Below are 144,179 nucleotides of genomic sequence, written 5' to 3'. Positions count from 1 at the left end.
TCGTGATAGATCAACTCTTGTAACCCCTATACTCATCAAAGTCAATCAAGCAGGACGTAGGGTATTAACTCTATCAAGAGAGCCCGAACCTGGGTAAAACATCGTGTCCCTTGTCTCCTGTTACCATTAATCTTTAGACGCACAGTTCGGGACCACCTACCCGAGATCTACCGGTTTTGACACCGACAGCGCCCCCACCCCTTGTCCAATTCGGTTTGGGCAGGGGGGAGGTGCGCGCCACCTCGTGGCTCTTATTCCCTCTCTCCACTAAAGCCCAATAAGGTCCATTAACTTCCCCCGGCGAATTCCCATAACTCTCCAGTACTCCGAAAAATACCCGGATCACTCGGAACCATTCCAATGTCCGAATATAGCCTTCCAATATATCGATCTTTACCTCTCGACCATTTCAAGACTCCTCGTCATGTCCGTGATCTCATCCGGGACACCGAACAAACTTCGGTCATCACATCACATAACTCATAATACAAATCGTCATCGAACGTTAAGCGTGCGGACCCTACGGGTTCGAGAACTATGTAGACATGACCAAGACACATCTCCGGTCAATAACCAATAGCGGAACATGGATGCTCATATCGGCTCCTACATATTCTACGAAGATCTTTATCGGTCAAACCGCATAACAACATACGTCATTCCCTTTATCATCGCTATGTCACTTGCCCGAGATTCGATCGTTGGTATCATCATACCTAGTTCAATCTCGTTACCGACAAGTCTCTCTACTCGTTACATAATGTATCATCATGTAACTAACTCATTAGTCACATTGCTTGCAAGGCTCATAGTGATGTGCATTACCGAGAGGGCCCAAAGATACCTCTCCGATACACGGAGTGGCAAATCCTAATGTCGATCTATGCCAACTCAACAAACACCATCAGAGACACTTGTAGAGCATCTTTATAATCACCCAGTTACATTGTGACATTTGATAGCACATAAGGTGTTCCTCTGGTATTCGGGAGTTGCATAATCTCATAGTCAGAGGAACATGTATAAGTCATGAAGAAAGCAATAGCAATAAAACTGAATGATCAACATGCTAAGCTAACGGATGTGTCTTGTCCATAACATCATTCTCCGAATGATGTGATCCCGTTCATCAAATGACAACACATATCTATGGTCATAAAACTTTAACCATCTTTGATGAACGAGCTAGTCAAGTAGAGGCATACTAGGGACATTTTGTTTTGTCTATGTATTCACACATGTATCAAGTTTCCGGTTAATACAATTCTAGCATGAATAATAAACATTTATCCTAATATAAGGAAATATAATTAACATCTTTATTATTGCCTTTAGGGCCTATTTCCTTCAGTCTCCCACTTGCACTAGAGTCAATAATCTAGTTCACATCGCCATGTGATTTAGCAGCAATAGTTCACATCACCATGTGACCAACACCCAAAGGGTTTTACTGGAGTCAATAATCTAGTTCACATCACCATGTGATTAACACCCAAAGAGTACTAAGGTGTGATCATGTTTTGCTTGTGAGAGAAGTTTAGTCAACGGGTCTGCCACATTCAGAGCCGTATGTATTTTGCAAATTTCCTATGTCTACAATGCTCTGCACAGAGCTACTCTAGATAATTGCTCCCACTTTCAATATGTATCCAGAGTGAGACTAAGAGTCATCCGGATCAGTGTCAAAGCTTCCATCGACGTAACCCTTTATGATGAACTTTTTGTCACCTCCATAACCAAGAAACATGTCCTTATTCCACTAAGGATAATTTTGACCGCTGTCCAGTGATCCACTCCTGGATCACTGTTGTACCCTCTTGCTAAACTCATGACGAGGTACACAATAGGTCTGGTACACAGCATAGCATACTTTATAGAACCTATGACTGAGGCATAGGGAATGACTTTTCATTCTCTTTCTATTTTCTTCCGTGGTCGTTTTTGAGTCTTTACTCAACTTCACACCTTGCAACACAGGCAAGAACTCCTTCTTTGATTGTTCCATTTTGAACTACTTCAAAAACTTGTCAAGGTATGTACTCATTGAAAAAACTTATCAAGCGTCTTGATCTATATCTATAGATCTTGATGCTCAATATGTAAGCAGCTTCATCGAGGTCTTTCTTTGAAAAACTCCTTTCAAAGACTCCTTTATGCTTTCCAGAAAATTCTACATCTTTTTTGATCAACAATATGTCATTCACATATACTTATCAGAAAGGTTGTAGTTCTCCCACTCACTTTCTTGTAAATAGAAGCTTCACCAAAAGTCCGTATAAAACCATGTGTTTTCATCACCTTATCAAAGCGTATATTCTAACTCCGAGATGCTTGCACCAGTTCATAGATGGATCGTTGAAGCTTACACACTTTGTTAGCACCTTTAGGATTGACAAAACCTTGTTGTTGCATCATATACAACTCTTCTTTAAGAAATCCATTAAGGAATGTAGTTTTGACATCCATTTTCCAGATTTCATAAAATGTGACAATTGCTAACATGATTCGAACAGACTTAAGCATCACTACAAGTGACAAAATCTTATCGTAGTTAACACCTTGAACTTGTCGAAAAACTTTTGTGACAATTCGAGCTTTGTAGATAGTAACACTACTATCAGCGTCCGTGTCGGTGTCAAAACCGGCGGATCTCGGGTAGGGGGTCCCGAACTGTGCGTCTAGGCAGGATGGTAACAGGAGGCAAGAGACACGATGTTTTACCCAGGTTCGGGCCCTCTTGATGGAGGTAAAACCCTACGTCCTGCTTGATTAATATTGAAGATATGTGTAGTACAAGAGTAGATCTACCACGAGATCAGAGAGGCTAAACCCTAGAAGCTAGCCGATAGTATGATTGTATGTTGTGATTGTTGTCCTACGGACTAAAACCCTTCGGTTTATATAGACACCGGAGAGGGTTAGGGTTACACAAGGTCGGTTACAAAGGAGGAGATATCCATATACGTATTGCCTAGCTTGCCTTCCACGCCAAGTAGTGTCCCATCCGGACACGAGATGAAGTCTTCAATCTTGTATCTTCATAGTCCAACAGTCCGGCCAATGGAGATAGTCCGGCTATCCAGAGACCCCCTAATCCAGGACTCCCTCAGTAGCCCCGAACCAGGCTTCAATGGCGACGAGTCCGGCGCGCAGTATTATCTTCGGCATTGCAAGGCGGGTTCCTCTTTAAATTCCATGTACCTGTCGAAATAATGTCCGGTTCCTTGTGACGGTTTGTACTCCTTGGCTTCTACGCCCAATAATGGCCACTTTCCACGTGTCGAGCGAATGTGAAGAGCCAGGGTGTTTTCACATTTACCCCCCTAGCTATGTAAATGAGCCGCCTATTTAAAAAGACGAGGATTCATATCCAAATCACATCATCCTCCCTTGCCGAGTCTTCATCGGAGCGTGCCCAACAGAGATCCATTCCACCATGGCCGGTCGATGCAGCTCCTCCTCTCGCACCCCTAGTTCCAAGCCTGGAGATTGGGAGAGATGTTCCATCTCGCACAGCAAATTGGTGATGCTTCAGTCTAAGGGATTTCTTCCCCCAGCGTACCTAGTCCCGGTTCGAGCCGGGCTTGCCACCTACAATGGCGGAGAGCAAGCGGAGAGCCATCCCAATCCCTCCAAGGGAGAGAGGGTATGCCTTGTCCCTTACCTGGTAAGAGGGCTCGGATTCCCAATTCATCTGTTTCTTCGGGGGCTTCTGGATTTCTATGGCCTCCAGCTGCACAACCTTACGCCTGCCTCCCTGCTGCATATCGCGGGGTTCGTAGCCTGAGGGAGTTCTGGATTAGGGGGTCTCCGGACAGCCAGACTATCTCCATTGGCCGGACTTTTAGACTATGAAGATACAAGATTGAAGACTTCATCTCGTGTCCGGATGGGACTCTACTTGGCATGGAAGGCAAGCTAGGCAATACGTATATGGATATCTCCTCCTTTGTAACCGACCTTGTGTAACCCTAACCCTCTCTGGTGTCTATATAAACCGAAGGGTTTTAGTCCATAGGACAACAATCACAACATACAATCATACCATAGGCTAGCTTCTAGGGTTTAGCCTCTCTGATCTCGTGGTAGATCTACTCTTGTACTGCACATATCTTCAATATTAATCAAGCAGGACGTAGGGTTTTACCTCCATCAAGAGGGCCCGAACCTGGGTAAAACATCATGTCCCTTGCCTCCTGTTACCATCCGGCCTAGACGCACAGTTCGGGACCCCCTACCCGAGATCCGCCGGTTTTGACACCGACATTGGTGCTTTCATTGAGAGTTCCTCTGTGTCGTCGCCGTTAGGCTTGATGGGATAGCGATGTGGTCCAGGGTGAGACTTTTCTCCCCGGGCAGATCTTCGTATTCGGCGGCTTCGCACTGCGGGCTAATTCACTCGGCCATCTAGAGCAGATTGAAAGCTACGCCCTTGGCCATCAGGTCAGATTTGGAAGTTTGAACTACACGGCCGACATCCGCGGAGACTTGATCTTTGACGGATTCGAGCCATAGCCGGGCGCGCCTCACTGTCGCGATGGGTATGACCTAGCTCTGCCGCCGAACAGTACCCCAGAAGTCGCGCCTGCATCAGCTCCGACCCTTAGTTCGGAGCCAACTGTGCCAATCGAGGACGGGTGGTTAGACACCGCCTCAGGGGCTGCAGTCTCAACGGCGTACGAGCCGAACACCAGCATAATCCTCTGCGCAGCCCGTGACTCCAAGGTGCCAGACTCTTTTTCTGACTCCGAACCTCCCGCGCCCCCGCCAATCGAATCCGATTGGGCGCCGATCATAGAATCCACCGCCGTAGATATCTTTCAGCACTCGCCCTTTGGCGATATTCTGAATTCACTGAGGTCTCTTTCTTTGTCAGGAGAGCCCTGGTCGGATTATGGCCAACAGGATTGGGATGCGGACGACGAAATTCGACGCCCACCCACCACCCACTTAATAGCCATTATCGATGACTCAACCGACATGCTCGACTCCGACTCCGCAGACATCGACGGTATGGACGATGATGCGGGAGGCGAAGAGGAACCACCGCCCACAGGGCGCTGGACGTCCACTTCATCATATGACGTATACATGGTGGACACGCCAAAAGAAGACGACAACGAGGAACGGAAGGACGATCCGAAGGTTTGTTCCCTCGAGAAGCAGTCAAAGCGGCGGCGCAGGCGCCGCCCCAAATCCCACCTCGGTAGAAATAACGATCACACAGACCCAAAGTTGGAGCAGGGCGAACCACTGCCGTACCACGGCAATCCGGGGAATCAAATCGAACAAACCAATTCCGTCAAAGATAATAGTCCAGACGATATAACGCTAGACAGGCACCCGGAGCAGCAGAATGCCCGTCAAAGGCTTGTTGCCACCGCGAGGAGTCTGAAAAAGCAGAAGCAAAGGCTCAAGGCTGCGCAAGACACACTCCAAATCAGATGGAGTAAAGTACTCAACACAGCAGCAATGTACGGCGACAATCGCCCCACCAAGAGCTACCCAAAGCGGAGGTTGCTACCTGAATTCGATGAAGAGCCCTCAGACCCCTCACAACCAAATACCAAAGCAGCCACCTGGCCGGATAGATGAACCAACGGCCAACATCAAGCGGCAAACAACGCCACTCACAAGCCAACACGCGATCCACGCGAGGGCTCGCACCAAAAGGACGGCGCAACCAGATCCATCTATGGACCACGCAAGCGCGCCCCAGCATACAATATAACACAACAAACATCCGAACAACGCGGTACACCCAGATACAGGGGTGCCCCACACCCCCTATGTTTCACCGATGATGTGCTGGACCAAGAATTTCCTGGGGGATTCAAACCCGTAAACATAGAGGCATACGATGGAACAACAGACCCTGGGGTCTGGATTGAGGATTATATCCTCCATATCCATATGGATCGAGGAGATGATCTCCACGCCATCAAGTACTTACCCCTCAAGCTCAAAGGGCCAGCCCGTCACTGGCTTAAAGGCCTCCCCGAAAACTCCATTGGAAGTTGGGAAGAGCTCGAAGACGCTTTTCGGGCAAATTTTCAAGGGACTTATGTCCGACCTCCGGACGCGGATGATTTGAGTTATATAACTCAATAGCTCGGAGAGTCAGCCCGAAAACTTTGGAACAGGTTTCTTACTAAAAAGAACCAAATTGTCGACTGTCCGGACGCCGAAGCCTTGGCAGCTTTTAAGCATAGCATCCGTGACGAATGGCTCGCCAGACACCTCGGCCAAGAAAAGCCGAGAACGATGGCAGCTTTAACAAGCCCCATGACCCACTTTTGCACGGGTGAGGACAGCTGGCTAGCCAGATGCAGCACCGGCGATCCCAGTACATCTGAAGTTAGAGATGGAAACAGGAAATCACGGCGCAACAGTAGTAACAAACGCCGGAATAAAGAAGACAACACGAAGAACACGGCAGTAAACGCCGGATTCAAAAGCTCTCGGCCAGGTCAGCAAAAGCTGCCCTCTAAAGGCGCCAGAGACAAACTGTCCAACCTAAACAAAATTCTGGACCAAATATGTCAGATCCATAGCACCCCTGGTAAACCTACCAATTATACCCACAGAGAATGTTGGGTCTTCAAGCAGTCCGGTAAGCTCAATGCCGTACACAAGGGGGAGGATACACCAAGCGAAGACGAGGAGGAACCTCTCAAGCAAGACACTGGGGAACAAAATAAATTTCCACCAGAAGTCAAAACAGTAAACGTGTTACACGTGATCAAGGGAAGAAAGACAACGGCACTCCCAGAACAATATACCCAAGGGCCTATCACCGCGGAGTTCTGCCACTGGTCGTCTCAACCGATCGCTTTCGACCATCGTGATTACTCAGCAAGTATCCGGCGTGCTGGATGGGCTGCCCTGGTATTAGACCCAATAATTGACGGATATCACTTCACATGAGTCCTGATGGACGGTGGCAGCAGTCTAAACCTGATATATCAGGATACAATCCGCGAAATGGGGATAGACCCAACAAAAATTTCCCATAGCCATAACCTTTAAAGGAGTAACGCCAGGCCCAGGGGCTCACTGCACGGGCTCCCTGCTACTAACAGTTATATTCGGCTCCCCGATAACTTCCGTAGCGAACATTTAACCTTCCACATTGCTCCGTTCCAAAGTGGCTATCAAGCACTACTCGGACGTGAAGCTTTTGCTCGCTTTAATGCAATAGCGCACTACGCTTCCCTCACACTCAAGATGCCCGGACCACGTGGCATCATTACAGTAAATGGAAGTATTAAGCGATCTTTGCGCGCCGAAGAGAGTGCGGCTGCCTTGGCAGCCGCACACTAAAAACGGCCTCACCAACTAAAGCATTTAATAGGTCATCAAGACCTCAGACACGGTTAGACAAGTCCGGCGCAAGTATATGTAATTCATACCGGATCAATGGTCACACCCCTATACAAGGGGCTCAACGCGCGCAGACAAGTGGCAATTTTTACTGATCTTGAATTATACTTGGTTCCTTTAAAAACTATCCTTTTGCACGACAACTTTTTCACCTAAGTTCCTCTCTTTTACAGATGATCATCGTGCTACACCCGTCCAGGATACAGCACAACGGAGACACAGGCGCAGACGTGTAGCAGGGACCCGCTCCAAGGATTCTTTTCAGATTAAGACCCTGCGTAAACCTTTTTTACTGTCTCTTGTTGATACATATCCACCGCATTCTCAGCACAGTTGAGAAGGATGCTGGCGTCTTGGCATGTGGCCATGTCAGAATAATGCACGTACCTGGACACAAGGGGCTTCTTACGAAGGGCACTATTTAGGCCTGGTTTATACCATAAAGACCGAATACCTTAGGGAGTGTTCGGCGTCGCGAGTTTGGCCTTATATGCATCAACTCCGAATCATTGTCTTTGGTCAAATGTTGGGTTTGCCCGGCACCAGGAGAACTACTGTGATTGTGCCCTGGTTCATCCGGACGAGCACCTCAGTAGAGAAAGCCGAAAACTGACTGTCATGATATATCATGAGACTGGTCAACCACTCGGTGACCTATTGGAATGTTAGAATTCCTCTGCCTTAACGAAGGGCCATTTTTCTGCCAGGCATGTACGCACCCCGCGATCGGGAGAGTGTGGAGCCACCAGGGGCTATCTAGTAGCCCCACTGTCAAACTCCTATGGCTAAGTGAAAGTGTTAAAGCATTATAGTCCGGTTGCCTCGCTCGCTACGCTATCACCTCCTTCATAGGAACAAGACGTTGGGTTAAGTGTGAACACGTGTTTTTTGCGAGCACCCCCGCATTTTATGCGTGGGGGTTGAAGCCGATGGCTGCAATCTTTCAGGTTATACACAAGTATACATAAACGGCCGCATAGGAGGCATCATACTACTTTCAGGAAAAAGTATAAAAATAACCTTATAAAAATTCATAAAAGCATTGTGCTTACAATGAGAATACATATCACTCAAACATAATATTTTTCGAGCACTGGGCCTCTATCAAACGAGCACCCTCGCGAACCTCCTCGAAATAGTGTTCGGCAGCCACCCGGCCTATGGCTGAACCCTGCGCCGCAATAGTGGTAGCGTCCATCTCCGCCCAGTATGCTTTAACACGGGCAAGGGCCATCCGCGAGCCTTCTATGCACGCCGACCTCTTCATCGCATTAATGCATGGCACCGCATCAAGGAACTGCTGCACTAAGCTGAAATAGCTGTTCGGCTTTGGCCTTTCCGGCCATAGCTGATTCACAACAGACCTTGTGGCGAGTCCGGACAACCTATTTAGTTTGGCCCATTCGGCTAGTTGGTCAGTCAATGAAAGCGGACGCTCTAGAACGTGGAATTGCGTCCAGAACAGCTTGTCCACTTCATGATCTGTCTGACCTTGGAAGTACTTGGCCGCATCGGCAGCGCTCGTCGCCAAATCCATATACGCATCTGCCGAACTCCACAGCCGATCCAAAGGGGCATACCATGGATCTTCGAACTTCCTCCGTAACATGAAGGGTTTCCCAGTCGCAATATCCCCGGCTTCCCGCAGCTCCTCCTTCTTCGCTCTCATAGCAGAACGGGTGTCTTTGTCTGCCGCCGCGGCCTTCTCAAGGTCCGTTGCCTTCGCTCGGTTTTCTTTCTCAAGGACCCGGCAACGATCGGCAGTGTCTTTTAATTCTACGACCATCTTGGCCATCTTCTCCTAGCTCTCGCAATGTGCGGCCTTCTCGGCTTTCAACTCTTCTGCTGCCTTCAAAGCAGCCGCATTACTAATCCTCGCTTGTTCCTTGGCTCGGGCAAGTTCCGCCCGCAAGGCTTCCACGGTGGTAGCTCCATCTGCAGTCACAACATATTAAAGATACTGGCATTATGCTTCTCTTACTATGTGGCGTTCACCGGATGATAACACTTACCCTGTGCCTCGTCAAGCCTCTTGTTAACAAGCTCGATGGCGGCGTCGGCCGCATCCAGTTGCCATTTTAATTGGGCAAACTCGTTAGTCCGGCTAGCCACCGGAGCTTCCACCACCTGCACATAGGGGCAGTCTGGTTATTGCCTGGGAATATGATCCTCTGTTCGCCGCCGTTCTCGACGACAACCAGAGTCTCAGGGGCTACTATCTACACAGGGCACACCTAACATGTGCAGTACTATCACATATTATCTCACATACCTCAAAGCATGTCAGTAGACTCATAAAGGCTTCATGTAATCCGCTTTCAGCGGACGAGATTCTCTCCATCACCGTACCCATCAACATACGGTGCTCTTCTGAGATGGCTGCTCGCCCCACCAACTCCCTCAGAACATCCGACCGCACACCAGACGGTGCCGGACTCTTCCGTATGCTCTCTTCGGGAGCCGGACACTGGGGACTTCGGGGGTCTACGGGATTATATTCTGGCCTCACCGGATCCGAAGAGGCCCTCCGCGACGACACTTCGGGTCGCTCGCTTCTGGAGTGGAGGAGTCCAGGGGAGGCGTTTCGCTCTCCATCATCTCTGGAAGAAGATCCCCCGAAGACGAGCTCATTTGAGAGGGGCTGAGGCCCAAACTGCAAGATATATGCGGTGGTTATTTTGTCAGAGGAAAAAGATAGCATACTCTTACTATTAAAATATTTTTGATCACTTACGACTTGTTGGAGGCTGATCCCCCCCCCTCCCCCGCGGATTTGTGCGGCAAAAGCACCCCCTGAGGCAGGACCCTCTCTGGGAGACTTCTTCTCCTGTTTGGAGGCTTCGGCTTCCGGATTCTCAGAAGCAGTCCTTTTCCTCCCCCGGTCGTCCTCCTTCGTGGAGACGCTCGTTCCCTCGGTCGGAGCGGGTAGCAATGGGGGCCCGCGTTCGCCCATATTATCCCCCTCGGTACCTTCCTTCAAGGGCTCCGAGCAAGGTGCGACCTCGAGCATCTTCTCCAATACCGGATTTTTCAAACCCTCGGGGAGGGGGGCAAAACACTGAATCATCTTTGCCTTCGCTAGCCAGTCCTGGTCAAAAAGCGAACTCTCAGAAATAACCTCGAATAAAAAGACAGCGTGTTCGGCTAGAGGATTTCTTACTTGTTCGGCGGCGTGGTTACTGCTCAGGCCCACGTCCTCGGTGATATCCGGACATTCCACTTAAGGTCCGAAGAATGACTTGTACATCTCCTCGTGCGTCAGGCCGAGGAAACTTTGAATGGCACGTGGTCCCTCTGGGTTGAACTCCCACAAGCACAGGGGTCGGCATTTGCAAGGCTGGACTTGACGAACCAGCATAACTTGTATTACCGCAACCAAATTAAAATCTCCCTCAAAGAGATCTTGGATGCGGCTTTGCGGCATAGGCACGTCCTTGGCTGGACCCCAGCTCAGACCCCTGCTAATCTATGACATCAGTTGTGGCGGGGGGCCTGAGTGGAAAGTGGGGGCAGCCGCCCACTGGGCACTTCTGGGAGCCGTGACTAAAACCACTCCCGTTGCCATAATTTGGACACATATGGAAAGGAACCTTTCGGCCATGGAGCTCCTGCCATCTTGCCTATTGATGCACCTCCGCACGCTGCTTGTTGCCCCTCGATCATCTTTGGCTTTACTTCAAAAGTCTTGAGCCACATGCCGAAGTGAGGGGTAACGCGGAGGAAGGCCTCACACACAATAATAAATGTCGTGATGTGGAGAAAGGAGTCCGGGGCTAGATCGTGGAAATCTAACCCGTAATAGAACATCAAGCCCATAACAAAAGGATCTAGAGTGAGGCCTAGACCTCGAAGGAAGTGGGAGACGAACACAACGTTCTCGTTGGGTTTGGGAGTAGGGACGACCTGCCTTCAAGCAGGCAGCCGATGCGAAACCTCGTCGGTCAGATATCTGGCCTCCCTCAACTTCTTAATGTCCTCTTCTGTAATGGAGGAGGGCGTCCATCGGCCTTGAAGGCTGGATCCGGACATGGTTGAAGATCCGGAGCACCTAACCTTGGCTTTGGGTGTTAGAACTTGAGGCGGGGGAAGGGTTTGATTGAGCACGAGAGGGAAAAAGTGAAAACCTTGTCCCCTTATAAAGAGGGTGAATATTAAGCGTCCTCTCCGTAGCCGTTTGGGACTTGCCTATAATCTAGGAGTCCTAGACACGGTTGGGTTACCCACGACCGCATTAATGAGAATCTCGTAATTAGGGGAACACGATCTTCGCTTCGGCAAGGCGTGTCAAGAAACCGCCTCGCGTTATGTGTGGAGTTGGTTAAGAGAAATGGTTCGAATAATCACCAGGCCATGGCATGATGTCATGCTATCAAAACAAGCCAGCAAATTAGATCTGCGGAAAAATTATTCTCTCTGCGGTGGAATGTGGAACTTATTTTGCAGGGTCGGACACTATCCTCGTATTCAAATTCTTCTGTGATATATTCGGAGAAGGAACCCGCCTTGCAATGCCGAAGACAACTGCGCGCCGGACTCATCGTCATTGAAGCCTGGTTCAGGGGCTACTGAGGGAGTCTTGGATTAGGGGGTCTCCGGACAGCCGGACTATCTCCATTCGCCGGACTGTTAGACTATGAAGATACAAGATTGAAGACTTTGTCTCGTGTCCGGATGGGACTCTACTTGGCGTGGAAGGCAAGCTAGGCAATACGTATATGGATATCTCCTCCTTTGTAACCGACCTTGTGTAACCCTAACCCTCTCCGGTGTCTATATAAACCGAAGGGATTTAGTCCGTAGGACAACAATCACAACATACAATCATACCATAGGCTAGCTTCTAGGGTTTAGCCTCTCTGATCTCGTGGTAGATCTACTCTTGTACTACACATATCTTCAATATTAATCAAGCAGGACGTAGGGTTTTACCTCCATCAAGAGGGCCCGAACCTGGGTAAAACATCATGTCCCTTGCCTCCTATTACCATCCGGCCTAGACGCACAGTTTGGGACCCCCTACCCAAGATCCGCCGGTTTTGACACCGACATAGCCCTTTGCGAGTTATTTTTGGGCTGTGAGGCTCATTTCGCTCTATGGAAGAAGTTGTTCTGCCTTGTGCCCATTCTAAGAAGGGATCAATATATCAAGTGGGTGGAGCCGAAGTGTGGCGTATCGCCGGGACCGGATACCTGTCCGGTACCCTGAAGAAGACGTCCGAAGACTGGCCTTCAGAATGGTTTTATATAGAAGATGTCCCCCTTCCGAACCCTATTCGGATCGGCCTTCCTGAGTTTGACAATGCCCCTTTGAAGAAGCGTCGGAGCTGGCATCCACGGAGCTCCCTGGAGGAAGACGACAGGGACATTCTTTATCTGATGAGCTGGATAAGTTCTTTAGCTTGATCTGGATTGACCATGATCGAGGTCATGGCTATATGCATTATGCGGGGGGTGCAGCCACTCCAATATAGAGGCCACCCCATGTGGGATTTCAACGGGGAGGATGACGCCACCCGCCACGACCGCAAAGGGCCGGGATCGGCTGCTGATCTAATAAAGATCTTGTCCACTTTGTACAAGGGAGAAGAGGAGGAATTCCTCCGTGTCAACCCGCAGGGCGGATTCTCTATGTACAATCCTCTGAGCTGGGTAAGCGGAGACTTTTTCTCGCCCATCCGTTTCGTATTCCCGTAGTTTAAGTATTCATTATAGCGATTTCATCGCAGGAGCTGCGCCAGGCAGTAAAGGAGATAAATAGCCCTCCTCCACAGCCCGAGGACCCTGGACGGTCCCTTGACCCAGCCTCCCAGGAGGATCCAGACATATCCGTGGAGCTGATTGACGGGGTATTTTACCAAGGGAGTAATGACAATACCTTGGTGGCCATTATGGCCGATTACCCTGGGCTAGTTCCAGCCTCACAGGTGACTGAGACCGAAGTCCCAGCACTTAAAAAGGGATCCGTTCTTGTGCTCTTTTTTTATTGCCGTATAACAGCCGTGTTTTGCAGGGGAGGTCCTCGGGGCAGAAGGCCGAGCCTGTGGCAACTAGCCAACAAGGGGCCGCTAGGCCAGGCAGGCTGAAAAGATCCGCAGTCCGGATTGAGGCACCGGCGCAGCGGTATGGCGCGCCGTCTTTATCGCAAGACATTATTTACAGAGGCATATTAACGCCCATGCCTTCTTTTCAGGAAAAAGAGCTACCAACCGCGCCTCCACAAGCCAGGCTCCAAGGCCGGACTCAGAGGTGGGAATGAGTACAAGGCGTGCACCGGGTGCTCCTCCGACAGAGGATACGGATAGACTGTCCGCCACCCATTCTGAGGTGGAAAGTGCCATGAACCACATGCATCGCCGGACTGCTCTTTGTGATGCTTGTTTCTCCCAAGAGGCTTTGGATGCCTTCAACTCGGGAGATGCGCACCTCCGTGCCGCTCAAAATGGTCTAGCTAGAGCCACGGAGCAGTATGTAAAAGACATACGGGTGAGAAAATTTGATGATTATATATATCAGTAGCCCCTAAGACTTGAAACAGTTAGGATAACTGATTTAAGGATCATTTGTTATGTAGGTTCTTACAAAAAAGAATACTCAACTGTCCCAGGAGCTGGAAGAGTGCAAAGCCCAACTTCGGGCCGCACTGGCCGCCACAGGGGAGCCCAAAGAGACCCCCGCTGGTAACATATACGTCAAATGATAGGTATCATATTAGAGTGCGGCTTTATATGCCAATCTGACGATAAAATTGCAGATGACGCTGGAGTGAATCCGAATAAGCAACAGCTCATACGCCAGCTAAAGGCTGGTGAGAGCGTGCTAACGAGGGTGAGGCAGGAGAAGAATGATCTCCAAGATGCCAACACCAAGCTGGGCGTGGAACTAAAAGATGTTTGTGCCCAACTGTCGGATTTTGTTAAGGAGAATCGGCGGCTTCGACGCGGCATATTTAGTAAGTGCTTGAACGAACTTTGAAACAGAGTTCGGCGAGGAAGCTGGCTGATAGAGTTATGTCTGTAGGTATGCTAACAGGACGTCCTGCCGAGGAGATGCCTGGTTCAACGGGTGATCTTCTTCCCGAGCTCGCACAGTTGCACGAACGAGTTCGGCAGGTGATGCAAGGCGTCGCCCAGGCCTTGTGGCCGTCCGTCTCCATACCCGCAAGCCTTGGAGAGCTTGCAGAAAAGCTGAAGGGAGCACGGCGGTGCTTCCGATTATGGAAGATATTGGCCTGCCATCAGGGTGCCAAGGAAGCCTGGGCAATGGTGAAGACACGGTACACAAAGGCTGACCCGAACCACATGGCCGAAGTCGGACCTGTGGGGCCTCATGGCAAGGAGATCCCTGTGAGTTTAGTGTACGGCCAAGTAGAATTGGCCGCAAAGTATTCCCAACAGGACTGTAGACTAAGCAGCCTATTGGATGGCATTGAAGAGGAATTCAACCAGTCAAATTGACTATGTAATTTTAAAGTGACATGTATGATGCCTTCTAGCCGGATTGTAGATCGTTTGTCGTGGCGGAACTTTTCGCTTCAACCTCGGGACCCGACAGTCCGGAGTGTATCCGAATACCCTCTCGGTTATGTAAGAACCGGGGCATGCGTGGAGACCAGGCGTAGGGGTCATTAGTGCTTTATCAGACAAGTGCCAACTAGTTATGTTATATTACATGGGTATTAAGAAACATCTTCCAGAGAGAATAGTTCCGTTAAGGGTTCCTTTCCCTGGGTAGGCATGCCCTAAAGTGCATGTCCGGCCTGCGACGAGAAGCGCAGAAAAAACATCTGGGGGCAGATATGGATAATAAATAAAAGTCATATTTTGTTCACCGACCGAATATTATCTTAAGAACGCTAGCTTTCGGCTTCACCCAGTCTGAGGTACACGTCCGGCTGACCCGGCGGTAACAATCGCAGAGGTTCTCCCCTTATGCCCTAGCCGAATTAACGGGAATGTAGGGCATAAATACAAGAGCCAGGCAACCCAGCTTGGCCAAAACTTAAGTCATATCGATGCATATAATGGTGAAAAAAGGTACATGCGGAAGTATACTGCATGTGTTGGGCGTGATGCCCAGGTAAATAATTTAAGCTTCTGTGAAAGAAGCCCCCAGGTGTAGAGAGTGCGGCTGGCACATCTATAATGTACAAGTGAGGCACAAGGTGACCCTTGAAGGCCTAGAGGAATAAAAGAAAGAAAGGGAAACAAGACAGATGACACATATGCAGAAAATGGACAAAGGGAGGGGACTAACATAAAGTCCGGTGCTAGGCGTAGAATCTTCGGAGCCTGGCTACGTTCCATGGGTTCCGCTCGAGTCGACTAGTCGATGCATCCCGCAGTTGGTACACTCCGCCGGTCAGAACTTGGTCGATGATGAAGGGACCTTCCTATTTGGGCTCTAGCTTGTTCTTTTTCTTATCCGGCAGTCGGAGAACTAGTTCGCCAATGTTATAAGATTTGGCTCATACTTCTCTGCTTTGGTATCTGCGAGCCTGTTGCTGGTAAAATGCGGAACGGGCTTTGGCTACATCGCGCTCTTCCTCCAAGGTGTCCAGACTGTCCTGCCGATCGAGCTCGGCTTCTCTTTCTTCGTACATGCGCACTCGAGGTGAGTCAAGAATTATGTCACAGGGCAGGACTGCCTCTGCGCCGTACACCATAAAAAATGGTGTGTATCCAGTACTACGATTCGGCGTGGTCCGCAGCCCCTAGAGTACAGAGTCGAGCTCCTCTACCAAGTGCGTGTCAGACTCTGTTAAGGAGCGCACTAGTCTGGGTTTAATGCTGCTCATTATAAGACCATTTGCTCGTTCGACTTGACAGTTGGTTTGTGGGTGATAGACTGAAGCATAATCGAGCTTGATGCCCATTTTGCTGCACCAGAGTTTTACCTCATCGGCCGTGAAGTTCGTGCTGTTATCAGTGATGATGCTGTGGGGGACGCCGTAGCGGTGTACAACCCCGGATACGAAATCTATCACCGGTCCGGATTCGGCTGTTTTAACCAGTTTGGCATCTATCCATTTGGTGAATTTATCCACCATGACCAATAAGTATTTTTTCTTGTGGGTTCCACATTTAAGGGGTCCAACCATGTCAAGCCCCCAGACCGCGAAGGGCCATGTAATGGGGATTGTTCGGAGGGCGGTGGGTGGCATGTGGCTTTGATTTGCAGGCAACCGGCGCAACACTGGACCAAGTCATGTGCGTCTGCCCGGGCCGTGGGCCAATAGAATCCTGTATGGAAGGCCTTGCTCACAAGAGCCCGGGCTGCGGCGTGATGACCCCCGAGTCCGGCATGAATTTCTGCCAAAAGGTTCCGTCCTTCCTCTTCGGAGATGCACCGTTGAAGGACTCCGGTAGCACTTTTTTTGTACAATTCTCCCTCATGGACCCTGTAGGCCTTTGATCGCCGCACTATGCATTGTGCCTCATTTTGGTCCTCTGAGAGTTCCTGTCTAGTTAAGTAGGCTAGGAATGGTTCTGTCCATGGGGCAATAATGGCCATTATTTCGTGGGCTGATTGTGTTATTTCGGTGGCGGAGCCTCCGATTGTGTCAGAGAGTTCAGTATCGGGTATTTTGGCCGGGTCCGGACTGTTTTTACCGGTGTCCCCTTCCCATGCTACGGATGGCTTGAAAAGCCTTTCCAGAAAAATGTTGGGAGGGACCGCGTCGCGTTTGGCGCCAATGGGGGCGAGGATATCCGCCGCCCGATTGTTTTCCCGAGCCACATGGTGAAATTCGAGCCCCTCGAACCGAGCTGACATTTTTAGGACGGCATTGCGATAAGCGGCCATTTTTGGATCCTTGGCATCAAAGTCTCCATTTATTTGGGATATCAAGAGGTTTGAATCCCCACGCACCTCTAGGCGTTGAATGCCCATGGATACTGCCATCCGGAGACCATGTAGAAGGGCCTCATAGTCGGCTGCGTTGTTGGAGTCCGTATACATTATCTGCAGTACGTATTGAACGGTGTCTCCTGTTGGGGACGTCAAAACGACGCCAGCTCCCAGACCAGCCAACATTTTGGAGCCATCGAAATGCATGATCCAGTTTGAATATGTGCCGTACTCTTTAGGGAGTTCGGCTTCCGTCCATTCAGCGACGAAGTCAGCCAAAACTTGCGATTTAATAGCTCGCCGTGGTTTGTAAGTTATGTCGAACGGGAGGAGCTCAATGTCCCATTTGGCAATCCGGCCCGTCGCGTCGCGGTTGTTTATAATATCGTTAAGTGGTACTTCCGAGGCTACCATTATCGAACACTCTTGAAAGTAGTGTCGCAGCTTCCGGGATGCCATAAATATTGCGTATGCTATCTTTTGATAATGTGGGTACCGTGATTTGCATGGGGTAAGGACAGTGGACACGTAGTAAACCGGCTTTTGAAGGGGAAATTTGTGTCCGCCCGCTTCTCGCTCGACGACAAGCACTGCGCTTACTACTTGATGAGTTGCCGCAATGTATAATAGCATTGGTTCGCCCATGTTTGGTGCGGCCAGGACTATGTTTGTTGCCAATATGGCTTTTATTTCGTTGAGTCTGGCCGTGGCGGCGTCCGTCCACTCGAAGTGTTCGGTGCGCCGTAGGAGGCGATAAAGGGGTAATGCCTTTTCTCCCAAGCGGGAGATAAAGCGGCTTAGAGCCGCCACGCATCCAGTTAATTTTTGTATTTGTTTGAGGTCTGTTGGGGTAGCCAACTGTGACAACGCTCGGATTTTGGCCGGATTAGCTTCAATACCTCTACTAGAGACAATGAATCCCAGGAGCTTTCCTGCTGGTACGCCAAAAACACATTTTTCGGATTGAGCTTGATGTCATACATTCGGAGGTTGTCGAATGTGAGCCTCAAGTCGTCTACTAGAGTTTCGACGTGCTTGGTTTTAACGACCACGTCATCCACGTATGCCTCCACTATTTTGCCGATCTGGTTTGCCAGGCATGTCTGAATCATGCGCTGATATGTTGCACCGGTGTTTTTTAGCCCGAAGGGCATTGTGTTGAAGCAGAATGGGCTGTATGGTGTGATGAATGCCGTTGAGGCTTGGTCTGGCTCTGCCATTTTGATTTGATGGTAGCCGGAGTATGCGTCGAGGAAACACAATGAATCATGTCTTGCGGTAGCATCGATGATTTGATCGATGCGGGGGAGGGGGAAGGGATCCTTTGGGCAGGCCTTATTAAGGTCCTTAAAATCGATGCACAAGCGCTAGGATTTGTCCTTCTTTGGTACCATCACCAGGTTTGCTAGCCAGTCTGGATGTTTTATGTCTCTGATGAATCCGGCCTCAATAGCTTGGCTAGTTCTTCTCCCATGGCTTGTCTTTTAGGCTCGGAGAAACGTCAAAGAGCCTGGTTGACTGGCTTGAATCCTTTTAGGATATTTAGGCTGTGTTCAGCCAGCCTGCGTGGGATTCCTGGCATGTCTGAAGGGTGCCAGGCAAAAATGTCCCAGTTCTCGCGTAGGAACTCTCACAGTGCGGCGTCGACATCAGGGTTTAATTGTGCCCCGATGGAAGCTGTTTTTGTAGGGTCCGTTGGATGGACTTGGAATTTGACTATTTTGTCCACCGGCTTAAAGGAGGTGGACTTGGATCTTTTATCGAGTATCATGTCGTCCCTGTTCACCGTGGAGCGCAACGCAGTTAGTTCTTCGGTCGCTAGGGCTTCGGATAGTGCCTCAAGGGCCAGTGCAGCTGTCTTATTTTTGGCGCGGAGTGCTATGTCCGGATCACTAACAAGAGTGATGATTCCGTTGGGCCCGGGCATTTTGAGCTTCATGTACCCGTAATGGGGTATGGCTTGGAAGATTGTAAATGCCTCCCGCCCTAATAGAGCGTGGTATCCGCTGCTGAATGGGGCCACTTGGAATGTAATTTCTTCGGACCTGTAATTATCCGGCGTGCCGAACACCACGTCTAGTGTGATTTTTCCAGTGAAGCGTGCTTCCCGACTGGGGATGATTCCTCTAAAGGTTGTGCTAGTTTGCTTAATGCGGCTCCAGTCTATTTCCATCTTTTGAAGAGTTTCCTCATAGATGAGGTTTAATCCGCTGCCGCCGTCCATGAGTACCTTGGTGAGTCGAAAGCCGTCCACGATTGGACTGAGGACCAGTGCGGCTGGTACTCGGGCTATTCGGAATTTAGGTTCGTCACTGGCATTGAAGGTAATAGCTGTGTCGCTCCAAGGATTTGTTTCTGCTATGTGGCAGATTTCGGACATGCTGCGGAGTTTTCGCTTCCGTCTATTATTTGACGCGAAGGTCTCAAAGACCGTTAAGACCGTATTGTTATCCTCGGGGTGGTGCTCTGTGGTTTTTGGGAGGAGTAGATCCTCACCACTTTTGGCCACCTGCCAGAGTATCCAGCATGCTCTAAGGCTGTGTGTTGGCATCGCATCTGCTGTAATATGAATTTTGCAGGGTCTGTTGAGCCATCCCTCCAGTACGGTTCCTTGCCCCGTAGAGGGCTTTTGCTTTTTGGTAGTTAACCTAGGTGTATTGTGATAATGCACCCTTTTATTTCAAACTGGGTTTGTATTCAGGGCTGGATTATCCCAAAATTTTATTTCGGTTTTCCAGGCGCTTTCATCGCACAGTACTTTCGTAGTATGGACACCAAGTTGGCAAAGCGTGTAATTTCGCAACGACTTATGGCGTTGAGGATTCCCTTGTCCGTGCAATTATTGCAGAAGAGTGAAATTGCGTCTTCCTCGCGGCAGTCCTTTATCCTGTTCTTGACCAGGAGGAATCTGGCCCAGTAATGGTGTACTGTTTCTTCGGGCTCTTGCCTAATTTGGGATAGATCGCGTATGTTTGTGTGGGTGGGTGGAATTGAAACCGAATCCTCACCCAATCTGAGGCTCAGTGGCCAAGGAGTTTCCGAACTCGAAAGTTTGGATTCTTGGATGTTTTCCGGTAAATCTAGCCCGCTGCCTGGGTTCAGGCTTTGAGTGACATCCTCCCCTCCGCGGGTATCTGGCTTGGAGGGATCGGGAATCCGGACGTAGCTAGTCCTTAAGATAGATGAAGGGTTGCCGCATTGTTCTTCCACCACTGCAACGTGATGGGTGACCTGGGGAGAGTTAATTTCTCTCAGATCGGGTTTAGGCCCAATCTGATCGTAGTCTGTAGTGACTCCCAGGGCGGCGATACAATCCAAGAGCTCGTTCAGGGAAGAGAGCTCCATTGGATCTAACTGCTCGGCGAGTTCTGAGTCGACATGAAGATTGCTTTCGATGACCCGAGAAGTCATCGTCGGCGCTGCGGCCGAATAGGCGGTCATAAGAAAACCACCTAGCCGCAGAGTTTGACCGATAGCCAGAGCTCCCTCAGCGATAGTTCCGTCTTTAAAGATGGCACAAGACATCCTTCCTGGTGGCGGCGGCACAGCGAACTCTCAATGAAAGCACCAATGTCGGTGTCAAAACCGGCGGATCTCGGGTAGGGGGTCCCGAACTGTGCATCTAGGCCGGATGGTAACAGGAGGCAAGGGACACGGTGTTTTACCTAGGTTCGGGCCCTCTTGATGGAGGTAAAACCCTACGTCCTGCTTGATTAATATTGAAGATATGTGTAGTACAAGAGTAGATCTACCACGAGATCAGAGAGGCTAAACCCTAGAAGCTGGCCTATGGTATGATTGTATGTTGTGATTGTTGTCCTACGGACTAAAACCCTTCGGTTTATATAGACACCGGAGAGGGTTAGGGTTACACAAGGTCGGTTACAAAGGAGGAGATATCCATATACGTATTGCCTAGCTTGCCTTCCACACCAAGTAGAGTCCCATCCGGACACGAGACGAAGTCTTCAATCTTGTATCTTCATAGTCCAACAGTCCGGCCAATGGAGATAGTCCGGCTATCCGGAGACCCCCTAATCCAGGACTCCCTCACCATTCTTCGCCGTTCCCTTCAACTTTAGCAGTTTCTAATCTGGATAGACTTCAAACCTTGCACGGAAGTAGTTGTAGCATTCATTTTTATCTTTAGAAGAACATCTCCCCGTGGATGATCTCATTGAAACGTCCATGGTTTCCACTATCGCCACCTAAGGTTTAGAATTTTACTGCCTTTTCAGAACTGTGGTAGATCGAAAATTACGGCTCCATCTTGTAAAATATTTTTGTCCAACATTTAGCCAAATCTGAAGTACCATAACTGCTATAGCGGCTTATACCGCAAACCATGATCCACTTTAAGGCACTAAATCTTGTCAAACCGCCACCATACACTTTAGAACTTTGCCTGACCCGGCAATATAACTCTGGTTTACCATGCTTGCTCATGATCTTAATTCTGCAACGTATATCTTGAGTGTTAAACTCTGTCTGTCTTAACAACAAAATTCTTAATCCGGTAGGTACCACTAGCCCCCTTTTAAGCCGCCAATACTTCAATGTTTATCGCCCGACTTAATATGTCAATTGTTCATAGCACCTTACCTTTGAATCAATAGTCTGGTTTAACAGCATGACCTTAAGTCGGTAATATTTTCCTTCTTTCAGGACCTTTGCTTTCCAAGATGGTCAAGACTGTCACCGCCTGCAACTGGGTCGTTTCCCGGGTCACTGAAGAAGATCTGAAAGAATACGTCCATTAGCAACCCGGTTGGCAGAAGAAACTAATTTATCTAAATACTAGGTGGCTTATGACGCTGATAACAAAAAGGTAAAGGCGTCGGTTCATCAGGAGACGGATCTCATCCCGCCGAATCGTAAGCATACCTTCGCTCCTGACATTGATCCATCCAACCTTATAGATGATGAAACTGTTTTTAGAGAGTTGACCGGTATCAACTGGGCTACGCCTGACTTCTAGCTGATGGATAATCAAGGAGCTGAAGAAGAAAAAGAAGCGCAAGATGACCCGGAGGCTTCAACCCACTAGGAGTCATGAACCGGCTTATTAATAATAAGACTTTGATACTTGCGTCTCAAAAACACTTATCCTCTTTGGGCCATTGTATGCCTTGTAATAGGCTAGTTAAACTTTGATCTGTTGTGCCATCGTGCACATTTCATCTGCTTAACATTGTTGATCCATGAATTGAAAATTTACCAATTTTGCTCATGATATCATCAAGTATGCAGATCAGATTTACTATTTTGTCTGCACACAAACAGATCACAAGTGCCTTGGCGGTTTACCCCAGGGCGGGTCATAACACCCCATATAAAAACCACTAGGGACTTACTCTGTCCATAACCAGGGCTGGTTTAATCATAACCTTATATAATTGGAACAAAATATCATACCTGTGATATTTGCGTGTACTGCCGGCTTATAACACTCCAAGTGTATCCTGGTGACTTATAGTCTAAACCAGGCTGGGGGAAATAAACCCCAGAGAGGTTCACAATATGAACCACAAGGCATAATAGCCGTCATCAGTTTCCAATCATGTAGCAACATGTCACAAGAAGAAAACCTCAGAAAAGAAATCTTCAAATAAAATAAAAATTAGAAAACAAGGCTTTCATAGGTGGTCAGGCCCAAAACCCAAGTGCTTTTCATGGGCTTGCACAACCACTAGCTAATTATTCAAACCTTGTAAGCTGGACCTCGCATGAGCAACCGTCATTTTAACCTTGACAAGTTCAGGGTCTTTAATAAGATTGACTGTCAAGAGTTCGGCGGGTCATTCTAGGATTACCTGGGCGGAGTGGCAGACATACAAAGTAGGGTTAACTGAAATTCTTTGGTGTTATACATCTAGCATTTCAAGCCAAGAGGTTATCAAAGCTATGTACTGTGAATAGGGAGCCCCCAAGTGATATATTTTGAGTTGTGCTCACTGGGTACCTATGTTTGAGTTGTGTTGTGCAACAGACTCTCTTTGGTCCCTTTAAACCGGCCGTTAAACCTCCAAGTGATCATATTAAGTGACAATAAAGACTCACATTCTTTAGAAATGAAACGACAGAGGCCCTGAATTACCAGGGATGCCGACTTTATTATATTGATCATAATATATACACTGAAATATGTACATCACAAGTGCCAATGGCTCAAGTATAATAAGGCGGAAGATGAGCAATATTCCATGGCCGGTGGGTCTCCTCCTCCGACGTGCGTGAGTCCTTGTGGTCTCGAAAATCGATATGGTAGTATGACCCGTTGTTTAGATTCTTGCTGACCACAAAGGGCCCTTCCCAAGCTGGGGATAGCTTGTGCATATTAGTTTGATCTTGGATAAGTCAGAGCACCAAATCACCTTCTTGAAAGGTCCTGGTTTTAACCCGGCGGCCGTGGTAACGAAGCAGATCTTGCCGGTAAATCGCCGAACGAGCCGCTGCAAGGTCACGCTCCTCATCCAACAGGTCCAGTGCATCCTGGCATGCTTTTTCATTATCAGCTACAACATAAGCCGCCACTCGGGGCGAGTCATGACGGATGTCACTAGGAAGAACCGCCTCTGCCCCGTAATGAAGGAAATATGCCCTAGAGGCTATAATAAAGTTATTATTTATTTCCTTATTTCATGATAAATGTTTATTATTCATGCTAGAATTGTATTAATCGGAAACATAATACATGTGTGAATACATAGACAAACAGAGTGTCACTAGTATGCCTCTACTTGACTAGCTCGATAATCAAAGATGGTTATGTTTCCTAACCATGGACAAAGAGTTGTTATTTGATTAACGGGATCACATCATTAGGTGAATGATCTGATTGACATGACCCATTCCATTAGCTTAGCACCCGATCGTTTAGTATGTTGCTATTGCTTTCTTCATGACTTATACATGTTCCTATGACTATGAGATTATGCAACTCCCGTTTGCCGGAGGAACACTTTGTGTGCTACCAAATGTCACAACATAACTGGGTGATTATAAAGGTGCTCTACAGGTGTCTCCAAAGGTACATGTTGGGTTGGCGTATTTCGAGATTAGGATTTGTCACTCCGATTGTCGGAGAGGTATCTCTGGGCCCTCTCGGTAATGCACATCACTTAAGCCTTGCAAGCATTTCAACTAATGAGTTAGTTGCGAGATGATGTATTACAGAACGAGTAAAGAGACTTGCCGATAACGAGATTGAACTAGGTATTTGGAATACCGACGATCGAATCTCGGGCAAGTAACATACCGATGACAAAGGGAACAACGTATGTTGTTATGCGGTCTGACCGATAAAGATCTTCGTAGAATATGTAGGAGCCAATATGAGCATCCAGGTTCCGCTATTGGTTATTGACCGGAGACATGTCTCGGTCATGTCTACATTGTTCTCGAACCCGTAGGGTCCGCACGCTTAAGGTTACGATGACAGTTATATTATGAGTTTATGCATTTTGATGTACCGAAGTTTGTTCGGAGTCCCGGATGTGATCACGGACATGACGAGGAGTCTCGAAATGGTCGAGACATAAAGATTGATATATTGGAAGCCTATGTTTGGATATCGGAAGTGTTCCGGGTGAAATCGGGATTTTACCGGAGTACCGGGAGGTTACCGGAACCCCCCGGGAGCTAAATGGGCCATGATGGGCCTTAGTGGAAAAGAGAAGAGGCAGCCCTTCATGGGCCGCGCGCCCCTCCCCTCCCTTGGTCCGAATAGGATAAGGAGAGGGGGCCGGCCCCTCCTCTCTTTTCCCCCCTCCGCGAATCCTATTCCAACTAGGATTGGGGGGGGGGGGGAATCCTACTCCCAGAGGGAGTAGGACTCTCCTGGCGCGCCCTCCTTGGCCGGCCACCTCCCCCCCTTTAGTTCTTTATATATGGAGGCAGGGGCACCCCAGAGACACACAAGTTGATCCACGTGATCTATTCCTTAGCCGTGTGCGGCGCCCCCAGCCACCATAGTCCTCAATAATATTGTAGCAGTGCTTAGGCGAAGCCCTGCAGCAGTAGTACGTCAAGATCGTCACCACGCCGTCGTGCTGACGGAACTCTTCCCCGACACTTTGCTGGATCGGAGTCCGGGGATCATCATCGAGCTGAACGTGTGCTAAAACTCGGAGGTGCCGTAGTTTCGGTGCTTGATCGGTCGGATCTTGAAGACGTACGACTACATCAACCAAACGCTTCCGTTGTCGATGTACTAGGTATGTAGATCACACTCTCCCCTCTCGTTGCTATGCATCACCATGATCTTGCGTGTGCGTAGGAAATTTTTTGAAATTACTACGAAACCCAACAGTGGCATCCGAGCCTAGGTTTTATATGTTGATGTTATTTGCACGAGTAGAACACAAGTGAGTTGTGGGCGATATAAGTCATACTGCTTACCAGCATGTCATACTTTGGTTCGGCAGTATTGTTGGATGAAGCGGCCCAGACCGACATTACGTGTACGCTTACGCGAGACCGGTTCTCCCGACGTGCTTTGCACAGAGGTGGCTTGTGGGTGACAGTTTCTCCAACTTTAGTTGAACCAAGTGTGGCTACGCCCGGTCCTTGCGAAGGTTAAAATAGCACCAACTTGACAAACTATCGTTGTGGTTTTGATGCGTAGGTAGGATTAGTTCTTGCTTAAGCCCATAGCAGCCACGTAAAACTTGCAACAACAAAGTAGAGGACGTCTAACTTGTTTTTGCAGGGCATGTTGTGATGTGATATGGTCAAGACATGATGCTGAATTTTATTGTATGAGATGATCATGTTTTGTAACCAAGTTATCGGCAACTGGCAGGAGCCATATGATTGTCGCTTTATTGTATGCAATGCAATCGCGATGTAATGCTTTACTTTATCACTAAACGGTAGCGATAGTCGTAGAAGCACAAGCTTGGCGAGACGACAACGATGCTACGATGGAGATCAAGGTGTCACGCCGGTGACAATGGTGATCACGATGGTGCTTCGGAGATGGAGATCACAAGCACAAGATGATGATGGCCATATCATATCACTTATATTGATTGCATGTGATGTTTATCCTTTATGCATCTTATCTTGCTTTGATTGACGGTAACATTATAAGATGATCTCTCACTAATTATCAAGAAGTGTTCTCCCTGAGTATGCACTGTTGCGAAAGTTCTTCGTGCTGAGACACCACGTGATGATCGGGTGTGATAGGCTCTACGTTCAAATACAACAGGTGCAAAACAGTTGCACACGCGGAATACTCAGGTTATACTTGACGAGCCAAGCATATACAGATATGGCCTCGGAACATGGAGACCGAAAGGTCGAGCGTGAATCATATAGTAGATATGATCAACATAGTGATGTTCACCAATGAAACTGCTCCATCTCACGTGATGATCGGACATGGTTTAGTTGATTTGGATCACGTGATCACTTAGAGGATTAGAGGGATGTCTATCTAAGTGGGAGTTCTTAAGTAATATGATTAATTGAACTTAAATTTATCATGAACTTAGTCCTGGTAGTATTTTGCAAATTATGTTATAGATCAATAGCTCACGTTATTGCTTTCATATGTTTATTTTGATATGTTCCTAGAGAAAAATTGTGTTGAAAGATGTTAGTAGCAATGATGCGGATTGGATCCGTGATCTGAGGTTTATCCTCATTGCTGCACAGAGGAATTATGTCCTTGATGCACCGCTAGGTGATAGACCTATTGCAGGAGCAGATGCTGACGTTATGAATGTTTGGCTAGCTAAATATGATGACTACTTGATAGTTTAGTGCACCATGCTTAACGGCTTAGAATCGGGACTTCAAAGACGTTTTGAACGTCATGGACCATGTGAGATGTTTCAGGAGTTGAAGTTAATATTTCAAGCAAATACCCGAGTTGAGAGATATGAAGTCTCCAACAAGTTCTATAGCTAAAAGATGGAGGAGAATCGCTCAACTAGTGAGCATGTGCCCAGATTGTCTGAGTACTACAATCGCTTGAATCAAGTGGGAGTTAATCTTCCAGATAAGATAGTGATTGACAGAATTCTCTAGTCACCATCACCAAGTCAGTAGAACTTCGTGATGAACTATGATATGCAAGGGATAACGGAAACGATTCCCAAGCTCTTCGTAATGCGGAAATTGACGAAGGTAGAAATCGAGAAAAACATCAAGTGTTGATGGTAGACAAGACCGCTAGTTTCAAGAAAAGGGCAGAGGGAAGAAGGGGAACTTCAAGAAGAATCGCAAGCAAGTTGCTGCTCAAGTGAAGAAGCCCAAGTCTGGTCCTAAGCCTGAGACTAAGTGTTTCTACTGCAAAGGGACTGGTCACTGGAAGCGGAACTACCCCAAGTGATTGGCAGATAAGAAGGATGGCAAAGTGAACATAAGTATATTTGATATACATGTTATTGATGTGTACTTTACTAGTGTTTATAGCAACCCCTCAGTATTTGATACTAGTTCAGTTGCTAAGATTAGTAACTCAAAACAGGAGTTGCAGAATAAACAGAGACTAGTTAAGGGTGAAGTGACGATGTGTGTTGGAAGTGGTTCCAAGATTGATATGATCATCATCGCACACTCCCTATACTTTCGGGATTAGTGTTGAACCTGAATAAGTGTTATTTGGTGTTTGCGTTAAGCATGAATATGATTTGATCATGTTTATTGTAATACGGTTATTCATTTAAGTAAGAGAATAAATTGTTGTTCTGTTTACATGAATAAAACCTTATATGGTTACACACCCAATGAAAATAGTTCATTGGATCTCGATCATAGTGATACACATAATCATAATATTGAAACCAAAAGATGCAAAGTTAATAATGATAGTGCAACTTGTTTGTAGCACTGCCGTTTAGGTCATATTGGTGTAAAGCGCATGAAGAAACTCCATGCTGATGGGATTTTGGAATCACTTGATTATGAATCACTTGATGCTTGCAAACCATGCCTCATGGGCAAGATGACTAAGACTCCGTTCTCCGGAGCGAGCAACTGACTTATTGGAAATAATACATATTGATGTATGCGGTCCGATGAGTGTTAAGGCTCACGGCAAGTATCATTATTTTCTGAAATTAACAGATGATTTGAGCAGATATGGGTATATCTACTTGATGAAACATAAGTCTGAAACATTTGAAAAGTTCAAAGAATTTCAGAGTGAAGTGGAAAATCATCGTAACAAGAAAATAAAGTTTCTACGATCTGATCGTGGAGACAAATATTTGAGTTACGAGTTTGGTCTTCAATTAAAACAATGTGGAATAGTTTCACAAACTCATGCCACCTGGAACACCGCAGCATAATGGTGTGTCTGAATGTCATAACCGTACTTTATTAGATATGGTGCGATCTATGATGTCTCTTACCGATCTACCACTATCGTTTTGGGGTTATGCATTAGAGACAGCTGCATTCACGTTACATAGGGCACCATCTAAGTCTGTTGAGACGACACAATCTGAACTGTGGTTTGGCAAGAAACCAAAGTTGTCATTTCTTAAAGTTTGGGGTTGTGATGCTTATATGAAAAAGTTTCATCCCAATAAGCTCAAACCCAAATCGGAGAAATATGTCTTCATAGGATACCCAAAGGAGACTGTTGGGTACACCTTCTATCACAAATCCGAAGGCAAGACTTTTGTTGCTAAATTCGGAGTTTTACTAGAGAAGGAGTTTCTCTCAAAAGAAGTGAGTGGGAGGAAAGTAGAACTTGATGAGGTAACTGTACCTGCTCCCTTATTGGAAAGTAGTTCATCACAGAAATCTGTTCCTGTGACTACTACACCAATTAGTGAGGAAACTAATGATGATGATCATGTAACTTCAGATCAAGTTACTACCGAATCTCGTAGGTAAACCAGAGTGAGATCTGCACCAGAGTGGTATGGTAATCCTGTTCAGGAAGTCATGTTACTTGACCATGACAAACCTATGAACTATGAGGAAGCGATGATGAGCCCAGATTCCGCAAAATGGCTTGAAGCCATGAAATCTGAGATGAGATCCATATATGAGAACAAAGTATGGACTTTGATTGACTTGCCCAATGATCGGCAAGCCATTGAGATTAAATGGATCTTCAAGAGGAAGACAGACGCTGATAGTAGTGTTACTATCTACAAAGCTAGAATTGTCGCAAAATGTTTTCGACAAGTTCAAAGTGTTGACTACGATGAGAGTTTCTCACTCGTATCTATGCTTAAGTCTGTCCGAATCATGTTAGCAATTGCCGCATTTTATGAAATCTGGCAAATGGATAAACAAAACTGCATTCCTTAATGGATTTATTTAAGAAGAGTTGTATATGATGCAACCAGAAGGTTTTGTCGATCCTAAAGGTGTTAACTAAATATGCAAGCTCCAGCGATCCATCTATGGACTGGTGCAAGAATCTCGGAGTTGGAATATACGCTTTGATAAGTTGATCAAAGCATATAGTTTTATACAGACTTGTGGTGAAGCCTGTATTTACAAGAAAGTGAGTGGGAGCACTACAACATTTCTGATAAGTATATGTGAATGACATATTGTTGATCGGAAATAATGTAGAATTATTCTGCAAAGCATAAAGGAGTGTTTGAAAGGAGTTTTTCAAAGAAAGACCTCGGTGAAGCTGCTTACATATTGAGTATCAAGATCTATAGAGATAGATCAAGACACTTGATAAGTTTTTTCAATGAGTACATACCTTGACAAGATTTTGAAGTAGTTCAAAAATGGAACAGTCAAAGAAAAGGTTTCTTGCCTGTGTTACAAGGTGTGAAGTTGAGTAAGACTCAAAGCCCGACCACGGCAGAAGATAGAAAGAGAATGAAAGTCATTCCCTATGCCTCAGTCATAGGTTCTATAAAGTATGCCATGCTGTATACCAGATCTATTGTATGCCCTACCACTGAGTTTGGCAAGGGAGTACGATAGTGATCTAGGAGTAGATCACTGGACAGCGGTCAAAATTATCCTTAGTGGAATAAGGATATGTTTCTCGATTATGGAAGTGAAAAAAGGTTCATCGTAAAGGGTTACGCCGATGCAAGTTTTGACACTAATCTAGATGACTCTAAGTCTCGGTCTAGATACATATTGAAAGTGGGAGCAATTAGCTAGAGTATCTCCATGCAGAGCATTGTTGACATAGAAATTTGCAAAATACATGCGGATCTGAATGTGGCAGACCCGTTGACTAAGATTCTCTCACAAGCAAAACATGATCACACCTTAGTACTCCTTGGGCGTTAATCACATAGCGATGTGAACTAGATTACTGAATCTAGTAAACCCTTTGGGTGTTGGTCACATGGCGATGTGAACTATGGGTTATAATCACATGATGATGTGAACTATCGATGTAAATCACATGGTGATGTGATCTAGATTATTGACTCTAGTGCAAGTGGGAGACTGAAGGAAATATGCCCTAGAGGCAATAATAAAGTTATTATTTATTTCCTTATTTCATGATAAATGTTTATTATTCATGCTAGAATTGTATTAATCGGAAACATAATACATGTGTGAATACATAGACAAATAGAGTGTCACTAGTATGCCTCTACTTGACTAGCTCGTTAATCAAAGATGGTTATGTTTCCTAACCATGGACAAAGAGTTGTTATTTGATTAACAGGATCACATCATTAGGTGAATGATCTGATTGACATGACCCATTCCATTAGCTTAGCACCCGATCGTTTAGTATGTTGCTATTGCTTTCTTCATGACTTATACATGTTCCTATGACTATGAGATTATGCAACTCCCGTTTGCCGGAGGAACACTTTGTGTGCTACCAAACGTCACAACGTAACTGGGTGATTATAAAGGTGCTCTACAGGTGTCTCCAAAGGTACATGTTGGGTTGGCGTATTTCGAGATTAGGATTTGTCACTCCGATTGTCGGAGAGGTATCTCTGGGCCCTCTCGGTAATGCACATCACTTAAGCCTTGCAAGCATTTCAACTAATGAGTTAGTTGCAAGATGATGTATTACAGAACGAGTAAAGAGACTTGCCGGTAACGAGATTGAACTAGGTATTTGGAATACCGACGATCAAATCTCGGGCAAGTAACATACCGATGACAAAGGGAACAACATATGTTGTTATGCGGTCTGACCGATAAAGATCTTCGTAGAATATGTAGGAGCCAATATGAGCATCCAGGTTCCGCTATTGGTTATTAACCGGAGACATGTCTCGGTCATGTCTACATTGTTCTCGAACCCGTAGGGTCCGCACGCTTAAGGTTACTATGACAGTTATAATATGAGTTTATACATTTTGATGCACCGAAGTTTGTTCGGAGTCCCGGATGTGATCACGGACATGACGAGGAGTCTCGAAATGGTCGAGACATAAAGATTTATATATTGGAAGCCTATGTTTGGATACCGGAAGTGTTCCGGGTGAAATCGGGATTTTACCGGAGTACCGGAAGGTTACCGGAACCCCCCGAGAGCTAAATGGGCCATGATGGGCCTTAGTGGAAAAGAGAAGAGGCAGCCCTACATGGGCCGCGCGCCCCTCACTTCCCTTGGTCCGAATAGGACAAGGAGAGGGGGCCGGCCCCTCTCTCTCTTTTCCCCCCTCCGTGAATCCTATTCCAACTAGGATTGGGGGGGGGGAATCCTACTCCCAGAGGGAGTAGGACTCTCCTGGCGCGCCCTCCTTGGCCGGCCACCTCCCCCCCTTTAGTTCTTTATATACGGAGGCAGGGGCACCCCAGAGACACACAAGTTGATCCACGTGATCTATTCCTTAGCCGTGTGCGGCGCCCCCAGCCACCATAGTCCTCGATAATATTGTAAGAGTGCTTAGGCGAAGCCCTGCAGCAGTAGTACGTCAAGATCGTCACCACGCCGTCGTGCTGACGGAACTCTTCCCCGACACTTTGCTGGATCGGAGTCCGGGGATCGTCATCGAGCTGAACGTGTGCTAAAACTAGGAGGTGCCGTAGTTTCGGTGCTTGATCGGTCGGATCGTGAAGACGTACGACTACATCAACAAAACGCTTCCGTTGTCGATCTACTAGGTATGTAGATCACACTCTCCCCTCTCGTTGCTATGCATCACCATGATCTTGCGTGTGCGTAGGAAATTTTTTGAAATTACTACGAAACCCAACACATAAACCATGAAGAAAGGCGTGTAACCCGTCGATCCGTTGGGGATGGTATTGATACTCCATAACATTGAGGGTAACTCCTCCACCCAACAACCCGGTGTTCTCTGCAAAGGGACCATAAGTCGGGGCTTGATACCTCTCAAAATTTCTTGATTGGCTCTCTCAGCTTGACCATTGGACTGGGGATGAGCCACTGATGATACATCAAGTCGAATATGCACTCGTTGACAAAATTCTTTCATAGCACCCTTGGACAGATTAGTGCCATTATCAGTTATAATGCTGTCGGGAAAACCAAAATGGAAAATCACCTTTTTGATGAATTGAACCGCCGTCGCCGCATCACACTTACTAACCGGCTCTACTTCAACCCACTTTGTAAATTTGTCAACCGCCACTGAAAGTGCATTATATCGACTAGAGGGGGGGTGAATAGGCGATTTTTATGAAAGTCTTCAAAACGTGTAAGTTTCAAAGACAAACGATAGAAATAAACCTATTACCATGCAGCGGAAGGTAGACTACACTAGGCAAACCATAGTCAAGTATTCAATGAAGTGAAAGCACAATGACTAATAGCAGCTAGGTAGTAAGGATCAGGTAGGAAGATATTATGAAGCCAATCGGAACAAGCAGTCACTCAGTGAAGACAGAAGATAGTGCAATCATACAATGACTTCACAAGGACCAATAGTAAGTAAAGGGAAGGGAAGGATGAAACCAGTGACTTGTTGAAGACAATGATTTGTTGGACCAGTTCCAGTTGCTGTGACAACTGTACGTCTGGTTAGGGCGGCTAGGTATTTAAACCTGAGGACACACAGTCCCGGACACCTAGTCCTGAACACGCAGCTCAAGACACCCAGTCCTCACCGTATTCCCCTTGAGCGAAGGTCACACAGACCTCGCCCAATCACTCTGGTAAGTCTTCAAGGTAGACTCCCAAACCTTCACAGACTTCGTTCACCGGCGATCCACAATGACTCTTGGATGCTCAGAACGCGACGCCTAACCGGCTGGAGGATTCACAGTCCTCAAGTGTAATAAGTCTTCAGATCACACAGACAAGAAGACTTAAGTGATGCCTAACACTCTTTGGCTCTGGGTGGTTAGGGCTTTATCCTCGCAAGGAATTCTCTCTCAAAGGCTTCGAGGTGGGTTGCTCTCAAACGACAAAAGCCGTACTCTAACTCTGAGCAGCCAACCGTTTATGGTTGTAGGGGGTGGGCTATTTATAGCCACTAGGCAACCCGACCTGATTTGTCCGAAATGACCCTAGGTCACTAAGAAACTGACACGTGTTCCAACGGTCAGATTTCAAACACACACGGCAACTTTACTTGGGCTACAAGCAAAGCTGACTTGTCCGACTCTGGACAAGATTCGCTCTCATAGTCTTCACTCGAAGACATAGGTTTTGGTTAAGCATCACTTCAGTCATTCTGACTTGTTCTCTTGGACCCCACTTAATAGTACGGTGGTTCCTATGACTCAATAAAGAAGAAAAAGAACTACGAAAGATCTGAGTCTTCGAGCTCCATAGGCTTCATGCGATGTCTTCTCTTGTCATAGTCTTCAATGAGAATATCTTCATATACCACCTTTGACATCAATGTCTTCATACATTTTTAGGGGTCATCTCTGGTAGGAAAACCGAATCAATGAGGGACTTCTATCTGTGTTATCCTGCAATTCTCACAAACACATTAGTCCCTCAACTAGGTTTGTCGTCAATACTCCAAAACCAACTAGGGGTGGCATTAGATGCACTTACAATCTCCCCCTTTTTGGTGATTGATGACAAACTAGTTGAAGTTTTCAACAGGGAATATAATATGTGAAATTGTAAAGGATAAGGAATTGTCTTCATAAGTTGGAAAGGCTCCCCCTGAAGATGTGCATATAAGTAATTTGCTTTTGGAATGCAAATGCACATGGCAGGTTGTACTCGTGGAGATTCTCTTCAACTTATGATGACAGTTCATTATGCATGTGAAGGTATGTGAAGATAATGACATGCATAATGGAAAATGGACGTCTGAAAAATGATCTAAGTGCAGAATTTATCGTCGCACATGCGGAATTTATCATCGCATCACAAAGTAGCAAATAAGTAGCAGACGACCATCGAGTTTAGGTGTTACAACTCAAAGAGCCAAATGTATCAAAACGAGAGTTCTAAACACTAGGCAAAATATAAAGCAACCACCCATGTGGACCCGCTTGAAGACTATCAAACTCATATGCTTCTCCCCCTTTTGTCAGTAAGGACCAAAAAGGTTTGAAGAGATAGAGCATCTACTCGTTCCCATGAAGAGTAGGTGAAGCAGCAGGGTCGTCGGTGGTGTTCGGCGGTGCATAAGAATTTGGAGCAGTGTCGAACCGTGCTGAAGTAGGTGGCGGTGAAGTAGCATCGTCTTCGTCCTCGATCACTCTGGCATTCACAGTTGCCGCAGAAGAAGAGAACTCAGAGTCTTCAAGAGATGGAGTTTGTCGCAGCACTGCCCTACGAGGAGGTGTGGAGTCAAACTTGAAGCGTTCAGAGAAGCCATCCTCTTGAAGATCATCCTCAGAGCACATAAGCGTCAGCCCTTTCCATGTGCGTCGAGAGGTTTCATGGGCAACAAAGGCATTCTTGGTGGCAAGATTGCGAATGCGGTTGACATCCACCAAGAGGCTTTGCATTTGGCGCTTCAGCCAGTCATGATGCCTATCCTGTTTCTGATGAAGAGCCACCAGAAGCTCTCGGTCATTGAGAACACGAGATTGCTTCTTGGGTCGTTGGGCAATAGTGCTTTCGGTGGCTTCAGTAAGGGCAAGACGAGGTGCACGTGTAGTTCCAGCCAGAGGATAAACACGGGTGACTGCTTCAACTCCTTCAATGTTCTGAGAGAAACTTTGATGCTCCGCATTCTGAAGACTAAGAGGCTCCTTGGCAGGCTCGGGATAAATGGCTTCAACGGACATATCCACATCAGGCAGAAAGATCTGATGATTGCGAGCAGATGGCTGATATGAGATAGCGGAGTGGAGTTTAATCAGCCGCATTATCCATGGAGCGTAGAACTTCAAGCCAAAAAGATTAGAGCCTGATGCAGCAAGTTGGCGGATGAAGAAGTCCTGTGCATTGAAGCATTTGCCATGAAGAATATAGAAGACCAAAGTCTTCATTGCACCTTCCAGCTTGGCATGTGGAGAATGTCCTTTGATGGGCCAGAGAGTTCGCCTTATGATGTGATAGATAGTCCTTGGCAGATACTCAAGGTCTTCAACAAAGAACTCCTTAGGATATGCAGCATCATGTGGCAAGGGCTTCATCATACTGAGCATCTGACTCATGTTTGGTTCAGGCTTCTAAAAGATGCTCTCCATAGCTTCCCTGTGAAGCTGACAGCCAGGTTCATAGAGATCGCCAGGAGTGGGCAGACCAGTGAGCTCAATGATATCAAAGGCTCTGGCTTCGTGATGAACATTTCTTGTCATCCACTCCAGGACCCAAGTCTTCGGATCTCTGTTGTACCCACGGATGTGAAGTGTGGCATAGAATTGGAGCAGCAACTCTTCATTCCAATGCTCTTGGTCGGTGACAAACGGCAACGATCCAACCTCTTTGAAGCAATCCAGAGCTTCTTCCAGACAGGGCAGACCAGCTATTGCTTCGGTGTCAAGACGCTTATGTGGGAAGATGCGACCTTGATTGTACAAAATGCAGGAGTAATAGCTTCGCTGCGGATAGCTCCAGAACCGATCAGAAGATATTCGTTCCCTTGAGTAGGGGTTCTTGGAGCTATTGAAGAAAGTGTTGTCTGCTTTGAAGCCATTGACATTGAAGGATCCAGGTGCTGATGCAGGACCTGGAAACCTGGGCAACCTTGGAATTGGCTTCTGTACCTGAGGCCTATGCTCAACATGATAGTCAAACTGAGGACCAGCAGCAGGCACAGGAACAGAAACAGTAGCATCATTGGCTTCGCTGACTTCTGGTTCTTGGGTTGGTGTAGGCTCCACATTTGCTTCAGCCATGACAGCGTCAGTGGCTTCATTTGTTTTGGTGGTGGCAGCCTCAAGATTCTCAACCTCCACTTGATGAGCTGGAGGGTCGGTCAAAGTTACATTCTCCTCGAGAACAGCTTCTTAGTGAGATGGGGGTGTAGCAACTCTTGGGGTTTCTTCTTCATCGGCTGATGCAGCCGGAACATCTTCAGCCACTTTAGCTTCAGACTCGGAGATTGGAGGCCTTGGTCCTTTGCGAAGCCTGCGTAACGCTGGCGACGCTTGTGGAGTTGGGGTTGGCTGGGCCTCAAAGTCATCGTCCTCTTGTGCTTGTGGGTGATTAGCCCATGATGCATCCTGAGCAATTGGCGTCAGAGGACGACCAATGCTGATGAGTTCGCTGTGCGTAAGCACAGGCGATGATACCTGTTGGTGCTCGATCTGAGGAAGAACTGCATCATCTTCAACATGGTGACCAATGTCTTCAGCAGCGGTGGGATCAGCTGCTGGAAAGTCTTCATCTTCATGAGCCTCTGTGAAAGCAGGCTCATGGACAGTCAGTTGGCGCTCTTGATGTTCAGTGGCAGGGCGAACCATGGAGATGGGTTCAACAATTAAGGGCTCTGTGGGAGCAGCCTGTTCCTTCTTGGTCTTCCACTTCTTGGAGGGAGCAGTAGCAGAGGCTTCAGGATGTTTCCTCTTTCTGGCTTCAGCCTCAGCAGTCCTCGTCTTCTTCAGTTCTGAAGCGGTTGACCTGGCCTTTGGCTTCGAGCCAGTCATGCTAGTTGGGAAGACAATGGGATCTGCTTCCTGCCTTGGTGCGTTGGGTTCGGCCACAGTGGGCTTCTTCTTCTGCTTAGCAGCCATCCTGGGATCAATGCCCGGACGCCCAAGGGCCTTGCGCTTCTCAGCCTCGTTGTAGCCTTGCACACACTTGTCAGCCAGGCTCTTCATGCGCTCACGAGAACCCTGAGCTTCTGCACATTTCTTGAGAAAGGCTTCTTTGAGCTCGTGCAGCATAATCTTGATGTTTTTCACCTCTTGCATGCTGAGCTTGGCCATATGCTTCTTGAACTGAGCTTTCTCAAAGTCAATATTTTGCTTCAGTTCGACGATGCGCTAATCTAGAGCTAGCTCTGAAGCAATGGCGCCATGGAAGGCGACACTGAGGCCAATTGGAAGTTGCAGATCTTCGAAGCTGAGGTTGGGCGTGTCAAACCACTCATCAATGAAGTTGTGGATGATTGCCACATCAAAGAGAGGCAGGTCATTGAAGATTTCTGCTTCTTCTTTGCTCTTGATCAGTTGCTCAAGAGCGTCATCTGCAAGATCTTCATCACTGGACAGATCAATGGCATCGTTGCGTAGAATAGCAGCAGCTGTCAGTTCTTGGTCGGTGTGTGGCAGAGGCATCTGGACTTTCTGGGGCTTGGAGATGCATGACAAATCTTCAGACTGCACACTATCTTCAGGAGGTGCAGTAGCCAGTGGCTTCGCCCGTGAGATTTTTGGTGCAGAGGCAGGCTGTGAAGCTTTAGGCTGCTTCAACTTCTTTGGCTTCAGAGCTGCAGGCGCTTCATCTGATTCAGCGTCATCTGCAGGCTCATTCACGGCTGTCCCTTGAACCACGATATGAGTGATGAGACCTTCCAAGTTGTAGAAGGGCCCAAGAAGATTGGGTTCAGCTTCGCGGGTGCCATCGGCACGGGGAGCAGAGGGACCAGGGTTGAAGTCTAATCCCAAAGACTTCTTGTTCTGCTTTGCCGAATTCTGGGCAAACTGGAAGTTGCGCTTGAACAGATTGTCGTCACGACACCATAGCAGTGACGATGGGTCAGCATCCGCAGGCTGTGGTCCACGGACCATGCAGGGATAGAAGCCTTGTTCAATGGCTTCATCTCTGGACCTGGGTTGAAGATTTTTGTAGAGGATGTCTCCCCATGGTCGCTTGATGGCATTCTTTTCAGCATATTCCTTTGTCACAAATCTGTACTTGAACCATTGTTCTGCCCAATATCGTCGAATCCATTGGATTCGTGTCTTGCGCTGATTGTAATTCTCTTCAGGATCTGTCTTGTACAGCTCTGAGAGGTCATCGGGCAGATCTCTTGATGTTTCTCCTCGACGCTTTCTGCCACCCTTCCTTGCTGATTTCTCTGCAGCCATGAACTTTAAACTGAATGGCTTCAATACGTTCAAAGGCTTCAAAGGCTTTCGCTTGCTGGACAAACAGGAACTGGCTTCGGGAGAATTTATGTGATACTGTAAGAATTCTGCAAATGAATGCAGACTATGAGAACCAAGGGATTCTCCCACGGACATGTACCTGTGACAGCATTAAGGTGCGAGGGAAGGGGAAGAGGTCATATGCATTCTCAGAAGATTTTGAAGATAAATCGGTTTAGAAGACATTGACCTCATCGTGCGAAGACATTCACTCATAGATAAGGAGTTGGTTCCAGATTTGTACGAATCCACGGATCAGTACAAGTGAGGAATCTAACTACTTTGTGAAGCATAAGTGAATATACTAGGCATATTATGAGATGCGGTATGAAATAGATCCAACTTGTGTGAACAGAAACTGCTTGTGGTAGAAAGTGACGAATCTATAGGATCAAAGGGGCCGTAAAAAGGAAGTTTTATTTACCACACGAAGAACTGCTAGACGGAGTGGAACAGGAGGCCGAGCAGTCCGATCGTCCGTGCCCTAACTTGGCGACGGAGGACACCTACGGCGACGGCGGAGAAGACGATGTCCGCGGTCAGCGTGAAGACGGTGTCGGAGAGGTTGCGGCAGCTAAGCGCTTCGTCGCCGGCATCGTCGAGGGCTAGCGGTGGCGCTAGGGTTCGTGCGAGAGTGGAAGAAGAGATAATGACTGTGGTGAGGCGTGTATTTATAGGGACAGTGGCGGCTCAGTGTTATTACACAGGTTCCCCTGGCGATTCACATCTGAGGAACACGTGGCCATCATGCAGCATGTCGGAGGTTGTTCCACGTCCCACGCACGCCTGGATTGTTGGTTGGTCGTTCCCACTTCTGCGGGTTTCAGGTGAAGGAATTAGCATTGAAAGCGGACTTAATGTTTATCTGTGTATCTTCTGCTGACAAGGACGCAGAGAAGACATTTGACAGTTTCAAAAGAATGCATATGATTTGGAGAGATAGAGTTTGAGATAGAAAGCATAGAGAGGTTAGGGTCCGATCACATTCACTTAGTTCAAAAGATTCAACAAGAAGACATAGCTATAAGTGAATGCTGTAGAGGACAGAACACTAGTATATATATAATCAACATAGTGAAGATAATCATGAAGACATGTTGAGATTGAAGCCAAACCAAATGTGAAGACATAGCAAATGTAACGCCATGAGTGAAACACTTCAAACGGAACATTTGGTGGTGGCGTTACCCACCGTATAGGAAGTATTAGACCCAGACACGGCGCACAATTATCGTGGTGCTCCGAAGTCAAATTCCTCATTAATGTATTCACACTTAGAATGCATGTCTTCATTGATTGAAGATATACTTTACTTCGTGTGTTGCACATCTAAGTCATCAATATGCATAAGTGTTAGGATGTGTGCCTGATCACAGGACATTTGAGGATTCCAAGATATTTAGCTCACACCGTAACTTGCAAAATCTCTTCTCATCCAAGGGCTTGGTGAAGATATCTGCCAATTGCTCTTCAGTGTTGACATGTATGATATCAATGTCTTCCTTCACAACATGATCTCTGAAAAAGTGATGACGAATCTCAATGTGCTTTGTCTTCGAGTGCTGAACTGGGTTGTTGGCAATCTTGATGGTGCTTTCGTTGTCGCAGTAGAGTGGCACTTGCTTCAGATGAATGCCATAGTCTTTGAGTGTTTGCTTCATCCACAGAAGCTGAGCGCAGCAAGATCCAGCAGCAATGTATTCAGATTCAGTAGTGGAGAGAGATACATAGTTCTGCTTCTTTGAAGACCAACATACAAGTGATCGTCCCAGAAAATGACATGTGCCTGATGTAGACTTGCGATCCACCTTGTCACCAGCATAATCAGCATCCGAGAATCCAACCAGATCAAACTCTGAGCCCTTTGGATACCATAATCCTAGAGTTGGGGTGTGAGCCAAATATCGAAGAATTCGCTTCACAGCTAAGTGATGCGATTCCTTTGGTGCCGCTTGGAATCGAGCACACATGCAAACACTAAGCATAATATCTGGCCTAGATGCACATAGATAAAGTAAAGAACCAATCATGGAGCGGTATACCTTTTGATCGAACTCTTTACCATTGTCGTCGGGACCCAGATGATGTTTGGCTGGCATTGGCATCGTGAAACCTTTGCAGTCTTGCATACCGAACTTCTTCAGGCAATCTTTGAGATACTTCTCTTGAGATATGAAGATGCCGTTGCGTTGCTGTCGTATTTGAAGACCGAGGAAGAACTTCAGCTCTCCCATCATGGACATCTGATACTGCTCTTGCATCATATATCCAAACTCTTCACTGTACTTCTGATTGGTGCAGCCGAAGATAATGTCATCCACATATATTTGGCACACAAACAGTTCACCATCATATGTCTTCGTGAAGAGAGTGGGGTCGAGGGAACCTGGTGTGAAGCCTTTGCTCTTTAGGAAGTATTTGAGTGTGTCATACCAAGCCTGAGGGGCTTGTTTGAGGCCATACAGTGCCTTGTTGAGCTTGTATACCATGTCAGGATGTTTTGGATCTTCAAAGCCAGGCGGTTGTGCAACATACACTTCTTCTTCAATCTTGCCATTGAGAAAAGCGCTCTTCACATCCATTTGATATAGAAGTATGTTATGATGATTTGCATAGACCAGCAGTATGCGTATGGCTTCAAGTCGAGCCACAGGAGCAAATGTTTCATCGAAGTCAATCCCTTCCACTTGAGTATATCCTTGAGCAACGAGACGAGCTTTGTTTCTGACAACTTGACCATGCTCATCTTGCTTGTTGCGGTATATCCATTTGGTGCCTATTATATAGTGCTTCCGAGGATCAGGACGCTTAACCAGTTCCAATACATTATTCAGCTCAAACTGTTGAAGCTCTTCTTGCATAGCTTGAATCCATTCAGGTTCCATGAAGGCTTCTTCAACTTTCTTGGGTTCTGTTATTGAGACGAATGCGAAGTGCCCACAGAAATTTGCTAGCTGTGTTGCCCTTGAACGAGTGAGCGGACCGGGTGCATTGATGCTATCAATTATTCTCTCAATCTGCACTTCATTGGCAACACGAGGATGTACAGGGCGAAGATTTTGCTCTTGCTGATCATTGTCATTGTTAGAAGGATTGTCTTCAGGCTGAGCATTGTCTTCAGGTTGATCAGGTGCGGAGATGGTAAGTTCTTCTTTAGGTTGAGCTTCAGAGGGTATGATTTCTCCAGTTCCCATAAGTTTGATTGATTCACTGGATGGAACTTCATCTAGCACATTTGGCAGGTGCTCTCTTTGTGAACCGTTAGTCTCATCGAAACGCACATCCACTGTTTCAACCACTTTATAATGAAACAGATTTAAGACTCTGTAGGAGTGTGAATCCTTTCCATATCCAAGCATAAAACCCTCATGTGCTTTTGGTGCAAATTTTGAAGTGTGATGTGGATCCTTGATCCAGCACCTAGCGCCAAATACTCTGAAGTAACTGACATTTGGCTTCTTGCCAGTAAGGAGCTCATAAGATGTCTTGTTCAGAAGCTTGTGAAGATAAACACGATTGATTGTATGGCATGCAGTATCAATGGCTTCAGGCCAGAATTTTCTTGGAGTCTTTTATTCATCAAGCATCGTTCGGGCCATCTCGATGAGTGTTCTGTTCTTGCGTTCGACGACGCCATTCTGCTGTGGCGTGTACGGAGCTGAGAATTCATGTGTGATGCCCAAAGTATCAAGATATGTATCAAGGCCAGTGTTCTTGAATTCGTGCTATTGTGAGTCGTATGTGCTTTATCTTGGCGCCATAGTTGTTCATTGCTGGATTGGCGTAGCGTCTTAAGCCTTGCTGCACTTCCGTCTTGTAGAGGATTATGTGCACCCAAGTATATCTAGAATAATCATCAACAATGACAAAGCCATAGAGACAAGCATTAGTAGTAAGAGTTGAGTAATGAGTGGGACCGAAAAGATCCATGTGGAGCAGTTCGAAGGGTCGAGTTGTTGTCATGATTGTCTTCGAGGGATGTTTGGCCCTCGTCATCTTTCCTGCTTCACAGGCACCGCATAAGTGATCTTTCTTGAACTTGACGCCCTCGATGCCTATGACATGCTTCTTATTTGCAAGGGTGTGGAGGTTCCTCATGCCAGCAAGCCCTAGCCTCTGATGCCAGAGCCAGCATTCTGAAGCTTTTGCCAGAAGACATACGGCAAGCTGTGGTCCTGCTGAGAAATCTACCACGTACAAATCATCCTTCCTATACCCTTCAAACACTAGAGACTTGTCAGATTCCATTAGAACAAGGCAACGATATTTTCCAAACATCACGATCATATTTAAATCGCAAAGCATTGAGACAGACATTAAGTTGAAGCCAAGGGATTCAACAAGCATGACTTTATCCATGTGTTGATCCTTTGAGATTGCAGCTCTACCTAGACCCAATACCTTACTTTTACCAGTGTCAGCAAATGTGATGTGACTCTTGTCGGATGGACGTAAGGTTGAGTCCATAAGAAGGCTTCTCTTGCCAGTCATGTGATTGGTACACCCACTATCAATAATCCATTCTGAAGCTGCTGGTGTCGTACCCTACAGTGTAGTTAGGGGGATAGGCTTCACGAAGAGAATTGTGAAGCAAAAACATTTGACAAACCAGTGGGTTATGAAAGCTTAGATCGAGATTTGGACTGATAGGGAGAGTAGCAAGCGATTCAGGAACGAAGTAGATAATAAGACCATTCGGGCATTTGATCTTGCGCCCTACAAGATGTTTAAGGTCCCTAGCAATAGCATCAGACGATTTTGGTTTTCTGCTGGAGACCCTTCCCTGCAAAAGAGATTTAAGCTTTCTTAGCCACCCACATCTTCAAGGGTGGCTTAGAAGCAATAAGTCTAAGTGCAGCATCTGAGAACTTTGGCTTTGGATCCCTAGAAAAAACTCTTGCAGGTGGACAATAGTATTCATAAGAATAAGCAGAATAGTTCTTGGTCTTATGAACATGGCAGTTTGATGAACCGCGCTCATATTCATATGCCTGAGTATGGCTTCCCTGCAAAACATTTGCGTTAGTTTGACTCTGGTGAGTCCTCTGTCTGTATGAAGCCTTTGGACCGTATGAAGCCTGTGGTCTGGGGCTTGTCTTCTTCACCTATGGTGTCATGATGACATTCACAGGAAGATTCTCCGAACACCTTTTGGGCACCCAGATCTTCTTCATAGGTGGTCCATTCCTGCAGTTAGTACCAATATACCTGGCAAACACTTCACCATTCTGATTCTTAAACAGTTTATAGTTTGCATCAAAGGATTCATCAATGACAATGGGGTTAGGACAAGTGAAGCCAGATAGAGTGGATGGATCTGCTGAAGGTTCCTTCGCGGCAACCCATGTGGTTTTGGGGTATTGCTCAGGTTTCCAGTAAGAGCCATCAGCATTCATTTTCCTTATGAACCCAACACCCTCTTTCCTAGGGTTTTGGTTCAGGATCTGCCTTTTGAGGACATCACATAGTGTCTGATGCCCTTTGAGACTTTTGTACATCCCTGTTTCAAGCAATGTCTTCAACCTAGCATTCTCATCAGCAATAGCAGTGGTATCCTCAGTAGAGGGGTTAGTTCCCACATCAACAGTTGAAGATATTGCAACAGTAGCAGCAATAGAACATTCAGCAACAGAGGTAGCATTATCACGCTCAATGCCTTTAAGACATGGTGGTTCGAATCTTTTCTGAGCTGAACTGATCTGTTCGGCGCGAAGCGACTCGTTTTCTTTCTGAAGATCTTCATGAGCCGCTCTCAATTTCTCAAGATCTTGCTTCCTTTGAAGATAATCATAGGAAAGCCTTTCATGAGCTGTTGAGAGCGTTTCATGATTACTTTCAAGTTCCTCATACTTAACGTGAAGATTTTTTATGTCTTCAATTAAGGACTGAGATCGAGTCATGTCAGCATCTAACAGATCATCGCTTTTGTCTAACAGATTTTGAATGTGTTCCATGGTTTTCTATTGTTCAGTTGCAATGTTAGCGAGTGTTTTGTAGCTGGGTTTGGAACCACAATCAGAGTCATCGTCACTAGATGTTTGATAGTGAGTAGTGCGTGTGTTTACCTTGGCACCGCGTGCCATGAAGCAGTAGGTAGGAGCGGAGTAGTCCTTGTCATTTGCATCGGTGTCGGTGATGGAGTCATTGTCTTCAGTGTTGAAGATGGACTTGGCAACGTATGCTGTAGCCAGACTCGTAACACCATAATCGGACTCCTCCTGAGACTCCACCTCCGCCTCCTCAGAAGCGGACTCCTCCTCTGAATCCATTTCCTTGCCAACAAATGCACGTGCCTTGCCATATGAGCTCTTCTTGTGTGATGAAGACTTTGAGGAGGACTTGGAAGAAGACTTTGAGTATTTCTTCTTCTTCTTGTCATCAGAATCATACTCCTTGCTCTTCTTTTTCTTCTTGTTCTCAATGTCCCACTGCGGACACTCAGAGATGTAGTGGCCAGGTTTCTTGCACTTGTGGCATGTTTTCTTCTTGTAGTCATGAGCAGAAGCTTCATCATTCCTTGAGCTTTGATCGTGAAGACTTTCTAAAGCCTTTCTTCTTGGTGAATTTTTGGAACTTCTTCACAAGCATAGCAAGCTCCTTTCCAATGTCTTCAGGATCATCAGAGCTGCTGTCATATTCTTCTTCAGATGAGGAGACAGCTTTTGCCTTCAAGGCACAAGTTCGCCCATAGTTGGGACCGTAGATATCTCTTTTCTCAGAAAGCTGAAACTCATGTGTGTTGAGCCTCTCAAGTATGTCATACGGATCGAGTGTCTTGAAATCAGGACGTTCTTGAATCATCAGGGCTAGGGTGTCAAACGAACTGTCAAGTGATCTCAGGAGTGTCTTGACGACTTCATGCTTGGTGATCTCAGTAGCGCCGAGGGCTTGAAGCTCATTTGTGATGTCAGTGAGTCGATCAAACGTGAGCTGGACATTCTCATTGTTATTTCTCTTGAAGCGGTTGAAGAGGTTACGAAGGACACTGATTCTCTGATCTCTCTGGGTTGAGATCGACGCCTTCGTTGACCTTGGAGAGCCAGTCCCAGACTAGCTTAGATGTTTCCAAAGCACTCACGCGGCCATACTGTCCTTTGGTCAGATGACCACAGATGATATTCTTGGCAGTAGAGTCCAGTTGAACGAACTTCTTGACGTCAGCAGCAGTGACACCTTCTCCAGCCTTGGGAACACCGTTCTTGACGACATACCATAGATCGATGTCAATGGCTTCAAGATGCATGCGCATCTTATTCTTCCAGTAGGGATATTCAGTTCCATCGAAGACGGGGCACGCAGCGGAGACTTTAATTATCCCTACAGTCGACATAGCTAAAACTCCAGGTGGTTAAACCGAATCACACAGAACAAGGGAGTACCTTGCTCTGATACCAATTGAAAGTGCGTTATATCGACTAGAGGGGGGGTGAATAGGCGATTTTTATGAAAGTCTTCAAAACGTGGAAGTTTCAAAGACAAACGATAGAAATAAACCTATTACCATGCAGCGGAAGGTAGACTACACTAGGCAAACCATAGTCAAGTATTCAATGAAGTGAAAGCACAATGACTAATAGCAGCTAGGTAGTAAGGATCAGGTAGGAAGATATTATGAAGCCAATCGGAACAAGCAGTCACTCAGTGAAGACAGAAGATAGTGCAATCATACAATGACTTCACAAGGACCAACAGTAAGTAAAGGGAAGGGAAGGATGAAACCAGTGACTTGTTGAAGACAATGATTTGTTGGACCAGTTCCAGTTGCTGTGACAACTGTATGTCTGATTAGGGCGGCTAGGTATTTAAACCTGAGGACACACAGTCCCGGACACCCAGTCCTGAACACGCAGCTCAGGACACCCAGTCCTCACCGTATTCCCCTTGAGCTAAGGTCACACAGACCTCGCCCAATCACTCTGGTAAGTCTTCAAGGTAGACTCCCAAACCTTCACAGACTTTGTTCACCGGCGATCCACAATGACTCTTGGATGCTCGGAACGCGACGCCTAACCGGCTGGAGGATTCACAGTCCTCAAGTGTAATAAGTCTTCAGATCACACAGACAAGAAGACTTAAGTGATGCCTAACACTCTTTGGCTCTAGGTGGTTAGGGCTTTATCCTCGCAAGGAATTCTCTCTCAAAGGCTTCGAGGTGGGTTGCTCTCAAACGACAAAAGCCGTACTCTAACTCTGAGAAGCCAACCGTTTATGGTTGTAGGGGGTGGGCTATTTATAGCCACTAGGCAACCCGACCTGATTTGTCCGAAATGACCCTGGGTCACTAAGGAACTGACACGTGTTCCAACGGTCAGATTTCAAACACACACGGCAACTTTACTTGGGCTACAAGCAAAGCTGACTTGTCCGACTCTGGACAAGATTCGCTCTCATAGTCTTCATTCGAAGACATAGGTTTTGGTTAAGCATTGCTTCAGTCATTCTGACTGGTTCTCTTGGACCCCACTTAACAATACGGTGGTTCCTATGACTCAATAAATAAGAAAAAGAACTATGAAAGATCTGAGTCTTCGAGCTCCATAGGCTTTATGCGATGTCTTCTCTTGTCATAGTCTTCAATGAGAATATCTTCATATACCACCTTTGACATCAATGTCTTCATACATTTTTAGGGGTCATCTCTGGTAGGAAAACCGAATCAATGAGGGACTTCTACCTGTTTTATCCTGCAATTCTCACAAACACATTAGTCCCTCAACTAGGTTTGTCGTCAATACTCCAAAACCAACTAGGGGTGGCACTAGATGCACTTACAGCCACCAACAGGTGGGTCTTTTTATCTTTGGACCTTTTGAAAGGTCCAACCATATCAAGCCCCCAGACTGCAAATGGCCAAGCAATTGGAATCATCCGCAATTCTTGAGCCGGCACATGGGCTCGTCGTGAGAATTTCTGACAACCATCACAATTACTAACCAAATCCTCTGCATCAGCGTGAGCCGTGAGCCAATAAAATCCATGACAGAAAGCCTTGGCTACGAGATACTTAGAGCCGGCATGATGACCACAATCTCCTTCATGAATCTCTCGTAAGATCTCACAGCCTTCCTCAGGAGAAACTGTAACACCCACAATGCGGCTATATCTCCCACGTGTCGGGGCACGACTTAGAGGCATAGCCACATGGTAGGTATGTCGCAAGAGGGGTAATCTTCACACATCCCATGTACTGAATAAGAAAGGGATAAAGAGTTGGCTTACAATCGCCACTTCACACAATACATAAATAATCCATACATCATCCAAGGTACAATCAAAGGTCCAACTACGAAACCAAAATAAAGAAAGACAACCCCAAATGCTAGATCCCCGATCGTCCCAACTGGGCTCCACTACTGATCAATAGGAAACAAAACAAAACAACGATCAAGATCTTCATCGAGCTCCCACTTGGGCCCGGTTGCACCACCTGAACTGGTATCATCGGCACCTGCAACTGTTTGGAAGTATCTGTGAGCCACGAGGACTCAGCAATATCACACCCGCGAGATCAAGACTATTTAAGCTTATGGGTAGGAAAAGGGTAATGAGGTGGAGTTGCAGCAAGCACTAGCAATATGGTGGCCAACATACGCAAATGAGAGCGAGAAGAGAAACAACACACGACCGGGAAGCTATAAGTGATCCTGAAGCTACTTACGTGCAAGCATAACACGAGACCGTGTTCTCTTCCTAGACTCCACCGAAAAGAGACCATCACGGCTACACACGCGGTTGATTCATTTTAATTAAGTTAAGTGTCAAGTTCTCTACAACCGGATATTAACAGGAGCACTTGGATCTAGGATTTCGAGGACTTAGAAGAAAAACCACCTCGCAGAAAAAGTCAACTCCGACGGGGGCGGCCGGATCCGTCTTCTCCGGCGACGGCGAGGCCCGAACGCGGTGAGGGAGGCCGGGGAGCGGCCGGACTCCGGCGGGGGCGGGCGGATCTGGCTCCTGGAGGCGGAGGCAGCCCGATCTGAGGCGGCAGCGTCTCGGGGGTCGACGGCGGGCGGCGCTGGAGAGCAGGCGGCGGCCGGCTTCGAGGGAGATGGCGGCTTGCGGGCACGGGGCTCCCAGGCGGCGGGGGCGAGCCGAACGGGCTCCGGGGGCCCCGGCCGGGCCGAGCGGGCCGGCGGGGATGTGGACAGGGCGCGCGGGCGAATGGCTCGATGCCACGTGGCGGCGGCAGCGGGATTCGGACGTGTCCGTTGGCGGGGAAAGTGTCCGGCGGCGCGCGATGACGAGAGGATCTAGGGTTTTCGGGGGGGAAGGAGAAAGAGATTTTCGGGGGATCTTTAAATAGGCATAGGAGGATCTAGGAGAGTCCAAATGAGGTGCGATTTTCAGCCACGCGGTCGTGATCGAATGCTCTATAAGATAGAAGGGGTTTTGGTGGGTTTTGGGCCAAATTAGAGGGGTGTTGGGCTGCAACACACACGAGGCCTTTTCGGTCCCTCGGTTAACCGTTGGAGTATCAAACGAAGTCCAAATGATACGAAACTTGACAGGCGATCTACCGGTAGTAAACCAAGGCCGCTTGGCAAGTCTCGGTCCAATCCGGAAATGTTTAATCCCCACACAAGAAAGAAAGGTAGAAATGACCACCGGAGGAGAACGAAGCGCCGGAATGCAAAACGGACAACGGGGAAAATGCTCGAATGCATGAGACGAACACGAATGCAAATGCAATGCACATGATGACATGATATGAGATGCATGACAACGGCAACAACACATGAAGGCAAAGACCCGAACCCGAGAAAATAAAATAACTTAATGCCGGAAACGGCAAGAGTTGGAGTACAAATTGGGAAAGTTACATCCGGGGTGTTACAACACTCCACCACTACGAAAGGATCTCGTCCCGAGATCTAGGACTGAAAGAACGCCGGGTACTCAGAACGGATGTGATCCTCGCGTTCCCAGGTAGCTTCACGGTCGGAATGGTGTGACCACTTGACTTTGAGAAATTTGATTGACTTGTTGCGAGTCTTGCGTTCAGTCTCTTCAAGAATAGCAACTGGGTGCTCACGATAAGAGAGATCTTCTTGGAACTCAATGTCCTCGAAGTTGACGGTGCGGTCAGGCGTCTTGAAGCACTTTCGGAGCTGAGAGACATGGAACACGTCATGAACATTTGCAAAGTTTGAAGGAAGCTCGAGTTGATAGGCGAGGTCGCCTCTCTTGCTGACAATCTAGAAAGGTCCCACGTAACTAGGGGCAAGCTTCCCTTTGATACCGAAGTGACGAGTACCTTTCATAGGAGAGACGCGGAGGTAAACATGATCTCCGATCTCGAAAGCCAAATCACGATGCTTACTATCATAGTAGCTCTTCTGGCGGGATTGGGCTGCTTTGAGGTTATCACGAATGACTTTGCACATTTCCTCTGCCTCTGTGATTAAGTCATTACCCAAAAGCTGACGTCCACCGGTTTCAGACCAGTTGAGAGGGGTACGGCACTTCCTGCCATACAGAATTTCAAATGGGTCCTTGCCCGAACTTGCTTGAAAACTGTTGTTGTAGGAGAATTCAGCATAAGGAAGACAATCCTCCCACTTCATGCCGAAGGAGATCACACAAGCCCTGAGCATATCTTCAAGAATCTAGTTGACACGCTCGACTTGACCGCTAGTTTGAGGATGGAAAGCTGTGCTGAAGCGGATGTTGGTGCCCATGGCCTTCTGAAAAGAATCCCAAAACTTTGAGGTAAAGATGCTGCCACGGTCTGAAGAGATCACTTGAGGAATACCGTGCAGAGAGACAATTCGAGAGGTATAGAGTTCCGCCAATTGAGCTGCAGTGATCGACTCTTTGATAGGCAGAAAATGAGCCACTTTGGTGAGTTTGTCGATGACAACGAATATAGCATCATTGCCACGCTTGGACTTTGGAAACCCAGTCATGAAGTCCATTTCAATGTGGTCAAACTTCCATTCTGGAATGGCAAGAGGTTGGAGGAGACCTGCTGGCCTTTGGTGTTCTGCCTTCACTCTTCTGCAGACATCACATTCATTCACGAATTGAGCAATCTCGCGCTTCATTCGAGTCCACCAATAAGCCTGCTTAAGGTCCTGATACATCTTCGTGCTCCCAGGGTGGATGGAGAGGAGAGAATTGTGAGCCTCATTCATGATCACTTTACGGAGGTCACCTTTGAGTACAACAATACGATCCTCGAAGAAGAGAGTATCCTTGTCATCAAGGTAGTAGCACTTGTACTTGGGTTGACTCTTGGCAATCCCAATCTTCACCTTTTTCACCATAGCATCAAGAAGCTGGGCTTGGCGAATCTGGTCTTCCAATGTAGGAGAGACTTGAAGGTTGGCGAGGAAACCTTGAGGAACAACTTGCAGATTAAGTTTGCGGAAAGCTTCACAAAGCTCGGGTTGATAAGGCTTGAGAATCAGACTGTTGCAGTAAGCTTTCCTGCTCAATGCGTCAGCAATCACATTGGCCTTGCCTGGAGTATACTCGATACTCGGATTATACTCTTGAATCATTTTGACCCATCGAGTTTGCCTGAGGTTGAGATTAGGCTGAGTGAAGATGTACTTGAGACTCTTGTGATCAGTGAAAATGTCCACTTTTCTTCCCAATAAGAGATGTCTCCAAGTCAAAAGAGCATGCACAACTGCCGCCAACTCGAGATCATGAGTGGGGTAGTTCTTCTCATTAAGCTTCAACTGGCGAGAGGTATAAGCAACAACTTTCTTCTCTTGCATCAATACTGCGCCAAGACCGTGGAGAGAGGCATCACAAAAGACCTCGTACGGCTTGGATTCATCAGGCGGAGTCAGAACTGGAGCAGTGATCAATTTCTCTTTCAAAGTGTTGAAAGCAATGTCACACTCTGGAGACCAAACGTACTTGACGTGCTTCTAGAGAACATTAGAGAGAGGCTTCACAATCTTAGAAAAGTTTTCAACGAATCTTCGGCAATAGCTTGCGAGACCGAGGAAGCTACGGAGTTGCTTCACGTTCTGAGGAGGTTCCCAATTCACAATTGCAGACACCTTCTCCGGATTCACGGCAATGCCCTTGGCAGAGATGATATGACCAAGATAAAGGACCTCATTGAGCCAAAATTCACACTTGGAGAACTTGGCGTAGAACTGATGTTCCCTGAGCTTATCGAGTACCCAACGCAAGTGCTTGGCATGATCTTCCTTGTTCTTGGAGAAAACCAGAATGTCGTCGAGATAGACCAAAACAAAGTCATTGGTGTAGGCGTTGAAGATGAAGTTCATCATGCGAGAGAACGTCGGAGGAGCGTTGACGAGGCCAAAAGACATGACAGTGTATTCATATGAACCAAAGCTTGTCCTGAAAGCCGTCTTGGGAATATCTTGCTCACGGATTCGAATCTGATGATAACCCATGCGGAGATCAAGCTTGGAGAATACTTGGGCACCTTTGAGTTGTTCGAACAGCTCGTTGATGTTGGGAAGTGGGTATTTGTTCTTGATGGTCTTCTTGTTCAATGGACGGTAATCAACACAAAGTCGGTCCGTTCCATCCTTCTTCTTCACAAAAAGAACACCACAACCCCACGGAGAAGAACTAGGCCGGATGAGACCCATTTTCTCTTGAATATCGAGTTGCTTCTTCAGCTCCTTCAACTCTTCAGGTCTGAGCTTGTAAGGACGCTTGCACACAGGTTCCGTGCCAGGCTCAAGATCAATAACGAATTCAACTGGCCGGTGCGGAGGCATTCCTGGAAGCTCTTCTAGAAAGACATCTTGATATTCGCAAACGACTGGAATTTGCGAGATAGCATCCAGTTCACCCTTCTCATTGAGAGAAAACAGACGGATAGTATCATCACGAGCGGCAAAGACAATTACATCCTCAGACGAATGAGTCAATTGAATCTGCCTGGCTGCACAGTCAAGATGTGCCTTGTGCTTAGTAAGCCAATCCATTCCGAGAATAAGATCAATATCCGAGTTCCCAAGAACCATTAGAGAAGAAAGAAACTTGTAATCGCCCAACGTGATAGTAACATCCGGAGCCATCATTTTGGTGTTCATGAACAAACCCGGAGAAGAAACCGCTATCGGCTTAGGCAAATCAATAGTATGCACATCATGCATGGATGCAAACGGCTTCGATAAAAATGATAAAGAAGCACCAATGTCGAAAAGAACTCTTGCGGGAATGTCATTAACAGGAAGGTTACCCATGATTACATCTGGTGAGTCCTCTGCCTGAGCTGCATTCAGCAAGTTGACCTTGGCGGACTTGGTGTTATGCTTGACCACAGCTGTACTTGCCGATCTGACAGGAGGAGGAGGAGGAAGACGTCCCTGGTTGAAACACTTGTTGGCATAGTGACCCTTCTATTGGCACTTGTTGCACGTGATCTTGCAGGTTGAGATGAAGTCTTGTTCTGAAAGCCAGGGTTGGGTGGGTGGGAAGATCCACTGCCACGTTTGCTCTTCTGCTGATACGGCTGACAGAACGGAGGAGGAGGAAGCCAATACTTCTGCTGCTTGGCCACTTGAGTAGAGGAAGAAGGAGTAACATCTCTGACTCGCTTCTTGGAAGCATCACACCTTAATTGAGCAGCCTCTTGCTTCAGTGCCATGTTGTAGAACTCATCGTATCTCAAGGGCTCAAAGAGAACAAGAGCTAGCTGAATTTCTTCTCTGAGACCACCCCTGAACTGGTATATCATGCTCTTCTCATCAGGTACGTCCTGCTTGGCAAAGCGGGCGAGCTTCTGAAACAACTTGTTGTAGTCATAGACAGACAAAGAGCCTTGCTTCAGGTTGCAGAATTCCTCACGCTTGCTTTCAACCACGCTCTGAGGAATATGATGAGCTCGGAAATCTCGACAGAATTCATCCCAAGTGATAACACTTCCACCTCTGGAATCCTTGTACTGCTGGAACCATTCTGCAGCTTGATCTTTGAGTTGGAAGGAAGCGAACTTGACGAAGTCCTCAGGCCTGACGTTACTGCACTCGAAATGCTTGCACAGATCCACAAGCCAATCGTCAGCATCGGTTGCCTCAACACAATTGCTGAAAGTTTTTGGCCCGTTAGCAAGGAACTAGTTGAGTGTAGCAAAGTGATTCTGATTGTTGCCTTGATTTCCTTGGTTGCCTTGACTGCGCTCTTGGAGAATTTGCATGATCAACTGTGTGTTTGCATTGGTTGCGGCCATCACAGCTTGCCATGCCTCCGGAGGAGGTGGAGGTGGTGGCGGATCAGGATTCGGAGTCGTGCGCGTTGGAGGAGCCATCCTGAAGAGGTTGACATCCATTAGCACATTGATAGACAAATATTGAAGCTGAATCCAACGGAATGAAAATAGCAACATATAGTCTTCACATCCGAACAAAAATGAACGAATGCATTCCTCTTGAAATGGTCACATATCCATAAATTGAGAAGCCACTTAGAATTAAGGTAGAGAAATAAATCAACAAGGTACGGATCAAGAATGAATAATCGGTAAGAAATCCCAATATCAAACCAATATCCGAGGAAGAAGAACTAGAGCTACTAGAATTCCCACCTATGAAACTCCCGAACCTTTCCGGTTATGCAATCAGGTGTTGGGGATACAGGGGAAGCAAAATATCTCACCCAAATCTAGCAAATCCTACATCCAGCTGTATCCATCCTTCAACACATAACCAAGAAACCTTCGGAAACCATCTACCTCAACCTTCGAAAAGCATCCGTTATACAAGTTATGGCGATACTCCCGAACTCCCGCCCCAGTACTGGGTGGCGTCGAGGTTATCTCACCAATGAACTGCATAAAAGACATTTTCGATGTCGGCGTACTAAACTCAGGTATTCCAGAACTGCAACGATAAAATTATGACGACAACACCTCAGAGCTCAACTCCCCGGGACACTTCCACAAAACCCCTGACAGGAGGCACCAAGACAATGTTCTCATTATAAAACCATCGGAACGATTCCAAGATACCCGCGTGATCCTAAAAAAAATTAGTGAAATTTGAGAAGAGAAGAGCCAAAACTCTACATCAGGATGCCTTACCAAAGCGATGAGGAGACTGGGAAGTAAAAAGAATTCCTAAACTCTCCGATATATAATTCCTAAATGACTCAAAACATTTTTCTAGACACAACTCGGCCGCTAAAAACGATCAAGCAATGGGTCACCTAAGGTCGGGGAAGGCTCTGATACCAACTTGTAACACCCTCGATGTGACTATATCTCCCACGTGTCGAGGCACGACTTAGAGGCATAATCGCATTGAAGGCATATGTCGCAAGTTAGGCAATCTTCACAACATCCCATGTAATATAGATAATAAAAGGGAGGTAACATAGTTGGCTTACACTCGCCACGTCAATCAAGTACATAAATAACATTACATCATCCAAACACTCATGGCCCGACTACGGCGCCAAAATAAAAGATAACCCAACATGCGACACAGTCCCGATCACCCCCAACATGGGCACCACTACTGATCATCACGAAAGGAAACGTAGTAACGTTGAGAGTCCTTGTCAAACTCCCACTTGAGCTCGAGCGCGTCACCTGGAGCGGAATCATCAGGCCCTGCATCTGGTGTAATAGTAATCTGTGAGCCACAGGGACTCAGCAATCTCGCACCCTTGCGATCAAGACTATTTAAGCTTATAGGTAAGGCAAGGTAAAAGTATGTGGATCTGCAGCAAGCGACTAGCAAAAAAATGTGGTGGCTATCCTGTTCGCAAAAGAGAGCGAGAAGAGGAGGCAAAGCGCGAGCGAGGAACTAGAGAGCAACCTGCGCAAACATTACTCCAACACCGTGTCCACTTCCCGAACTCCGTCGAGAAGAGGCCATCACGGTAACACACTCAGTTGATTCATTTTAGTTAAGTTAAGGTTCAAGTTATCTACAACCGGACATTAACAAATTCCCATCCACCCATAACCGCGGGCATGGCTTTCGAAAGTTCAAATCCCTGCAGGGGAGTCCCAACTTAGCCCATGACAAGCTCTCACGGTCAACAAAGGAATAGACCTCCTCCCAAGACGTTCCGATCAGACTCGGTATCTCGGTTCTTCAAGACACTTCGACAGGTTAAAACAAGACCAGCAACACCGCCCGAATGTGCCGACAAATCCCGATAGGAGCTGCACATATCTCATTCTCAGGGCACACTCAGATGAGCAAGACGTCGGGTAGGCCAGCCCAGAGTTGCCCCTGGTAGCCCCGGACATCGCTCGGTTGGACCAACACTCAGAGGAGCACTGGCCCGGGGGGGGCTAAAATAAGATGACCCTCGGGCTCCGGAAACCCAAGGGAAAATAGGCTAGGTGGCAAATGGTAAAACCAAGGTTGGGCATTGCTGGAAAAGCTTTAATCAAGGCGAACTATCAAGGGGTTCCTATTATAACCCAACCGCGTAAGGAACACAAAATCCGGGAACATAACACCGATATAACAGAAACTAGGGCGGCAAGAGTGGAACAAAACACTAGGCGAGAGGCCGAGCCTTCCACCCTTTACCAAGTGTATAGATGCATTAAGATAACAAGATAATATAATGATATCCCCACAAGTAAATAAATGTTCCAACAAGGAACGGTCTCCAAATCTTCACCTGCAACTAGCAACGCTATAAGAGGGGCTGAGCAAAGCGGTAACATAGCCAATCAACGGTTTGCTAGGAACATGGTGGGTTAGAGGTTCGACATGGCAATTTGGGAGGCTTGAAAACAAGTGGTAGGCATCGTAGCATTCGCATAGCAAAAGAGCGAGCAATCTAGCATAGCAAAGATAGTAATAATTTTGAGGGTATGATCATCTTGCCTGCACAGTTGTCAGAATTGACTGTATCCTCGAAAGCAAACTCAACGGGCTCCTCGTTAGTGAACTCATCTCCCGGCTCTACCCAAACAAGACAAACAAGCAACAAGGACATAATCAACCACGTGCAAGGATCAAACAATATGATGCAATGATGATATGCTATGCGGGATGCGATGCGGGATGCATATGCAGGATTTAACAAGGGATGCATGAATCTGGCTTCAACTTGGGAATCCAAGTGTGCCACAGGAAAGATGAGATGAAATCGCTTGAAAACGATATAAAGAACGCCGGAATCGGAGTTACGGTTTGGAAATGGCAAGCGATTCAAATATGACACCGGTCTGCGATTTACAGCAAGTAGCCATCTGAATGCAACGAAATGAACATGCTACAACACCCAAACATGACAACAAAATACATGGCAGGGATGCATTCAAGATGGTTAACAAAAGTCTAGCACTGAGCTACGGCCAATTCATCCATTAACAGGTTCAAACAAGCATGGCAAAAATGCATATGGCAAACAAATTTCAGACTTAACACTTATCTGGAATCTCAGATCAGGTAGCACTCTTCGGAGCAACAAAACTATATGCTACAGGACCTGAACATGGCAAAGTAAAGCATGTCATGGAGATACTCAGAGAGCTTAACAAAAGTCCCTTAGTGACCTTGAGCCAAAAGGGAACAGAAAATACAATTGCAAGCATGTGAACATAGCAAAAACATAATCAGTTTTCAGACTTAGTGAAAACTGGAGCATGCTGAAACATAACTCAAGTAGGCATGTTTACGAGCTCGATGCACTCACTACGGTGAAAGTCATGACAAGATAAGCATACATCTATCAAGAACACACAAAATGCAAGCTATACATGTCAAGAACAATAGCATAGCATGCACAGATCAACTACAACATCATCGGCAAAATTGCAAACAAGTTGACCATCTGCCTAGATTCACAAAGTAGCAAAAGTAGAGCTCGATTGACTCAAGCTAGGGTGCTCCATAATTGCAAACAAGGACATGGATGAATAGAGCACTACAATATTAACAAAACATCCTTACTGATCATCCTCAAAAGAGGCACGCATCACTAGGAAACAACATGAACATATGGCCATATGAGATGAACAGATCAAGGACTTAGTGGAAATGCTAAGTCCCTGAAATCAGAATTACCAAGTGCACCACTTTGCAAGCTTGTGCTAGTCACCACACACATCACAAAAATACATGGGTTGCACCTCTGGAAAGATGACAAAGCCCTTAACAAAACATATGTAGAACTCATGGGCATAACATGCACACAATAATCATGGCAAAAATGACAAAAAAGCTAAATGGAGTAGCAGATCTGACAATTATCTCAAGTAGCCCTCTTCTAACAGAATTTCGGGCATCAAGATGAACTCAAATGAAAATGATGCAATGGAATGAAATGATGTACTCTCTGAGATGAACATTTTGATATGCTATATGCCCAAAACAGAGCTACGGATGCAAAGTTACGGCACGATGAACAGGAGCACTTGGATTTGGGATTTGAAGGACTTAGAAGAAAAACCACCTCGCGGAAAAAGTCAACTCCGACGGGGGCGGCCGGATCTGTCTTCTCCGGCGAGGCGAGGCCCGAACGCGGCGAGGGAGGCCGGGGAGCGGCCGGACTCCGGCGGGGCGGCCGGATCTGGCTCCGGGAGGCGGAGGCAGCCGGATCCGAGGCGGCGGCATCCCGGGGGTCGACGGCGACCGGCTCGGCGGCGGGGCGGCACCGGCGAAGGCGGCGGGCGGCGCTGGAGGGCAGGCGGCGGCCGGCTTCGAGGGAGATGGCGGCACGTGGGCGCGGGGCTCCCAGGCGGCGGGGGCGAGCCGAACGGGCTCCGGGGGCCCTGGCCGAGCCGAGCGGGCCGGCGGGGATGTGGACAGGGCGCGCAGGCAAATGGCGTGATGCCACGTGGCGGCGGCGGCGGGATTCGGACGTGTCCGTCGGCGGGGAAAGTGTCCGGTGGCGCGCGATGACGAGAGGATCTAGGGTTTTCGGGGGGAGGAGAAAGAGATTTTCGGGGGATCTTTAAATAGGCATAGGAGGAGCTAGGAGAGTCCACATGAGGTGCGGTTTTCGGCCATGCGATCGTGATCGAACGCTCTAGAAGATAGAAGGGGTTTAGGTGGGTTTTGGGCCAAATTGGAGGGGTGTTGGGCTACAACACACACGAGGCCTTTTCGGTCCCTTGGTTAACCGTTGGAGTATCAAACGAAGTCCAAATGATGCGAAACTTGACAGGCGGTCTACCGGTAGTAAACCAAGGCTGCTTGGAAAGTCTCGGTCCAATCCGGAAATGTTTAATCCCCACACACAAAAGAAAGGTAAAAATGACCACCGGAGGAGAACGAAGCACCGGAATGCAAAACGGACAACGGGGAAAATGCTCGAATGCATGAGATGAACACGTATGCAAATGCAATTCACATGATGACATGATATGAGATGCATGACAATGACAACAACACACAGAGGCAAAGATCCGAACCTGAGAAAATAAAATAACTTAACGCCGGAAACAGCATGTGTTGGAGTACAAATTGGGGAAGTTACATCCGGGGTGTTACAAAGGGGCTCTAGTTTGGACCAACACTTGGAGAAGCACTGGCCCGGGGGGGTTAATGTGACGCCCTCGATTCAATCGTACACTAATCATACACGCAAATGTGTACGATCAAGATCAAGGACTCACGGGAAGATATCACAACACAACTCTAGAGACAAATTAAAATAATACAAGCTTTATATTACAAGCCAGGGGCCTCGAGGGCTCGAATACATAAGCTCAAATACACAAGAGTCAGCGGAAGCAACAATATCTGAGTACAGACATAAGTTAGACAAGTTTGCCTTAAGAAGGCTAGCACAAATGTAGCAACGATCGAAAAGTCAAGGCCTCCTACCTAGGAGCCTCCTAACAACTCCAGGTCGTCAGCGGACGTCTTGTTGTAGTAGGCACCCTTGGGGTAGTAGTATCCATCAGTGGTGTCGTCTGGCTCCTAGGATCCGTCATCTGGTCGCAACAATCGGGTATTGGGGAAAAAGAAGTAGCAAAGCATCCGTGAGTACTCATCTAAAGTACTCGCAAGACTTACATCAGATCTAAACTAAGTATGCATCCGTATCAAAGGAATGGGCTGTATCTGTGGACTAAACTACAGAATGCCAGAAGGGAAGGGGAAATCCTAGCCTATCGAAGACTAGCATCTTCTGGAAACCACCATCTTGCAGAAACAGGAGGGAGTAGAGTAGCATAAAGTAAAGTAGTAGAAGTGTTATAAACCTCAGCCAGAGATCCTTTCTCTACTCCTTGCGAGAAAGCAATCCTAGAGCCATACTATCCAAGTGTCAAAACATTCCAATTCTCATCACCATCCAGTTCTCATCACAAGTATCCAGTTCTAGTTGTATCGATCGGGATACAACTCCAAGTGTCCGTTACCGTAGGATAGGATGTCGATAGATGTTTTCTTCCCTGCAGGGGTGCACCAACTTACCCACCATGCTCGATTAACTCCAGCCAGACACACTTTCCTGGGTCATGCCCGGCCTCGGCCAAACAATACGCCGCAACTCGACCTGGGCTTAATAGAGAGGTCAGCACGCCGGACTAAACCTATGCCCCCAGGGGTCATGGGCCATCTCCCCAGGAACTCCTGCACGTTGCGTACGCGGTCGGTGAGCAGACCTAGCTACCTCGTTCGACAAGGCAGGAGCTTACGCAGTCCAACCCGGCGCGCGTCGCTCAGTCATCGACGTCTATTAAGATTCGCCTGATGTATACGATGCAGAACGCCCATACCATGCCCACGTGATGGTTAGTGCTATCAGGCCAGAGGGCCCCTCGGATCAAATATCCAAACCGTAGTGGATTAGGGGCACGCGGTAACGAGCAGAGACTCACGATCGATGTGACCCCATCGCCCCGTCTCGAGTACTTGCGGCAAGGGATAAGAATGCCCGACCACGCCTCGTAAGTATCTCGCGGGCACCTTCCAGGTCAACCCGACTCCACATCACTCGCTATTAAGCTCGCGTGGGTACCCCTCAGGGCCGACCCGTCTTTAGTTACATGGCTCAGTGCAAAGTCATAGTAACCATAGTAACTGTGTGTCTAACACCAAGGGGAAAACCCGAGGAATCACCCCCGGTGAATTCCACTCGATGTTATCATCAAGGTGAACGCAAGAGGATCCACCCTCGAGGTTCACACTTGAGGGATTGCACGACAGAGCCGTAACGGAAGTGGTTAAGGAGGAAATCACCCTCGATGACCCTAACCATATAGCTACACTACAGAGATCTCATCGGGAGTGATGTAAGAGGTTCCACCCTCGGCACTCGATGGTAACTCTGCAGAGTCGTACAACTAGGGGGGTGATGTGTGGTGCCGGGGCCTGGACGTCGATCACATTGATCGAGTCATCGAACATAAAGCGAGGCAACTGGGACAAGGTGGGGTCACTGATGGATCTCTAACCAACCTATACTAAGCAGTTTTAGGATAAGCAGGTAAGGTATGAAAGAAGGTAACAACAACAGGCTATGCATCAGAGTAGGATCATACAGAAAGCAGTAGCAGTTCTAATGCAAGCATGAGAGGGAAAGATAGGCAATATTGGAATGCTCAAGGGGGGTTTGCTTGCCTGGTTGCTCTGGCAAGGAGGGGTTGTCATCGACGTAGTCGATCACAAGGGTAGCATCGGTCTCGGGGTCTATCGGAGAGAAGAGGGGGAAGAAATAGTAAATACAGAGCAAAGATAGCATAACATGGCAATACGCGGTGCTAGCGGTGACCTAACGCAGTACTAGGCGATACTAGCAAAGGGGGGGACATCCGAGAAAGTATTCCCGGTGTTCCGCGTTTTCGGACAGAAGAACCGGAGGGGGAAAGTGACTCGGATTTGTCTCGTCGGTTTGAGCAACTTTCATGTACAAAGTATTTTCATCCGAGCTACGGTTAGTTTTCTATGAATTATTAAACTTTTAGCAATATTTTGAAATTATTATTAAATCTAAAATGGGGTTATTGCCTCAGCATGACGTCATCATGACATCAGCAGTCAACTGAGTTGACCAGAGTCAACCCTGACGTGTGGGGCCGTTCTGTCATAGGCTAACAGCTAATCAACAGTTTTAATTAACTAAACAAGTTAATTAGGTATGCTAAACAGATTTAATTAAGCTAATCAAGTGGTTAATTAGTTAATTAATTAACTTTATTTATTATTATTTTTATTAACATTATCTTTTTCGTTTTTTACAGGGGGTGTGGGCCCCAACCGCCATAGGCCGAGGGCCTTAGCAGGGCGGGTGTGCGTTTATGGGCGAATGGGCAGGGCGGAGCCCCAGGGGGGCGTGGGCACCGGCACCGGACGCCGAAGCGCATAGCGCGACGGATTGGCGCTGGGCGCGGACGAGGGCGTCCGGCCGGATCGGGGCTGCGCCAGGGGGGGGCGCGAGCATGGGCACCGGCACCGGACGCCGAAGCGCATAGCGCGACGGAGTGGCGCTGGGCGCGGACGAGGGCGTCCGGCCGGATCAGGGCTGCGAGGCGCGGGCGAACGACGAGCAACGTCGCGGGTTGGGCGTGGTGGTGAGGCGAAGCGGGGACAGAGGCGGGTGGCGAGGCTGGCGCTGGGAGGACAAGGCCAGCGAGCGGGCTTGGCGGGGCACGCTTGCGGATGGCGCTGGTGAGCAGGTTGAGGCCGGTGGCGGCGGGTGGCGGCGGCGGAGGGAGGGACGGCCATCGAGAATAAGAAGTGGCGCGGGCGAGGCTGGAGGCCGTGGCCGGAGCAGGCGAGGCCAGCGCGGGTGGGGGACGGCTCGAGCGCGACCTTGGTGGCCAACGGCGCGCGCGGCTGCGTACGACGACAGAGTCGAGGGGAAGGAGGGGGAATTGACGTGGGCTCACAACGGAGCATGGGGGTCTGGCAGCGGGCTCGTTGGAGCAGTTGGGGAGGAGGATGGGGACGATTGCATTCCGGCGGTGAGGCGGCGTCATCGTGGCGGCGAGCGACAGGCGCGGCGTCAGCAGGCATCGACCGGCGAGGGAGAGGCGGCGGGGCACGAGGGAGGAGATGCAAGGCATCCGACAAAGGGAGGGGGTCTCCGGGGGGTAGATGGCGGGTTGGGCGCGGCGTTGGCGATCCCAGATCGGGAGGGGGAAGAAGGGGATCGTGGGGAGTGGGGGTGATGGTGGTTCTAGGGGGTTAGGTTTTCAGGTGGGGAGGTTATGGAGAGTGGGGGCGGTTGGGCCGGCCTGCTAGTGGCCACGTGGGCCAAAAGTCCCAGGGAGGGTTCTTCTCTCTTTTTTTGTTTTATTGTTAGTTTTTCATTTAAAGCAAAAAAGCTTTATTAAACACAAAACTTAAACCTAAATTATTAATAGAAATTAGGTTACTGCCACGACTAGTTTGGTAGTTAAATAAGTTAGTCTAGTATTTTTTATAATTCAAAAAGCATTTAGTTTATTGCTTTGATCACTCCTTTATTTAATTAAGGGCATTTAAATACTAAAAAAATGTTTGCTCCACCACCAATATTAGTTAGGGGGTTATTTTCCACACTTTGAACATTTTAGTTTTTCGGGTTTTGGAAAATATGAATTTTTGACTTTAGATTGGATTTGAATTTGAATTGTGATTTGGATCAAGTGAAGATTAGCCACAGTAACAAGATGACATGGCACCATTAACAGGGGATTACTGTAGCATGACACTGGGGGTGTTACAAATCTCCTCCACTACAAGAAATCTCGTCCCGAGATTTAAGTGGGGAAGTAAAGAGTAACTTCGGGAGAACTGACCCTTATAGGGTTAATTATCTGATAAACAATTCAAGGAATGAGGCAGAAGTATCTCTCGAGTTGAAACTTAGTAAAAATCGAGAGCAAAGTATGAAGGTACAATAGGAAGTTTCAAGCGGATGGACAAACGATTGATACCTGAACCGAGTGTGAGAAAGGGGTTCAGAGCATCAAGAATAGATCATCCCTCGGAAGGTGGCTGGTGACATGATACGAAGCCAAGCGTGAGGAATAACCTTAGAAACAGGGGGTACAGGAGAGTCAGGTTTCGATCCTGTGGAACTGTGGGTTATGGGCCCACCATGTGGGTTAAAAGTAGGAAGGGTGCTGGCATCTTGCACGGTTATGATAGCAAGGCATGTCAGAGGATAGTATGTCAGTTATGTCGGCAACAATGTTGGTACCAAGGGTGAGGGATGAAGAGAACCATTTTCTTGCTCGTTGAATGAGGCGGACCAACAGCAAAGTTCTCATCCATCGGTGGCTACCGCAATGTCAACAACAATAGTAACAGGGTCTTACTGACAAATTTTACCTCGAGGTGCTTACTTAAGCAGGGATTTATCTCTGCTCAGACAAGTTAGATTACAAGAAAGGTGAAACAAAACAATGGAAAGGAAAAATGTGATTATTATTATAATCAGACCAATGGAAAGGAAATGTGTTTATACCCAAGTATTAGAGTATAACTTTCCCAAGGAAAGGCAGAGCATGATATCCATGACAGGATAGAAGTATAAAACCATTTTGGTAAGGGGAAAGAAATTTCATGACATTACCCATACAACGGTGTTTGGATAACTGATAAAGAAAAGTTAGTATCGTGCTTCAAATGTTCTTATTGGAGATCGGATTACCACAGACATGCTTCAAGATAGCATTGACATGGTTACAAGCAAAGGTCAGACTTTGGATACACCAAGGATCCATTGGAAACAACTTAGAAAATAAGTCATACAATTTTAGCAGGGAAAAGATGAGGGTGCGTCCGACGGGCTCAGTAGTAATCCATCGACATGTCATAAAGGATGTATTCCCGAAATTAATATGATCAAGTTTGTGTTGGGGCGAAGACAAGAATGTTGTTGATGCTGACACAAATCATCGAGAGGCAAAGATGGTATTTCTAGCCATGAATTCAATTGACATCTCTGAATAAGCCAAAGTTTTGACGGTGATCACAACAAATTTTGTCGAGAGACTCTAAGAAGATGCCATCGATCAAAAAGGAAGGATGAAGTGAAAGGCTATGAGAACCATAGATTCGACACAAGCTGGAAGTCAAGCTTGTTGTTCAAGGTGAAATGACAAGATGAGGAAGATCGACGTAGGCTTAGATCATCATCAAAAATTGTGCTTCGGGAAGGACCAGGTAGCATAGTTAAAATTTAGCACTATAATGACATAGCCGGCCAGGCTAGGAATGACTTGAAGGCTTATTAAACTCGTAAGAAATGAAAATTACTAAGAGTTATAGGATCAGAGTGCAGAATCGATTCAATCGATTCACTTATCGGTGCCCTCGAATGATTAATAACTCAGGTCCTGGGGGGAATCTGAAATCGGTAAGAAGCAATACTAGATGAAGACTCATAGGAAGCAACACATTTCTTTGATATTCTCGAGGTACTGGAGGGTAATACTCTAAGGAAGATCAAAATAGAGGTTGTGGAGATGCATTGATCTGCAAAAGACAAGTTCTTTAACTTGTCTGAGAAATGGAATTAAAGGGGAACAATCATGGTGAGAACCACGGTTGCAAAGGACCAAATATAGATACCATATGAACTTATAATAAGGGGGTTATTATATCACAAGAAGCTTCCATGATAAGTTCCACATTAGGTCCATGGGCATGAACACAAACTTCAAGGTCGATTCCCACTTCTCCAATGCATAACCTTTCATTTTACTTCTCGCTCTTGATGAAGCTGTAGTATTGAAATTTTACCTGACGAAAAGCCAGTAGAGTATAACCCGCCTAACTTCCAAGTTCACACAGATTAGGGAAGTCATGGTTCAACCCATCGAGGCATCTTAGGAACATATATCATAAATTTCGAGAATAAGTAATGCAAGCTCGGTAGTAGAGCATGCTTGAGAAAGCAGAGGATACAATTTACCAAAAGCATTATGTATCCAAGGAAAGGTTCACAAGCTTATTTAATATGAAGGACGTTTTCGGATAAAATCCAAAAAGGGGGGGTCTGGTGGTCCACAAGGGATCTGATGTGAGCATCAGTACTCAACCATAGGAAGGAAGAATGCAGGGAGATCAGATTATAGAAACAACTGACTAACTCAAAGCTCAATTGCAAAGGAATTATGAATTCCAAGACAAGGGATCAGAAGCAATGCCCTGATTAGGGATGGATAGGTTGAATAGCCTTAGAGGTACAATCGATGGCAATTTGATTGGTCGAGATCCAGCTCATGTTTAATATGACGTCTGAGACAGAAGGATGAATTCTAGGATCTGATTGACGATTGCGAGCATTCGCAACATATTGTATCAACGGACTCAAACTGATAATGATAAAGGAAGACAATAAGATTATTACACTTATGGTATTAACCGTAATGCAAGCAAGCAAGAAATTCAAGAACAATAGGCTGTTGAGGATTTTTCACAAGAACGAATGGTATTACGAAGACTTTTGTGAAGTACATGAATCAACTGAGGATGAGCGGATACTCGGTAGGTGCACAAAGTTATCCGTAGGGGTATTCAGGTGACAAGGAACTACAAGGCGGTAAGCTCAAAGGATTCTCGGAACAAAGGTGAGCAGTTCAGGGCATCTTGTAATAACAAGAGCAACAAGGGATGATTGTATGAATGCCAAGTGTATGTAGTTATCCATAAGGATATATCGGTGGTAGGGAACTGCAAGGAAGTGGGCATAGTGTCTCGGAACTCATCGAGGAGTATCTTCAGAATCTTTTGTTGAAGCAAGTGACCATCTGAGCTGAGGGGCTCTCCGGGAGGGAGTGGGTACGAGAACCTAATGTCAGAGTTAGTAAAATGTTTAACCTGAATAGAAGAGAGATCAGAGTCCCAGAGCATAGACGAGGAATAAAAGATCCTAATACCACCCAATGGCGACGTGGGCCTATAAGCCGCACAACCATGTTAGTAAAATGGTTTTTCAAAGACTAGACTCAACTTCGGCCAAGGAGTTGGAAAGGGGGATCCTACAGGCAGTCGGCTCTGATACCAACTTGTGACGCCCTCGATTCAGTCGTACACTAATCATACACGCAAATGTGTACCATCAAGATCAAGGACTCACGGGAAGATATCACAACACAACTCTAGAGACAAATTAAAATAATACAAGCTTTATATTACAAGCCAGGGGCCTCGAGGGCTCGAATACATAAGCTCGAATACACAAGAGTCAGCGGCAGCAACAATATCTGAGTCATACATAAGTTAGACAAGTTTGCCTAAAGAAGGCTAGCACAAATGTAGCAACGATCGAAAAGGCAAGGCCTCCTGCCTGGGAGCCTCCTAACTACTCCAGGTCGTCAACGGCCATCTTGTAGTAGTAGGCACCCTCGGGGTAGTAGTATCCATCAGTGGTGTCGTCTGGCTCCTGGGATCCGTCATCTGGTCGCAACAATCGGGTATGGGGGAAAAAGAGGTAGCAAAGCATCCATGAGTACTCATCTAAAGTACTCGCAAGACTTACATCAGATCTGAACTAAGTATGCATCTTTATCAAAGGAATGGGTTGTATCTGTGGACTAAACTGTAGAATGCCAGAAGGGAAGGGGAAAGCCTAGCCTATCGAAGACTAGCATCTTCTGGAAACCACCATCTTGCAGCAACAGGAGGGACTAGAGTAGCATAAAGTAAAGTAGTAGAAGTGTTATCAACCTCAGCCAGAGATCCTTTCTCTACTCCCTGCAAGAAAGCAATCCCAGAGCCATACTATCCAAGTGTCAACACATTCCAATTCTCATCACCATCCAGTTCTCATCACAAGTATCCAGTTCTAGTTGTATCGATCGGGATACAACTCCAAGTGTCCGTTATCGTAGTACAGGCTATCGATAGATGTTTTCTTCCCTGCAGGGGTGCAGCAACTTACCCACCACGCTCGATTAACTTCGGCCAGACACACTTCCCTGGGTCATGCCCGGCCTCGGCCAAACAATATGCCGCAACCCGACCTAGGCTTAATAGAGAGGTCAGCACACCGGACTAAACCTATGCCCCCAGGGGTCATGGGCCATCTCCCTCGGAACTCCTGCACGTTGCGTACGCGGCCGGTGAGCAGACCTAGCTACCTCCTCCGACAAGGCAGGAGCTTACACAGTCCAACCCGGCACGAGCCGCTCAGTCGCTGACATCTATTAAGCTTCGGCTGATGTATACGACACAGAACGCCCATACTATGCCCATGTGATGGTTAGTGCTATCAGGCCAGAGGCCCCTCGGATCAAACATCGAAACCGTAGTGGATTAGGAGCAAGCGGTAACGAGCAGAGACTCACGATCGATGTGACCCCGTCGCCCCGTCTCGAGTACTTGTGGCAAGGGCTAAGAATGCCCGGCCACGCCTCATAAGTATCTCGCGGGCACCTTCTAGGTCAACCCGACTCCACATCACTCGCTATTAAGCTTGCGCGGGTACCCCTCAGGGCCGACCCGTCTTTAGTAACATGGCTCAGTGCAAAGTCATAGTAACCATAGTAACTGTGTGTCTAACACCAAGGGGAAAACCCGAGGAATCACCCCCGGTGAATTCCACTCGATGTTATCATGAAGGTGAACATAAGAGGATCCACCCTCGATGTTCACACTTGAGGGGTTGCACGACAGAGCCGTAACGGAAGTGGTTAAGGAAGAAATCACCCTCGATGACCCCAACTGTATAGCTACATTACAGAGATCTCATCAGGAGTGATGTAAGAGGTTCCACCCTCGGCACTCGATGGTAACTCTGCAGAGTCGTACAACTAGGGGGTGATGTGCGGTGCCGGGGCCTGGACATCGATCACATTGATTGAGTCATCGAACATAAAGCGAGGCAACTAGGACAAGCTGGGGTCACTGATGGATCTCTAACCAACCTATACTAAGCAGTTTTAGGATAAGCAGGTAAGGTATGAAAGCAGGTAACAACAACAGGCTATGCATCAGAGTAGGATCATACAGAAAGCAGCAGCCGTTCTAATGCAAGCATGAGAGGGAAAGAAATAGGCGATATCGGAATGCTCAAGGGGGTTTGCTTGCCTGGTTGCTCTGGCAAAGAGGGGTCGTCGACAACGTAGTCGATCACAGGGGCAACTGTTACACCCCGGATGTACCTTTCCCAATTTGTACTCCAATTCTTGCCGTTTCCGGCGTTAAGTTAATTTATATTCTCGGGTTTGGGTCTTTGTCTCCGTGTGTTTTTGTCGTTGTCATGCATCTCATATCATATCATCATGTGCATTGCATTTGCATACGTGTTCATCTCATGCATTCGAGCATTTTCCCCGTTGTCCGTTTTGCATTCCGACGCTTCTTCTCCTCCGGTGGTCAGTTCTAGCTTTCTTTCATGTGTGGGGATTAAACATTTCCGGATTGGACCGAGACTTGCCAAGCGGCCTTGGTTTACTACCGGTAGACCGCCTGTCAAGTTTCGTATCATTTGGACTTCGTTTGATACTCCAACGGTTAACCGAGGGACCGAAAAGGCCTCGTGTGTGTTGCAGCCCAACACCCCTCCAATTTGGCCCAAAACCCACCTAAGTCTTCTCCATCATCTAGAGCGTTCGATCACGATCGCGTGGCCGAAAACCGCACCTCATTTGGACTCTCCTAGATCCCTCTACCTCTATTTAAAGAACCCCTCCGTTTTCGGATCTCTTTCTTTCCCCGAAACCCTAAAACCTGCTCACGCCGCCACCGGACATGTCCGCCTCCTAGCGGACACATCGCCGCCGCCAATCCTAAGGCGCCACCTATCCCGCGCCGGCCTCCCACCGCCGCGGCCCGTCCCGGCCCAGGGCGGGTCCTCTCCTCCGCGCGACCGGGCCGCCGCCTCCCGCCTGCCCGCGCCGCCTCGCGCCGCCATCCGCCGTCAAGCCGCTCCGCCGCTCCCCGCCGCCGCGCGCCGCCATCCTTGTTTGCAATTTTGCCGATGATGTTGTAGTTGATCCGTGCATGCTATGCTATTGTTCTTGCCATGTCTAGCTTGCATTGTGTGCCTTCTTGATGGATGTATGCTTGTCTTGCCATGACTTGCATCGTAGTGAGTGCATCGAGCTCGTAAACATGCCTACTTGAGTTATGTTTCAGCATGTGTCAGTTTTCACTAAGTCTGAAAACTGATTATGTTTTTGCTATGTTCACATGCTTGCAATTGTATTTTCTGATCCCTTTTGGCTCAAGGTCACTAAGGGACTTTTGTTAAGCTCTTTGAGTAGCTCCATGCCATGCTTTACTTTGCCATGTTCAGGTCCTGTAGCATGTAGTTTTGTTGCTCCAAAGAGTGCTACCTGATCTGAAATTCCAGAAAAGTGTTAATTTCACTAAGTCTGAGATCTGTTTGCCATATGCATTTTTGCCATGCTTGTTTGAACCTGTTAATGGATGAATTGGCCGTAGCTCAGTGCTAGACTTTTGTTAAGAATCTTGAATGCATCCCTGACATGTATTTTGTTGTCATGTTTAGGTGCTGTAGCATGTTCATCTCATTGCATTTAGATGGCTACTTGTTGTAAATCGCAGACCGGTGTCATTTTTGAATCGCTTGCCATTTCCAAACCGTAACTCCGATTCCGGCGTTCTTTATATCGTTTTCAAGCGATTTCATCTCATCTTTCCAGTGGCACACTTCGATTTCCAAGTTGAGGCCGGGTTCATGCTTTTCCTGTCTTATCTTGCATTTTGCATCCCGCATCGCATCCCGCATAGCATATCATCATTGCATCATATTGCTTGATCCTTGCACGTGGTTGATTGTATCCTTGTTGCTTGTTTATCTTGTTTGGGTAGAGCCGGGAGACGAGTTCGCTAACGAGGAGCCCGTTGAGTTTGCTTTCGAGGATCCAGTCAACTCTGACAACTTGCAGGCAAGATGATCATACCCTCGAAATCACTACTATCTTTGCTATGCTAGTTTGCTTGCTCTTTTGCTACGCCAATGCTACGATGCCTACCACTTGCTTTCAAGCCTCCCAAATTGCCATGTCAAACCTCTAACCCACCATGTCCTAGCAAACTGTTGATTGGCTACGTTACCGCTTTGCTCAGCCCCTCTTATAGTGTTGCTAGTTGCAGGTGAAGATTGAAGGTTGTTCCTTGTTGGAACATTTATTTACTTGTTGGGATATCATTATATTGCTATGTTATCTTAATGCATCTATATACTTGGTAAAGGGTGGAAGGCTCGGCCTCTCTCCTAGTGTTTTGTTCCACTCTTGCCGCCCTAGTTTCCGTCATATCGGTGTTATGTTCCCGGATTTTGCGTTCCTTACGCGGTTGGGTTATAATGGGAACCCCTTGATAGTTCTCCTTGATTAAAGCTTTTCTAGCAATGCCCAACCTTGGTTTTACCATTCGCCACCTAGCCTTTTCTTTCCCTTGGGTTCTGCAGACTCAAGGGTCATCTTATTTTAACCCCCCCCCCCGGGGGGGGCCAGTGCTCCTCTGAGTGTTGGTCCAACCGAGCGATGTCCGGGGCTACCAGGGGCAACTCTGGGCTGGCCTACCCGACGTCTTGCTCATCTGAGTGTGCCCTGAGAATGAGATTTGTGTAGCTCCTATCAGGATTTGTCGGCACATTCGGGCGGTGTTGTTGGTCTTGTTTTAACCTGTCGAAGTGTCTTGAAGAACCGAGATACCGAGTCTGATCGGAATATCTTGGGAGGAGGTCTATTCCTTCGTTGACCGTGAGAGCTTGTCATGGGCTAAGTTGGGACTCCCCTGCAGGGATTGAACTTTCGAAAGCTGTGCCCGCGGTTATGGGCAGATGGGAATTTGTTAATGTTGGTTGTAGATAACTTGAACCTTAACTTAATTAAAATGAATCAACTGAGTGTGTTACCATGATGGCCTCTTCTCGGCGGAGTCCGAGAAGTGGACACGGTGTTGGAGTAATGTTTGCGCAGGTTGCTCTCTAGTTTCTCGCTCGCGCTTTGCCTCCTCTTCTCGCTCTCTTTTGCGAATAAGTTAGCCACCATACTTGCTAGTCGCTTGCTGCAGCTGCACTCATATTTACCTTGCCTTACCTATAAGCTTAAATAGTCTTGATCGCGACGGTGCGAGATTGCTGAGTCCCTGTGGCTCAAAGATTACTATAATACCAGATGCAGGGCCTGATGATTCTGCTCCAGGAGACGCACTTGAGCACAAGTGGGAGTTCGACGAGGACTCTCAACGTTACTATGTTTCCTTTCCCGATGATCAGTAGTGGTGCTCAGTTGGGGGTGAACGGGACAGTTGTCGCATGTTGGGTTCTCTTTTATTTTGGTGCCGTAGTCGGGCCATGAGTGTTTGGATGAGGTAATGTTATTTATGTACTTGATTGACGTGGCGAGTGTAAGCCAACTATGTTATCTCCCCTTTATTATCATATTACATGGGATGTTGTGAAGATTGCCTAACTTGCGACATATGCCTTCAATGCGATTATGCCTCTAAGTCGTGCCTCGACACGTGGGAGTTATAGTCGCATCGAGAGTGTTACAAGTTGTTAATAAGAGCCTTCCCAACTTTAGGAGCCCCATTGCTTGATCGTTATTAGCGGGCGAGTTGTCTCTAGAAAAATGTTTTGAGTCATTTAGGAATTATATATCGGATAGTTTAGGAATTCTTTTTACTTCCTAGTCTCCTCATCGCTCTGGTAAGGCATCCTGACGTAGAGTTTTGACTCTTCTCTTCTCAAATTTCACTAAAAAAAATTTAGGATCACGCGGGTATCTTGGAATCATTCCGATGGTTTTATGATGAGAACATTGTCTTGGTGCCTCCTGTCCGGGGTTTAGTGGGAGTGTCCCGGGGAGTTGAGCTCTGAGGTGTTGTCAACATAATTTTATCGTTGCAGTTCTGGAATACCTGAGTTTAGTACGCCGACATCGAAAATCTCTTTTATGCAGTTCGTTGGTGAGATAACCTCGACACCACCCAGTACCGGGGCGGGAGTTCGGGAGTATTGCCATAACTTGTATAACGGATGCTTTTCAAAGGTTGAGGTAGATGGTTTCCGAAGTTTTCTTGGTTATGTGTTGAAGGATGGATACAGCTGGATGTAGGATTTGCTAGTTTGGGTGAGATATTATGCTTCCCCTGTATCCCCAACACCTAATTGCATAACCGGAAAGGTTCGGGAGTTTCATAGGTGGGAATTCTAGTAGCTCTAGTTCTTCTTCCATGGATATTGGTTTGAGATTGGGATTTCTTACCGATTATTCGTTCTTCATCCGTACCTTGTTGATTTATTTCTCTACCTTAATTCTACGTGGCTTCTCAATTTATGGATATGTGACCATTTCAAGAGGAATGCATTTGTTCATTTTGTTCGGATGTGAAGACTATATGTTGCAATTTTCATTCCGTTGGATTCAGCCTCAATATTTATCTATCAATGTGCTAATGGTGGTCAACCTCTTCAAGATGGCTCCTCCAACACGCACGACTCCGAATCCTGATCTGCCACCACCTCCACCTCCTCCGGAGGCATGGCAAGCTGTGATGGCCGCAACCAATGCAAACACACAGTTGATCATGCAAATTCTCCAAGAGCGCAATCACGGCAACAAAGGGAATCAAGGCAACAATCAGAATCACTTTGCTACACTCAACCAGTTCCTTGCTAACGGGCCAAAAACTTTCAGCAATTGTGTTGAGGCAACCGATGCTGACGATTGGCTTGTGGATCTGTGTAAGCATTTCGAGTGCAGTAACGTCAGGCCTGAGGACTTTGTCAAGTTCGCTTCCTTCCAACTCAAAGATCAAGCTGCAGATTGGTTCTAGCAGTACAAGGATTCCCGAGGTGGACGTGTTATCACTTGGGATGATTTCCGTCGAGATTTCTGAGCCCATCATATTCCCCAGAGCGTGGTTGAAAGCAAGCATGAGGAATTCTGCAATCTGAAGCAAGGCTCCTTGTCTGTCTATGACTACAACAAGTTGTTCCAGAAGCTCGCCCGCTTTGCTAAGCAGGACGTACCTCATGAGAAGAGCATGATATATCAGTTCAGGGGTGGTCTCAGAGAAGAAATCCAGCTCGCTCCTGTTCTCTTTGAGCCCTTGAGATACGATGAGTTCTACAACATGGCACTGAAGCAAGAGGCTGCTCAGTTGAAATGTGATGCTTCCATGAAGCGAGTCAGAGATGTTACTCCTTCTTCCTCTACTCAAGTGGCCAAGCAGCAGAAGTATTGGCTTCCTCCTCCTCCGTTCCGTCAGCCGTATCAGCAGAAGAGCAAAGGTGGCAGTGGATCTTCCCACCCACCCAACCCTGGCTTTCAGAACAAGACTTCGTCTCAAGCTCCAAGATCGAGTGCTCCGTATCACCGTCCGCTTTCAGAGGTCACGTGCAACAAGTGCCAACAGAAGGGTCACTATGCCAACAAGTGTTTCAACCAGAGGCGTCTTCCTCCTCCTCCTCCTATCAGATCGGCAAGTACAGCTGTGGTCAAGCATAACCCCAAGTCCGCCAAGGTCAACTTGATGAATGCAGCTCAGGCAGAGGACTCATCAGATGTCATCATGGGTAACCTTCCTGTTAATGATATTCCTGCAAAAGTTCTTTTTGACACGGGCGCATCGCATTGTTTCATCTCGAGACCATTTGTTTCTAAGCATGAGTTGCCTTTGCAAGAATTGCCTAGACAGTTATCTGTTGTTTCTCCGGGTAAATTCATGGATGCAAGCGCTATTGCCCCAGATGTTACTATCACGTTGGGCGATTACAAGTTTCTCTCTTCTCCGGTGGTTCTTGGTAACTCGAATATTGATCTTATTCTCGGAATGGATTGGCTTTCTAAGCACAAGGCACATCTTGATTGTGCTGCCAGGAAGATTCAATTGACTCATTCGTCTGAAGATGTAATTATCTTTGCCGCTCGGGATAATACCATCCGTCTGTTTTCTCTCAATGAGAAGGGTGAACTCGATGCCATCTCTCAAATTCCAGTCGTTTGCGAATATCAAGACGTCTTTCCAGAAGAGCTTCCAGGAATGCCTCCGCACTGGCCAGTTGAATTCGTTATTGATCTTGAGCCTGGCACGGAACCTGTTTGCAAACGTCCTTACAAGCTCGGACCTGAAGAGTTGAACGAGCTGAAGAAGCAACTCGATATTCAAGAGAAATGGGTCTCATCCGGCCTAGTTCTTCTCCGTGGGGTTGTGGTGTTCTTTTTGTGAAGAAGAAGGATGGAACGGACCGACTTTGTGTTGATTACCGTCTAGTGAACAAGAAGACCATCAAGAACAAATACCCACTTCCCAACATCAATGAGTTATTCGAATAACTCAAAGGTGCCCAAGTATTCTCCAAGCTAGATCTCCATATGAGTTATCATCAGATTCAAATCCGTGAGCAAGATATTCCCAAGACGGCTTCCAGGACAAGCTTTGGTTCATATGAATACACTGTCATGTCTTTTGGCCTCGTCAACGCTCCTCTGATGTTCTCTCGCATGATGAACTTCATCTTCAACGCCTACACCAATGACTTCGTTTTGGTCTATCTCGACGACATTCTAGTTTTCTCCAAGAACAAGGAAGATCATGCCAAGCACTTGCGTTTGGTTCTTGATAAGCTCAGGGAACATCAGTTCTACGCCAAGTTCTCCAAGTGTGAATTTTGGCTCGATGAGGTTCTTTATCTTGGTCATATCATCTCTGCCAAGGGCATTGCCGTGAATCCTGAGAAGGTGTCTGGAATTGTGAATAGGGAACCTCCTCAGAACGTGAAGCAACTCCGTAGCTTCCTCGGTCTCGCAAGCTATTGCCGAAGATTCGTTGAAAACTTTTCTAAGATCACGAAGCCTCTCTCAAATCTTCTCCAGAAGCACGTCAAGTACATTTGGTCTCCGGAGTGTGACATTGCTTTCAACACTTTGAAAGAGAAATTGATCACTGCTCCAGTTCTGACTCTGCCTGATGAATCCAAGCCGTACGAGGTCTTTTGTGATGCCTCTCTCCAAGGTCTTGGTGCAGTTTTGATGCAAGAGAAGAAAGTTGTTGCTTATACTTCTCGCCAGTTGAAGCCTAATGAGAAGAACTACCCCACTCATGATCTCGAGTTGGCGGCAGTTGTGCATGCTCTTTTGACTTGGAGACATCTTCTATTGGGAAGAAAAGTGGACATTTTCACTGATCACAAGAGTCTCAAGTACATCTTCACTCAGCCTAAGCTCAACCTCAGGCGAACTCGATGGGTCGAAATGATTCAAGAGTATAATCTGAGTATTGGGTATACTCCAGGCAAGGCCAATGTGATTGCTGACAATTTGAGCAGAAAAGCTTACTGCAACAGTCTGATTCTCAAGCCTTATCAACCCGAGCTTTGTGAAGCTTTCCGCAAACTTAATCTGCAAGTTGTTCCTCAAGGTTTCCTCGCCAACCTTCTAGTCTCTCCTACCTTGGAAGACCAGATTCGCCAAGCCCAGCTTCTTGATGCTATGGTGAAAAAGGAGAAGATTGGGATTGCCAAGAGTCAGTCCAAGTACAAGTGCTACCGCCTTGATGACAAGGACACTCTCTTCTTCGAGGATCGTATTGTTGTACCCAAAGGTGACCTCCGTAAAGTGATCATGAACGAGGCTCACAAGTCTCTCCTCTCCATCCACCCTGGGAGCACGAAGATGTATCAGGACCTCAAGCAAGCTTATTGGTGGACTCGAATGAAGCGCGACATTGCTCAATTCGTTAATGAATGTGATGTCTGCAGAAGAGTGAAGGCAGAACACCAAAGGCTAGCTGGTCTCCTCCAACCTCTTGCCATTCCAGAATGGAAGTTTGATCACATTGAAATGGACTTCGTGACTGGGTTTCCAAAGTCCAAGCGTGGCAATGATGCTATATTCGTTGTCATCGACAAACTCACCAAAGTGGCTCACTTTCTGCCTATCAAAGAGTCGATCACTGCAGCTCAATTGGCGGAACTCTATACCTCTCGTATTGTCTTTCTGCACGGTATTCCTCAAGTGATCTCTTCAGACCGTGGCAGCATCTTTACCTCGAAGTTTTGGGATTCTTTTCAGAAGGCCATGGGCACCAACATCCGCTTCAGCACAGCTTTCCATCCTCAAACTAGCGGTCAAGTCGAGTGTGTCAACCAGATTCTTGAAGATATGCTCAGGGCTTGTGTGACCTCCTTCGGCATGAAATGGGAGGATTGTCTTCCTTATGCTAAATTCTCCTACAACAACAGTTTTCAAGCAAGTTCGGGCAAGGCCCCATTTGAAATTCTGTATGGTAGGAAGTGTCGTACCCCTCTCAACTGGTCTGAAACCGGTGAACGTCAGCTTTTGGGTAATGACTGAATCACAGAGGCAGAGGAAATGTGCAAAGTCATTCGTGATAACCTCAAAGCAGCCCAATCCCATCAAAAGAGCTACTATGATAGTAAGCACCGTGATTTGGCTTTCGATATCGGAGATCATGTTTACCTCCGCGTCTCTCCTATGAAAGGTACTCGTCGCTTCGGTATCAAAGGGAAGCTTGCCCCTAGATACGTGGGACCTTTCAAGATTATCAGCAAGAGAGGCGACCTCGCCTACCAACTCGAGCTTCCTCCAAACTTTGCAAATGTTCATGATGTGTTTCATGTCTCTCAGCTTCGAAAGTGCTTTAAGACTCCTGACCGCACCGTCAACTTCGAGGACATTGAGCTCCAAGAAGATCTCTCTTATCGTGAGCACCCAGTTGCTATTCTTGAAGAGACTGAATGCAAGACTCGCAACAAGTCAATCAAATTTCTCAAAGTCAAGTGGTCACACCATTCCGACCGTGAAGCTACCTGGGAACGCGAGGATCACCTCCGTTCCGAGTACCCGGCGTTTTTTCAGTCCTAGATCTCGGGACGAGATCCTTTCGTAGTGGTGGAGTGTTGTAACACCCCGGATGTAACTTTCCCAATTTGTACTCCAACTCTTGCCGTTTCTGGCGTTAAGTTAATTTATATTCTCGGGTTCGGGTCTTTGTCTCCATGTGTTGTTGTCGTTGTCCTGCATCTCATATCATGTCATCATGTGCATTGCATTTGCATACGTGTTCATCTCATGCATTCGAGCATTTTCCCCGTTGTCTGTTTTGCATTCCGACGCTTCGTTCTCCTCCGGTGGTCAGTTCTAGCTTTCTTTCGTGTGTGGGGATTAAACATTTCCGGATTGGACTGAGACTTGCCAAGCGGCCTTGGTTTACTACCGGTAGACCGCCTGTCAAGTTTCGTATCATTTGGACTTCGTTTGATACTCCAACGGTTAACCGAGGGACCGAAAAGGCCTCGTGTGTGTTGCAGCCCAACACCCCTCCAATTTGGCCCAAAACCCACCTAAGTCTTCTCCATCATCTAGAGCGTTCGATCACGATCGCGTGGCCAAAAACCGCACCTCATTTGGACTCTCCTAGCTCCCTCTACCTCTATTTAAAGAACCCCTCCGTTTTTGGATCTCCTTTCCCCAAAACCCTAAAACCTGCTCACGCCGCCACCGGACATGTCCGCCTCCTAGCGGACACATCGCCGCCGCCAATCCTGAGGCGCCACCTGTCCCGCACCGGCCTCCCACTGCCGCGGCCCGTCCCAGCCCAGGGCGGGTGTCAGGACCCCGATTCCAAGTCACATCGATCTAGCCGGTAACACCTCATATCACTTTGCGACCTCACGCACGGTATCCCACGGGTGTCGCCTTACCATGGCCCGGGACCGTTTGCGCCTTTTGGCTCACGTATATGATAGTGTCGCTAGCATCCATATGACAGAGAACCCGGGCCGACATGGCTAGTCATGAACCCAAAGCGGCACAGACCTATGGAGACAGGCATACATGAATCACATCGAGCATGTCGGTCATTAGCGATTGATTCCGGGCTGTAGCACTGGGCTAACAGGACTCTGGGGAACCCGGGCTATAGCAGGCTAGGCAAGACTCCGGAAGTCACAGCGTGACATTTCCCCGAAGGGACAGACATAGGAACGAAGTGAAACACATGCCGGCCAGTCAAGTGTCCTGAACAGTAGTGCTAGGCTAGCAGGACTCCGGTGAACCGGGCTGTAGCGGACTACTATGGCTCGAGGAACACTAGACTACATTTCCCCATAAGAAAGGCTGCCAAGGATAAACAACTAGATTGTCGGATCCCACTCATACCAAGCATTTCAATCATACACACAATATGCCCGATATGAGTACATACAACATGGCATCACAACAAAACTCTACAACTCAAGTACTTTATTTAAAGGCTCCAGGGAGCCATACATAACATGTTCATATAGATAGGGGTCACATGACCCGACACTCAAGTCATACAAACATACAAGCACATGCCGAAGCAACTAGTCTGAGTACAGACTCTAGAAAGAAAGAAAGCTTCTCGAAGCCTGTCTATCTACATAGGGCCCTCCATGGCCAGGATCACCACCTGGGTGGCTAGTCACTCGTCGACGTCAAGGTCTACGTAGAACCCATCGGAAGGGGCGGTGTTGTCGTCTGAAAACAGTAATTAAGCAAACATGAGTACAAAGGTACTCAGCAAGTCTTACATCAGAACCTACTATACATGCTTATTCTCAAGAAGGTGGTGGGGTTAATGCAGCAAGCCAGCTTTGACTCTTGGCTAAGCTATCCTACGGAACTTCACCAGTAAAAATAGTTTTCGCACACGAGTCCACTACTCACCAACACAATACTCCACCGGGGATCCTCCCTCGTCATCCTACGAGAGGGCCATCCTCGGTACTCACACTTATCTTGAGTCTTTTATTAGTACCCATTAACTTGTCTATGAACTGTATAGGCAACCAAGTAGTCCTTTACCACGGACGCGGCTATTAGAATAGTTTTATACCCTGCAGGGGTGTACTTCTTCATACACGCTTTCACCACTTACCGCCGTTTACACGACATGTACTCGGCAACCTTCAAGCGGAAGCCCAGCGAGGTTGTCGGCCACGGCCTACCTAAACACTTAAGTCTCTAGTCCAGGTTTATCGCCTATCCAGGTTCCATCCGCAGGGAGTCCGGCCGAGGTTTCCACATACGGCCCCGAACGATGTGAACAGGGATCCCGAGACACTAAACGGGTGACTCGGTACACCGTGCCACGGTGTATCTACCGCAACATAGCCCACCCATAGGGTCAGCGCTACGCACAGCCGCCAACACATAACCTACAAACACCAGAAACTATTTGCAACTCCTGGACAAAGTACTAGGGTGGTTAAGAAGCCGAGAGGGTCAATTAAGGATCCCAATGCATGGTAGTAGCTGAATCTTAAATCACACATACAGATCTCAGTTCTTAGGGACGGCTTCAATGAAACAACCCACCATGTACTCCTACATGGCCTCTCATCGATACCTTTACCAAAACATGTTCAACACATCCCTCACATTACCAGCATAGGCATTTCACTCTGGCCCATCACCCAGATGAACCAGACCTGACACAACTCTAAGCATAGCAGGCATAGCAAGGTAGGAATCACATACATGGCTCGATCAACTCCTACACATGCTAGTGGGTTTCATCTAGTTACTGTGGCAATGACAGGTCATGCAGAGGATAAGGGTTCAACTACCGTAGCACACAGCAGTTTGAATCGCGTTGTCTTAATGCAGTAAACAAGAGCAGAAGCGAGAACATGGGTTTGTATCAGAATGATCAATGGTTGCTTGCCTGATGGAGTGGTAGTGGGATACTGCCCTTTAGTTGGATACTCGTGAATATCCTCGGAGGCAGAACCTACCACGAAGAACACATCAGAACACAATCAACACATGACGATATGCAACAATATGATGCATGCTATGACATGGCAATATGAATGTGTCTTGGCCTAATGCAAGCTATAACAGAAAGGAATGAACTCATTTGAATCAAAGATTCAAATATTAGCTCATTAAACATGGCCTTAATAGTGCATTTCCTTATTCTGCTTAAACAGCAAGGTAAACTTGTTTTGTCATGCATGAAACCATTACAGATGGATAGATTGAATTTTTCTGATCATTTTTCATATATAAATCTTTGCATTTGGAGCTATGGTTGATTTTCAATGATTTTTAGAAGTTTTAACTATTTTCTAGAAATTCTTGAATAAAAATAAATCCAGAAAATGCATTACTGCGTCAGCATTGCGTCATGCTGACCTCAGCAGGTCAAAGGCGCCAGCCCAGGTCAAACCTGACTAGTGGGCCCCTTCTGTCAGCCTCTCAGCTAATTAACAGGATTAGATTAACACTAATTAGCTGTCAGTGGGGCCTGGGCCCACATGTCAGTGACTGATTTAATTAAAATTAATTAAAACTAATCCTAAATTAGTTAGCAGACCGGCCCCACCTGTCATAGACTCAGGGGGGTCTACCTGGGCCCACCCAGGAGTCAAACTGGGTCAAACTCACCGGCGACTCAACGCCGGCGAGGCCCGAGACGGTGGCGCAGCTCGGAAAACGCCCACAGGGCACGGGCGAGGCCATTCTTGGGCTCGTTGGAGAGCTCTTGCAGTCGCGCATCTAGTGGTGGTGGAGGCCGGGCCTACGGTGGCCAGAGACGACGACGGCGAGCTCCAAGGCGGCGGCCGGAGTTTGCCCATGTGCGGGGAGTGGGCTGCGGCGTGCAAACATGGAAACTGAAGTGCTAGCGAGGCACTACGCGATGCGGCAAGCACGTTGCATAGCACGGGAGGACCAAATGGTCGCCGGAGCGACGCCGGCGACGAGCTCGAGCGGAGACGAGCTTCGGCCATGGTGGAACTATGGCCTAGAGGGTGCAAACGCGTGGGAAAGAAGAGGGGAAAGGCGGCGGAGCTCACAGGGAGGTGGGCTCGGGGGCGACCGGAGCGAGGCGAATCGATGAACGGAGTCTGGCGGGTACCGAGGTTGAAGACGATCCGATGGCAGCGATGCAGGGCCTCCGGCAATGCGTGGCTCGGTGGGGAGGGCAAGGGCGTCGCGGCGGAGCTTCTGGACAGGTTAGAGAGGCGAGGGGGTGACGGAGAGCGTGACTATGGCGGTGAGACGGCGACAAGCTCGTCGGCCATGGTGCGGGAGAGGGTGAGGGAGACGAGGGGAGAGTGAGCGAGGATGAGAGGGGGCCGTGGGGGTCGCGTGGCACCCCTAGGCATCTCCAGGCATCGGCGGAAGCAAGAGGTGGCCGGCGTGTGGCCGCGGGCGCCGGCCACGCGCTCCGCGTCCTTCTGGCGCGAGGAGGACGACGACTGGCAGAGCCAGTAGGCTGGGCCGAGCCAGGTGGCTGGGCCAGCACAGGTAAGGCCCGGGTGGGCTTCCCTCTCTCTCTCTCTCTCTCTTTATTTGTTTCTGTTTTTCTAATTAACTGCAACTGTTGGGCTTTAAATAAAATACTAAAACGTTTCCAAAAATCCTGAAAATAATTGTGGGCTCTATTTAGATTATTTCCAACAGCAAACATTTATTTCCAGGATTATTTGAGCATTTAAATTATTTTATAGCATTTAAATGCCCAAATTCAAATACTTATGATTTAATTCAATGACCTTCTGTTGACCTAGAAAATTGTGCACCAATTTTGCCAGAGGTTTTAACCCAAGACAAGGAGGGTGAACTTTTTAGAAGGGCCTTTCAGGTTCATTGAAAATAATTTTAGTAAACCCTAGTTGTTTCCAGGGGGGTGTTGGGGGTTTCTTCTTTCCCCATTTCAAATTTAAGAGAAATTTAAACATGATGCACACTCTAATGCTTGAACTAGCTAGGGTGTGACAGCGGGCCCTCTCCTCCGCGCGACCGGGCCGCCGTCTCCCGCCTGCTCGCGCCGCCATCCGCCGTCAAGCCGCTCCGCCGCTCCCCGCCGCCGCATCGCCGCCTGCCCGCGGGACCCCGTCGCCCGACGCGCCGCCCGACGAGCCGCCCCGGCGCCCAAGCTGCCGCCGCCGCCAAGTCCGGGATCCCGCCGCCCTCCGCCGTCCTCCCCGCGAATTCCGGCGAGATCCCGCCAAGTCCGACCACCACGACGCCATCGCCGGCGACCTCAACTCCGGCGTGAACAGTTCCTCGCCGGCCGTCCTCGATCCGCGTGCGATCCAGATCTGGGATATTTTTCGTCTCGATTGACTTTTCCCTCAGAAACCCTAGCCCATGTTGCATACTTTGACCTGCCGTAACTTTGCATCCGTAGCTCTGATTCATGCATATAGCATATCAAAATGTTCATCTCGGAGAGTGCATCATTTTCATTCCATTGCATCATTTTCATTTGAGTTCATCTTGATGCCCGAAATGCTGTTAGAAGAGGGCTACTTGAGTTAATTGTCAGATCTGCTACTCCATTTAGGTTTTTGTCATGTGTGCCATGATTAATATGTGCATGATATGCCCTGATGCTCTACATATGTTTTGTTAAGGGTTTTGTCATCTTTCCAGAGGTGCAACCCATGTATTTTTGTGGTGTGTGTGGTGACTAGTGCAAGCTTGCAAAGTGGTGCACTTGCTAATTCTGTTTTCAGGGACTTAGCAATTCCACTAAGTCCTTGATCTGTTTATCTCATGTTGCCATATGTTCATGTTGTTTCCTGGTGATCCGTGCCTCTTTTGAGGATGATCAGTAAGGATGTTTTGCTAATCTTGTAGTGCTCTATCCATCCATGCCTTTTTTGCAATTATGGAGCACCCTAGCTTGAGTCAATCGAGCTCTACTTTTGCTACTTTGTGAATCTGGGCAGATTGTCCACTTGTTTGCAATTTTGCCGATGATGTTGTAGTTGATCCGCGCATGCTATGCTATTGTTCTTGCCATTTATAGCTTGCATTTTGTGCCTTCTTGATGGATGTATGCTTGTCTTGCCATGACTTGCACCTTATTGAGTGCATCGAGCTTGTAAACATGCCTACTTGAGTTATGTTTCAGCATGTGTCAGTTTTCACTAAGTCTGAAAACTGATTATGTTTTTGCTATGTTCACATGCTTGCAATTGTATTTTCTGATCCCTTTTGGCTCAAGATCACTAAGGGACTTTTGTTAAGATCTTTGAGTAGCTCCATGCCATGCTTTACTTTGCCATGTTCAGGTCACGTAGCATGTAGTTTTGTTGCTCCTAAGAGTGCTACCTGATCTGAAATTTCACACAAGTGTTAATTTCACTAAGTCTGAGATCTATTTGCCATATGCATTTTTGCCATGCTTGTTTGAACCTGTTAATGGATGAATTGGCCGTAGCTCAGTGCTAGACTTTTGTTAAGCATCCTGAATGCATCCCTGCCATGTATTTTGTTGTCATGTTTGGGAGCTGTAGCATGTTCATCTCATTGCATTTAGATGGCTACTTGCTGTAAATCGCAGACTGGTGTCATTTTTGAATCGCTTGCCATTTCCAAACCGTAACTCCGATTCTGGCGTTCTTTATATTGTTTTCAAGCGATTTCATCTCATCTTTCCAGTGGCACACTTGGATTTCCATGATGAGGCCGGGTTCATGCTTTTCCTGTCTTATCTTGCATTTTGCATCCCGCATCGCATCCCGCATAGCATATCATCATTGCATCATATTGCTTGATCCTTGCACGTGGTTGATTGTATCCTTGTTGCCTGTTTGTCCTGTTTGGGTAGAGCCGGGAGACGAGTTCGCTAACGAGGAGCCCGTTGAGTTTTCTTTCGAGGATCCAGTCAACTCTGACAACTGTGCAGGCAAGATGATCATACCTTCGAAATCACTACTATCTTTGCTATGCTAATTTGCTCGCTCTTTTGCTATGCCAATGCTACGATGCCTACCACTTGCTTTCAAGCCTCCCAAATTGCCATGTCAAACCTCTAACCCACCATGTCCTAGCAAACCGTTGATTGGCTATGTTACTGCTTTGCTCAGCCCCTCTTATAGCGTTGCTAGTTGCAGGTGAAGATTGAAGGCCGTTCCTTGTTGGAACATTTATTTACTTGTTGGGATATTATTATATTGCTATGTTATCTTAATGCATCTATATACTTGGTAAAGGGTGGAAGGCTCGGCCTCTCGCCTAGTGTTTTGTTCCACTCTTGCCGCCCTAGTTTCCGTCATATCGGTGTTATGTTCCCGGATTTTGTGTTCCTTACGCGGTTGGGTTATAATGGGAACCCCTTGATAGTTCGCCTTGATTAAAGCTTTTCCAGCAATGCCCAACCTTGGTTTTACCATTCGCCACCTAGCCTTTTCTTTCCCTTGGGTTCTGCAGACTCAAGGATCATCTTATTTTAACCCCCCCCCCCGGGCCAGTGCTCCTCTAAGTGTTGGTCCAACCGAGCGATGTCCAGGGCTACCACGGGCAACTCTGGGCTGGCCTACCCGACGTCTGGCTCATCTGAGTGTGCCCTGAGAAAGAGATATGTGCAGCTCCTATCGGGATTTGTCGGCACATTCGGGCGGTGTTGCTGGTCTTGTTTTAACCTGTCGAAGTGTCTTGAATTACCGAGATACCGAGTCTGATCGGAACGTCTTGGGAGGAGGTCTATTCCTTCGTTGACCGTGAGAGCTTGTCATGGGCTAAGTTGGGACTCCCCTGCAGGGATTGAACTTTCGAAAGCCGTGCCCGCGGTTATGGGCAGATGGGAATTTGTTAATGTCCGGTTGTAGATAACTTGAACCTTAACTTAATTAAAATGAATCAACTGAGTGTGTTACTGTGATGGCCTCTTCTCGGCGGAGTCCGGGAAGTGGACACGGTGTTGGAGTAATGTTTGCGCAGGTTGCTCTCTAGTTTCTCGCTTGCGCTTTGCCTCCTCTTCTCGCTCTCTTTTGCGAATAAGTTAGCCACCATACTTGCTAGTCGCTTGCTGCAGCTCCACTCATATTTACCTTGCCTTACCTATAAGCTTAAATAGTCTTGATCGCGACGGTGCGAGATTGCTGAGTCCCTGTGGCTCACAGATTACTATAATACCAGATGCAAGGCCTGATGATTCCACTCCAAGAGATGCACTTGAGCTCAAGTGGGAGTTCGACGAGGACTCTCAACGTTACTATGTTTCCTTTCCCGATGATCAGTAGTGGTGCCCAGTTGGGGGTGAACGGGACCGTTGTCGCATGTTGGGTTCTCTTTTATATTGGCGCCGTAGTCGGGCTATGATTGTTTGGATGAGGTAATGTTATTTATGTACTTGATTGACGTGGCGAGTGTAAGCCAACTATGTTATCTCCCCTTTATTATCATATTACATGGGATGTTGTGAAGATTGCCTAACTTGCGACATATGCCTTCAATGCGATTATGCCTCTAAGTCGTGCCTCGACACGTGGGAGTTATAGTCGCATCGAGGGTGTTACAGCAGCATCGGTCTCGGGGTCTATCGGAGAGAAGAGGGGGAAGAAACAGTAAATACAGAGCAAAGATAGCATAACATGGCAATACGCGGTGCTAGGGGTGACCTAACGCGGTACTAGGCGATACTGGCAAAGGGGGGGGACATCCGAGAAAGTATTCCCGGTGTTCCGCGTTTTCGGACAAAAGAACCGGAGGGGGAAAGTTGCGTGTTTGCTATGCTAGGTATGTGTGGCGGACGAACGGGCCACGTATTCGGATTAGTCTCGTCGTTCTGAGCAACTTTCATGTACAAAGCATTTTCATCCGAGCTACGGTTGTTTTTCTATGAATTATTAAAGTTTTAGAAATATTTTGAAATTATTATTAAATCTAAAATGGGGTTATTGCCTCAGCATGATGTCATCATGACATCAGCAGTCAACTGAGTTGACGAGAGTCAACCCTGACGTGTGGGGCCGTTCTGTCATAGGCTAACAGCTAATCAACAGTTTTAATTAACTAAACAAGTTAATTAGGTTTACTAAACAGAGTTAATTAAGCTAATCAAGTGGTTAAATAATTAATTAATTAACTTTATTTATTATTTTTATTTTTATTAACATTATCTTTTTCGTTTTTATAGGGGGGTGTGGGCCCCAACCGCCATAGGCCGAGGGCCTTAGCGGGCGGGTGTGCGTTTATGGGCGAACGGGCAGGGCGAAGCCCTAGGGGGGCGCGGGCGTGGGCACCGGCACCGGACGCCGGAGCGCACAGCGCGGTGGAGTGGCGCTGGGCGTGGACGAGGGCGGCCGGCCGGATCGGGGCTGCGAGGCGCTGGTGAACGACGAGCAACGTCGTGGGGTGGGCGCGGTAGTGAGGCGAAGCAGGGATAGAGGCGGGTGGCGAGGCTGGCGCTGGGGGGGCGAGGCCAGCGAGCGGGCTCGGTGGGGCTCGCTTGCGGATGGCGCTGGTGAGCAGGACGAGGCCGGTGGCGGCGGGTGGCGTCGGCGGAGGGAGGGACGACCATCGGGAATGAGAAGTGGCGCGGGCGAGGCTGGAGGCCGCGGCCGGAGCAGGCGAGGCCAGCGCGGGTGGGGGACGGCTGGAGCGCGGCCATGGTGGCCAACGGCACGCGCGGCTGTGTACGACGATAGAGTCAAGGGGAACGAGGGGGAATCGACGTGGGCTCACAGCGTAGCGTAGGGGTCTGGCAGCGGGCTCATTGGAGCAGTTGGGGAGGAGGATGGGAACGATTGCATTCCGGCGGTGAGGCGGCGTCATCATGGCGGCGAGCGACAGGCGCGGTGTCAGCAGGCATCGACCGACTAGGGAGAGGCGACGGGGCGCGAGGGAGGAGCTGCAAGGCGTCCGACGAAGGGAGGGGGTCTCCGGGCGGTAGATGGCGGGTTGGGCGCGGCGTTGGGGATCCCAGATCGGGAGGGGGAGAAGGGGATCGTGGGGAGGGGGGGTGATGGTGGTTCTGGGGGGTTCGGTTTTCGGGTGGGGAGGTTATGGAGAGTGGGGGCGGTTGGGCCGGCCTGCTAGTGGCCACGTGGGCCAAAAGGCCCTAGGAGGGTTCTTTTTTTATTATTATTAGTTTTTTTTTCATTTAAAGCAGAAAAGCTTTATTAAACACAAAACTTAAACCTAAATTATTAATAGAAATTAGGTTACTGCCACGACTAGTTTGGTAGTTAAATAAGTTAGTCTAGTATTTTTTTATAATTCAAAAAGCATTTAGTTTATTGCTTTGATCACTTCTTTATTTAATTAAGGGCATTTATATACTAAAAAAAGGTTTGCTCCACCACCAATATTAGTTAGGGGTTGTTTGCCACACTTTGAACATTTTAGTTTTTCAGGTTTTGGCAAATATGAATTTTTGACTTAAGATTGGATTTGAATTTGAATTGTGATTTGGATCAAGTGAAGATTAGCCACAGTAACAAGATGACATGGCACCATTAACAGGGGATTACTGTAGCATGACACTGGGGGTGTTACAGTTAAAATAAAGATGACCCTCGGGTCTGCAAAACCCAAGGGAAGGTGATAGGTTTTTAGGAAAATGTAAAACGAAGGTTGGGCCTTGCTGGAGGAGTTTTATTCAAAGCGAACTATCAAGGGGTTCCCATAACACCCAACCGCGTAAGGAACGCAAAATCAAGGAACATAACACCGGTATGACAAAAACTAGGGCGGCAAGAGTGGAACAAAACACCAGGCATAAGGCCGAGCCTTCCACCCTTTACCAAGTATATAGATGCATTAAAGTAAATAATATATAATAATGATATCCCAACAATATCCATGTTCCAACATGGAACAAGCTTCATCTTCACCTGCAACTAGCAATGCTATAAGAGGGGCTGAGCAAAAGCGGTAACTTAGCCAAACAACGGTTTGCTAGGAAAGGTGGGTTAGAGGCTTGACATGGCAATATGGGAGGCATGATATAGCAAGTGGTAGGTAGCGCGACATAGCAATAGAGCGGACAACTAGCAAGCAAAGATAGAAGTGATTTCGAGGGTATGGTCATCTTGCCTGAGAACCCGCAAGGAAGAAGAACGAGTCCATGAAGAAGACAAATGGACATAGTCGAACGGATCCTGACAACTCCGGAACGAAACCGAAGCTAACGAGAGAAGCAACCCGGAAAGAAGCAAGCAACAAAGTAAACAACCATCACATAAACATGGCATGATGCACAATCAAGTATGATGCATGTCCGGTTTAATTATGCATGGCATGGCAAAGTGTACAAACAACACTACAAGTTAAATGGAGCTCAATATGTATCGGGATGCATATTGATAAAACTCCACATTCCATTATTTAGTTCACTCCTGATTAGGATCTCAACAAAATTAAACATTGGTTAACATGGCAAGAGTTGACATGAGTAAAATACACAGCTCGACATTTTAAATGAGGCCGGAAACACCAAGAAACAAGTCCGGAAAATCCCCATGTGCATTAAGCAATTTAATGCAAACAACAATTTAAACATTCTTGGTGTTGTTATCATGATGCGGATGACATGTACAAGTTTATGCAACTTTTACGAAAATGTTGACATGAACATGATATGAAGCATTTGTCACCGTGGTGGAAAGAAAGGGTGCCACGACAACGAACCCAAAAATGATGCCACGGCAACATATCGGTTCCGGTAGCTCATGGAGATACCAGTGCAAAAGGAAAAGTGACGGGAGCGAGTTATGCAAGGATGGTGGGGTGCTCCCAGATACTGGGTCCCCACATGTTGGTGACAAGGAAAAAGAGGGGCAACGTGCACCGACAGTTTGGACTTGAGGTAAACAAGGGTGCATCATGCATTCGTCCACGGGTCATCATCTCGGGTTATACCTTCGTAGCGTGCGTTTTGAGGCGGCCCGAGTTCAAAGCAATGAAGGTGTTCACGGATCATCGTGGAAGTAGTGGTACTTTTCCAAAGAGGAACTTGATGAACCCAACATCTCCGAGGCGACGGTAGTCGTACACGGCAACTGTAGTTGAACTTGTAGGGTCGTCCATTTCGTGGTACTTAGGTGAATCCACGGGAAACGGTAGTCGTACACGGTTCATCGAGGAACTTGACATTTCGGCATGTAGTCGTTCGAGCGTCCGACAGTAATGGTACTTGGCAAAATGCACGTCCACTGTAGTTATTCTCTTGACGGTCTTATCGGAACCTCGTCAACGGTAGAGATCCAGCTTGGCGTTCCGAAGGGGTACTTGGCGTCGTGGTACTTGGCGATCTTCCCTGTTCGGTGGTCTTGGCGGTTCAGGGCACGGTGCAGGGACTTGGTGCGATGCAGGGGCGACGGCCATGGGACTTGCAGCGGCATCGGCGGGAACTTGGCACGACGGCTTGGGCGCGATGCAGGGCTGCAGGCCGACGCTGCTGGCGACCTGGGGACGCCGGGACCCGAAGCAGAGGAGCAGGTGCTGCTCCGGCGACGCAGTAGTGCAGGGAATGGAAGGAGAAGCACGGGCAGGAGGTGATGCGGGTCGTCCTCCTCGCCCTAGACATGACGAGGCCGGGGAGGTCTCGGCGCGAGGCTCCAGTGAAGCAGGACGCTACGGTGGGGGCTTAGCCGAGCGAGGGTGCATGGGGACCCGCCGGAACTGAGGCCAGGGCAGCGGTTGGAGAGGCGGACGAGCTGTAGGACGACGCGTGGAGCAAAGCAGCAGCGAGGAGGTGCGGTCGTGGTCACCAGCGATGTAGGCGGAGCAGAGGGCACGCGACGGCCATGGCGCGTAGAAGGGGTCCGAGCGAAGCGGCTCCATGGCGACGCGATGGAGTAGGAGGAGGTCGGGCAGGGCTCGGCGTGTAGAGCTTGGCGGCGACCATGGCGCCATGGGGATCGGGCTGTGAGGCCATGGCGAAGGGGAGACGAGGCGGCGATGCAGGGGAAATTGAGAGCGAGGTCGAGTGAGGGGACACGGGCTCCTAGAGCTGGCTACGGGGGCGCTGTGTGTGCCTCTGGCGGTGCAGGAGGAGAATGAAGGGAGAGTGGGCATCTAGCGGAAGGAATCGAGGGGGAGGCGGCGCTGAGGAGAAAGGTTGCACACTAGGGTTAGGAATGGTTCAGGTGGGCTGGCCCAGGGTTAGGATAGGAGGGGGTCAGCTGGCCTCGTGGCCTACTGGGCTGTTGGGTGTTGGAACAGCAGCCCTCTCTCACTCTCGGCTATAGGTAGAAGAAGACACAAGACACAAAAAAATTCCGGGCCGGCGCACGAACGCCCCAATCCTTTTCTTCCTTACAGTGACTACATTGCTACACTCGGCTCCACATCATAGGAGTGAATTACATGGCTTAAGTAGCCAGACACACAGGCCACTACGACTCCGCTGCGCACACCTAGCTAACCAACTCCAAACGACCTGCATGCATGCACTAACAAACCACTACATGCATGTGTGAAAGTGCAACTATCCCTAGGTGGTTTTGGTAATTCATAACAACATATAGCTCATTGAGCTAATGCTATTCCAAGATGACTATTTCAGGAAAGATCAATGATTGGCATGGCATGGATGTGAAAGTGGAACCCTCAAAATGCTAAGGACAAAGGATTGGCTCAAGCTCAAAAGCTCAAGACTCTTCATTTTATATTTTAGTGATCCAAGATCACATTGAGTCTTTAGGAAAAGCCAATACTATCAAGGAGGGATGAGGTGTTGCTTAATGAGCCTCTTGCTTCATGTGCTTAGTGATATGCTCCAAAACCCTCAACTACTTTCCCATATCCACATATGACCTAAACCCTAAGCCAAACTCGGTCCTACCGATTCTTTCTATCCGGCGCCACTGAGTTTCACTTGTCATAAGCCACTGCCAAACCCTAGCAATTCGGTTCTACCGATAGGGATCTCGGTCTAACCGAGATGGGATTGCAAACTCTCTGTTTCCCTTTCGTAACTTTTCGGTCTCACTGAAAGAGCGAATCGGTCCCACCGAGATTGCAATGTAAACTCTTTGTTTCCCTTTTGTAACTTTTCGGTCTCACCGAAAGAGCAAATCGGTCCCACCGAGTTTGCCTGACCAACTCTCTGGTTAGCTTATTACCAAACTCGGTCTCACCGAGTTTGTGTAATCGGTCTCACCGAGATTACGTTATGCCCAAACCCTAACCATATCGGTCCTACCGAGTTGCATGTCAGTCCCACCGAAAATCTCTAACGGTCACTAGGTTTACCTTTTCGGTCCGACCGAGTTTGTTGATTCGGTCCCACCGAGATTGGAAAACTGTGTGTAACGGTTGGATTTTGTGTGGAGGCTATATATACCCCTCCACCTCCTCTTCATTCGCGGAGAGAGCCATTAGAACACATACACAATTCCAACTCATATGTTCTGAGAGAGAACCACCTACTCATGTGTTGAGACCAAGATATCCCATTCCTACCATATGAATCTTGATCTCTAGCCTTCCCCAAGTTGCTTTCCACTCAAATCTTCTTTCCACAAAATCCAAATCCTATGAGAGAGAGTTGAGTGTTGGGGAGACTATTTGAAGCACAAGAGCAAGGAGTTCATCATCAACACACCATTTGTTACTTCTTGGAGAGTGGTGTCTCCTAGATTGGCTAGGTGTCACTTGGGAGCCTCCGACAAGGTTGTGGAGTTGAACCAAGGAGTTTGTAAGGGCAAGGAGATCGCCTACTTCGTGAAGATCTACCTCTAGTGAGGCAAGTCCTTCGTGGGCGATGGCCATGGTGGGATAGACAAGGTTGCTACTTCGTGGACCCTTCGTGGGTGGAGCCCTCCGTGGACTCGCGCGACCGTTACCCTTCGTGGGTTGAAGTCTCCATCAACGTGGATGTAGGATAGCACCACCTATCCGAACCACGGGAAAAACATCCGTGTGTCTCCAATTGTGTTTGAATTCTCCAAACCCTTCCCTTTACATTCTTGCAAGTTGCATGCTTTACTTTCCGCTGCCAATATTCTCTTTCCATGCTTGCTTGAATTGTGTGATGATTGCTTGACTTGTCCTACAATAGCTAAAATCTGCCAAGAACTAAAATTGGGAAAAGGTTAAGTTTTTATTTGGTCAAGTAGTCTAATCACCCCCCCTCTAGACATACTTTCGATCCTACAAGTGGTATCAGAGCTTTGGTCTCCATTTGCTTTGATCTCCATAGCTTTTGGTGGTCATAGCCTTGGTTTCACAACCTAGGAGAGTATGGCGTCTAGCGAGGGAAATTATCACCGTAGAGGTCCTTACTTTGATGGTACTAATTTTGCTAGTTGGAAGCATAAAATGAAAATGCATATTCTTGGACATAACCCCACCGTTTGGGCTATTGTGTGTGTTGGTTTGCAAGGTGACTTCTTTGATGGGAAAGAACCAAACCGTGAAACTACCGCGGATGAGTTGAAGATGTTGCAATACAATGTTCAAGCTTGTGATATTCTCTTCAACGGATTGTGCCCCGAAGAATTCAACAAAATCGGCCATCTTGAGAATGCAAAGGAAATTTGGGACACTTTGATTGATATGCACGAAGGTACCGACTCCATCAAGGAATCCAAGTTGGATGTGCTTCAAAGTCAACTTGACAAGTTCAAAATGAAGGATGGTGAAGGTGTCGCTGAAATGTACTCTAGGCTTGCTCTCATCACAAATGAGATTGCCGGCTTAGGAAGTGAAGAGATGACCGATAGATTCATCATCAAGAAGATTCTAAGAGCCTTGGATGGAAAATATGATACCGTGTGCATATTGATCCAAATGATGCCCAATTACAAAGATCTCAAGCCAACGGAGGTGATTGGAAGAATTGTTGCTCATGAGATGTCACTTAAGGATAAAGAGGAACTTCACAACAAATCAAGTGGTGCCTACAAAGCCTCATGTGAAGCCCCTACATCATCAAGTGAGAAACAAAACTTCAATGAATAATTGAGCTTAATGGTGAAGAACTTCAACAAGTTCTGCAAGAGTAGAAGCAAAGATAGAAGCTTCAAGTCAAGGTCCTACAATGACAAAAGATCTTCTAGTCGAGAGCGAAACTGCTACAGTTGTGGAAGACCCGGACACTATTCCAATGAGTGTACGGCTCCCTACAAGAGAAGAGAAGATTCTCCAAAAAGAAGAAGCAAAGAATCACCACCAAGAGAGAGAAGGAGTAGAGATGATCGTTATGAACGAAGATACTCACGGAGAAGCAAGGATTCGGAAAGGAAGGAAAAATCATCAAGGAGCTACACAAAACGAAGACATCAAGCTCATGTTGGTGAATGGGTATCCGGCTCCGACTCCGACAGCCACTCCGAGAGAAGTTATCAGTCCGACTCCGAAGATACCCAAGATGAAGGTGTTGCCGGTCTAGCACTTGTGTCAACCAACTCCTACGACATATTTGACTCACCAAATTAAGGAATTGGAAGATGCTTCATGGCCAAAGGTCCTAAGGTAACACACCCTGAGTATGTTGATTTCAATAGTGATGAAGATGACTTGTTATGTGATGATTTGCTTGTTGACAACTCTAGTGATGAATACTATGATGAAACGTCAATTAATCATGCTAATCAAGATAAAACGAATGACAATGATAAGGAGAAGATTGAGGCTCTAACTAAAGAACTAAACACTCTTAAGTTAGCTCATGAAACTATCTTCGAAGATCATCGAGAACTTTTAAGAGCTCATGAGAAATTACGCTTTGAAAAGCTCAATCTTGAGCAAGAGCATGAGTTCTTAAAAGCAATCAATGATGATCTCCGCAAGAAAAGTTCTTCTTACATTGCCAAGCATTTACTCTTATCCACTTACATGCCTCAAGTCAAGTCTAGTAACAAGAACAAGAAAGATTCTTCCTCTAGCAGTAACAATAATCATGCTAAATCCAATATTGTTGCTTCTAGTAGTTCTCTTGATTCCACTAATGATTCTCTTAGCCAAGTTACACTTGAGCAAGAAAATAGCTTATTGAAGGGAATTATAGAGAAAGGAGTGTACAAAAGCCTTGCCGGGAGTAAGCAATTCGAGGAAATTGTGCGCAAGCAAGGAATGCACCGAAAGAATCAAGGTGTTGGTTTTGAACGAAAGTTCAATGCCAATGGAGTTGAGTAGGAAGAAGATCAATACCCCAAGACAAAGTTTGTTCCTCAACAAGAGAAGTATGATACTTCTTTCAAGGGGACACAAGCTCAAGATGATCTTCCACCACAAGACTACAAGCAAAAAGGCAAGGACAAGCTTCAAGAGGAAATTGATGCATTTGAAGAAGCTCCTAAGACCTTAGTCAAGTGGATTCCCAAGACTACTTCAAGTTCCACTTCATCAAGTACGACTACAATTCCAAGGATTCCCATCAAGATGGTGTGGATCCAAAAGAAGAAGAACTAGAGAGTTCTTGAGGGTGACTCCGCCAACATACTTCACTCTTATCATTTTGGCAAGAACAAGTGCAATCAACTTCCACATCTTGCACTAGTTCAAGGAGTCACAAACCCTCTTGTTGGTAAGACAAGGGACAAGGTAACCTAAAAGTTTTCATGGACATCATCTTGTGTGTGCATCACTCTATGTCTATGGATATCCTTGTTTGTTCCTTGTGGGACTAACCCATGTAGGTATTGAAAGTGCAATTCACTCAAATGGATAGCTCCAAGTGATCTACATCAACATTGAGCATCCACATCTTCAACATCTACATGAAGTCATCATCGACAAAACCCGAGGTTAGTTCATCCCTCTAAGGGGGGATATCACATCTAGGGGGAGCTTTACTCTAAGACTTGAGCTAAAGCAACTCTAAAGATGTGAACACAACAATGCTTTATGTAAAAGTGGTAACCCCACTTGAGCTTAAACGATGAGTATGACCTATGATCAAGTGTTCTCACTTGACTCCTAAGTCAATATACTCATATATATAGATGACCTTGTCATCGTAAATTGCTTGATAGATGCTAGAATTGGTTGTGCATGCCTTGTCACATATTTCATTTGCCATCTTATTGTGTGAGCATGCTGGTTGCATATTTTACTCATTCGAGGACATCCACTTGTTGTTTTGATTGTTTGGTTTTATTTCCTTTTGCCAAGTGGATGGACAAGAATGCCTAAGAACCTCCTCTAGCTATCTATGCTTTTCTCGTCTCAAACTCTATTCATGCTACATCACAAAATTTGATCAAGTCAGATTCGAACCACTCTGTGTGAGGAGCGCTCGGAGTCCCCGATTCGTCATAGACTTAAACTTCCAAAACCTCTTTATGATTCTCAGTCTGACCGATACCCTACTTTCGGTCCTACCGAGATCATTAAGTTGATCTAGGTTTTCGATCTCGGTGCAACCGATTTGAACCATTCGGTCACACCGAGTTGCAACAACTGTATACAGTTTTGCATCTCGGTGCCACCGAGTTGTTCCACTCGGTCACACCGACAGGGTTGGGCTATATATAGTCACGGGCAAAAATTTGGAAATTTCTCCGAACCCCTTCGCCCGCGCGATAGCCTGCTCTGCCAACTTGGTCTCCGAATCGTCTCCTCGCCGCCAGCCGCCTCCAGTCGCTGGTCTCCGTCGCCGTCAACGGAAATTCAACCCCGCCGTTGCCGCCGTAGCGAGTCTCCGCCGAACTAGGGTATGGACTCGATCTTTGTGCTATTCCCCAATCCGATTCTTAGCACATTGTGATCATCATGATTCTTGCCACGTTTGTTAAACTTCTATCCAATCAATGAACTCGTAGATTAGGTTTAATTCGAAAATTTTAGGGTTAGGTTTCCGCCGAAACCATCTCGGACCCACCGAGTTGAAAAACTCGGTCCCACCGATTTGGCTCATGCCATTGCACAAGTGAGACTCGGTCTGACCGAGAATTACTTATCGGTGTGACCGATTTTGGAACTCTGTGAAACCCTAGCAGTCTCGGTGCCACCGAACTGTGACTCGGTCTGACCGAGTTCACTAGTTTAGGTGCCAAAACTGCTTCGGTATCACCGAGTTTAGAAATCGGTAGATCCGAGATGCTTTCAGTGGGAAACTAAAACTAAGTTTTTGAATTATTCTTTTGCAAAAATCTCTGCATTTTGTGATGCTCATCCACTCTATCTCATCTATAACCTATTCACAGGGTCAGCAGTCAGAGTTTGCATCATGTCAGACCAAAGTGATAGCCAGAACTTGTCAGAGCAGCAAGTGCAGATGAGTGAGGGCACTAGTCCCTCAAGTTCCTCAGATGATGGCAGCAGGAGCACCCCTAGCAATCTGCCTAAAGCTGCCACAAGATAGAGAAAGAAGAGAACCTCAGACTCAGAAGATGAGGATTATGTGGCAGAAGAGGAAGCAACTTCCAAGAGAGTTGAGCCAGCACAGGGCATAAAACCAGGGATGAAGATCAAAAGGCCAGCAGGCAGGCAGCCTATGTCAAAGGCCAGAGCTTCAACTGAGAAGCCCACTCCCATTGAGCCAGTTGCTGCTGAAGGCAAGAAGAGGAAAGAAAGGGTGAAGAAAACTGTAGCCAGAGTGCTTGGCAAAGCTTCCATCATGGAAGATGAGGAGGAAGAAGAAGAGGTAGCTGCACCAGCACCTAAGGCACCCAAGCTGATGGGTGATGCCATAAGAACAGGGGCAGCTGCTTCCAAGGCCAAGCCAGCTCCAAAGCCAAAGCCAAAGAGGAACACAAGAAGCATCCCAGCTACTGAGAAGAACAAGGCCCCAGTGCCTGAAGCTGCAGAAGAAGAAGAAGAGAATGTTCTTAGAAAGCTCAAGCCCAAGATCCCAGACCACAACGATGCTCATCCTGTGGCTGAGGATATGAAACTCAGGAGAGATTCAGTGCTCCGGACTCCACCACCACCTAAAGATCAAGCCTGAGTGTCGACTTACCACTATGCATTTTCTAGGGACTTTTTGGTAACTTGTTGCCAAAGGGGGAGAAAATGTATAGATCATAGGCTTCGAGAGAGAGTGTTGCTTTTAGTGTTGCTTTTAGTGTTGCTTTTATTCTCTCTTGTTTTATTTGGTGGTTTTTCGAACTTTGTTTGCTTTTGTGTGAGATACTATGTCATTGCTCGTGAGACATTGATAATCATGTGTTTGATCATAAGCTACACTTAATGTTTGCTTAATATTATCATCTTATCTATCTTATGTGATCATTCACTATTCTTGGTGATGAGTGCATGTATTTCATTCTTATCATTTTAAGCGCTCCACCAAGATGTATGTGACATGGAAGAGTAACCCATGACTCTAACTCTTTGTGCATTTGCAGTCCAAAGCAAATTTTAAATATGCACAAATTTAGGGGGAGCTCTTACTTGTCACATACTTCTCAAAGCGACAATATATTTCATGCTTATTATCATTTGTCGAAGCTTTGATCTATATGTTGCCATCAATTACCAAAAAGGGGGAGATTGAAAGTGCAACTATCCCTAGGTGGTTTTGGTAATTCATAACAACATATAGCTCATTGAGCTAATGCTATTCCAAGATGACTATTTCAGGAAAGCTCAATGATTGGCATGGCATGGATGTGAAAGTGGAACCCTCAAAATGCTAAGGACAAAGGATTGGCTCAAGCTCAAAAGCTCAAGACTCTTCATTTTATATTTTAGTGATCCAAGATCACATTGAGTCTTTAGGAAAAGCCAATACTATCAAGGAGGGATGAGGTGTTGCTTAATGAGCCTCTTGCTTCATGTGCTTAGTGATATGCTCCAAAACCCTCAACTACTTTCCCATATCCACATATGACCTAAACCCTAAGCCAAACTCGGTCCTACCGATTCTTTCTATCCGGCGCCACCGAGTTTCACTTCTCATCAGCCACTGCCAAACCCTAGCAATTCAGTTCTACCGTAGGGATCTCGGTCTCACCGAGATGGGATTGCAAACTCTCTGTTTCCCTTTCGTAACTTTTCGGTCTCACCGAAAGAGCGAATCGGTCCCACCAAGATTGCAATGTAAACTCTTTGTTTCCCTTTTGTAACTTTTCGGTCTCACCGAAAGAGCAAATTGGTCCCACCGAGTTTGTCTGACCAACTCTCTGGTTAGCTTATTACCAAACTCGGTCTCACCGAGTTTGTGTAATCGGTCTCACCGAGATTACGTTATGCCCAAACCCTAACCATATCGGTCCTACCGAGTTGCATGTCAGTCCCACCGAAAATCTCTAACGGTCACTAGGTTTACCTTTTCGGTCCGACCGAGTTTGTTGATTCGGTCCCACCGAGATTGGAAAACTGTGTGTAACGGTTGGATTTTGTGTGGAGGCTATATATAACCCCTCCACCTCCTCTTCATTCGCGGAGAGAGCCATTAGAACACATACACAATTCCAACTCATATGTTCTGAGAGAGAACCACCTACTCATGTGTTGAGACCAAGATATCCCATTCCTACCATATGAATCTTGATCTCTAGCCTTCCCCAAGTTGCTTTCCACTCAAATCTTCTTTCCACAAAATCCAAATCCTATGAGAGAGAGTTGAGTGTTGGGGAGACTATTTGAAGCACAAGAGCAAGGAGTTCATCATCAACACACCATTTGTTACTTCTTGGAGAGTGGTGTCTCCTAGATTGGCTAGGTGTCACTTGGGAGCCTCCGACAAGGTTGTGGAGTTGAACCAAGGAGTTTGTAAGGGCAAGGAGATCGCCTACTTCGTGAAGATCTACCTCTAGTGAGGCAAGTCCTTCGTGGGCGATGGCCATGGTGGGATAGACAAGGTTGCTACTTCGTGGACCCTTCGTGGGTGGAGCCCTCCGTGGACTCGCGCGACCGTTACCCTTCGTGGGTTGAAGTCTCCATCAACGTGGATGTAGGATAGCACCACCTATCCGAACCACGGGAAAAACATCCGTGTCTCCAATTGCGTTTGAATTCTCCAAACCCTTCCCTTTACATTCTTGCAAGTTGCATGCTTTACTTTCCGCTGCTAATATACTCTTTGCATGCTTGCTTGAATTGTGTGATGATTGCTTGACTTGTCCTACAATAGCTAAAATCTGCCAAGAACTAAAATTGGGAAAAGGTTAAGTTTTTATTTGGTCAAGTAGTCTAATCACCCCCCTCTAGACATACTTTCGATTCTACAATGTGCATATCCATCGCTCGTCCTGCCCGCTAACAAACTAACAGCGCGGCCGATTTTATAGCTGGCTAGACTTAGCGATCACGGACTGCTCGCTCACCCCGGACACCTCGTGCACGCACGGTCGTCCTGGCAATCCGGTCTTCATCATGCGATCACTAGCGCCCGCTGCAACAACCCTCGATCTCCATACAATCATAAGCCACGCCACACATCGGCTCGACCTAAACACACATGCGCACACACGCATACAAACGAATAACATCGAGTACAAGATTATTTCTAACAATCTCCCCCTAATCTTGACTTGCCGTCGTTGCAGTTGTTGCAGCTCCAATCGTAGATGTCTCCATGACGACCCGGCCTACGGCCTGGACCTAGCGCAACGACGCCGGTCGCACCGCCACGGACCCGACCTAACACACTAACGCCGGTCCTATCGTGCTCCGTCACGTCTCCGACGACATACGCCGAGCTCCTCCTCCGCCGGCGACACACGCCCGACGTCCCTCGGCGCCCTGCACGTCCCACGCGCACCCGACGAGCCCAATCGCACCAGTGTGTCCCGCACGTCCCGCGCGCACCCGACGAGCCCAACCGCACCACTGTGTCCCGCACATCCCGCGCGCATCCGTCGCGCCCGACGAGCCCGACCACACCACACGCCATGGACTCACCGCGCGCCGCCTCCGTGTCCTCCATGGCATCCGCCAACGACAAACGCCGGAAGGATGTAGCCGAACTTGAGCACGAACTCAAGCACAACAGCGACATACGCCTCCTCCCAACGTCAACCGCATGCTCGTACGCGCGCCCGTGGTCCCGACGTGCCCGGCGCGTCCAGTGCGCACCCATAACACGCACCGGTCGTGCCCGGCTCGCCGCCGCGGATTATTACCCTGCACCGCCGCAGCCTCCATGCCGCCATGCAGTGCCTCCACGCCGCCACGCCGTGCTGCGCCGTCGCGCCACCACGCAGCGCCTCGGCGGCCTCCGCGGTCGCCGCACGTACGACGTCACCGCCCGCCGCCTCCACCACGCGCCATGACAGCCACCGCGCTGCCCACCTCCATGGGCCGACACATGGCCACGAGCTCCGTCGCGCAGCTGCCGGCGAGCGCCGCCATCGCTACCACGCCTCCGGCATGGCAAGCACGCCCAGGACACCAAGCTCATGATACCAAATGTTGGAACAGCAGCCCTCTCTCACTCTCGGCTAGAGGTAGAAGAAGACACAAGACACAAAAAATTCCGGGCCGGCGCACGAACGCCGCCATGGGCGCATGAACGCCCCAATCCTTTTCTTCCTTACAGTGGCTACATTGCTATACTCGGCTCCACATCATAGGACTGAATTACATGGCTTAAGTAGCCAGACACACAGGCCACTACAACTCCGCTGCGCACACCTAGCTAACCAACTCCAAACGACCTGCATGCATGCACTAACAAACCACTACATGCATGTGCATATCCATCGCTCGTCCTGACCGCTAACAAACCAACAACGCGGCCGATTTTATAGCTGGCTAGACTTAGCGATCACGGACTGCTCGCTCACCCCGGACACCTCGTGCACGCACGGTCATCCTGGCGATCTGGTCTTCATCATGCGATCGCTAGTGCCCGCTGCAACAACCCTCGATCGCCATACGATCGTAAGCCACGCCACACACCGGCTCGACCTAAACACACATGCGCACACACGCATACAAACGAAACACATCGAGTACAAGATTATTTCTAACATTGGGCTCCTCTCTCTCTCTCTCTCTGTTGTGCCACTTAACCATTTATAAGATATAACTGGAACTTGCATAAATGCACAGAGAGGTAGAAGTGAAATTAGGGAGAGACAGAAATAGTTATGGAGTCCTTGGAATATGGTCAATTAAAGAAAAGTGGTGTGAGGATTCTATAGACTATAAATTTAAACATGTTCGAATTTAATCCAAACTTGCATGAATTTATAACCTAACCAAACCGACCCCAAATGGGCTTAATTTTTATAGGATGGCCCTACATAATAGATATGATTTATGGGCACAGGATGAACATTTATGGAGGAAGTAAGAAAACCAAACATAATGAATTGAGTTCAATATGTTGAATTCGAAAACCCTATCAATGAGTTCTGGTTGGGACAAAATTTTGGAGGGTGGATGGACATATAAAACTTGCATTAAGAAGTGGGTTTGGGTAAGAATTGGAGAAGTGGAAATGCAACTCAAATAGAGGAAGGGCAGGGAAAGAAGGAAGTAACACTTTGGGATTTGGAAACTTGGGTGAAACCAAGTTGAAGTTGAGCAATGAGTAAAATACAAAGGATCAAAGAGAAGGAGTTGCAATGCACATGATGTTCATGGCAACATGAATGACCAAATGCAATATGACAAGAGATATGCATGGCAATGCAATATAATTGAAGATGAACATGATGCAAGAAGCATAATATGACAATGGGACTCATCATGATTATGGCATAAACATATAGAAATGTAATATGCAAAAACATTATGATAATGCAACAAACATAGCAAACACACGACAACCACTAAGATAAAAGGAAATCATCTAGAGCATCGGTCTTGGGGCGTCACAGAAACACAACGTTGAAATGCCCATGTGACACTGCGATGATGCAACTCTCCATTGACAGTAGACATTGACTTAGACCGTCGGGTTATTTGCCTAGCCAAAGTTTCATCCTCAGGTAACTCGCCCTGGGTCATATACGCCAAATATGGAACCGTCCAATCAGGAATAGCATGAAGAGACGCCACTAGCTGTGCCTTCGGGTCATGAATAGCAAGATCTTCCTCTGTAGGCAGTTTGACTGAAGGACTATGCAGAATATGAAGGAAAATATTGGGTGGTACCGGCTTAAAGCATCAACTGCCTCATTTTCCGTCGATCAACATGCTCTACTTGATAACCCTTGAAGCGACCAGCAATAACATCAACCTCTCGACGATAAGCTGTCATGAGTGGGTCCTTAGAATCCCAAGTGCCAGAAACTTGCTGAGCTACCAAATCCGAGTCAGCAAAACACCTCACTCTACTTAAGTTCATCTCCTTAGCCATTCGAAGACCATGGAGCAGGGCGTCATACTCAGCTGCATTGTTAGTACAAGTGAACATCAACCTTAAAACATAACAAATTTTATCACCTCATGGGGAAGTCAAGATAACTCCAGCCCCCGAGCCTTCCAACTGCCTGGATCCATCGAAGTGAATAGTCCAATATGTGCTATCCGGCTTCTCCTCAGGCATTTGCAACTCTGTCCAATCATTGATAAAATCCACAAGTGCTTGAGACTTGATGGCTATGCGAGGCATATACCTCAAACCATGGGGTCCAAGCTCAATGCCCATTTGGCTACCCGAGCAGTGGCTTCCTTGTTTTGACTTTTGAATAATATCCCCTAAAGGGGCAGAACTAACCATAGTGATGGGATGACCCAGAAAATATTGCTTGAGCTTTTGACTAGCCATGAACACCCCATATACAAGCTTCTGCCAATGCGGATACCTCTACTTGGACTCAATGAGCACCTCACTAATGTAGTAAATCGGCCGCTGAACCAGATATTCTTTGCCTGACTCCTTCCTTTCTACCACAATCGCTACACTAACAGCTTGGCTATTAGCAACCACATACAACAACAAGGGCTCTTTATCAATGGGAGTAGCAAGAACCGGCGGCTTAGCTAACTGTTTCTTCAAGGCCTCAAACGCCTTATCAGCAGCATCACTCCAGACAAAGTGATATGTCTTATTCATCATCTGGTATTGAGGGATAGCCTTCTCACCCAACCAGCTTAGGGCCGCAATACGACCCGCCAGATGCTGAACATCATTGATACATACCGGTTTAGACAGGGAAGTGATGGCCTTTATTTTCTCCGGGTTAGCTTCAATGCTCCGTTCAGAAACCAAAAAACCTAAGAGCTTGCCTGCTGGTACGCCAAAGACACACTTGGCCGAGTTAAGCATCATCCTGTAGATCCGGAGATTGTCAAAGGTTTCTTTCAAATCATCTATCAGGGTGTCCTTCTTCTTGGACTTCACCATGATATCATCCACATAAGCATGAACATTGCGCCTAATCTGATTATGAAGGCAATTTTGCACACAACGCTGGTAAGTCGCCTGGGCACTCTTGAGCCCAAAAGGCATAGACACATAACAGAAGGCCCTGAAGGGAGTGATGAAAGCTATCTTCTCTTGGCCCTTAACTTCCATCTTGATCTGATGATAACCAGAATATGCATCCAAAAAGCTCAAACGCTCGCAACCTGCTGTAGCATCAATAATCTGATCAATACGAGGGAGAGCGAAGGGATCAGCCAGACATGCCTTGTTAAGATCCATATAATCCACACACATGTGCCAAGTGCCGTTTTTCTTAAGTACCAGCACCGGGTTAGCCAACCACTTAGGATGAAAAAGTTCAACAATGAACCCAACCGCCAAGAGCCGGGACACTCCTTCACCGATGGCTTTGCACCTCTCTTCATTGAAACGATGAAGGAATTGCTTGACCGATTTAAACTTGGGATCAATATTGAGAGTGTGCTTAGCGAGTTCCCTCGGTACACCTAGCATGTCTGTAGGTTTCCATGCAAAAATGTCCCGATTCTCACGGATGAACTCGATGAGCGCGCTTTCCTATTTCTGATCCAGATTAGCACTGATGCTGAACTGCTTGGAAGAATCGCCAGGAACGAAGTCAGCTAGTTTAGTGTCATTTGCCGACTTAAATTTCAGCAGAGGGTCATGCTCTGTGGTTGGCTTCTTCAAAGACGTCATATCCGTTGAATCAACATTGTCTTTATAAAATTTCAACTCCTCAGTGGCACATACAGACTCAGCATAAGCAGCATCACCTTCTTCACATTCCAAAGCTATCTTCCGGCTTCCATGCACTGTGATAGTGCCATTATGACCGGCATCTTAAGTTGCAAATAAAAATAACAAGGCCGTGCCATGAATTTTGCATAAGATGGCCGCCCAAACAGAGCATGATGCGGGCTCTGGATCTTGACCACCTCAAAGGTCAGTGTCTCCGCTTTGGAGTCATGTTCATCCCCAAAGGCTACTTCCAAAGCAATCTTGCCCACTGGATACGCCGACTTTCCAGGCACCACTCCATGGAAAATAGTATTGGACGGTTTAAGATTTTTGTCGGTCAGTCCCATGCGGCGGAAAGTATCATAATAAAGGATATTGATGCTGCTGCCTCCATCCATGAGTACTTTAGTGAATATGTACCCTCCAACCTGAGGTGCCACCACCAGAGCCAAGTGGCCCGGATTATCAACCCGGGGCGAGTGATCTTCACGGCTCCAGAGAATAGGGTGTTCAGACCATCGCAAGTAACGAGGAACCGTCGGCTCAATGGTGTTCACTGCCCTTTTATGGAGCTTCTGATCCCGGTTGCATAAACTTGTGGTGAATACATGGTACTTTCCACTATTCGACTATTTTGGGTTACTCTGATAACCATACTGCTGTTGCTGATTCCCTTGACCGGACTGTTGATTATAACCACCGTGATTGCCTTGGCCCTCAAAGCCGGAATTAGAACTGCCACCACCAAAGCCCGATCCACGAGAGCCAGATCCTGAACCGCCGTTCGGGCCATGGTTGTTTTGAAAAAAATTGGAAGACTTGAACTCCTACATGATAAAGCAGTCCTTCCACAAATGAGTGGCCGGCTTCTGGCGTGTACCATGCCTCAGACAAGGCTGATTCATCACCGCTTCAAGGTTAAATTTTGATCCTCCAGGCTGGGTTGGCCTTCCTTTGCGATGCTGATTATCATTCTGCGCTCTGGTGTTAGCCACAAAGTCTAAATTGCCGTCGGCCTTACTCTTACCATTACCACCTTGGCTTGCCGGGTTATACTACTGCCCTTTCATGTTGCTGCTCTTCTTTCCCTTTCCCGGCTTTTCATCATCAGACCCGGGGTCCTTGGTACTGTCGGAGTCGGCATACTTGACAAGAGCTGCCATGAGCTCCCCCGTGTCATTACAGTGGCGCTTAAGCCGTCCGAGCTTCTGCTTGAGGGGGAGGAAATGGCAATTTTCTCCAACGTCAAAACCAATGAGCCGACGTTGATGCTGTCTGATGAGTGTATAGTAGTTGAGATCCAGCGCACCCAGCGGGTTGTTGACTCGCCCTCACCTTGGACACAAGAATCCAAATCCAGGATTGACATAGGCTGCTTGCATGTGTCTTTGAAAATTTGGATAAAACGGGCCTTCAGCTTCGCCCATGACCCGGTGGAGTTGGCGGGCAGCCCTTTCAACCAAGTACGAGTCGGGCCGTCCAACATCATGGTGAAATACTTAGCACATGCGGCATCACTAACATCCAGCATCTCCATGGCCATCTCATAACTTTCAATCCAAGCTTCAGGGGGTTGATCTACTGTGTAATTAGGCACCTTGCGAGGACCCTTGAAATCCTTGGGTAAATGCTCGTTACGTAGAGCCGACACTAGACATGGCAGAACCAAGGTTCTAGAAATCACACCTGCCTCCACCGAAGCTGGCGGATAAGCCGGAGAGTGCTGATGAGCCGCTTGCTGAGCCGACAGCTCGGCATCTCGACGCCCTCTGCCCTGATCCACCAGAGTCTGAGCATTGGCACCACCGTGCATCGGGTCATGTCCATGAGGCTGGTTACGGCGTTGTTCACTGCTTGAAACCGGCGGTGAGTCAATGTGCCTGCTGTAACTCCGGCTTGGACGAGGGGTGGAGTGAATCTGCTCGCGACTGTAAGAATAAGCCGCTTGTTGAGCCACAACTATCTAAAGAAGTTATCTGGCCCTCTGAGTCTCTATCGCTACCGGAGACTCACCTTCGACCGGTAGAGCCGCGAATCACGTTGCCGCGGCAATCATATTGTCCAACGGGTTAGAATAATGACCCGGAGATGTCGGAACATGCTGAGGCAGAATACTATTCAAACGCGTCGGGCCCATTGCCCGTGGCTGAACCGGCGCTCCAGTCCTAGGTGCTTCGACCACCCGGTTCACCAACAGCGTGTCACTAGTCCATGCTCCAGGCGTGTTGAAGAGGTTCCTCGGCTCATAAACTGGGGGTAGATGACTCCGGTGCCTCCTCCTCATGACCTCATTTGAAGCGTTCTGATCTAACATAAGCCGGAAGGAATCTTCTTGAATCCGTTGTGCCTGGGCATCCAAAGCCGCCCACTCTGTAGTCATCCTCGTGTTCTCGGCCACTAGCTCTCCCTTGGCTTCAGCTATCTCATCTTGCAATTTTGCCAGATCCACCTTGTGTTGTTCCTGGTTGTCTGGGGTTAGCTCCACCCCCATCAGAGTCGCCAGAGCTTCCAATAACTCCATGAGAATTTGAGCCGACGGGCGTGCAGAACCGCCAACACCAGCCGCCGCTGCAGCCATTGAACTGGAGGTCATGGCCGCGGCGGTTGTTGAACCAAACACCGGTTGTGTACCAACCATGAAGATTGCGATGCTATTCGGTGGCTCGTAGGGGTCCGGAATACTGTCACCATCGGAACAGCCCCCAAGCCGGCCGTCTTGCAGTTGATACAATGAATTAGTTTACAATGAATTAGTCTCGCCTGTGGATGACTCACCATCCGAATAGATGGCCATCTCACCGCCAGACACGGATCCTTCTCCAATTACCGTCCCATGGATGAAACCAACAAAGGCACGCTTCATGGCGGGTTGAACCTGGGCGGGTCGTGCACGCTGAGCCGTCTCGATGATGTAGGTGCAGATGTCCGGCTCAGGGCCCGGTTCACCGATCTTGCTGATGAAGACGTGGATTCCACCGAAGGGGGCCTAATACCCGTACTCTATTGAGCCGGCCTCAGGGCCCCATCCCGCAGCGTCGATGTAGAGCTTGCCGCGACGACTCTTGGTCATCCGGACCATAGTGTATCCTTTGATGCCTTCGAAGTTGCCCTTTAAGAACTCGAATCCAACATGCGCTAGCCCCATGGTGGGCGCCAGCTGTCGTGGAATTGTCACGGCAGATGTCCTAGCGGAAGGACTTAGTCGCAGGGCCATCGCAGCTAGGTTAGTTTAAAGGGGTTAAATGGGACAAACGACACAGAGAGTTTATACTGGTTCGGCCCCTTACGATGAAGGTAAAGGCCTACTCCAGTTTGGGATTGTATTGCTAGGGTTTTGATTACCAAGGAGCGAATACGCTTGACCTAGTTCTTGATCTCTTGTTTCTTGTCCTAAACCGCTGCCGGGTCGTCCCTTTATATACACAGGTTGACGCCCGATGGCTCATGGAGTCCCGGCCGTCTTATACACAAAGTGTCCGGCTCAGTGACTAATTACGACTGCCTTAGAACACAAGTTATACATACATGGCGGTTCATCCACCTGGGCTGTAAGTCACCTCTAGGCCTTGGGCCTTCACCAGGCTCGTATGATCCGCCATCTTCATTAGTAAACCACTAGTTGATATAACCCGGCCCCTCCTGGGCGGTTCATACCCAGTAGTTATATCCCCAACAATAGGCAAGAGGAGAACAACTCATAACTGATAATAACAGATAAGTGATTAGTGATTTCCTGATAAACTAGTGTTGTTTGGGTCAGATAAAAAATGAGTTATAAGGAAAATAAGTAGACTTAAGCTGCTAGCATAAAAAAGGAAAAATAAGAGTTTCTCATTTCAATGTACTCTGGATTTGTGAGGCGAAACATGATATGAGGCTAGATGGCTTATTTTTCCTGATTTTTTTGTCTAATTGTGTAGCAGTTCTACTATTTATTGTCTCCACATAGGTTTCTGAAATTTGTTTGATCATCTCACATAATGGAATAAAACTTATGGTAGCCCGTTGCTTCCAAAGAAAAAAAAGCTTCTACTGAGTCGTCACCCATTTCCATAAGTGGTAACCAATAATGATAATTACATTGTTCGCAACCTGCAACAGATGACAACAATCCACAAAAACACACATATATGATGGTTGTTAATAAAAAAACAATCCACAAATAGTCCTAATAAATATGTGATAATTCGTAAGACTTTTCATTACTAAGTTGCCAGTCTTAACCTTGGCTGAAGTAATGACTTTGTCTTACTATAACATTTTTCAGCTAAACTATACTATATTAAATTGGAATGCATAAACAAGGAGCGAGTTATTATAACTGTAGTGGACCTTCATTCTGAATAAAAAAGATGTTTAATAAACTAAGCTTTAAAGCATCTTTGGATAGTATACCTTCACTCTGAACAAAAATACGGTTAGTGAAACTAATCTTGATAGTGCCTTTTGCAAGGTAATCAAATCCTCCATTTCTTAATTCAAACTCTCATATATTCCTTAATTAAATGGTCCAAATGCTAAGAAGTGAATAACTCTGATGCCTCTTGAGCCAACAAATTTTTACCTCTAACATAATTTTTATTTTTATTTTGAAAAGGAGGAATACCTCTGGCCTCTACGTCAGTCGATGCATGTAGAAATTCAAACAGAGTCTTAACATCCAAGGAAGCTCAAAATCCGACAATAAAGCGCCACATCCGACAATAAAGAACATGCTACACACCTAGCCTATTATTAACTCGCCATCCAAATCGGCCGAAGATAGCCCGTGCTACCGTCTTCCTACGGTTGCACCCAATAACCATAGACCCCTTGTAGTCCGCATGAGTGAGTAACGACCACATACGAATTCACGTTGTAGCTCTGTAGATAAACTGCAAAAAAATGGTGAATTTTTTACCATTAAAAATCATATCATTCCTAGTGTTCCATATAGCCCATAATAAAGCACATATCCCTATCCGAATATGTTTAGCTATGTGTATGTTGTGACGCCCCGAGACCGTTGCGCCAGGTGTCTTCTAGTTATTTGCCGTCGTTGCCATGTCATTCGCTTGCATGTTGCATCTTGCCATGTCATCATCCGCATTGCATCTGCATGTTTTTGAAAACTTGCATCCGTCCGGGTTCCCCCAGTTCCGTCCGTTGTCCGTTCTGAGCCCAGACACACTTGCACGCGCCCGTGGCACGTCCCAAATAGTATTTTATAAGTGGCCGGAAAATGTTCTCGGAATGGGTTGAAAGTTGGCATGCGGTGTTGTTATGTTGTCAGTAGGCTGCCTGCCAAGTTTCATCGCATTTGGAGTTCGTTAGACGCCCCCAACGGATAAATATAGCGGCAATAGTAGCTGGTCTTTTCGTTGGACGTTTTCGGTCTCGGGAAACAGTTGCCGGGCTGCACTCATTCCCTCTCATCTCAGCCCAAACCTCTTCTTCACAGTCCACCTAGGCCAGCCTACCCCTCCTTGCACAGTGCTTCGACATCCTCGTGTGCGTGTTCGAAAACTGTCCCGAACCCGACCCGGATAGTCATCACCGTTGGGTCCGGAACATCCCCAAACATCTACAAAATATCATCATTTTATTTATTGGACTCTTTAGCATATTTATTCTCGTCCATTGGATTTCGATCCGATGATCCAAATCCCTCTCCTTTCACCTACCTACTATATATATCTAGACAACCCACCTAATTTCTAGGGATCCTACCCTAGCGCCGCCGCCACACTCTTTCTGGGGATCCCTCCCGATCCACCACCTCCCCTCGATTTCAGTCAACAGCTAATCCATCGATCCACTACCTCCCTCGAGCTCCAACGGGACCGCGCCCCTGGATCCCCTGCTTCAAGCACCTCCATGGAGCCAGACTCCCGCGCCTCCGCTTGTTCTCCCCGAGGACCAGCAGAGCTCACCCGCCTCCTACACCTCGCATCGCCGCCGACGAGCTTCATCTGAGATGAGCACCGCCGCCTCCCTTCTTCTTCTCCTTCCCGGTGCTTCATCGTTCCTCTTGATCTCTCTCATCCTTCTCTGTTTTTCTTCTTCAACGGGAACTCCTGCATGATCGGCTTCGACCAAATCGCGCCAGCGCCCTCAGGGTTCGTCGTTGACGGCCATCCCCCATCATCCATCGGCCTCCGCTTCCTAGCTCCTGGATCGTTCCCCCGTGCCTCTGCAGCCGAGCCGCCGACTAGCCGCTCACCCAGAGTGAGCAGCAGCCCCGCCGTCGTCAGGCCAGGACCTCCTCGTCGCTCCTCTTCTCCCACTCCCATAGTTTCTTCTTGTTTCCTCTGCTGCTCCCTGTGGCCTGATCTCTTGCCACCGACAGGAACTGCCAGCGCCGCCCATGGATCCGGTGAGTCTTGCCGCCGCCGCCTAGAACCTCGCAAGAGAACGACGTTCCGCCCCTGGACTCAATCGTTTCAGCCGCCACTGCCGCTCTGAACCTCGCTCCCCCGCTGCGACTGCTTCGTTTCAGTCGAGGACGAGCGCTCCCTGGTCGTTGCGTTGACCGCAGAAGACCCGCGCCTGGGCCGTGTCTCGCGTGACGTCCACCAACCGGCCTTGACAGGCCCAGCACCGCCCCCTTCCAAACAAACCTCCCTCACCGCCGATCTGGGCCAGGCCCACTGGGTGAGAACCCCCCCCCCTCCCACCCGTGCACTTTGTGCCGGCCAGATTCGGCCCAGAGTCTTTTTTTAGGCTCTGTGATTTTCCTATTTATTCCACAGTTTACGGTTTTACAGAAAAACCCCTAGTCTTCATGCATATAATAACTTATGAATAATGCATCATATGTAAAAACTTTATATATGAAACTTGACTAGAATTTCATCTAGTTTAATAATATCCAACTTTCAATCATGTTTGGCATGTTTAAAATGATGTTTGCTTATAATTTGCCTATTGCCATGTTAAAATGATTTAATTCATAACTAAATAACCGTAGCTCCAAATTTAATAAACTTTATATGTAATGGGATAGAAAAATGCCTAGTTTAACATGGTGCACTCTTCTTGCATGTTTTACAACTCTAAAATATGGTTTAGGTCAGAACAATACCAATTTTACAATATGCACATGAGGATTTTCCGGACTTGTTGTTTGTTGTTTCGGCCTCATTTTAAACTTTCCTAGATAGGTAGTTTTCATTTGCTTCACCTCTTGCCATGTTAATCAACATTTAATATTGTTGGGCACTTAAACGAGAGAGAACTAAATAAGTCACGTGGTATTTCGTCTATGCAACGGAGTTGCATATTGAGCTCCACTTAATTTGTAGGATTGTTTGTGCACTTTGCCATGCCATGCATATTTAAACCGGACATGCATCATACTCGATTGTGCATCATGCCATGTTGATGTGTTGATTGTTTACTATGTGGTTTGCTTATTTCCGGTGTTGCTTCTTTGGGTTGGTTCCGATAACGTCGCGTTTGTGAGGATCCGTTCGTCTACGTCCATTTGTCTTCTTCATGGACACGTTCTTCTTCCTTGCGGGATCTCGGGCAAGATGACCATACCCTTGAAATCACTTCTATCTTTGCTTGCTAGTTGCTCGCTCTATTGCTATGTTGCGATACCTACCACATGCTTTATCATGCCTCCCATATTGCCATGTTCAGCCTCTAACCCACCTTGTCCTAGCAAACCGTTGTTTGGCTATGTTATCGCTTTGCTCGGCCCCTCTTATAGCGTTGCTAGTTGCAGGTGCAGATTGAAGTTTGTTCCATGTTGGAACATGGTTATGTTGGGATATCACAATATCTTTTATGTTAATTAATGCATCTATATACCTGGTAAAGGGTGGAAGGCTCGGCCTTATGCCTGGTGTTTTGTTCCACTCTTTCCGCCCTAGTTTCCATCATACCGGTGTTATGTTTCTTGATTTTGCGTTCCTTACACGGTTGGGTGTTATGGGGACCCCTTGACAGTTCGCTTTGAATAAAACTCCTCCAACAAGGCCCAACCTTGGTTTTACCATTTGCCTCACCACCACCTACTTTTCCCTTGGGAGTCGCGCTCTCGAGGGTCATCTTTATTTTAACCCCCCTGGGCCAGTGCTTGCCTAAGTGTTGGTCCGAACCTGTCAGCCGCCGATGGCCACCAGGGGCAACTCTAGGCTGGCCTACCAGAAGTTTGGACAATCCAGTGTTGCCCTGAGAATGAGATATGTCCAGCTCCTATCGGGATGTCGCCGCATCAGGCGGTCTTGCTGGTCTTGTTTTACCATTGTCGAAATGTCTTGTAACTGGGATTCCGAGCCTGATCGGGTCTTCCTGGGAGAAGGAATATCCTTCGTTGACCGTGAGAGCTTGTGATGGGCTAAGTTGGGACACCCCTTGCAGGGTTTGAACTTTCGAAAGCCGTGCCCGCAGTTATGGGCAGATGGGAATTTGTTAATGTCCGGTTGTAGAAAACTTGCCACTTAACTTTAACTAAAATGCATCAACCGCGTGTGTAGCCGTGATGGTCTCTTTCCGGCGGAGTCCGGGAAGTGAACACGGTTTTGGAGTTATGTTTGAACGTAAGTAGTTTTAGGATCACTTCTTGATCACTTCTAGTTCACGACCACACTTTTCTTCTCTTCTCGCTCTTATTTGCGTAAGTTAGCCACCATACATGCTAGTGATTGCTGCAGCTCCACCTCACTACCCTTTTCCTACCCATAAGCTTAAATAGTCTTGATCTCGCGGGTGTGAGATTGATGAGTCCCCGTGACTCACAGATTACTTCCAAAACAGTTGCAGGTGCCGATGATACCAGTGCAGGTGACGCAACCCAGCTCAAGTGGGAGCTCGATGAAGATCGTGTTCATTGTGTTGTTTTCGTTTCGAGTTGATCAGTAGAGGAGCCCAGTCGGGGCGATCGGGGATCTATGCATTAGGGGTTGTTTTTTTTCTTTATTTGGTTCCGTAGTCGGACCGTGATTGTATCTGGATGATGTAATGCTATATTTATGTATTGTGTGAAGTGGCGATTGTAAGCCAGCTCTTTATCCCTCTCTTATTCAGTACATGGGATGTGTAAAGATTACCCCTCTTGCGACATGCCTACTATGCGGTTATGCCTCTAAGTCATGCTCTGACATGTGGGAGATATAGCCGCATCGTGGGTGTTACAAGTTGGTAATCAGAGCCTTCCCCGACTTAGGAGCCCCCTGCTTGATCGAATCGCTGGTGTTGTTGAGTCTAGAAAAAATGTTTTGAGTCTTAGGATTATATATATCGGAGAGTAGGATTCTTTTTACTCCTCAGTCCCTTCGTCGCTCTGGTGAGGCCTCCTGACATAGAAGTTTTGACTCTTCTCTCCTCAAATTTCACTAATTTTTTTTAGGATCACGCGGGTATCTAGGAATCGTTCTGATGGTTTTGTGACAAGAACATTGTTCTTGGTGCCTCCTGACATTTAGGGGTTGTGGCGGTGTCCCGGGGAGTTGAGCTCTGAGGTGTTGTCGTTACAATTTTATCGTTGCAGTTCTGGAATACCTGAGTTCGCCGACATCGAAAATCTCTTTTATGCAGTTGTTGGTGAGATAACCTCGACGCCACCCGGTACTGGGGTGGGAGTTCGGGAGTATTGCCATAACTCATATAACGGATGCTTTTCGAAGGTTGAGGTAAATGATTTCCGAAGGTTTCTTGGTTATGTGTTGAAGGATGGATACAGCTGGATGTAGGATTGCTAGTTTTGGGTGAGATATTATGCTTGCCCTGTAACCTCAACACCTGATTGCATAACCAGAAAGTTTCGGGAGTTTATAAGTGGGAATTCAAGTAGCGCCTAGGATATCTTTCCGACAGATGCATGATATGAGATTGGGTTTCAAAGTCTAGTGGTCCGCCCGTCCACGGTTGGTTTTACAGTGGTCTCGTTGTGTCTTAAAGAGTCCTTGGCTATGCTGACTCGGGGACGCTTTGTATGTCATGTGCACTACCTTGTACATGATGGTGATGTACGATCGAGCCCGTGTGGGCCCCACCACGAAAATTTCGGACGAAATCTCTATCATATGTTTGTTCCAGCTTATTTTGCAAGCCAATTCTTTGTTTTTGTTTTCAGTTGTGGTATTCGAGTTGCTTCGAAGTCAAATGTTGATTCCATACCTTTCCTAAGAGGTGTTCTCATCTTTTTGTGTGAATACTAATCCTTCATGATAATCGAGATTGTCATGTCAATCCTTTTCAACCGGTGTGCTCCTCTTCAACTGATCCTATCATTTTTCAACATTCACAAGATCACCTCTCAGTTTTTCCCAATGTTGTTCGTTTCATCTATCCCCAAGTTGCTTTTGTTTTCCCGCCCACCCAACCCTTTTTCTTCAAGGACTCGGAGTTCTTAATCAAGTATCCTTTTATTGATGTGAAGTCTCTTCATCCTTTTTCAATCAACGTTCTTACCCGGTGGTTCTCATGAAGATGCTCTACAAGTTCGTCATTCTTCGTTTCTTTTATCTTCTCCGGTGGATTCAAATCAAGCTTTCGGTGTTGATCATATCTTTTCCTCATTTCAAATGCTTTCTCATGTCGGTGCACCTCTCAACTATCCACTTCTCGCTATTCAATTGTTCCGGAGTGCTGATGATATCTCAAAGATTCATGTTTCCACCCTGCATTCGTTCAAGCTCTTTTGAGGATGTTATCTCATTCAAGCCATTTAATTCAACCGATGCAATCTATTTTTTTCAAGCAATCTTTTCAACGGTGTATCTTTTGAGTGGGCCCTAACACACAGTTCTTTTCCCAGGATCTTACCTGACTCTTCTATTTTCCCAGAGCTATCTTCAAATTTCTTTTTGAAGTTTGACGTAAGAATGAATTATCATCAGTCATATGTCTTTCTCCAAGATCTTTCATATTCTTTTCATTGTTGGCTCAACCTCTTCGCTTTTCATTATTCCGGAGTGCCTCAACAATTCATGGTGTTGTTTCTCGTTGTCATTCTCGGATATTGAAGACCGAAGAAGAGTTTCTCTCAAATCTTGGTCTGTTCTCTCGAAGATTCTTGGTTCTAGCTTCATGCCATCCTCTCATAATTGTTTTGATTGTGAGAATTCTTTTCACCCTTCCAGAGCTATTCAGAAGTCTTTTCAGTTTGATTCTCCGGAGCCCATCAAATCAGAATTATTCATTCCAGCCTTCAGCTCTCGTTCTCCAAATCTTACCGGTGCATCATTCAATTATTCTCTAATCAGCTCGTGATCTCTTCGTTCACTTGTATCTAAATTCTCTCAAGTATCTTCATTCGTTTTCCAATTCTACCCGGTGATTTGTGCCTTTGCTACTTTCATTTTCAATTCATACGGTGGTTCATTCAAGATTTTTCTTCCTTCTTATCATATCAATTTATTTTTTGTTTCAATCATACAGGTGGTTCGTTCAAGACCTTCTCAAGTTTGCACTATATCTCTCTTCAATCTTTTCAAGAAGAATAAGTAGTATGCCAAGCCCGTTGCTTGTCATCAATTTAAATTGGTGAAGGATAAGCATAATATAATTCTTATTCTTGTTTCATCGAGTAAATTCAATTCTTTATTTCGGAGGTTCATCAAATTCTCTGTTGCAATTGATTCATCTTTTCTTTTCCGGATTTCCAAGTTTTCTGCTTTATATCGTCACGAAGATCCATCTAAATCATTGCAAGGCTTCAATCTTATTCTTTTCATCCTTCAATTATTTTGGATCATTCTTTTATTACCGGAGTTCTTCACGGAGGTTCTACATGGTGGTTCGTCAAGGTTTGTTTTTCATTCTTCAATTGTTCATCAAGAGTTCTCTCGAAGCTATGATCCGCCAAGCTATACTTCAAGCATTCTTCATCTTGCATTTCGAAGTGCAATTCGTTCTACCTTATCTTTTGAGGTGGTGTTATGTCATTTTTGAGAATTGCTTTGTGTTTCATGATTCAAAAGTTGTCCCGAATGACATATTTTAAACCCATCATTTTCAATTCGTTCATGAGATCCTTTGCAACCCATCAATCTCTTCGTTGGAGTTATCTTGGGTTATATTTCACCTAAAGCTTTCCCTAAGGATTGTTGCTATTTATGGTGCTTATAAATGACCTAAGTTCTTCATTTATCCTCCCGGTGAAATAAGTTTCTCGTCTCCTAGTTCATATCAATCCAATCTATTGTTTTTCGTTAGTGGCAGAATTTTACCTCATAGTTTTGAGATGTTCTCCATAAGCCCTCAACAAGCCTGTTCTTTTCGTTGTTGATTTCCCAACAACTCCGTTCAATCCTTCTTTTTAAGGATGCTATCTCAAATTCATTTGAGGTAGAACATGTTGTTTTCTTCTCCGTTCTTTTCATTGCATTCTTTCATTTCTTCCGGAGGCATTGTGATGATGCTATCTTCACTCACCATCGCGTACTGTGAAGATCATGTTCTTTCCTTTGCTTATCCATTCAACCGGAGTGTCATGTTTTCATTCGAGTTCTCTCATCTTATCAAGTTTTACCTCCTTTCTCAACTGGAGTGCTGTCTGGAATCTTTCTTACCCTTTGTGCCTTTCTTTCAATAGTTCCGGAGGCAGTGTGTTGTTGATTTCATCAAGTATCTTCTCATCTTGTCAAGCTCATCTTCAATTCCTTCCAATTATAGTCGGAGTGCTGTCCAAATTATATATTCTTTTCCCTTCTCTATCTTGTTTTAACCGGAGTGTTGTCGTAATTGATCCTTATCGTTCCTTATACATCTTGTCTCTACCGGAGTGCTTGCATGTACTCCTTGTCCATTGTACCCCTTTTCTTATGTCTTTCAACCTACAGGGTTCTCGTGATGTTCCTTGTTCCTCTTTCCTAACGAAGTGTTTTCCACTTCGTTCATCTTCTTTGTATTATTTTTCAATTTGTTCAGCCTCACAAGGTTCTTTGGTTTCACCCATTTGTCAAAGAAGCAATTAGTTTTACCTCTTCTCTTCCTCTTACATTTCCCTCCGGTGCCATCCTAGATCTCGGGACGAGATCCTCTCGTAGTGGTGGAGTGTTGTGACGCCCCGAGACCGTTGCGCCAGGTGTCTTCCAGTTATTCGCCGCCGTTGCCATGTCATTCGCTTGCGTGTTGCATCTTTCCATGTCATCATCCGCATTGCATCTGCATGTTTTTGAAATCTTGCATCCGTCCGGGTTCCCCCAGTTCCGTCTGTTGTCCGTTCTGAGCCCAGACACACTTGCACGCGCCCGCGGCACGTCCCAAATAGTATTTTATAAGTGTACGGAAAATGTTCTCGAAATGGGTTTAAAGTTGGCATGCGGTGTTGTTATGTTGTCAGTAGGCCGCCTACCAAGTTTCATCGCATTCGGAGTTCGTTAGATGCCCCAACGGATAAATATAGCGGCAATAGTAGTCGGTCTTTTCGTCGGACGTTTTCGGTCTTCGGAAACAGTTGCCCGGCTGCACTCATTCCCTCTCATCTCAGCCCAAACCTCTTCTTCACAGTCCACCTAGGCCAGCCTACCCCTCCTTGCACAGTGCTTCGACACCCTCGTGTGCGCGTCCGAAAACTGTCCCGAACCCGGCCCGGATAGTCATCACCGCTGGGTCCGGAACATCCCCAAACATCTACAAAATATCATCGTTTTATTTATTGGAGTCTTTAGCATATTTATTCTCGTCCGTCGGATTTCGATCCGATGATCCAAATCCCTCTCCTTTCACCTACCTACTATATATATCTAGACAACACACCTAATTTCTAGGGATCCTACCCTAGCGCCGTCGCCACACTCTTTCTCGGGATCCCTCCTGATCCACCACCTCCCCTCGATTTCAGTCAACAGCCAATCCATCGGTCCACTGCCTCCCTCGAGCTCCAATTGGACTGCGCCCCTGGATCCCCTGCTTCGAGCACCTCCATGGAGCCAGACTCCCGCCCCTCCGCTTGTTCTCCCCGAGGACCAGCAGAGCTCACCTGCCTCCTACACCTCGCGTCGCCGCCGATGAGCTTCATCTGAGATGAGCACCGCCACCTCCCTTCTTCTTCTCCTTCCCGGTGCTTCGTCGTTCCTCTCGATCTCTCTCATTCCTCTATGTTTTTCTTCTTCAACAGGAACTCCCGCAAGACGCCAGGAACGAGACCCCATGATCGGCTTCGACCAAATCGCGCCAGCGCCCTTGGGGTTCGTCGCTGACGGCCATCCCCTGTCATCCATCGGCCTCCGCTTCCCACCTCCTGGATCGTTCCCCCGTGCCTCTGCAGCCGAGCCGCCGACCAGCCGCTCACCCAGAGCGAGCCGCAGCCCCGCCGTCGTCAGGCCAGGACCTCCCCGTCGCTCCTCTTCTCCCACTCCCACTGTTTCTTCTTGCTTCCCCTGCTGCTACATGTGGCCTGATCTTTTGCCGTCGACAGGAACTGCCAGCGGCGCCCATGGCCTCGTCTCCAGCCAGAACAGGCCGTCCCCGACCTCCACCGCCCGGATCCGGTGACTCTTGCCGCCGCCTAGAACCTCGCCGAAGAACGGCATTCAGCCCCTGGACCCGCTCGTTTCAGCCGCTGCTACCGCTCTGAACCTCGCTCCCCAGCTGCGACTGCTTCGTTTCAGTCAAGGACGAGCGCTCCCTCGTTGTCGCATTGACCGCAGAAGACCCGCGCCTGGGCCGTGTCTCGCGCGAGGTCCACCAACCAGCCTTGACAGGCCCAGCACCGCCCCCCTTCAAAACAAACCTCCCTCACCACCGATCTGGGCCAGGCCCACTGGGTAAGAACCCCCCCTGTGCACTTTGGGCCGGCCAGATTCGGCCCGGAGTCTTTTTTAGGCTCTATGATTTTCCTATTTATTCCAGAGTTTACGGTTTTACAGAAAAACCCCTAGTCTCCATGCATATAATAACTTATGAATAATGCGTCATATGTAAAAACTTTATATATGAAACTTGACTAGAATTTCATCTAGTTTCATAATATCCAACTTTCAATCATGTTTGGCATGTTTAAAATGATGTTTGCTTATAATTTGCCTATTGCCATGTTAAAATGATTTAATTCATAACTAAATAACCGTAGCTCCAAATTTAATAAACTTTATATGTAAATGGGGTAGAAAAATGCCTAGTTTAACATGGTGCACTCTTGTTGCATGTTTTACAACTCTAAAATATGGTTTAGGGCAGAACAGTACCAATTTTACAATATGCACATGAGGATTTTCCGGACTTGTTGTTTGTTGTTCCGGCCTCATTTTAAACTTGCCTAGATAGGTAGTTTTCATTTGCTTCACCTCTTGCCATGTTAATCAACATTTAATATTGTTGGGCACTTAAATGAGAGAGAACTAAATAAGTCACATGGTGTTTCGTAACTATGCAACGGAGTTGCATATTGAGCTCCACTTAATTTGTAGGATTGTTTGTGCACTTTGCCATGCCATGCATATTTAAACCGGACATGCATCATACTCGATTGTGCATCATGCCATGTTGATGTGTCGATTGTTTACTATGTGGTTTGCTTATTTCCGGTGTTGCTTCTTCGGGTTGGTTCCGATAACGTCGCGTTTGTGAGGATCCGTTCGTCTACGTCCGTTTGTCTTCTTCATGGACTCGTTCTTCTTCCTTCCGAGATCTCAGGCAAGATGACCATACCCTCGAAATCACTTCTATCTTTGCTTGCTAGTTGCTCGCTCTATTGCTATGCCACGATACCTACGACATGCTTTATCATGCCTCCCATATTGCCATGTTCAGCCTCTAACCCACCTTGTCCTAGCAAACCGTTGTTTGGCTATGTTACCACTTTGCTCAGCCCCTCTTATAGCGTTGCTAGTTGCAGGTGAAGATTGAAGTTTGTTCCATGTTGGAACATGGTTATGTTGGGATATCACAATATCTTTTATGTTAATTAATGCATCTATATACTTGGTAAACGGTGGAAGGCTCGGCCTTATGCCTGGTGTTTTGTTCCACTCTTGCCGCCCTAGTTTCCGTCATACTGGTGTTATGTTCCTTGATTTTGCGTTCCTTACACGGTTGGGTGTTATGGGGACCCCTTGACAGTTCGCTTTGAATAAAACTCCTCCAGCAAGGCCCAACCGTGGTTTTACCATTTGCCTCCCCACCACCTACTTTTCCCTTGGGAGTCACACTCTCGAGGGTCATCTTTATTTTAACTCCCTCGGGCCAGTGCTTGTCTAAGTGTTGGTCCGAAACTGTCAGCCGCCGGTGGCCATCAGGGGCAACTCTGGGCTGGCCTACTGGAAGTTTGGACAATCCGGTGTTGCCCTAAGAACGAGATATGTGTAGCTCCTATCGGGATGTCGGCGCATCGGGCGGTCTTGCTGGTCTTGTTTTACCATTGTCGAAATGTCTTGTAACCGGGATTCCGAGCCTGATCAGGTCTTCCTGGGAGAAGGAATATCCTTCGTTGACCGTGAGAGCTTGTGATGGGCTAAGTTGGGACACCCCCTGCAGGTTTTGAACTTTCGAAAGTCGTGCCCGCGATTATGGACAGATGGGAATTTGTTAATGTCCGGTTGTAGAAAACTTGCCACTTAACTTTAACTAAAATGCATCAATCGCGTGTGTAGCCGTGATGGTCTCTTTCCGGCGGAGTCCGGGAAGTGAACACGGTTTTGGAGTTATGTTTGAACGTAAGTAGTTTCAGGATCACTTCTTGATCACTTCTACTTCACGACCGCGCTTTGCTTCTCTTCTCACTCTTATTTGCGTAAGTTAGCCACCATACATGCTAGTGCTTGCTGCAGCTCCACCTCACTACCCTTTTCCTACCCATAAGCTAAAATAGTCTTGATCTCGCGGGTGTGAGATTGCTGAGTCCCCATGACTCACAGATTACTTCCAAAACAGTTGCAGGTGCCGATGCTACCAGTGCAGGTGACGCAACCCAGCTCAAGTGGGAGCTCGATGAACATCGTGTTCGTTGTGTTGTTTTCGTTTCCAGTTGATCAGTAGAGGAGCCCAGTCGGGGCGATCGGGGATCTATGCATTAGGGGTTGTTGTTTTTCTTTATTTGGTTCTGTAGTCGAATCGTGATTGTATCTGGATGATGTAATGCTATATTTATGTATTGTGTGAAGTGGCGATTGTAAGCGAGATCTTTATCCCTCTCTTATTCAGTACATGGGATGTGTAAAGATTACCCCTCTTGCGACATGCCTACTATGCGGTTATGCCTCTAAGTCATGCTCCGACACGTGGGAGATATAGCCGCATCGTGGGTGTTACATATGTCTACTCCATTAAGCCACTTTCCCAATAACGTGTTTATGCTCATTGGAGGTTGGATGTTAAAAGCTATATGGATAGATTGTCATAACAATTTTGCAAGTGGACACTCGAGAAAAAGGTGTTTAATCGTTTCATTTTGATCACAAAAACAGCACCTGGGGTTACCAACCCAATTCCTTTTCATCAAATTATCTTTGGTCAAGATGACTTCTTTGTGGACGAACCACATAAAGATCTTGATGCGGAGTGAAAATTTAATCTTCCATATGGTAAATTGATATGAACATCAGTTACAGCAATGGACTACGGAGGTTAATGGCATCTGCTGTAGTGAGTCCATGATGTACTCTTGGGCTCCTCGTACATAGAAAATAAAGACGGTTGAGCCCAATGATTCCTCTTGTGCATTGCACCAAACACATGGCATGTACACCATAATGGAAATCAAAGTCTGGATAGACAAAAGAAACATGAGACACAAAAAGTTAACCAGGAAGAGAGTTTGCTTGAGAAAACCCAGCCGGTGCCCCGCTTGCCGGGTGATCAGCGCACGGGCCACTAATTAAAGCGTCACCATCCATATATTTATATTGCGAACCTTTTTGCACAAAAATATTCTAGCCCTTATTCCTAGGAAACAAAATACTAAGCATAGTGTGTATCATTTGAACAATGTTAAAGAAGTAGAGGGGATCGAACATCAAAAGTTGATTCCAATAGGCTTCCCACTGTCACCCAGCACTGTGTCAAACTGTCAATACAAGATGTCAAGATCGAGCATGACAATGCATCCCACCCTTCCTCCCCTGGCTTCACCTCTAAGCCGCTAGGAGAAGCTCATTACATCACGCTTCCATAACAATGAACGGCAAGGTGGTGCAGGTAGCCACCGCCGTGTTGTGGTGAGTGCTAGGGATTTGACAACCTCGTCAGCTGATACGTCTCCAACGTATCTATAATTTTTGATTGCTCCATGCTATATTATCTACTATTTTGGGCAATATTGGGCTTTATTTTCCACTTTTATATTACTTTTGGGACTAACCTATTAACCGTAGGCCCAGCCCAGATTTGTTGTTTTATGCCTATTTCAGTGTTTTGAAGAAAAGGAATATCAGACGGAGTCGAAACGGAACGAAATCAACCGGAGAAGTTATTTTTGGAAGGAAACACACCTGATGGACTTGGACCCTACGTCAGGGGAGACACGAGGTGCTCACAAGGGTGGGGGGTGCCCCCCCTAGGGTGTGCCCCCTGTCTCATGGGGCCCCCGTGGCTCCTCCGACGTCCTCCCTGCACCCATATATACCTACGTGACCTAAAACTTCCAGAACGCACAATAGATCAGGAGTTCCGCCTCCAAAAGCCTCCGTAGCCACCAAAAACCAATCGGGACCCTGTTCCGGCACCCTGCCGGAGGGGGGGAACCCTCACCGGTGGCCATCTTCATCATCCCGGTGCTCTCCATGATGAGGAGGGAGTAGTTCTCCCTCAGGGCTGAGGGTATGTACCAGTAGCTATGTGTTTGATCTCTCTCTCTCGTGTTCTTGTGATGATACGATCTTGATGTGTAACACCCTCGATGCGACTATATCTCCCACGTGTCGAGGCACGACTTAGAGGCATAATCGCATTGAAGGCATATGTCGCAAGTTAGGCAATCTTCACAACATCCCATGTAATATAATAATAATAAAGGGGAGATAACATAGTTGGCTTAAACTCACCACGTCAATCAAGTACATAAATAACATTACATCATCCAAACACTCATGGCCCGACTACGGCGCCAAAATAAAAGATAACCCAACATGCGACACGGTCCCGATCACCCCCAACTGGGCACCACTACTGATCATCAGGAAAGGAAACATAGTAACATTGAGAGTCTTTGTCGAACTCCCACTTGAGCTCATATGCGTCTCCTGGAGCGGAATCATCAGGCCCTGCATCTGGCGTAATAGTAATCTGTGAGCCACAGGGACTCAGCAATCTCGCACCCTCGCGATCAAGACTATTTAAGCTTATAAGTATGGCAAGGTATATATGAGTGGAGCTGCAGCAAGCGACTAGCAAGTATGGTGGCTAACTTATTCGCAAAAGAGAGCGAGAAGAGGAGGCAAAGCGCAAGCGAGAAACTAGAGAGCAACCTGCGCAAACATTACTCCAACACCGTGTCCACTTCCCGGACTCCGCCGAGAAGAGGCCATCACGGTAACACACTCAGTTGATTCATTTTAATTAAATTAAGGTTCAAGCTATCTACAACCAGACATTAACAAATTCCCATATGCCCATAACCGCGGGCACGGCTTTCGAAAGTTCAAATCCCTGCAGGGGAGTCCCAACTTAGCCCATGACAAGCTCTCATGGTCAACGAAGGAATAGACCTCCTCCCAAGACGTTCCGATCAGACTCGGTATCTCGGTTCTTCAAGACATTTCGACAGGTTAAAACAAGACCAGCAACACCGCCCGAACGTGCCGACAAATCCCGATAGAAGCTACACATTAGCCTTGCCTGGAGTATACTCAATACTCGGATTATACTCTTGAATCATTTCGACCCATCGAGTCTGCCTGAGGTTGAGATTAGGCTGAGTAAAGATGTACTTGAGACTCTTGTGATCAGTGAAAATGTCCACTTTTCTTCCCAATAGAAGATGTCTCCAAGTCAAAAGAGCATGCACAACTGCCGCCAACTCAAGATCATGAGTGGGGTAGTTCTTCTCATTAGGCTTCAACTGGCGAGAAGTATAAGCAACAACTTTCTTCTCTTGCATCAATACTGCGCCAAGACCTTGGAGAGAGGCATCACAAAAGACCTCGTACGGCTTGGATTCATCAGGCGGAGTCAGAACTGGAGCAGTGATCAATTTCTCTTTCAAAGTGTTGAAAGCAATATCACACTCCGGAGACCAAACGTACTTGACGTGCTTCTAGAGAAGATTTGAGAGAGGCTTCGCGATCTTAGAAAAGTTTTCAATGAATCTTCGGCAATAGCTTGCGAGACCGAGAAAACTGCGGAGTTGCTTCATGTTCTGAGGAGGTTCCCAATTCACAATTGCAGACACCTTCTCAGGATTCACGGCAATGCCCTTGGCAGAGATGATATGACCAAGATAAAGAACCTCATTGAGCCAAAATTCACACTTGGAGAACTTGGCGTAGAACTGATGTTCCCTGAGCTTATCGAGAACCAAACGCAAGTGCTTGGCATGATCTTCCTTGTCCTTCGAGAAAACCAGAATGTCGTCGAGATAGACCAAAACGAAGTCATTGGTGTAGGCGTTGAAGATGAAGTTCATCATGCGAGAGAATGTCGGAGGGGCGTTGACGAGACCAAAAGACATGACAGTGTATTCATATGAACCAAAGCTTTTCCTGAAAGCCGTCTTGGGAATATCTTGCTCAGGGATTCGAATCTGATGATAACCCATACGGAGATCAAGCTTGGAGAATACTTGGGCACCTTTGAGTTGTTCGAACAGCTCATTGATGTTGGGAAGTGGGTATTTGTTCTTGATGGTCTTCTTGTTCACTGGACGGTAATCAACACAAAGTCGGTCCGTTCCATCCTTCTTCTTCACAAAAAGAACACCACAACCCCACGGAGAAGAACTAGGCCGAATGAGACCCATTTTCTCTTGAATATCGAGTTACTTCTTCAGCTCCTTCAACTCTTCAGGTCCGAGCTTGTAAGGACGTTTGCACACAGGTTCCGTGCCAGGCTCAAGATCAATAACGAATTCAACTGGCCGGTGCGGAGGCATTCCTGGAAGCTCTTCTAGAAAGACGTCTTGATATTCGCAAACAACTGGAATTTGCGAGATGGCATCGAGTTCACCCTTCTCATTGAGAGAAAACAGACGGATGGTATTATCCTGAGCGGCAAAGACAATCACATCCTCAGACGAATGAGTCAATTGAATCTGCCTGGCTGCACAATCAAGCTGACCCTTGTGCTTAGAAAGCCAATCCATCCCGAGGATAAGATCAATATCCGAGTTACCCAGAACCATCGGAGAAGCCAGAAACTTGAAATCACCCATCATGATAGAAACATCCGGAATCTCGTGATTAGCGATCAAACATTTACCCGGAGAGACAACTGCTAACGGTTTATGCATAACTTGGGAAGTCAACTCATGCTTAGATACAAAAGGTTTCGAGATGAAGCAATGCGATGCACCAGTGTCAAAAAGAACTTTTGCAGGAACATCGTTAACAGGAAGGTTACCCATAATCACATCTGACGAGTCCTCTGCCTGGGCTGCGTTCATCAAGTTGACCTTGGCGTGCTTGGGGTTATGCTTGACCATAGCTGTACTTGCCGATCTGACAGGAGGAGGAGGAGGAAGACGCCTCTGGTTGAAACACTTGTTGGCGTAGTGACCCTTCTGTTGGCACTTGTTGCACGTGACCTTTGAAAGCGGACGGTGATACGGAGCACTCGATCTTGGAGCTTGAGACGAAGTCTTGTTCTGAAAGCCAGGGTTGGGTGGGTGGGAAGAACCACTGCCACCTTTGCTCTTCTGCTGATACGGCTGACGGAATGGAGGAGGAGGAAGCCAATACTTCTGCTGCTTGGCCACTTGAGTAGAGGAAGAAGGAGTAACATCTCTGACTCGCTTCTTGGAAGCATCACACCTCAACTGATCAGCCTCTTGCTTCAGTGCCATGTTGTAGAACTCATCGTATCTCAAGGGCTCGAAGAGAACAAGAGCTAGCTGAATTTCTTCTCTGAGACCACCCCTGAACTGATATATCATGCTCTTCTCATCAGGGACGTCCTGCTTGGCAAAGCGGGCGAGCTTCTGGAACAACTTGTTGTAGTTATAGACAGACAAAGAGCCTTGCTTCAGATTGCGGAATTCCTCACGCTTGCTTTCAACCACACTCTGAGGAATATGATGAGCTCAGAAATCTCGACGGAAATCATCCCAAGTGATAACACGTCCACCTCTGGAATCCTTGTACTGCTGGAACCATTCTGCAGCTTGATCTTTGAGTTGGAAGGAAGCGAACTTAACAAAGTCCTCAGGCCTGACGTTACTGCACTCGAAATGCTTGCCCAGATCCACAAGCCAATCGTCAGCATCGGTTGCCTCCACACAATTGCTGAAAGTCTTTGGCCCGTTACTAAGGAACTGGTTGAGTGAAGCAAAGTGATTCTGATTGCTGCCTTGATTCCCTTGGTTGCCTTGATTGCGCTCTTGAAGAATTTGCATGATCAACTGTGTGTTTGCATTGGTTGCGGCCATCACAGCTTGCCATGCCTCCGGAGGAGGTGGAGGTGGTGGCGGATCAGAATTCGGAGTCGTGCGCGTTGGAGGAGCCATCCTGAAGAGGTTGACCACCATTAGCACATAGACAGACAAATATTGAAGCTGAATCCAACGGAATGAAAATTGCAACATATAGTCTTCACATCCGAACAAAATGAACATATGCATTTCTCTTGAAATGGTCACATATCCATAAATTGAGAAGCCACGTAGAATTAAGGTAGAGAAATAATTCAACAAGGTACGGATCAAGAACGAATAATCGGTAAGAAATCCCAATCTCAAACCAATATCCGTGGAAGAAGAACTAGAGCTACTAGAATTCCCACCTATGAAACTCCCGAACCTTTCCGGTTATGCAATCAGGTGTTGGGGATACAGGGGAAGCATAATATCTCACCCAAACTAGCAAATCCTACATCCAGCTGTATCCATCCTTCAACACATAACCAAGAAACCTTCGGAAACCATCTACCTCAACCTTCGAAAAGCATCCGTTATACAAGTTATGGCGATACTCCCGAACTCCCGCCCCAGTACTGGGTGGCGTCGAGGTTATCTCACAACGAACTACATAAAAGAGATTTTCGATGTCGGCATACTAAACTCAGGTATTCCAGAACTGCAACGATAAAATTATGATGACAACACCTCAGAGCTCAACTCCCCGGGACACTTCCACTAAACCCCTGACAGGAGGCACCAAGACAATGTTCTCATCATAAAACCATCGGAACGATTCTAAGATACCCGCGTGATCCTAAAAAAAATTAGTGAAATTTGAGAAGAGAAGAGTCAAAACTCTACGTCATGATGCCTTACCAGAGCGATGAGGAGACTGGGAAGTAAAAAGAATTCCTAAACTCTCCGATATATAATTCCTAAAAGACTCAAAACATTTTTCTAGACACAACTCGGCCGCTAAAAACGATCAAGTAATGGGGCTCCTAAGGTCGGGGAAGGCTCTGATTACCAACTTGTAACACCTTCGATGCGACTATATCTCCCACGTGTCGAGGCACGACTTAGAGGCATAATCGCATTGAAGGCATATGTCGCAAGTTAGGCAATCTTCACAACATCCCATGTAATATAATAATAAAGGGGAGATAACATAGTTGGCTTACACTCGCCACGTCAATCAAGTACATAAATAACATTACATCATCCAAACACTCGTGGCCGGACTACGGCGCCAAAATAAAAAAGAACTCAACATGCGACAACGGTCCCGTTCACCCCCAACTGGGCACCACTACTGATCATCGGGAAAGGAAACATAGTAACGTCGAGAGTCTTCGTCGAACTCCCACTTGAGCTCATACGCGTCTCCTAGAGCGGAATCATCAGGCCCTGCATCTGGTGTAATAGTAAACTGTGAGCCACAGGGACTCAGCAATCTCGCACCCTCACGATCAAGACTATTTAAGCTTATAGGTATGGCAAGGTAGAAATATGTGGAGCTGTAGCAAGCGACTAGCAAGTATGGTGGCTAACTTATTCGCAAAACAGAGCGGAAGAGGAGGCAAAGCGCGAGCGAGAAACTAGAGAGCAACCTGCGCAAACATTACTCCAACACCGTGTCCACTTCCCGGACTCCGCTGAGAAGAGGCCATCACGGTAACACACTCAGTTGATTCATTTTAATTAAGTTAAGGTTCAAGTTATCTACAACCGGACATTATCAAATTCCCATCTGCCCATAACCGTGGGCACGGCTTTCGAAAGTTCAGTCCCTGCAGGGGAGTCCCAACTTAGCCCATGACAAGCTCTCATGGTCAACGAAGGAATAGACCTCCTCCCAAGACGTTCCGATCAGACTCGGTATCTCGGTAATTCAAGACACTTCGACAGGTTAAAACAAGACCAGCAACACCGCCCGAATGTGCCGACAAATCCTGATAGGAGCTACACATATCTCTTTCTCAGGGCACACTCAGATTGTCCAAACTTCCGGTAGGCCAGCCCAGAGTTGCCCCTGGTATCCATTGGCGGCTGACGGTTTGGACCAACACTCAGAGGAGCACTGGCCCGGGGGGTTAAAATAATGATGACCCTTGAGTCTGCAGAACCCAAGGGAAAGAAAGGCTAGGTGGCAAATGGTAAAACCAAGGTTGGGCATTGCTGGAAAAGCTTTAATCAAGACGAACTATCAAGGGGTTCCCATTATAACCCAACCGCGTAAGGAACGCAAAATCCGGGAACATAACACCGATATGACGGAAACTAGGGTAGCAAGAGTGGAACAAAACACTAGGCGAGAGGCCGAGCCTTCCACCCTTTACCAAGTATATAGATGCATTTAAGATAACATAGCAATATAATGATATCCCAACAAGTAAATAAAAGATGTTCCAACAAGGAACGGCCTTCAATCTTCACCTGCAACTAACAACGCTATAAGAGGGGTTGAGCAAAGCGGTAACATAGCCAATCAACGGTTTGCTAGGACAATGGTGGGTTAGAGGTTTGACATGGCAATTTGGGAGGCTTGCAAGCAAGTGGTAGGCATCGTAGCATTGGCATAGCAAAAGAGCAAGCAAACTAGCATAGCAAAGATAGTAGTGATTTCGAGGGTATGATCATCTTGCCTGCACAGTAGTCAGAGTTGACTGGATCCTCGAAAGCAAACTCAACGGGCTCCTCGTTAGCGAACTCGTCTCCCGGCTTTACCCAAACAAGACAAACAAGCAACAAGGATACAATCAAACACGTGCAAGGATCAAGCAACATGGTGCAATGATGATATGCTATGCGGGATGCGATGCGGGATGCAAAATGCAAGATATGACAGGAAATGCATGAACCTGGCCTCAACTTGGGATTCCAAGTGTGCCACTGGAAAGATGAGATGAAATCGCTTGAAAACGATATAAAGAACACCGGAATCGGAGTTACGGTTTGGAAATGGCAAGCGATTCAAATATGACACAGGTCTGCGGTTTACAGCAAGTAGGCATCTAAATGCAAAGAGATGAACATGCTACAGCACCCAAACATGGCAACAAAATACATGGCAGGGATGCACACAAGATGCTTAACAAAAGTCTAGCACTGAGCTACGGCCAATTCATCCATTAAAAGGTTCAAACAAGCATGGCAAAAAATGCATATGACAAACAGATCTCAGACTTAGTGAAATTAACATTTGTCTGGAATTTCAGATCAGCTAGCCCTCTTCGTAGCAACAAAACTACATGCTACAGGACCTGAACATGGCAAAGTAAATCATGGCATGGAGCTACTCAAAGAGCTTAACAAAAGTCTCTTAGTGACCTTGAGCCAAAAGGGATCAGAAAATACAATTGCAAGCATGTGAACATAGCAAAAACATAATCAGATCACAGACTTAGTGAAAACTGACACATGCTGAAATATAACTCAAGTAGGCATGTTTACGAGCTCGATGCACTCACTACGGTGCAATTCATGGCAAGACAAGCATACACCCAACAAGAAGGCACAAAATGCAAGCTAGACATGGCAAGAACAATAGCATAGCATGCACGGATCAACTACAACATCATCGGCAAAATTGCAAACAAGTTGACAATCTGCCCAGATTCACAAAGTAGCAAAAGTAGAGCTCGATTGACTCAAGCTAGGGTGCTCCATAATTGCAAACAAAGACATGGATGGATAGATCACTACAATATTAACAAAACATCCTTACTGATCATCCTCAAAAGAGGCACGGATCACTAGAAAACAACATGAACATATGGCAACATGAGATAAACAGATCAAGGACTTAGTGGAATTGCTAAGTCCCTGAAAACAGAATTACTAAGTGCACCACTTTGCAAGCTTGCACAAGTCACCACACACATCACAAAAATACATGGGTTGCACCTATGGAAAGATGACAAAACCCTTAACAAAACACATGTAGAGCATCAGGGCATATCATGCACACATTAATCATGGCAAAAATGACAAAAACCTAAACGGAGTAGCAGATCTGACAAATATCTCAAGTAGCCCTCTTCTAACAGCATTTCAGGCATCAAGATGATCTCAAATGAAAATGATGCAATGGAATGAAATGATGTACTCTCTGAGTTGAACATTTTGATATGCTATATGCATGAATCGGAGCTACGGATACAAAGTTACGGAGCTACGAATAGAGGAACTTGGATCTGCAATTTCGGGAGTTAGAGAAAAAAAACGACCTAGGGTTTCCAGATCTGCACGCAAACCGAGGCGGCGGCGCGAGCACTGTTCACCGGCGAGTCGGTGGCGGCCGGGCCGGCGAGGAGAAGGTGAGGACGAGGGCGGCCGACGCCGGGCTTGAACGGCGGCGAGCGGGCTCGACCGCGGCGACGAGTGGCGGAGGAGGACGGGCGCGGGACGGCGCGGGGCGGCCGGCGGCTTGCTCCGGCGGGCCGGCAATGGCGCCCACGGCGGCGCGGCAAGGCAAAGGCGGCTGGCGGTGGCTCGGTGGCGGCGGAGCAAGGAGAAGGGCGCGGGCGCGCGGCGGCGGAGGGAGTGGGCCGCGGGGGCCTGGCCCGGGCCGCGGCGGGCTTCGGCAGCGGCGGCGGCGCGATGCCACGTGGCGGGCGGTGGTTGGCGCGGGCGCCAGAGTGGACGCGTCCGGCCGGGGCGGACGTGTCCGGCCGGCGCGGATCTGGGATTTAGGGTTTCGGGGAGAAGGGATCCAAGATATTTCGAGGGGGCCTATTTATAGGCATAGAGGGAGCTAGGGGGTCCAAATGAGGTGCGGTTTTCGGCCACGCGATCGTGATCGAACGATCTAGATGATGGGGCAGAGTTAGGTGGGTTTTGGGCCAAATTGGAGGGGTGTTGGGCTGCAACACACACGAGGCCTTTTCGGTCCCTCGGTTAACCGTTGGAGTATCAAACAAAGTCCAAATGATACGAAACTTGACAGGTGGTCTACCGGTAGTAAACCAAAGCCGCTTGGCAAGTCTCGGTCCAATCCGGAAATGTTTAATCCCCACACAGGAAAGAAAGCTAGAAATGACCACCGGAGGAGAACGAAGCGCCGGAATGCAAAACGGACAACGGGAAAAATGCTCGAATGCATGAGACGAACACGTATGTAAATGAAATGCACATGATGACATGATATGAGATGCATGACAACGACAAAAACACATGGAGACAAAAACCCGAACCTGAGAAAATAAATATAACTTAACGCCAGAAACGGCAAGAGTTGGAGTACAAATTGGGAAAGTTACATCCGGGGTGTTACATGATGTATCGCGAGCTTTGCTATTATACTTGGATCCTATGATGTTTCTTCCCCCCTCTACTCTCTTGTAATGAATTGAGTTTCCCCTTTGGAGTTATCTTATCGGATTGAGTCTTTAAAGATTTGAGAACACTTGATGTATCTCTTGCCATTGATATTTGTGGTGACAATGGGATATCACGTGATTCACTTGATGTATGTTTTGGTGATCAACTTGCGGGTTCCGCCCATGAATCTATGCATAGGGGTTGGCACACGTTTTCATCGTGATTCTCCGGTAGAACTTTGGGGCACTCTTTGAGGTCCTTTGTGTTGGTTGAATAGATGAATCTGAGATTGTGTGATGCATATCGTATAATCATCCCCACGGATACTTGAGGTGACATTGGAGTATCTAGGTGACATTAGGGTTTTGGTTGATTTGTATCTTAAGGTGTTATTCTAGTACGAACTCTAGGGCTGTTTGTGACACTTATAGGAATAGCCCAACGGATTGATTGGAAAGAATAACTTTGAGGTGGTTTCGTACCCTACCATAATCTCTTCGTTTGTTCTCCGCTATTAGTGACTTTGGAGTGACTCTTTGTTGCATGTTGAGGGATAGTTATGTGATCCAATTATGTTAGTATTGTTGAGGGAACTTACACTAGCGAAAGTATGAACCCTAGGCCTTGTTTCAACACATTTCAATACCGTTTACGCTCACTTTTACCATTATTTACCTTGCTGTTTTTATAATTTCAGATTATAAATACATTTATCTACCATCCATATTGCACTTGTATCACCATCTCTTCACCGAACTAATGCACCTATACAATTTACCATTGTATTGGGTGTGTTGGGGACACAAGCGACTCTTTGTTATTTGGTTGCAGGGTTGGTTGAGAGAGACCATCTTCATCCTACGCCTCCTACGGATTGATAAACCTTAAGTCATCCACTTGAGGGAAATTTGCTACTGTCCTACAAACCTCTGCACTTGGAGGCCAACAACGTCTACAAGAAGAAGGTTGTGTAGTAGACATCAAGCTCTTTTCTGGCGCCGTTGCCGGGGAGGTGAGTGCTTGAAGGTATATCTTTAGATCTTGCAAGCGAGTCTTTTAGTTTCTTGTTTTATCACTAGTTTAGTCTATAAAAGAAAACTAAAAAAATGGAATTGAGTTTGTCTCATATGCTTCACCTTTTTAATATCTTTCGTGAGTATGATGAAAAGGATAATTGTGCTCAAGTGCTAGAAGAAGAAATCTATAAAATGTTTGGCACTAAATATTATAATGATGAGCATGATTGCAATGTTGTTAGTATGAATTCCTTGAATATCCATGATGCTAATGATATGCAAAGCCACAAGCTTGGGGAAGCTATGTTTGATGAAGATGATATTTTTCTGTCCCCCAAGCTTTGATGAGAAAATTTATTATGATAAAAGCATGCCTCCTATATATGATGATTATATTTATGAAAGTGGAATTGGAGAAGTCATGACTTTATTTTGTGATGAATCCACTATTCTGGAAGAGGTTCCAATTGATTATGAGAACAAAGTTGCTATCTATGATGATTATTGTGATGACTTGTATGCTATTAAAAATAATAATATCCATGAAACTTGTCATCATGATTTTAGTTTTCAATTGGATTATGCCTCACATGATAATTATTTTGTTGGGTTTACTCCCGCTATCCCGAATGAGAAGAATTTTGCTTATGTGGAGAGTAGTAAAATTTGTATGCTTGTAGATCATGAAAAAAATGCTTTAGGTTCCAGTTATATTGTTGAATTAATTCATGATGCTACTGAAAATTATTATGAGGGAGGAACATATGCTTGTAGGAATTGCAATAATATCAAGTTTCCTCTCTATGTGCTTAAAATTTTGAAGTTATGCTTGTTTTACCTTCCTATGCTAGTTGATTATTGTTCCCATAAGTTGTTTGCTCACAAAATCCCTATGCATAGGAAGTATGTTAGACTTAAATGTGCTAGTAATACTCTTCATGATGCTCTCTTTATCTTACAATTCTTATCCTTTATGTGAGCATCATTAAAATCATCATGCCTAGCTAGGGGCATTAAAGGATAGCGCTTGTCGGGAGGCAACCCAATTTTATTTTTGTTCCTTGATTTTTGTTCCTGTTTAGTAATAAATAATTCATCTAGACTCTTTTTAGATGTGGTTTTATGCTTTTAATTAGTGTTTGTGCCAAGTAGAACCGTTGGGAAGACTTGGGGAAAGTCTTGTTGATCATGCTGTAAAAAACAGAAACTTTAGCGCACTTTAGCGCTCACGAGAATTGCTGCCATTTTTATTTGGAGAGTGATATTTAGTTAATTTTTTGCAGATGATTAATAGATAAATTACTCAGGTCCACAATTTATTTGAGAATTTTATGAGTTCCACAAGTATACGTTTGATCAGATTACTACAGACTGTTCTGTTTTTGACAGATTCTGTTTTTCGTGTGTTGTTTACTTATTTTGATGAATCTATGGCTAGTAAAATAGTTTATAAACCATAGAGAAGTTGGAATACAGTAGGTTTAACACCAATATAAATAAATAATGAGTTCATTACAGTACCTTGAAGTGGTGATTTATTTTCTTATACTAACGGAGCTTACGAGTTTTCTGTTAAGTTTTGTGTTGTGAAGTTTTCAAGTTTTGGGTAAAGATTCGATGGACTATGGAATAAGGAGTGGAAGAGCCTAAGATTGGGGATTCCCAAGGCACCCCAAGGTAATATTCAAGGATACCAAGCCTAAGCTTGGGGATGCCCCGGAAGGCATCCCCTCTTTCGTCTTCGTTCATGTTCATCGGTGACTTTACTTGGAGCTATATTTTTATTCGCCACATGATATGTGTTTTGCTTGGAGAGTCCATTTATTTTGTTAGGATTTGCTTGCTGATTATTTATAACAATGTTTTGCATCTTTTATTTCAATAAAAGTGGCATTGATAGCCTTTACTATGCCTATGTTACAAGTATACATGTTGCTGTTTGAAAACAGAAAGTTTACCGCTGTTGCAATAATTCCCTAGAAAAGTCAGAATGTGATAAAATGTTGAAACCTTTTGCATATTAAGCTCTGATAAATTTACTACAGTGGGAATTTTATTTCATAATTTTTGGAGTTTGGGAAGTATGGATGTTGCAGCATTCTTTACAGACTATCCTGTTTAGACAGATTGCTGTTATGCTTGCATTGTTTGCATATGTTTGCTTCTTTAATGATTCTATTTGAGGATAGGACTATTAAATATGCAGAGGCATTTAGTATGAAATGTTGAATAATAATTTTAGTGATTTGCTACAGTAGAATATGATAAGGTTTTTGCAATGGTTTATACTAACTTATCTCATGAGTCCTTGTTGAGTTTTGTGTGGATGAAGCTTTTGAGATTTAGGGAGACTGTGATATGAGAGGAATTAAGGAGACACAAAAGCTCAAGCTTGGGGATACCCAAGGCACCTCAAGATAATATTTCAAGAAGTCTCAAGCGTCTATGCTTGGGGATGCCCCGGTTGGCATCCCACATTTCTTCTTCAACAACTATCGGTTAGTATCGGTTGATCCTAAGTTTTTGCTTCTTCACATGATGTTTTCTATTCTTAGATGTCATTTTATTTTGATTTGCTTGCTGTTTGAATAGAATACCAAGATCTGAAATTATTAAATGTTAGAGAGTCTTCACATAGTTGCATAATTATTCGACTACTCATTGATCTTCACTTATATCTTTCGGAGTAGTTTGTCGATGCTCTAGTGCTTCACTTATATCTTTTAGAGCATGGTCGTAGTTTTATTTTGAAGAAATAGATGAACTCTCATGCTTCACTTAGATTATTTTGAGAGTCTTAAATAGCATGATAATTTGCTTAAAATCCTAATATGCTAGGTATTCAAGAATAATAAAATTCTCTTATGAGTGTGTTGAATACTAGGAGAAGTTTGATACTTGATAATTGTTTTGAGATATGGACATGGTGATATTAGAGTCATTATAGTTGAGTAGTTGTGAATTTTAGAGATACTTGTGTTGAAGCTTGTGATTCCCGTAGCATGCACGTATGGTGAACCGTTATGTGATGAAGTCGGAGCATGATTTATTTATTAATTGTCTTCCTTATGAGTGGCGGTCGGGGATGAGCGATGGTCTTTTCCTACCAATCTATCCCCCTAGGAGCATGCGCGTAGTACTTTGTTTCGATAACTAATAGATTTTTGCAATAAGTATGTGAGTTCTTTATGACTAATGTAGAGTCCATGGATTATACACACTCTCACCCTTCCATCATTGCTAGCTTGTCTAGTACCGCGCAACTTTCGCCGGTACCATAAACCCACCATATACCTTCCTCAAAACAGCCACCATACCTGCCTATTATGGCATTTCCATAGCCATTCTGAGATATATTGCCATGCAACTTTCCACCGTTCCGTTTATTATGACACGCTTCATCATTGTCATATTGCTTAGCATGATCATGTAGTTGACATTGTATTTGTGGCAAAGCCACCGTTCATAATTCGTTCATACATGTCACTCATGCATCATTGCACATCCCGGTACACCGCCGGAGGCATTCATATAGAGTCATATCTTGTTCTAAGTATCGAGTTGTATCATTGAGTTGTAAATAAATAGAAGTGTGATGATCATCATTCAATAGAGCATTGTCCCAAAAAAGAGAAAGGCCATAAAAAAAGGGGCCAAATAAAAAAAAGAAAGGCAAAAAAAGGCCAAATAAAAAAATAAAAAATAAAAGGGACAATGCTACTATCCTTTTACCACACTTGTGCTTCAAAGTAGCACCATGATCTTCATGATAGAGAGTCTCCTATGTTGTCACTTTCATATACTAGTGGGGATCTTTCATTATAGAACTTGGCTTGTATATTCCAATGATGGGCTTCCTCAAAATGCCCTAGGTCTTTGTGAGCAAGCGAGTTGGATGCACACCCACTAGTTTCTTTAGTTGAGCTTTCATACACTTATAGCTCTAGTGCATCCGTTGCATGGCAATCCCTACTCACTCACATTGATATCTATTGATGGGCATCTCCATAGCCCGTTGATACGCCTAGTTGATGTGAGACTATCTTCTCCCTTTTTGTCTTCTCCACAACCACCATTCTATTCCACCTATAGTGCTATGTCCATGGCTCACGCTCATGTATTGCGTGAAGATTGAAAAAGTTTGAGAACATCAAAAGTATGAAACAATTGCTTGGCTTGTCATCGGGGTTGTGCATGATTTAAATATTTTGTGTGGTGAAGATGGAGCATAGCCAGACTATATGATTTTGTAGGGATAACTTTCTTTGGCCATGTTATTTTGAGAAGATATGATTTCTTAGTTAGTATGCTTGAAGTATTATTATTTCTATGTCAATATGAACTTTTGTCTTGAATCTTATGGATCTGAATATTCTTGCCACAAGTAAGAAGAATTACATTGAAATTATGCCAACTAGCATTCCACATCAAAAATTATCTTTTTATCATTTACCTACTCGAGGACGAGCAGGAATTAAGCTTGGGGATGCTTGATACGTCTCCAACGTATCTATAATTTTTTGATTGCTCCATGCTATATTATCTACTGTTTTGGGCAACATTGAGCTTTATTTTCCACTTTTATATTACTTTTGGGACTAACCTATTAACCGGAGGCCCATCCCAGATTTGCTGTTTTATGCCTATTTCAGTGTTTCGAAGAAAAGGAATATCAGACGGAGTCGAAACGGAACGAAATCAATTGGAGAAGTTATTTTTGGAAGAAAACACACCTGATGAACTTGGACCCTACGTCAGGGGAGACACGAGGTGCTCACGAGGGTGGGCAGCGCCCCCCCTAAGGCGCGCCCCTATCTCGTGGGGCCCCCGTGGCTCCTCCGACGTCCTCCCTGCACCCATATATACCTATGCAACCTAAAACTTCCAGAACGCACAATAGATCGGGAGTTCCGCCGCCAGAAGCCTCCGTAGCCACCAAAAACCAATTGGGACCCTGTTCCGGCACCCTGCCGGAGGGGGGAACCCTCACCGGTGGCCATCTTCATCATCCCGGTGCTCTCCATGACGAGGAGGGAGTAGTTCTCCCTCGGGGCTGAGGGTGTGTACCAGTAGCTATGTGTTTGATCTCTCTCTCTCGTGTTCTTGTGATGATACGATCTTGATGTATCGCGATGTAACATCCCAAAATTCTAAATTTTGGAATGTTATAATAAATAGATAGATTTGATTGATTGTTTGATTGATTGACTGAAAGTGAGTGAATTCGAAACTCTTTGAAAGTTAAATGAGAGGGAATAAAAGGACTTTCCCAAACTTTCATATTTGCTTTCTGATCTCCATGAATTCAAATTCGTTTCAAACACAAAACCCCGGAGAGAAGATGACATGACTTCTTCCATTTATTTAAATGACAAGGGGTGTTGAAAATATTTGAATTTCATTTGAAAATATTTCCGATTCTGGAACTTTATGCAACTCAATGATTTTCATGAGAGAAGATAAAATGACTTCTTCAAATTATATGAAATATGAGTTGGGAGTTTCAAAGAATTAAATTCAAAGTTCTTTTGAATTTATTTTCAATTTGGAGTTATTTGAGTTTTATTCAAATTATTTTTCTCCAAAAATAAAATATATGGAAATTAGGGTAACATGATTCCCTACAATAGAAACTTGGAGAAAAATTAGTTTGAAATCATTTTGGTATTTTTAAAAGGATTTTAGTTGGATTTTAATAGACCAGTAGCACTCTTTGAATTATTAAAATTTGTGTGTATTTTATTTAATGCTAGAAAAATGTTCATGTCGTAGAAAATCTTTTTCTGAAAATTTTGATATATAATATGCCTATATAAAGTTTTATTTTATTTTCGTTTTTCAGTTTATCGCATTCTGTAAAAAAAAACCGCGCGGCCGGCCGAAAAAAAAAACTGCACCGCGCGGCTGGCCGAAGGCCTTTAGGCCCATTGCCTCTTTTCTTCTCTGTTTCGTATATTTTCGTCTACGTTTAGTCCCACATTGCCTAGCCTTTGACCCCTAAGCCTCTTTTCCACCAATAAATATAGACCCATAGAGCCTCCAAAAATCATCCAATTCGGGTTAAATCAATATTTTGGTTTGACTAGATTTATTTAAGAAAAATATATTTTTTTCTCTCCGCGCGACTTCTGGAAGTTGTCCCCACTCTCCAAAGTTGTCTTTTCTCTGCCCTATAAAGGTATCTTTCTTTTTTTTTCTTATCCTTCCGTAGTTTATTATTTTTAGACTAATACGATAGAATAATTAGATTATCAATTAGTCTACGTATTTATACGTTAGACCCTAGCCCGTAGCTATTTTTTTCTCTCTTCCGTAAAACAGCTTGGCCCTGATTTTTCAAATAGCCATAACTTTTTACTCGTTTGCCCAAATCCAACGAAACCAACGCCCACTTCTTCGTTATGATGTCCTCTATCTAGTAATCCAACCCAAACATGTTTTTGAAAATTTTAAAATTTGAATTAGATCGGATTTTAATTCAAACTTCTTTTGATCATATCTTTTTATCCATAACTCCGTTTGAGTTGATTCTTTTTGCAAATCGAAGCTCTTGACCTAAACATTCTAATAAGGCCAAATTCACATAATTTTAGTACTGTTAGAAATTGTTTTATGTTGCAAGAGTTATTTGCTTGATTTTGATGTTTCCGAATCGTCTTCTTCGATATTTCTGATCTTTTGAGTGATTGCTTATGTGTGGTTACTATTGCTTGCTTACGATAGATTGACCGGAGTGTGACGAGTAGATCTATCAAGATTTTGAGTGCGAATCATCTTCATCAACATTGCAGGCAAGTTCACACTTTGATCATACCTTTTTCTACATCCCAGTTTTATTGCATTAGATCAATCTTCACACATTGCATGATTAGGATCTAATTAAATTGTGGGATGGGAAGTAGATGAGGTAGTACCTATTACCTGTTTATTATCAAACCTTTGGGAGTTACTTCTACGTTTGCTTATTATGCCATGCTATGCTAGTAGACGTGGATTGGGTGAGTGATATCCATGACAGATGTGAGATTGTTAATTAATGGTTTATCTAAGGTGGCAACCTAACACACATCTGGGTGGATTGAGGCACCTGGTTATTCTAGGATTGCCTGTCTAGGCACCTGGGTAATCCAGGACTTGCCTGTTTTCTTTTGGACCGCCACCCAGGCTCAAAGGGATCATGAGATTTTTCAAACTAGAAACTTCCGTGTGCAGCCACAAGCCATTATGGGCTCTGGCATAGTTGAGTAAGTCGTGCGAACTCTTACAGGGTAGACTAGCAGATGTAGGGGAAAGTAGGTGTACCGGTCTATCCATCGTAAGGTGCTAGCGCTTCTGAAAGACTGTGTCTCGGTCATCCGTTTCTCAAACACCATGTAGTGCGAGAAATCCAACGGAGGTGATCGAGTCTTGTGGGGAAAAGTGCGCAAACCTCTGCAGAGTGTATAAACTAATCATGATTAGCCGTGTCGCCGGTTATGGACATCTTGAGTATCTAGTTCTTGGATTATCCTGTTGATCTCATCACGTTACTTTAAATGAATATTGTTGGGTTTAATGATGTTACTTAATTGGGATTGAGAATGATGTCAACCATTCTCAATGTTCAACAACCACCATGATAGTTAAATAAATTTATTCCTTTGCAGTAGGGAAAAATTGGCTTTACGCAAAAACCTTATAACCATAGAGCTTTTCCACCAGCCATATATGCATATAGTGATAGCCATTGTTCATCATTTTCTCTATGGTGTGAATTTGCCAGTACATTCAATGTACTGACCCGTTTCGGGCTGCAACGTCTCATGTTGCAGGTTTCTTACGTCGAGTAAGTGATACGTTAGGGTTACGATTTCTACACTCAACTTTGCCGTTGGTGTTGATGGGAATCCACAACCTTGTTGCTTCCGCTATTTTGGATTTGAGGTAATAGTATTTACGTTACTTTTACATGTGATTTACCTCTGTTATAAATCCTCGAGTACTGTGTGTGTCAGCATACCGATCCAGGGATGACACTTAAGCACAGAGACTTGACCCATTCGGGTCGGGTCGCTACACGCGAGCTTTTCTATTATACTTGGATCCTATGATGTTTCTTCCCCCCTCTACTCTCTTGTAATGAATTGAGTTTCCCCTTTGGAGTTATCTTATCGGATTGAGTCTTTAAAGATTTGAGAACACTTGATGTATGTCTTGCCGTGGATATCTGTGGTGACAATGGGATATCACGTGATTCACTTGATGTATGTTTTGGTGATCAACTTGCGGGTTCCGCCCATGAACCTATGCATAGGGGTTGGCACACGTTTTCGTCGTGATTCTCCCGTAGAACTTTGGGGCACTCTTTGAGGTCCTTTATGTTGTTTGAATAGATGAATCTGAGATTGTGTGATGCATATCGTATAATCATGCCCACGGATACTTGAGGTGACATTGGAGTATCTAGGTGACATTAGGGTTTTGGTTGATTTGTATCTTAAGGTGTTATTCTAGTACGAACTCTAGGGCTGTTTGTGACACTTATAGGAATAGCCCAACGGATTGATTGGAAAGAATAACTTTGAGGTGGTTTCGTACCCTACCATAATCTCTTCGTTTGTTCTCCGCTATTAGTGACTTTGGAGTGACTCTTTGTTGCATGTTGAGGGATAGTTATGTGATCCAATTATGTTAGTATTGTTGAGGGAACTTACACTAGCGAAAGTATGAACCCTAGGCCTTGTTTCAACACATTGCAATACCGTTTACGCTCACTTTTACCATTATTTACCTTGCTGTTTTTATAATTTCAGATTATAAATACATTTATCTACCATCCATATTGCACTTGTATCACCATCTCTTCACTGAACTAGTGCACCTATACAATTTACCATTGTATTGGGTGTGTTGGGGACACAAGCGACTCTTTGTTATTTGGTTGCAGGGTTGGTTGAGAGAGACCATCTTCATCCTACGCCTCCTACGGATTGATAAACCTTAAGTCATCCACTTGAGGGAAATTTGCTACTGTCCTACAAACCTCTGCACTTGGAGGCCAACAACGTCTACAAGAAGAAGGTTGTGTAGTAGACATCAAGCTCTTTTCTGGCGCCGTTGCCGGGGAGGTGAGTGCTTGAAGGTATATCTTTAGATCTTGCAAGCGAGTCTTTTAGTTTCTTGTTTTATCACTAGTTTAGTCTATAAAAGAAAACTAAAAAAATGGAATTGAGTTTGTCTCATATGCTTCACCTTTTTAATATCTTCCGTGAGTATGATGGAAAGGATAATTGTGCTCAAGTGCTAGAAGAAGAAATCTATAAAATGTTTGGCACTAAATATTATAATGATGAGCATGATTGCAATGTTGTTAGTATGAATTCCTTGAATATCCATGATGCTAATGATATGCAAAGCCACAAGCTTGGGGAAGCTATGTTTGATGAAGATGATATTTTTCTGTCCCCCAAGCTTTGATGAGAAAATTTATTATGATAAAATCATGCCTCCTATATATGATGATTATATTTATGAAAGTGGAATTGGAGAAGTCATGACTTTATTTTGTGATGAATCCACTATTCTGGAAGAGGTTCCAATTGATTATGAGAACAAAGTTGCTATCTATGATGATTATTGTGATGACTTGTATGCTATTAAAAATAATAATATCCATGAAACTTGTCATCATGATTTTAGTTTTCAATTGGATTATGCCTCACATGATAATTATTTTGTTGAGTTTACTCCCGCTATCCCGAATGAGAAGAATTTTGCTTATGTGGAGAGTAGTAAAATTTGTATGCTTGTAGATCATGAAAAAAATGCTTTAGGTGCCAGTTATATTGTTGAATTAATTCATGATGCTACTGAAAATTATTATGAGGGAGGAACATATGCTTGTAGGAATTGCAATAATATCAAGTTTCCTCTCTATGTGCTTAAAATTTTGAAGTTATGCTTGTTTTACCTTCCTATGCTAGTTGATTATTGTTCCCATAAGTTGTTTGATCACAAAATCCCTATGCATAGGAAGTATGTTAGACTTAAATGTGCTAGTAATACTCTTCATGATGCTCTCTTTATCTTACAATTCTTATCCTTTATGTGAGCATCATTAAAATCATCATGCCTAGCTAGGGGCATTAAAGGATAGCGCTTGTCGGGAGGCAACCCAATTTTATTTTTGTTCCTTGATTTTTGTTCCTGTTTAGTAATAAATAATTCATCTAGACTCTTTTTAGATGTGGTTTTATGCTTTTAATTAGTGTTTGTGCCAAGTAGAACCGTTGGGAAGACTTGGGGAAAGTCTTGTTGATCATGCTGTAAAAAACAGAAACTTTAGCGCTCATGAGAATTGCTGCCATTTTTATTTGGAGAGTGATATTTAGTTAATTATTTTTGCATATGATTAATAGATAAATTCCTCAGGTCCAGAAATTTATTTGAGAATTTTATGATTTCCACAAGTATACGTTTGATTCAGATTACTACAGACTGTTCTGTTTTTGACAGATTCTGTTTTTCGTGTGTTGTTTACTTATTTTGATGAATCTATGGCTAGTAAAATAGTTTATAAACCATAGAGAAGTTGGAATACAGTAGGTTTAACACCAATATAAATAAAGAATGAGTTCATTACAGTACCTTGAAGTGGTGATTTATTTTCTTATATTAACGGAGCTTACGAGTTTTCTGTTAAGTTTTGTGTTGTGAAGTTTTCAAGTTTTGGGTAAAGATTCGATGGACTATGGAATAAGGAGTGGCAAGATCCTAAGATTGGGGATTCCCAAGGCACCCAAGGTAATATTCAAGGATATCCAAGAGCCTAAGCTTGGGGATGCCCCTGAAGGCATCCCCTCTTTCGTCTTCGTTCATCGGTGACTTTACTTGGAGCTATATTTTTATTCGCCACATGATACGTGTTTTGCTTGGAGAGTCCATTTATTGGTAAGAATAACTTTGAGGTGGTTTCGTACCCTACCATAATCTCTTGGTTTGTTCTCTGCTATTAGTGACTTTGGAGTGACTCTTTGTTGCATGTTGAGGGATAGTTATGTGATCCAATTATGTTAGTATTGTTGAGGGAACTTACACTAGCGAAAGTATGAACCCTAGGCCTTGTTTCAACACATTGCAATACCGTTTACGCTCACTTTTACCATTATTTACCTTGCCGTTTTTATAATTTCAGATTATAAATACCTTTATCTACCATCCATATTGCACTTGTATCACCATCTCTTCGCCGAACTAGTGCACCTATACAATTTACCATTGTATTGGGTGTGTTGGGGACACAAGAGACTCTTTGTTATTTGGTTGTAGGGTTGCTTGAGAGAGACCATCTTCATCTTACACCTCCTACGAATTGATAAACCT

Source organism: Triticum urartu, chromosome 6 (genome assembly GCF_003073215.2).
Source record: "Triticum urartu cultivar G1812 chromosome 6, Tu2.1, whole genome shotgun sequence".
Classification (NCBI taxonomy): Eukaryota; Viridiplantae; Streptophyta; class Magnoliopsida; order Poales; family Poaceae; genus Triticum; species Triticum urartu.
Note: the sequence above shows the minus strand (reverse complement) of the source record.